Source organism: Sinohyriopsis cumingii, chromosome 7, assembly GCF_028554795.1.
Source record: "Sinohyriopsis cumingii isolate HCF-2022 chromosome 7, ASM2855479v2, whole genome shotgun sequence".
Lineage (NCBI taxonomy): Eukaryota > Metazoa > Mollusca > Bivalvia > Unionida > Unionidae > Sinohyriopsis > Sinohyriopsis cumingii.
The window spans coordinates 5,315,021-5,442,808 of NC_142967.1; the positions used below are offsets into that span (position 1 = coordinate 5,315,021).

The window sequence follows — 127,788 nt, forward strand, 5'->3', positions numbered from 1 at the left end:
TAATTCGAATAAAAATTAAATTGTAACTCCAACTGACACAACATACACTTTCCATTGTAAAGTAAAAGCCTCGACTGAGACAAATCTCTATAAACAAAGATTATACAGCAACTCGAAACGCAAAACAAATTCCAGGATGATGGTCAACTTTCCCGAACCTTCTAGAAGTATTTACGTAAAAAAGTATGACCTTGACAAAAAACAATCATTTTCCTCTAAGAATAGGATAAAAAAATTTTTTTACTTATCTCACTGATTTCTAAATAAAGGTCGGGAACTAGGTCAGCTTGAGGTGCTTACAACTGAAGAGTAAAGGTCAAACTATTTTCGGAAAAAAATATCAGTTCTTGATTAACAAAACTACATTATTTTGACATGTAATGAAATTAAAAATAATGAGATTTGAAAACTTCCAAGCAATTAAATTAAATCAAAAATAAATTAAATCCAATATACGTAACATAAGTTTCTTGATTATTGTCAGCTTGTTTTTGTTTGTACTTTTTTGGTGTTTGATTTAAGTAATCTTGTCGTTATATACGTTTTTATGTATTATCTAATATTGTAAAGGGCTTATATCTTCTACAGATTAGACGCTGTCCTAAGTCTTCGTTATTATTATTATTATTATTATTATTATTATTCACAACTTTGCGAGAAAAGAAAGAAGCAAAGGGAAACAATGATTACAGCCTATAGGGGGTTTCACGGTTAGATCTCACCTTGAAAACACCAGAGGGCATGTCGGTGCAACTCACTTCCGGATAGTTCAGTCAATTAAGATGGCAGATGTAGATCAAGAAAATGTGACAGACCGCTCGCATTATGCAAGCAGGATCGATATCTCACTATCTTAAAAAGAAATTCTATCAATATTTGATCAATTATTTTTACATCTTTCATTTTCACTAACTTGCGCTGCTCCCAGCTTTCAAATAAATATTATCTGCCCATTTCAGAACTTCATTATCTTTCCATTACTACCTCATGCTCTAGTTTGTATTATTTGATTGTGCGAAAGTGTATCGCTGCGTAAAAAGTTCTTGCAATTTATCTCGCTTGAAGAATAATGAAAATATATTTATTTTGTACAGCTTCAATCATAGCAGTTAATGGAAGTAGAACGACAATGAGAAATGTTTTCGAACTTAAGTTGTTTTTTTTATTATTGATTAAGGCTGTTACTTTTCTATTAATATTGATTATATTTTTCATTTAATAACTTGAGTTTTTTCAAAATGCACAAATGTCAACCACGCTTGAACAGACAGGCGCACGTACCAGTCTCCTTGATGATTATTTGAAATTTATTTCCTTGGCATTTCTATTATTGTTCATTATATTTTTCATGAAATGAGTTTTTTCAAAATGCACAAATGTCAACCACGCTTGAACAGACAGGCGCACATACAACAAGTCTCCTTGATGATTATTTTAATTTTATTTCCTTGAACGGTTGGAAATTTTAGAGTATACAATTTGGAGAAATGATGTTAGACACACTATCCATGTATAGGACATTTGTGGCTCTCACCTACCTGTCTGTCTGTCTGTAAGTATGTCTGTCTTCTTTCATCTGGTGCATGAGTATGTATATCCTCGAATGAATGTGTGTTCGCATATGTATAGTACATAAACATAATTCTAGTTAAAACCAAGTATAAAATGGTGCTAATTTAGAAAGAGTGACTGATACATAAAGACAGCGAATATGAATATTTGTGAGTATCTATTTATTATTGACTTTGTAGAGTATGTTCTTACAAGCAGTCTCTTTTTTAAATCATACTGTTTGTAATTTTATATCCGGTCACGTGGATCAATATTGATTTAAAAGGCGAACAAAAGTAATATGACGGAATCTGTGAAATAATTGGATCTTTAAAACTTACATGTTTGATGCAAAGAAAGTTAAACAGAAATAAACTAATTTTAAGAAGGTTGTTCTAGATGAATTTGCTGGTGGCAATCAGAAATGTTGTCTAAAGACCCCAGCAAATTTGAGAGTTATTACGTGTCAGCATAAGCAAAGAAAAATCATGCTGAAAGTTACTGCATATACCGTCTGATATCTGATGTTTCAAAAGTCAAAAAGAAAATGAAACCAAAAGAAGAAAAAAACGTCATTGGGCATGAACATATCTGAATATTGCACGATATTTACACCCAAATATGAATACATATTCCGTCTGCATTAATTACACTCATGTATCGTTATGATAGTTAATGTAATTATTGTTTTGTTAAGTTCTTCTGAATGCATTAAAATACTGTGTTCCATTTTTTTTATATAGAAAACAAACGTTTCTGGTTTAAAATATTCAGCTTTACAAATCAGCTGACGTATCGAATTCATGTTATAATTTTCTTATCGAACTTGTGTTATAACTTTAGTAACTCGTATAAACGAACTATTAGCCTTGCGAAAATAACTGAGAAAGAAGGATATATCAACATATGAAAAATGCAAATTGTTGAGATTGTTTTCGTTAAAGTTATATATCCAAAAATGTGCAATAAATGCTTAAAATTGGAGAGCAGAGTGAAATGTTCCTACAAATATAATTATAGATAATGAATTTATATTATCAGGTATGGACAGTGTATTTAATTTAATTATTTGATATCATTTAAGTATGGAAAGTAAATATTATTTAATTATCTGATATAATGTAAGCATGGACACTGAATCTAATTATCTGATTTAATGTCTATAATTATTCTCCTAGTATGAATAAAAGATGTTTGACATATATAACTGATTCATTGGTTTAACCATAATGATCTGTTGTAGTACAGCTAAGATATCTTCCTTTGTTCACTTTATGTTTCGCTAACCAAGTGTAGAACGGTGAACTATCCGGAACTGGCAATTTTCTGCTGGCATGCGCATTGGAGCTAAGGGAGGTAATTTTAGGCGCTACGACCAGTAACTCCTTTGTAACCGTGAAACCCCCTATAGAGAGGTTGGTATTAGAGTCCCCGCCTCCGCCTTCAAACCCAGTTCCGTTTCTGCCACATACGAATCGCGCTCATTGCGTCGCCGATAAACATCGATTCATAAAGTTGAATTTAATTCGTATCAATTTGCTCTAGATATGGTCAGTTACCATCTAAGTTTGCTGGATTGTTTTGTTTTATCTTAAAGATTATTTTAACAAAGTGTAAATCTCGATGATGTATGCATTTGAAATTATTCCGAAATGTTGACTATAAAGGTAGACAAGAACATCATTACCGCCATCTTACATTATTACCGCCATCTTAAAGTGGCAATAATGTCTTGATCAAAAATACAAAATAAATTTGTTTCCATTAAAGTTAACAAAAATTCTCCGAAGGTATCAACGCATGAATTACAAACAAAATTTAAAACTGGAGAAAAACTGTACATATACCGGTAGTTTGTTTTAAAAATTTCCTCGATAATTTGTTTTTAAATTTCACAAGCGGTATAATCTCCACAGAAATATAAGCTACTCGAACCCTGACAAATGTGATTAAAATGCCGAAACATTAATCGGTGTGTCTTTTATCGTTTGGCCCAAGATGCATTTGCTATGCTCCAACTTGAGCCAAAAGAAGTTCCAGACGGCTTCATATTGTCTAGAAGATAAATAAACAATCAATTTAATGTTTGGCGCAAGAAAGAAATCATAACTCGTCTAAAGATTTTCCTTTCTGTTCGAGTCTATTCAAGCAAGAAAGATATAGAAAATTTCAATCTTGCAAGTAAATGGATAAGCGACATTATCCGAATCATCACGAGATTTGGCAGAATTAATACAGACGTTGTCTGTGTTTTTCAGTAATGTTCCGATTAGTTTGGTTTATGTTCAAAACCCTCTTAAATTTTGAAACGACAATACAACATTTCGACCATTCACACATTACCAAAAAAATGATGATAAAAAGTCGCTTTTAGCGGCATTCGTTTTTAGCAGACACCCGCTTATCGACTCTGTACTTCTCATCTAAGTACGCTATCATTCCGAATTCTTGGATTGTTATGACAGAAACTAAGATATATCATGCAGGCTATTTCGTACTCTATGGAAATTCTAACCCGAGTCCGATGGTTACCGCCTGCACGCAGCAATTCTTATACCATTTTAATTATGCATATATCAATCAACATAAATGATACAAGGTCTGAATATATCTTGCCCAAGTACGCTACCTTGTTGTACTCCACTAGAAAGGTTAATGAATCATATCATGCTACTTTTAGTCTTTGCATTTTATTTGTAAGAAAATTTTCCATTCATCAAGGAACAATTTCTCTAATTTTGTGAAAAACATTATCAAATGCTTTGCTAAAATCGATATGGTTGATTTCCTTGCTGTTTAAAGTTTCAGCTTGTGGGGGTGGTCTTACGTGGGGTATTGATAAGCTGTTGAGTAAGTCATTGGTTCCGTTAATTTCTGTCATGGGTTTCGTTATATTATGTCATTGATTTCATTAATTGCTATGCTTTTGAGGGTCCTGGAGTTAAAATATTATAGATCATGGGACTCTGATTTTAAATTTGAATGTTATGTTGTCTTGTTGCCCAACGATTTGTATTTTGCTGTCCTACGATTTGTATTACCTCTGTTGTTGTTGTTGGTTGATTTATATCCCTTTTTTCTTTTACGATTTCTGCGTAAGTTTTGTTTCGGGGGTGGGGGGCTATTTTCTCTTCTCTTAGGGGAGTCTGATGTTTATGCTGGTGTCATGACTGGGTTTGGTTCTATTCGAGTGGATTTATTTGGATTCAATCCCTCCCTTTTCTTCGATTTCATTTGTAAGTTTGTTTGATCTCTATATTGATCCCCTGTTTTTTGTTGGTCGGGATAGTGTAAGTTCAATAATGGTTGTACAATGACTTTGTCCAGTTGTCTTGTTTCTCTTTGGTTCAGAGGGTTGATGATATACTGTCCATCAGAGATGTGAGATGTTTTTGGTGTGGACGACGTTAAAATAGTATCGTCCAGTTGTTGGTTTGATTAATTTCTATATGTTTTATGATTGAATGTAATTTCTGGGTCGTCACTCAGATGTGATGTTGAAATTTTAAATTTAGTACCATCATCACCTTTCCATTGGTGCTTACTGGGAATCGATCCTATGTGCGTAGGTGTTGTTGTGGAAGTGATAATCCTGCTACTGTTTGTTTTTTCTTCTATTGATTTTCCTAACGGTGGTCATTTATACTTTCTTTATCTTGCTTTGCTGAGACATTTCTAACTGGTTAGGTTAGAAGTGTTAATTTTTAGTACTGATAATAATGTTAGACTGAACCCTGTTGTTCTACAACCAGAAGGTGATGGCAATTGAATAGTTGTACAAAAAGTAAACAAAAATATGAAGAAAAAAATTAACAGTCGTTGCGGTTACAAGGATGCCTCCCTGGATTTCCTGTATTATCCAGACCCCAGTACTTAATGTGACGGAAATTCTCGTATCTGTATCCACGGACACAGAAATATGCAAGGATTCCGTCCAGGTATTCGCTGCTATGAGGTCTAGCACCTGTTCTTAGAGTGATTGCAAACCTTTTAATCCATTCAGATCCAATTTATGCTAATGGAGTTTTGAAGTGTGGTCATTTTAGCGCTAAAAGTAAAGTAGGTCAATAGAAACTAAAAAAAATAATTTTGAAAAGCTAATTTACTGAATTTAAGCTGTTGTCCAGTTAGAATTATTTGTTTTATTGCTGAAATTATGGTTAATTTTTTTAGATTTAAGTAAAATGGTATTTGAGTTCATTTAGACTCCTACTTAGTTTGATAGCACAGGGACGCTAATTGACCCAAACGTTTGCAGATACCTGGTTTTCTTAACTTTTCCAATGTTTGAATTTCTTCACCGAATTTCGAAAAACAGGGTCTATACTGTACGGTGTCTTATAATTTCAGACTCAGTCGGCTCGGCTGGGTGTGTGGGCTGGAACCGAATACCTGGAACTGGAACTGTCTGGTAGACTGGCTGGCAGGCTGGTAGCCTGATGTGCGATGAATAATCTATTTGGATGGTTGTAGATACCTGCATTGCTGACTAGTCTCTCTGCTGTCTTCCTCAATTTGATCCTTCCTGAAGTCGCTGTTGAATGCTTCGTAAGCGGTCTGTGATATACGTTTATGAGAGCTCTCATGTGACACGTCAGTAGTATAGTGGGATACCCTACGGACAATGGGACTTTAGTGTTAAACTAGGGGGGGTTGTACCCTACGGACAAGGGGAATTTAACATGGGAAATTTAACATAGGAATATATAGGGACAATGGATTGGGACTGTCTACGGACAAGGGAAATTTAACATGTGGAATACTGGGACTGTTTACGGACAAGTGAAAGTGGAGTCTGTATAGCGTATGACGTAGCGGTATGTGAGATTGGTAACAATGCTGCAACCATGTAAGGTGACGTCACAGTACTGAGCAACGAGCGGTAGGGCAGGTGTGCACCAGGCTGGCCTAAATCGGGAAGAAAGAGTGGGACTTAGATTTATATAACACATACAACATACAACATTGTTACAAACACTTATACAGCTGACAAAAAAAAATTGAGGCAAGAAAGCAAATCTTTTAGAGACAAATGAGTGGCCCTGAAAAGGGCCTTTGGGTTCTTCTTCTATTTTCTCCACTTCTTCCACCAACTCCTGACTTTCCCAAATATTCCTTTCTTCTTCTTCTCTTCATCCTCTGGCATAGATGTCAGGGTGGCATATGGCTCTGAATTTCTCCTGGACTTTCATCCAGTTGTTGTTTAGTCTCTCAAACTCATCCTTTTTCTTTATGTTTTCTCTTTCCTTTCTTTCCTTTGACAACCTTTCTTTTATATTCTTCACTTCTTCTGTCAACACATTTCTCATCAGTTCTTCTGCTTTCTTGAGCTGGTCAACTCCCCATCTTACGAAAGATCACTCTGTGAAATTCAATATATCTTGTAAAAAAAACCTGACTTTCATTACAATATCTAGGGCCTCCTTCAATGTTCCCACTCTCACATACTGAGGGTGAATGAAGCCTCTTAATCTCTTCAATTCTTCCTCTATCATGTCTTTCAAAAGATCCTTGTCACTTGTCTTGTTACAAAGTCTTTTGTAACTGGATACCTCCATTCCTTCTCAAGCCTTTCCACTATCCAATACCAACTGTCCTTCAAGTTGTTAAATAAAACTGAGGCTGCTGCTATCTTCTTCTTTAGTTATTCCGTAGAATGGCGCGAACGACGAACGTTTTGTCTTTATATTTGTCAAGCATGGACGTGAAGGAAAAAATCCCTTACATTCACTACACATATCCACACAGAGGTGGCGACCAAAAAAAAAAAAAAAAAAACAAATATACTATCCACAAACGAGAAGGAGAAAATCAAACCCAAATTATACTATCAAAAACCAAAATGTTTACTATCCACACACGGGAAGAAGCAAAATCAAAACACAATATACTATCAACACAGAGGTTAGGACCAAAAAAACAAACCAAAATATACTATCCACACACGAGAAGGAGAAAATCAAACCAAATTATACATGTACTGTCAAAAACTAAATTATTTACTATCCACACACGGGAAGAAGCAAAATCAAAACACAATATACAATCAACACAGAAGTGAGGACAAAAAGAATGAAAATATAATATCCACACACGAGAATGAGAAAATCAAAGCCAAAATATTTTATCAAAAAAGCACAATATTCTATCAACACAGAGGTGAGAACCCCCAAAAGGCAAAAAACAAAATATACTATCCACACACGAGAAGGAGAACATCAAACCCAAATTATACTATCAAAAACCAAAATATTTACTATCCACACACGGGAAGGAGCAAAAACAAACCCTAATAAACCATCCACACAGAAATGAAATAAACCACACACTGTATTATCCACTCAAGCGTATGCGAGCGCTTACAAACTCAAATAATCTAATATCCACACAAGCCTGCACGAACTCACACACACACACACACACACACACACACACACACACACTAACAGCAGTAAAAGGAGTGAGTGTTTATATTCACACTACTCCGCATTCATACAAATTGGCAACTTAAATAGTCTCTCTTTTCTAGAGCTTTGGTTAGCCCTGAAAAGGGCTGGGTTTTTTAAACTCCAGAACGTTGTCGTCGCTTGACTTCTAGATTCTCTTTGGTAATATAGCATAGGTTCATGTTGGGTGATACATACAGCATGTTGTCGTCGTTTGACTTCTCGAGTCTGTTTGGTAATATAGTATAGGTTCATGTTGGGTGATGCATACAGAACGTTGTCGTCGCTTGACGTCTAGATTCTCTTTGGTAATATATTATATGTTCTTCTTGGGTGATACATACTGAACGTTGTCGTCGCTTGACTTCTAGATTCTCTTTGGTAATATATTATATGTTCATGTTGGGTGATACATACAGAACGTTGTCGTCGCTTGGCTTCTAGATTCTCTTTGGTAATATATTATAGGTTCATGTTGGGTGATACATACAGATCTTGTCGTCGCTTGACTTCTAGAGTATATCTAGTAATATATTACATGTTTATGTTGGATCATACATACTGAACGTTGTCGTCGCTTGACTTCTAGATTCTCTTTGGTAATATATTATATGTTCATGTTGGGTGATACATACAGAACGTTGTCGTCGCTTGACTTCTAGATTCTGTTTGGTAATATATTATAGTTTCATGTTGGTTGATACATACAGAACGTTGTCGTCGCTTGACTCCTAGATTCTGTTTGGTAATATATTATAGTTTCATGTTGGTTGATACATACAGAACGTTGTCGTCCCTTGACTTCTAGATTCTCTTTGGTAATATATTATATGTTCATGATGGGTGATACACACAGAACGTTGTCGTCGCGTGACTTCTAGATATATTATAGATTCATGTTGGTTGATACATACAGAACGTTTTGGTCCCTTGACTTCTAGATTCACTTTGGTAATATATTATAAGTTCATATTTGGTGATGCATACAGACCGTTGTCGTCTCTTGACTAATAGATTCTCTTTGGTAATATATTATAGTTTCATGTTGGGTGATACATACAGCACGTTGTCGTCTCTTGACTTCTAGATTCTCTTTGGTAATATATTGTAATTTCATGACAGTAGATAATACAAACTTAGTTTGACTAAGTTACATATAACTCTTTACATAATGAGTATACGTCAACCTAAGAGAACACACTCATTTAGTCTTTAATCATTGAAGATGGAAGAGCCACAATAGATCGCAGATCTGGTCAGAGATTTACAGAGGATGCTTCGAAAGTAAACTTCCAACTAGATAATTGACTACTCCACTTGAAATAAAAGTTAAGATGCCTCATATATCTGTCGGGAGAAACTACATTGGGCTTCAGAATGTCCACATCATCAAAGGAAACACTAAGACAGGAGAAAATGTAGACAAAGGAAAGATATCTTCTATCAACGTCTACAAAAAGTGTACCGGTCTTTGGAGTGCCTCAAAGATAAAGAAGCAAGGGCAAAGGGCTATCTTCTGATACAGGAACAGAAAACACCATATCCGTCAAAACATTCAAGATTGTCAGACAAGCGGAAGAAAAAGAAGTGAAAGAGGAAGAATTCATAAGATAATGACAATCAAACAAGATTGGATTTTTATGATATATTCTGAAATTTATTTCTAACTCAGGAAATTATACCAAAACACATTAATTTGTTCTTTTGGTACGTCTAAAATACACAAGCACATTTTAACGGAAGAAAACAAAAACGCCGTGTTGAATAATTAGTGCGGATTGATGGATTGTAAATATAGGGTGCTGGATGGTGGAAGTGTAAGTGCTTATAACTCTACCCTTTTGTTGGTTAGTAAAAGTAGAGTGTTGATCACACAAAACGGGTAGAATGTTTTGAATTTGTACTCAAATCCGTAACTATTTGTAACGAAAATATGAATAATGTTATTAAAATTTGGCACAATTTGTAAGAAAATATGAATTTTTTTATTCGTCAATAATTTTGTTAGCCTCCTATAAAGTCCGTGATACTTTTCAAATTTGTATTACTACTTTTGATGACTTTTTCTGGATTTGTTTTAATCTCCGCTAAAGTCCGGCACAGTTTCGGAATTTTGGTACTAATGTTATTCTGGCCCAATCTTTATTTTTACATTTGTTTCTGGAGGTCTATTTTCAGACTATGCTAAAGTGAGCTACATATTAGCAATTTAGCACTACTTATAGTCACTTCCATTCCGTGTTTTTACGAGTTGATTCTCGTATACATAGCTATTTGTAGCTCCTGCATGATAGATGGAAATTTAATGACACCTCCAACTTTTTCAATTATTTGGGATCTGATTAATAATATTGTTCATTCCTCCAAATTTTTCATTTTATAACTTTGACAATTAAATTAATTGTTTAAGTATTAGAAAACTTACTTGTTTTGCTACTTTTTGTTACATAGTTTATGAACATATATATATATATATATATATATATATATATATATATATATATATATATATATATATATATATATATATATATATAATTATATTCCTGCAGGATTTACTTCCCTTTGTTAACTTTTTTATAAAATAGGAATTACTTTCTTATTTAAAAAGCATGTCATTCTTTTAATTGCATATTTTAACTGTGAAAAGACATGTGTCTCATTTTATTGAACTTTAAAGCAGGCGACCTCATTTTCTCCATCGAAATTGCATTTAAATTCGACAACTATTGATAACTCGTTGTGTAGCAAAGTTTTTCTGTATTTTAAGTGCATGACGCCTGGTTAAACATAAAGGCGTCACAAATAAAATATTTCCCTTCACTGCATCCAGTCAAAGGAATGGTTATATAAATACATAACAGACGTACCAGATTCGCCGAGTAGTCCTATAAGTAGTAACATTGAGATTATGTGTCTCACAATTATCCTTTCTTTAGTCACGTTCTTTTTTGATTGGTATAATCATGACTCAAATCAACCGTTTTTGACTGGGAGCCCAAACAGATCAAATGCTTAAGGTCGCAGGCCGCATAGTTCCTAATTACGGATTATGCATCTCAATCAAAAGGCATATTTTCAAGAGGACTATTTACATAGCCGAGGTCCGCACAATGGTTGTTGTTGTTGTTGTTCTAGGGTTTAACGCCATTTTTCAGCACAAGATAGGCTATACATGGCGGCCAGTATAACTGGTGGAGGAAGAACCCTGGAAAACCCAGGTAAGAACCACCGACCCACGAGAAGCTACTGGCAGGCTTTCCCACGTACCCACGTTAGCCGAGCATTGGACTCGAACCCACGCAGCCAGAGGTGAGATGGCAGTGATCCGGAACGGTGGGCGCTTTAGACCACTCGGCCACTCGGGCGCCCTCCGCACAATGGGAGGAGCTGAGCGCCACAATGGGAGGGGCCGGTCCTCGGGTTGGACATGCCTGATTTAAATGATCTGTGATATTTTAAATGTTTGGATTACCTCTTCTTAGTTCCCTTATTTCATTTAGCATATTCCACATTTGTTTCAATGTACTCGCTGATGATCGAATGGCCGCATTGTCACTGTTCTTGTGATACCTACGGAATGTTAGTGTTGCGCCGCTTTTGTCATTACAATCGACTTTTATATTTATTAAACTCCTAAGTACCTACTTTTATTTATTTAATTAGTATAAATAAAAACAGAAGCTCAAAAAGTAGGAAATTACCAACTTCCTACAGAATTGTGAATATCTACTTCGTAATATCTTGTAGATTACACAATACGAAGGAATGTGAGGATTTCACTTAATCTTTCAAAACACAGTTTCCTGTTTTCGTTTTATGTCTATTAGAAACGAAAGTGTGTATTTTATATGGTATATAAAGTGTTGAATACTTTGCCTATATTATTGACCATAGCAGTTTAATTGTAGAGTTTAGTTTGTTTAAAAATCAAACTTCAGCTACTTAACAAACCTTCCTGGAATGATAAGACACTAACATTATAGATCGAATGTCATAAATTTCATCGGAAATGAGAACACGCACAAGATTTTTTCGTTGCCTAATGAAACGAAGTATTGACGGGTTGAAGTGTTACTTTGCTAAAATTATTAGACATTGGTTATGTATATCTATATTTTTGTAACATTTTGTACATGACTATACCAATATGGTTTGTAATTATTATTCATGATTTTAAATTGAAGTGGTCATTTATATTCAAACTAATACGCAGATGAATTTTTTCATTGATAGATATTCTATTTTTTTTAATAGATATTAAGCTAAACACGGGTGTGGACAATTTTAATTCAACATATATATTGAACTTGTTGACACGTTTGGGGTAATTTCTCACTGGCTGTGAGTTCTTAGAAAAAGTATTTCCTATTAAATGGACCGTGTCACATGGGGTATATTGCGACATATAGTTGTGATAAACTCTTGACAGTGGATATAACGAGGGAAATGAGCAATCAAATTCATTCCCATTTTGAATTCATTCCTATTTCGGATTTTTGTTTCACATGTTAAAATCAGTTTGCATATGTGTTTAATGTTGTGTTTATATAAGAGAGAGGAGATATTATTTAGGACTATTAATTGGAATTATAAAATACACATTGGACTAAAATATTATTCTGTTAATTAATCAAATGAGTTCTAGACATAACCCTTTTGATACATCATGAGTGTTGGAAGACCATTTTATTCGAGGATCATTTGGAACATTCTATTCTTTTGGACTTGAATATAACATTTTTTAGGATTTTTTTATTTAATTCATAATACTGTAAGTTCCTCTTACATTTTTCGATTACTAACTTTGATAATTATTCAATTATTTGTTACGTTTTACTTGGTATTGCTTTTTATTTTTTGACTTAGTTTGTGGCGATAGATTCGTAACACAATTGTGTAGTTGTTTTTATTGTGTTGTGATGTGTTGTGTTGTTTGGTTGTTGTTTTTTCGTGTTTGTTTCTTTCTTTCCTTCTTTCTTTTGTACATGAAAATATTTTGGTGACATTGATAGATAAACGAAGAAGCTTTTAAATGATAAAGTGTAAGACCTTCTGGATTTCGTTACCTAGTTACTGTGAGATACGACTTCCTCTTCTTGAAAATATATAATATCTCAGACTTTTAATGTCCAAAAGGGATGCTAATTTTCGCACAGAAGTGTTTTCAATGTCACATAATGAAATATTAGTGTCAATACATAGACATCCATTTGAGTATTTCAAAAAAAGAAAGAAATTCATGTCAATTTTATGCGTTAGTACTTGATATTTTGCAACATTATATGAGATAATACCATTGGAAAAATATCTGTTGAAAGCGGAAAGACTTCAAAACGAGCCTTTAGAATTATCATGGATAACAACTTTGTTAGTATCTACGAATGAATGACTGATTTTGAAGATTGTTACTCTCTGTTAAATAACACGTTTATCAAAAGCCAACGTTATGCTTAAAGTCTCTAATGGTTCTATACCCAACTATATAAATTATATGTTCATTAGAAGGACAAGTAATAATAATAATAATAATAACAATATAGATACGAGTCGATCAATACTACTGTCATCTAATAACTTCTTGCTAAGAACAAACCCGAAATGTGTAATAAGTGTCTGGCTTTTAGTGGTGTAATCATTTGGAACTGTCTACCGTAAGATGTTTAACAAGCTTTACCAGTGCCTTCCTTCTGGCTTTTAGTGGTGTAATCATTTGGAACTGTCTACCGTAAGATGTTTAACAAGCTTTACCAGTGCCTTCCTTCTGGCTTTTAGTGGTGTAATCATTTGGAACTGTCTACCGTAAGATGTTTAACAAGCTTTACCAGTGCCTTCCTTCTGGCTTTTAGTGGTGTAATCATTTGGAACTGTCTACCGTAAGATGTTTAACAAGCTTTACCAGTGCCTTCCTTTCAAACAGGATGATTGCAATAGATGCATACAACAGCTTCTGGCAAGCTTTGTTTTTACACGTCCACTGAGGCATATTTGTATATGTATATATTACATAAAAGGTCGCAGTCTGCTTGTGCGTGTATGTGTGTGTGTGCGTGTGTTTAAAAGGTGTGTGTGTGTGTGATATGGATTTTTAACGTTGCTTTAACAATTTTTCAGTCAGATCGCTACGATGTCTGCAGTGTGACAGTTTATAGTGATATCTAGCACCGGCATCATGCTGCGGACATGTAGCATGATGTCCCACCCGGTCACATTATCATGACACCAGGTCGACCAGTCCTAACACTAACCTCTTAATGCTGAGCCAAGCGAGGCAGCTGTAAGTACCATTTTTGTAAGTCTTTGGTATGACTCGGCCGGGAATCGAACCCACGACCTCCCGCATCCAAGGCGGACGCTCTAACCCCTAGGTCGTGTTTAAAAGGAACGTTTACCATCATTTATGTTTATATACACAATGCTGTATGTTTTTAGTGCACACTAATACCTTTTTGTATGATATTTGTGTCCCAGCTACTTTTGATATATTTGCCTGCATATATAAAAATTATTGAGGGCAGTAACGTAGCTAGAATATTTGGGCCCATATACAAAGATGATTGGCTTATTAATAGGCCCCAGGAATGTCAATAGCTAGGATATTTGGGCCCCTATGCAAAGCATACCATTTGGCCCCTGCAATGTTAATAGCAATTTTGTGGGTCCAAAATTACTGTGTTTGATGGGTGGTATATTGTCGTTACTAGTTTCTTTCTATGTTGTAAAGAAATAATTTGTGTGGATGGACTACTAAGTGCAAGTACTTATATCACATCTACTGCTAAGCAGCCATTTGGAATACCCTGGCAATGCAGCATTTCTACTGAATGTGCCGATTCATTAGTTATATTATTAGAGTATAGGCGAACAACTGGAAACTGAAACAGTCTTTGTTTTGGACTGCATAGTGTCTTCCGCAATAATATGCACAATAATGTGCGTATTTATATCCATATCGCTTTTTTATTGCATAATAATCACTACCTTATTTGGTATGATGTTTGATTCACAGTTGTATTTGATATATTTACTTGTATATAATTCAAATGTAAGATTATACATTGTATATATGTCAAGCGTAAGACACTACATTGTATGTACGTCAGACGTAAGACACTAAATTGAATGTACGTCAGACGTAAGACACTACATTGTATATACGTAAGACGTAAGACACTTTTGTTTATGCTCATACTTTACACTGACAGAATCGTGCAGCATTTTCCATCGTATTGTGTGTTTAAAAATAGCATTGTGTATTAGGAACTATTTTCAGTGTAAGTAATGTACGCTCATTTAGTAGACGCTTTAGCTTTTGGTTTATTACATTTGTTTGTGGATGTTTCGTCCATTTGCAATAAAATATGATAAACAATGTGGACGAGTTTACTGGGTCACAAATACAACTTTCGTACAAACATACGAGTTAACACGATATTCGCAACTTCCACAACAAGCGTGAGAGACACAGTATTGAAAATCCCATTCTGATCATAAATTATAATCTACCTGTCTTGCGAATATTAACGTGACGTTGTGTTTGATCTCTAAACACTGCCGCGGGATTAGTGTTGAGCTCTTACGCAAGGTTATTATGACCAGCCAGAGACCGGAAACTTGAGTTAGAAAGGCGACCGATCGCATCACTTAACAAAGGCTTGCCATTATTACATCTATATGGTAAAAGTTTGTTCAAGGATCAAAGGAAAGTCCACGAAGTGAACGAGGCGTGTTCTTATCCGTCCACACGTTGACAGACAGCGAGAGGGACATTGTCCGCTATGTTTGAGTGGATCGGTCCACAGCGATAGCCTAACATTGAGATATATGGCGTGATTAAAATTTATACCCCAATGATACCTTCGAACTTGCAAAAGAAAATTTAGGATTCGTCTACACGGATTGCTGATTAATAGGGTTTACTCCAAGAAGAAGCCACTCGTAATTTGGCGGCAAAACTTAGAGGTAGATTCTAAGGAAAGAGAAAGCTTCGAAAAGGTCAGTAAATAATTTGCTCGATTTTGCGGAATATTACGGCATCATAATTGTAATTATCTGTTGTTTGTACACTTAAATACTAGGATCGTTTAGTATGTAGAATTAAGTTTGTATTGTTTCATTTACATGCATATTAGAGAAATGGTCTTGAGCCTTACGTAGATAATTGTTAGATGCGAGGCGGAATTATTTAGATTGTTAGCTTGTGGTCATAATTAATACTGTAATTCGTTATTAGGCAACTTCGTAGTAAACCAGTGCATTTATTAATGCGTTATGTTAGAATTTACACATGGTTAAATTGTGAATTCAGAAAATCGTTAAAGTATGTAAGATTAGTTACTATGGACTTTTGCATATATCAGACCATGGATATTTGAATATTTGCGTATTTGTGAGAGTTGTAAGGTAAAAAAAGCGTCTGATTATTGTGATATTGTTTAGAATAACAAGATTAGTAATATGTACTGATGTAAAATAATGTATTGATTTATGTATAAGAAGTAACTGATACCTTGCAGTATTAATGACGTTTGTTTTATCATACAAGAATGCGTGGGTATCTCGATGTGAATGAATGCGTGACCGAAGAAGTTTAATAGCCGTTATCGGATGATAGGCTGTGTGTGGTGTGAGATGAGAGGGCTAAGGAAAAAGACGTGCCGTCCTTGTGTTTTCACAGGAAGTTTATATGGGGACACCGAACTTCCGGTTCCACTGAGTCCCTAGACTTCAAGAGTTGGTGACAGAAGTGAAACATGCCGAAACAGTTGATGTCGACAGAAGTGCAGACTTGGGGGAGAAAGTGGAGGAGGAGGAGAAGGGGTCTAGAGAAAGTCGAGGAGGAGAAGGAATTTGGAGAAAGGTCTGGGAGGAAGAGGATAAGGAATTGGGAGAAATAGGAGAGAGAAAGGATACAACTGATGAGTAGAAATACAAGTACAGGTGGAAATCAGTCTCACACTGCTAATCAAGTGATACAATTGGCTTATTAACTGGAATGAGCGCAATTGGAAATCTGAGTCATTTGATTAATGAATTGCTAATAAGTTGTTATTCATTGAATCCTAACCTTGCTGTATATTCAACCATCTAACCGTCGGCATTGCTGACTGGTGGCTCGGAACCTTATATCTATTTTTCACTAAATATAACTTCCAACAAAATATAGCCTGGGTGGGACTTCTATGATAGTTTAAATAAAATATTGGAAGCACCTCACCCCATACATAAATAACAATCGTCACAAAGAGTTATTTGAGAAAAATGGTCGTAACTTTTCGCAAATATAATGGTTCAGACAATTTTCCACGTTAACTTTTTTTATACAATGTTTACGAATTAGGCTAGCTATAGAAGCCATATGGATCATATAGTTTCTTTAGATGGTAATAAGAATGGCACATATATTCTCAGAATATACTTTCTTAGTTCTGAATTACACGATCTATGTCTGGCTTACAAAACTTGATACACACCGCGAAATTGTTCTGTAATTCCAATTGCAATAGCATTCTTCTTCCTACATTAAAATGAAACGAACGTGATATTCCATAGCGTCTGTTTGATAATTCAGTTGAAAGAATTCACATGTTTCCTACAACATGATTCCAAACAATCAATGACAGAACAGAAACACGCATGCAGCTGGTTCATGGCGGGTCCATTGTTCAAATCCCATGTACATCGTAAGGTATAAACACAGCTAATAAATCCAGTCCCTCACAAGCAGAAAAGAATACTTGAGTAAAATAGACATATAAACAAAACCCATGCATCTCAGACCAAATGGAAAAGTTATTACAATGCGCATTCATTCACAGTATAACTATAAATGTCAATTTTAAGTAGGACCAAAGGAGAATTATTTTTTAAACTAATGAGCGCGCGATCAAGTTCAAAAAGTCCCTGGGCGGTGATAGATGCAATTTAGTATTGTTACTATGCATTGATGAATGTATGGTTTTGTATCTGTTTTGGAATACAGCATGCATTCAATTACTTTGGTTCTTGTAGTGTGTTTGTTTTGACTACTAAGCCTACTATAGAAAAAATGAGTATATAATTAAACGTTTACTGCATTTGTATGGAAAATGTGAACTCGTTTTTTTTTTTTTTTTGGAGGGGTGTGTGTTTGATAATGCTGCACTCCCAAGGTTGTGCAGTTTTGCTCAGAAAAACTCGTTCATATTTACCCATAATGAAAGTAGCGTCGATTTTTGCAATGTACACATGCATTGTTCAGCGAGGACAAGTCATGAGGCAAATAAGATGTATCGATTCTTCAAAATAATTTAAGTCAAACCTGCCCTTGCAATGGCCTTTATTAAAGACACCTGCTGTTAAAGAAAAGCAGATAAGATCCCTTTCTCGTGTATTTATGTCTTTTATTTAACCGCGATATCAACTACACATGTTCATACAGAATATAAAATCTGTGTTGCCTAGTATACAGCCTTTGTATATAGCATTCACTGTAAATACTATCACTACATTTGACGCTGCTATCAGCATTAAAAGATATCTTTTGTCATCACAACTTGTTTCCAATATACGTATCCTGCACACAAGTGAATAACAATCCTTTTTGAATGACATGCCAACTAGTGACCATGGAAATCTATTTAGGGTCAATATATCAAAAATTAGATCAAGATTGGTCACATGATACCAGAAATATCGATTGTGAAATACGTCCCCTTCTAGGCAAGTGATGCCCTTTGACTTTCAAAATCGGGGACATTGGAGTCACACTTCAAACAAATTTTTTGTGTATATCACCTTGCACGAGGTTTCATTTCCTTTTATCAAGTACCAGTATTAGAGAATGGCATTGCCATGGTGTGAAGAGGGAGACACTTTTTTGCTGTGAAAAACAAAATCCTTCTAGTTTAAAATATTTAAGGGCTCTGCAATGAATGCCCTTACATATTACTGCATTCCAAAAACATCCTGATTTAAGGTGTTTCATTTGAAAACTCTTCGTTTTGCAAATACAGTTTTTTTTTTTTGCATCCAGTTGGCTTGTACGTGTTCTTTGCAAAATTCCATGTGTATCCAACCATATAACTACCTTACTCCTTACCCAAAATAGGTCACAGTAACCCATAGTTCATATATCTTTGAATACGTTGAATTTTTGTGTGCAACGTTTTATAAAGTTTAGTTTTCTAAGCTTTAGCTTGTAGCGACATCTATTGACTATGTAACATTTGAACAAAGTGTTTTTACATCGTAAATGCGCCTCCCCCACCCCTTTCACTGGGAATATAACTACGCCATCACCATGGTCTACATTTCATGTGCTCGATGTTTATCTGTATTATGTTGTAACCATTACATCATAAGGATGCCCAATGTCTCCTTAAAGTATGTGACAGTTAGAACTGTAACTTAACCACTAAAACCTTCTCCTGCGATTATTTAAAAATTTCATTGTTAGTTCAATTTTGCGGTCTCATTTTTCTATTAGGGTATGGACTATGGTGTTTACGCTTTCAGTCTGAAACGTACATCACAATAATTCATGCAAGTACCTTTTAATCACTTGCACTGCTAAAACTTTTGGTTGATATCACTGAGGTCGTTTTGCAAAATAAATAGAATAAATCACTGTGACCTACTGCTTTGCTCTTTTAATAGTATTATGATGAGTGCTTGGTTTTACATTTCTGGAAATATTGTAGGCATAGGTATAATGATATTTGATGTATGAATGCATACAGAGACCATACAATGGGTCCTTTTTCAGTACTTTCGTGAATGTGGATTCTGTTTAGTGACTTTAGACAAGTGTCCCAATATTGCGCATCAAATGTGTGCATCAGTACTGCATGTATCAATGTTGTATAATCAATAATGTACGTATCAATACTGTATGTATCAATACTGTATGTATCAATATTGTATGTATCAATAATGTATGTGCCAATACTGTATGTATCAATATTGTATGTATCAATACTGTATGTATCAATACTGTATGTATCGATACTGTGTTTATCATTATTGTATGTGTCGATAATGCATGCATGCAGGACATTATCACTGAAATGATTAGTTATCCTGTAACCTGCTAGCTAAAACTAGCAGATTATGCAAAGGCAATACTGACCTTCGTATTATCGTATCAATTATCATATCAATTTGTAAATAAGCTGTGTCAAAGTATTGTTGGAATATTATATACTATATTAAAAACATTGCAAAGCATCCATCCTTTTTTACCGGCTCAGTTTGTGTGCCCCATGAATGTGCACACTATGCAAGACCACTAATAACAATCAGCGTTTATGTTCGCTGTGTTCGGGTTGGGTAGTGATGGTGGTGGATGCATAGAACAAACGAAAAGTAAACGAATATTAATGTAAATAAAAATAGTTTGTATTCTGCAGTAAACGATATATAAAATGTGGCACAAAAATAGCATGAATCCGATCTTGCTTCCCCAAACGGCAGTAGCAGTATTTATATCATTTCCTCCAACTATGTAAACACATCCACTCAGTAAAATGTTAAAACACTAAGTGAGACAACATTAAATTTGTAATTTAAGTAATTATTTTCACCAATAAATTTATTCGATGAACAGATTTTTATATCAGTATACAAATTCCGAAATTACCTGCACAGCAGCCTTTTATCGTATTAGATACCGCAAACTACAGTGTCCGCCGCAATACTGTTGTTAGAAAGATCAAAGTTGACATAGAGCTCGTGCTTATCAGTACTTAGGAAAAAGTTCAAAGGGCCAGTCTTGGGTTTCATACCCAAAACATTTTAGAATTTGAAGCCTAATGTGACAACAATAACAATGATGAAGCAAAGAAAGTGTTCTCATCTATTCCATTTTATGTGTTGGTGAAACAAAAATCAAATATTAGTAGAGAATTATTGTTTAGTGTGAAATACATTGATATAAAAATCAATCTTGACAGAAAATACTCTTATACATTCCCTATCTGAAAGGCCGTTCTATCAAATATTATTTATACTGTTGAGACAATATGCAATATTAACGAAATAGTTTTTATGTAATGAGCTAAATATCACATACACATTATATATTAATATCGTTAATTAAGGCATAATATTAACATTTCTTTTGTACGTCCATTTTGCACAACGTTGTTAAATTAATCATTTGCTAAAAATATCCAAACTTTAAAGACTAGTTACGGAAATATTTGAATTATTTGCACATAAAATTATTGTTGTTACTGAATATCACAGATTACGTTGGATTTACGCATAACACATTATGAAGGTGCACGAACCCATCTAAATCCGCTTGAAACACATATGAACCACGGTTACTTAAAGTACATCCCATTCAGAGGTCATAACATGTGATTATTCGCTCCATCGTGTTTATTATGACCATCCTTCAATTCACTATGATTTGATGTAGAATTAGTCAAGAGGTGAAGTGATGTGGAAGTCGAGTGGTTGAGATCAGAATAATGAGCTGTTTGACTGGGTACCACGTCGTCTTCATACTCGCTAATACCTCGACACAGCTTACACGAAAGAATCCGTTTGAACGCCAGCTTGTAATGTCTATTGAAAGTGTAATACAAAATCGGGTTAAGCATTGAATTAATATATCCTAGCCATAAGGCTATAGTCCACGGTGTATACGGGATTTTGTACCCTATTAAAGGGTCAATTATATTCATCACAAAGAATGGCAACCAGCAAATAAAAAAACAACCCATGATGATGCCGACAGTTTTGGCAGCTTTTGTCTCGTGTTTTAACTTTCCTTTACGATGATGTTTATGGGCGGATATTTCTAGTGAACGAATCTGATGGGCTTGTTTCCGGGCTGCCATGAATATCTTTACATTGCATATACATATAAAAACTGTTGGAATGTAAAACGCAATGAGAGAACAGACCATGGCGTATGGTATATTAACTACGAAGGCGCAATGGTGTTCGTCCGCGTATAAACAGTCAACGTATTTTTCTATACCGATCAGATTCCATTTGTTAAGGATAGGCACAAACGATATAAACATGGGTACTATCCAACAGAAGGCGAGCATCCCAGCAACTACTTTATTTGACAGTCTTTCATGAAGAAAAGGTCGGCAGATAGCCAAGTATCTGTCTATTGCCAGGCATGAGAGATTGAAGATGGATGTTGTTGTGAACATAACATCAAAACTCGTTGTGACAAGGCAGAATAAATGGCCGAGGTACCACTCTTTATTGTTCATCTGCAGGTAGATTCCAAAAGGCATCACAAATATGGCTACTAGCATATCGGCAGCTGCAAGAGAAACGACAAAGACATTAGTAACCGTTTTCAATCGTTTGTGCGTCAACACCGCCAAAATTACAAGGCCGTTCCCCAAAATAGTTAATACCGGGAAGAGACAAAGAATGATGCCTATTAAGTAACGCTGCCATTCACCATACATAGGTGGAGGCCCTGATGCTGTCGCCCATACCTCTGCACATTTGTTGTTCACAAGGTCGGTTCCAGAACTAACAAGTTGGGATGTAGTGTTGTCCAGAACGTCCAAAGTATAATTATGAAGAAATGACATTTCGGCCACAACCAAACCAATCGTATGTCCCCATGAAGCAGCAAGGAACACAAATGAACCTATATACATATATCAGTATTGACTGTTTTTTTTATCGTGGCTTGTATCAGTAATTGTCATTGTATCCAGTTTGAGAACAAGGAATCATAAAATATGTTCGCTTCGTCTTCTCTTTACACAATTAGAAATATGTTTTTAGCTGTATCACACAAATTATGTCAGTCAACTTATTTATCCGTGTCATCCAGAGTTGAAATCTCCTCCTGGAAAGCAGTGAGAGTCTTGAATACTCCTTTTCTGTGTCTAGCCACTGAGTTTCACGACAATGTTGTTATTCTGAAACGAAAACACATAACGTGAGCTAGGCGGAAACTTTACTAAAGTATTATTCAATAAACCTATTATAATTGCCACTAATTGGAACTGACGCAAACTGCATAGTACGGATTGACTAAGTCATAGTACGTGCCGGTAAGCATATCTGTGGCGAAGTCAAGCGTATCAGACCTTGATACAACTATAAAGAAACAGCTGGGTGAGAATTTTGACAAACTACTACTACTAACAACATTGATGTTGCTGTAACGACAACCAGAAATTACGTTGCTGCTGATACACCAGTACTACTATTATATAAGTTTTGGTGATAATATTTAACTGAAATAAAAACAAAATGGAATTGGAGTCAAGTATGAATAAGCGGTCTGTTATACAGACCCAACCCTCGCCGATGATAATCCTATTAATATATTCATTTTATCTGACTGTTTGTCAAAAGACTGCATTAAGACAAAGTACGCAAATTATTAATCGGAAAATCAATTATACCACCTAGTATGATTCAAATCGTTTTTATCTGAGACAGGCGAGGTCCTAAAATATGTGTATGTGTTGTGTGTGTGTGTGTGTGTGTGATTTGGATTATTAACGTAGCTTTAACAATTGTTCAGTCATATCGCTACGATATCTGCATTGTGGCAGTTTATAGTGATGTCTAGCATATAGCATAATGTCCCACCCAGTCACATTATCCTGACACCAGGCCAACCAGTCCTAACACTAACCTCCTAATGCTGAGAGCTGCCAAGAGAGGCGGCTGTTAGTACCATTTTATAAGTCTTTGGTATAACTCGGCCGGGAATCGAACCCACGACCTCCCGCATCCATGTATATCATTTTTATTATGGGGGTATTTTCAATTTTTTAATTTTCGTTTCGTGATTTCAGCTGCTATCGAGTCAAATGGCTACGTCAGCTTTATTATTAAGACACACTTTCTGAATAATGAAAATGTTAAAAAATAAAAAAGGACATTTCCTGGTGTTACTCGTATTAAGCCCTTGTACTGTGAGAGTGTTGATAATGTCGATGTGACTAAAAGGATTTGTTATGGCCTAGATATCGTTATCGAAGACGTATTCTTGTACAAATAATCCAAAATAAAAACAAAACAAAACCAAAACGAAAAAAATCCTCCGCTTTAGGCCGTAAGCAAATGAAACAAATTTAGCAATAAATGAACTAATTCTATTTATTTACTTTTTCATAAAGCAAAACTTGTTATTTAATTCAGGGGGCTGTCAGATGAGTGAATTTGTATCCAATCTTTGATGGTCTGCAAGACGAAATTTGCACTTAAAACCGGACTGTACAACGCTTATGGCAGCATTATTTGGTGCCCCTATTATCTTGGAATGTGAGTCTTGCGCTTTATTACATTACTGTATATATGTACTTATATCAAATGACTGCTATATTATATTGATAATTAACCCATTTCGTATTGAAAGTATATTAAACATGTATGATAACACATGAGGACATCATTGTCTTCATTGTTGTCATTTTAGGAATAATTTAATGCCGTAGGCATGCTAAACGTCTTCAATGTATTTTCACGACACAGTTTTGCTGTTTTCAGAGATGACGTTATTACGTCATATTAGGAATAGTTCAATACCCGCGGCATGCTAAATTCTTTCAACGTAATTTCACCATACAATTTTGTGATTTTATTTACTAATTAAAAAAATCGTTTACGCCAGGCGATGAACACATTCTCATATTCTAATGAAATTTATGAAACTAGTTGAAAATATCTTGTGCACCCCAAGGTTTGCAAAAGATACATACTAACTTACTCCTTTCATAAATTTCGTTCGTATTAGGGTAATGTCCTCTATTAATGCTTCACGGCACTTCAAAATCGAATTAACGAGACATTTGTTTTGCACAGAATATCCTTAAAACGATATTTATATACATCATATCCATAAATAATTTTAAAAATGTTGGTAATGAAAATCACCAATTATAGTTTGAACTCAGCACTAAAGCACTGATACAGAAAATACAAGTGTAATATGCGAAAAGGAACTCGCATAATGCAATATAAAGAAAACAAGTCATAAATTTACGGACCAACTAACCGCTACTATCCATAAAATTCCTGAGATTTCGAAAATTATTTTCTCGATGAGAGATATATTTTCCTTCCATGAAGACGATATCCTTCATTTATTAAATAAAGTTAAGTAAATATTTATTGACTAGATAAAGTTGTATAGGGAACTCTTTAATTTAAAAAAAAACCTTTAAGATAAGATCATATATAGATTTAGCAAGCACCACGGGGTTTTATTTTCTTAGTAACAATATCAGTTTCTACAGAAACTTTATTTTGTGGACTTCACAATATTTATAAGGAACCATAAAATAGGAGTGCACAATAATTTACGACATTTCTAAAGACCTGTTATTAAATTCTATTCTTTACAGCAAATCTTTTATCGAGTTATTCAATAATAGAATGTCTGGGGAAAAATCCCTGAAAACGTCATAACACCCCAGCCCCACCTCAAAAAAAAGTATTACTATCCATCCATGAGCTAGCTAACTTACAGTCGGGTACCCTGTCATATGATCTATTCATACGTAGTTCGATTGACTGAAGTATGGGTGAAAAATGGTCACGATACTAGACTACCAAATATAAAGTCGCACAACAACGGCTTGAAAGTGGCAGTTGAAACTTAAATACGGTTAACTGTATAGGCGGAATTATGGAATGGCAGATTTCCTGTGTTTCCAATAGATATTCATGATATGCATTTTATGGTAAATTTTACATTCTCTGAATCAATCACCGTTTGTTCAGTTTGGATGATGAATAAAGAATTCTCGACTGCAGACATTGAAGCGGAAGTATTCAAATCGATATGTCGGAAAAATGACATCATAGAATGAAAATGAGAAACAGCCTTTCTGAAAGTGATATATTACTAAGTTTTTATGTAAGTGCCCTCACGCCTGCTTAATTGATGATGAACAAGGAAAAATCAATCGGGTTTAAGTGACTCCATGCTAGTTATAATTGATGAAACAAGACTTGCATTGTAAACCCATATATTGTATAAATACATTTTAGAAGGCACAACATGGAAGTGGCATGAGGGTGGAGTGGAGAACTCTAGGTAGAGTAGCGGCTGAATTGCTCACTTTTCATCGGTGTCACAGTTCGTCTCTTTGTAGAGTTGACTAAAGTGGCGCAATTTTGTTATCAGTAAAGGGAAATAACTCTGTAACTACATATCTTATCCATGAAACCTTATCAAAGGGCCCTGACGAGAGAGAGAGAGAAAGGGGGGGGGGGTGCGGGAGGAGTGGCTGAATCAAGTTTTGGGGCAATATCATGTGTGTATTGATAATAATAACCCAAATAATCATGCAGCAAGATACATGCGGGGGAATTCTGTATAAATACACTACCCTCGCATGTAATAATGGTTTGCTTAGAAAGTTCTCAAAGTAACTTCAATTTTATTCATAGTATATAACCCAATGATCCCTCAATCCTATTCCATACACTCAATGTTGAGTTTCCAGTTCTCTATTAAATACGAAAAATTCAGCACCATACCGTTGCTATTTTAATCTGCAAATTCACTTAAATCACATAATTTACGTGCGAACCGTTATTATTCTATTTTAGTGAACACTTGTAATAAAGCTCCCAGACATTAAGGAAATATGTCGTTATCAATGAATAATATTTGACTGCACAGCCAAGCCTTTCCCCTGCCAATGCTTATTCTGCATGCTTATCAATAAACTACATACTTTAACTACATATTTCTGTTCTGCAAATTTATATAAAATTATAAATTGATACAATCTGAAATAAAAAGCAAGATAGACATTTTATGTTGTGAAATTTCTTTCATCATGTTATTCAGCCCGTGGTAGAATGGGCTACTTCCGTCTGGTGGATTCTAATTGAAAGGATTTGTGACCGCAACGGCGAAAATAAAGCTAAATTCGCCGGATTGGAATAATGACATGGTCGTCCAAGAGTTGTGCTTTGGTACGTCACTGTCTTTTGAATGTATACGTTTAGTTTTTCAGTCTCCTTGCGATTGTGAAGCGATAAAATACGCGTGAGAAAAGTCTAATCGAAAGGAGGGTTGTGGTCACGCTTGCACTCCTTGTGTTCATTTATATTACCGATAAGGTGATTTCATGTTGTCAGAGATTTCGCCGTACTTTATTGATAAAACGTCAGACTCGTGTGATATTTGATACCAGATATTGTCAACTGTCCGGTTCTGTTTTTTTTCTTCTTTTCTTGCTTCTTACCTTATCTCTAACCCTTACTAAAACAAGAGTAGTGTAAGAGCAGGCAGTTATGGGCTTGGTACTGTGAGCAACACTGGTTTTTAGTTTTTGTGAAGATTTTAGCCTCATTTTACATAACGTTGTAGGACCCTTACTTTGTGTTTGTGTGACCTTTCAACCCGAATGTAACATTTTGTGGCAGCGGTACGGATTCCTATAATTCTGTGTGAATTAGTTGTTCATTGCCAAGTGCAAAGTGTGTACCACCGTAGCGAGTGTACACGTTAAACCAGAAACTCGTAGATAAGAAAAGCTAGTCCAGTGGCTGTGAAAACAGTGATATAACTTACAATACGTACATATAGCTTGCTGGTGATCTCGAAGTTGAGGGAGCAACGGTTGATTCGGGACGACCAGGAAGAAAAGCGGCAGTACATAATTTGATGGAAGTTACAGATACTGAGATTCCTGAGTACAATGAGGAACGTAACCTTGAGCACATGCAACCACCCAGGTAAACAAAGCGAAAACCTGATGCAAAGAAAATGAAAGAGAATTGAAGTTAAGGCAGCAGGAGTTTGAATGGGAAATGGAAAGAGAGAAATTAGGATTAGAAATGACGCGTTTGGAAATTGAGTTAGAAAGAGTAAAACATCAAGAAAATGCGACGGAAAAAACACATCTTCAGTGCCATTTAAAGTAAAGCTACATGCATATTGCTTTAAATGATCATTCCTTGGCTCTCCACACAACATTGTGCGCTAGACTAAACGAACTGGGACTACATTCATCACTACCTAAATGTAAACAGAAGCGAAAAAAGAAACGTTGTTTCAAAGCTGGCCAGCGTAGAACAGGAAGAAGAATTCCAGTTACCTTCCTTATTTCGGCTCAACAATTTTTTAACAAAATTCGACCGTTAATTTAGATAATCTAATTCAAATCCCTATTAATTCGTCCACCTTTGTGTCAATTATCTAAGAGATACCTCTGCGTATTGCATTATTCAATGCCCAGTCAGTAGGACCACCGGAAAAGCGTACAGAAATAGTTAATATTGACGTCTTTTTCCTGACAGAAACATGGCTAAAAACATCAGGCGATGAGCCCAAGTGTGCGGATCTAACACCCACTGCTTACTCCATCAAGTCTTTCGCCCGTAACTCTCGCGGAGGTGGAATTGCTGTCATCACAAAGAACTCCATGATCAAACGTCTTAACCACGCCACAACATTCAATTTCGACCATGCATCGTTTGAAATAGCCCAAACCACACTCACGCTGGAGCAAAGGTGAGTCCATTTTTTCTGCTTATACCGCCCTCATCCTAGTAGAAAAAACAAGCTGGCTGAATCGCTCTTTTTGGAGCAGTTTGCAAATCTCCTGGAGTATGGAAATTCGATAGGTGGCAACCTGATTATTCTTGGAGATTTCGACTTTTCTTTGACTGTCCCGGAAAAGCAAACACATCAAAACTCATACATTCCATTGTTTTCCACCTCAAACAGTCAGTTAACCAACCCACACATAAACATGGTCACATTTGAGACTGGATTCTTCATAGACCTGATGATAACATTCTACGGTCCTCCCTGGTATCCCATGACCTTGCATCAGATCACCTCTGCATTATATGCCATCTTGACGTATCAGTCAATAACCCTCCAACTTTAAAAGCTGCTAAGAGAAACCTTCGTATGATAAATATAACTAAACTAATGCACGACATCCAAGCAAACCTAACAACTTGCTTACCTCCTACCGCAGAACAACTCGATAACTGCCTGCGTTCATTGCTCGACAAACATGCCCCAGCTACCAAGTGCAGAATATTAATTCAAAAGTGTTCTCCATGGTATAGCAGTGTTAGGGACCAGCTTCGCACTGCTAAAAGAGACCGCCGTAAAGCTGAGAGGCTTTGGCTTTCCACCAGACTCACTATTCATAAGCAAATCTAAGAAGCCTCTAAGAAGAATGTCACAAATATAGTCCATACAGCGAAATCAGCCCACTACACTACTAAGATCATGGAAAGTTCCAGCTGCAAAGAGCTCTTCGAGATTACTAACAAGCTAATGTCAAGGAACAAATCTACAAAACTTCCAACTACCTTCTCTCCAGTCGACCTTCCGGACATGTTTGCAAATTTCTTCCGTGACAAAGTACAAACCATTAGAGATAAGCTTGACACCACAATTTCAATTGACTCGTCGTCACCATACAGTTGGGATACAGAATTTGAGCGGCAACCATTAGCAGCATTTTAACCTGTCTCTATGGATTTCGTACGTACAATCGTGATGAAGAGTGCACCAAAGTCATGTGAACTTGATCCAATTCCAACATCACTGCTGCTTGAGTGCTTAGATCCAGTATAGCCTTCACTACCTGATGTTATTAATACCTCTCTCTCTCTCTCATTCCCATTATTTTTCAAAACTGCCATTGTAAAGCCTCTGCTGAAGAAACCAACACTAAACCAGAACGATTTAAAGAACTACCACACAGTTTCTAATCTCCCATTCATACCAAAAATCTTAGAAAAGGTTGTTCTATCCCAGCTTGTATCTCATCTGAATTCACACAGTCCCTTTAGCAATGTACAATCTGCATATCGTCCTTGCCACAGTACTGAAACTACTCTTCTAAAAGTAGTTAATGACATTCTCTCTGCGTTGGACAGTGGAAAGATTATAGTCCTCACCCTCCTTGATTTGTCTGCAGCATTTGACACAATAGACCATGATATATTACTTCACCGTCTCCGGAATGTATTTGGCATTCATGATACAGCCTTACTGTGGTTCAAGTCCTATTTGGTCAACAGGACACAAATTGTGTCTGCAAATGGAATACACTCCAGCCCAGTTGATATATGTTGTGGTGTTCCACAGGGGTCTGCTCTTGAACCTGTTCTCATCATTTTATACACTCAGTCGCTCTCAAGTGTCGTAAATCATCATGCAGTGTCTCACCAATTGTACGCTGATGACACCCAAATATACAAATCTAGCCACCCAACTGAAGTTGATTCTACCGTCCAAGGTGTAGAGAGGTGCATTTCTGATGTGAAATCATGGATGACATGTAACATGCTGCAAATGAATGATGATAAAACTGATGCCATTCTGATCATAACACCAAGACTTTCTCATTCACATCCTTTACCTCAAACAATAAATATCAGTAGCACCAACATTAAATTCACACAACCAGTACGAAACCTAGGTGTTACTGTGGACAGTACTCTCACATTGCACCAACATGTCATGAACATATGTACGGCTGCATATCTTGAGCTGACACGTACCTGCTCAATTCTCAAATATCTTTCAGTTGATGCCACTAAAACACTTGTGTGTTCATTAGTACTTTCAAGACTGGACTATTGTAAATCAATTATGTCTGGTTCATCTCAATATCTGCTCCAGAAACTTCAAAAAGTTCAAAACACAGCTGCTCGGATCATACTTAGAGTACCACGATCAGAGCACACGTCCCCGCCGCTCTGTACCTACACTGGCTATCTATTCGACCCAGAATCAAACACAAAATTTGTTCTCTGTGCTACGTTTCACTGTCGGACTCTAGTCCAACATACCTATCCCACCTCACCCACGTGTACACACCAGCAAGATAATTACGCTTCTCTTCTGACAATCGTATACTCATTATTCACACTATGAAAACAAAGTCATATAGACAGCGTTCTTTTGCATACCAGGGTCCAGCAACGTGGAATGAATTGCCAACTGAACTTAGACACAAAGACACAGTGATCCCATTCAAGAGTGCTCTCAAAACTCACTTATTTTTACTGCAAGAACAAACTTAAAGACCTAATAATGTTTCCTACCTTAAATATTCTCAGCATGTTATTTTTTTCTTCTAATTTCATGGTGTTTTTTTGTAATCATATCATTATATGTTTTTTATCTTATAGGTGTTGTCTAATGTTGTGAAGCGCTTAGAGCTTCTAAAGATTAGGCGCTATACAAAGTCCTCATTATTATTATTATTATTATTATTATTATTATTATATGACCATGAATGAGGAGAAGACATTGTAACTTTCCTAGCAGAGGTTGAATCAATTACAAAAGATGCTAAGTGGTCTGACGAATTGAAAGTATTAAACCTTGAGAGGTGATGCTGGATATTTTGCAACTCAAGCTTGTGTCGATTACCTGGAACTCAGGAAAGGACTGACTGATCGCTTTGGAAAGAGACTGCGTGGGTGAGCATGAAGAAAGAAAGCAAAGCAGCGAGACTTATCTTGGTCTGATGGCCAGGATTGATCAGCATATAAAGCGTTTCTTGGAGGATCGGGACGCAATTGTATGTCTTCGTGAGGAATTTTTCTTGAAAGCCTTGCTACATTGGATTAGAATGAACAATGACTCAATGCAGTTCTAGAGGCTGTGGAAGAGTATATCCCCACCAATGTAAAACAGCAAAGGCAGAAGAATAGATTTCGTCAGAATCTAAATATGAACAGTAACAAGACTAATATTCAGAACTTACAGCAGCAAGCGAAACTAACATCGACGAATGACCAGTCCAAACATAAGAATAGGCAGTGTTATCGATGCAAGCAATGGGGGCATATTGCAATATATTGTCCAACAGATGACATGAAACATCGTGGCAATCCAGCAACTTGTTTTGTCAAGCCAACAATAGGTGAAAGGACTGTTTCGGAAACTGGATGTGAAAATTGGCGCGAGATCATGTTTGTGAAGAACACTGGCTCCGATATGACCTTGATAAGAGAAGATCTCATTGACGAGAGTTGCAAGGTAGAGGGGCACAAAGTTAAATTATACAGAGCAGTGGTTCAGCCATTTACCGCACAGTTGACAGTGTTAAATATGGAGACTACGAATTATAAGGGACCAGCGAAGAAGGTCTTGTTTCAAATTTAGCAGCTGAAGCCCTATTGTGGATGGATATACTTAGCAAGAAAGGGTCATTTGTTGTTACGAGGTCGATGGTAAAACGAATAGACGATGAGAGGACTGTGGAGAATACTGACCAATGTGAGGAAGAGGATAATAATGAAATTGTCAACAACAGCATCGAGACAGAAGATACTGATCAATGTGATGACATTGAAGTGAACAAACTTTCAGCAATGAATGCGGACATGTTGTCCAAACTACAGGTTGCGGATATTTCACTGCAAAGAATTAGAGAAAAGCCATTTGGTACTCGTGAAGAGGCTGAGGAGGAGCCAATCACATTCTTCTGGGAGAATGATATTTTGCGGCGGAAATGGCAATATGGTGATGATTCGCGTGGAGGGGTGCAAATTGTTGCACCTTCAAGATTACGAAAACTGCTAATCGAGCTGGCACACGATTGACACCTTGCAGGTCACTTGGGTTTGGAGAAAACAAAAGAGAGGATTCTCCATTCGTTCTTTTGGCTGGAATGTTTTCCCTTATAAAACTATATTGTACATTGTGTCATGAATGTCAGATGACAGCAAAACGGACTGCAGGTGAGAAAGCACCAATGGTTTTCCCACCGGAGATAACGGAACCATTTTCAAAAATTGCAATGGATATTGTAGGACCGTTATTTAGAACGAAGTCTGGACACAAATACATTCTGACGGTGGTTGATGATGCAGCGAGGTATCCCGAAGCCTTTCCTTTGCAGGATATGGAGACAACGAGTGTAGCTAGAATACTGATTGAGCTTTTTAACGATTTGGTTTTTCAAGGGTCATATCAACAAAGGGATCACCTTACTGAAAAAGTTGTATGAGCTAGTGGGTGTCCGTGGAGTTACAACAACGTCTTATCACCCACAAGTGAATGGAAAGGTAGAACGTTTAAAAGGGACGTTGAAGTCAATGTTGTGGAAGTTCTGTACAGACAACAAGAATGAATGGAATGAGATGTTACCATTTTTGTTCTTTGCATACCGCGAAGTCCCGCATGAGGAAACTGGATTTGCACCCTTTGAAATGTTGTATGGTTGGCCAGTTTTGGGGCCAATGTAGATTTTACAAGTCTTGTTTACGGGAGAGGAGGATGAAAGGAAGTCAACTGTGGTACATGTTGTGAAAATGCGTGAGAAGTTGGCTGACATCGGGGATCTTGTCAAAGATAATATGTTGGGTCGCCATAAGAAAATCATGTCACTGATGGGGATGAAGTCCTTATTCTCATCCGATCAAGTTCGTCCAAGATGAAGGCACAATGGCGGGGACCTTATCGTGTGGTCCGAAAGGTAAGCGATGCTAACCACCAGGTATCTGTACCCCGTAGGCGCGGTACGGTAACTTTTCATGTAAACTTACTGCGTGGATACAATCTCTTCTGCTGGCGACGCAGGCAGACGAGAACGATGTTGTGGATATTGATTTTCCTCCAAGAGCAGGTGAAGGTGATGCTGGTGTTAAGCTGGGGGGGGGGGGGGTCAACTTGTCGAAGGAGCAACGAGAGGATATTATAAATCTTTGCAACAAATTTCATGATGCCCTAACAACAAGGCTTGGTCGAACAAACATCTTAACTCACAGTATCAAGACAACTTCAGAGACACCGATTAAACAACGGCCATATAGAATGCCTTTCGCCCAACGGAAAGATGTGAAAGCAATATTGGACGAAATGCTGGAGCAAGACCTCATTCGGCCCTCAATCAGTCCATGGAGTTAGCATTGTGTATTAGTTGAAAAGAAAGATGGAACTCTTCGGCTATGTTTAGATTATCGCAAGTTTAGTATCACCTAATTCGACTCGTATCCAGTCCCACGAATGGACGATCTATTTGAGAAGTTTGGTTATGGAAGTTACTTGAGTCAGATAGATCTAACTAACGGTTACTGGCATGTTTCTCTAGCTGAAGAATCGAGGCAAAGGTCTGTATTTGTGACTCCGTTTGGGCTCTGTGAATTTAACGTCATACCCTTCGGTATGAAAACGGCACCCGCCAGTTTCGCCCGACTCATCGACTTACTGGTGTCCGGACTACATAAAGTCTCAGCATATTTCGACAACTTCATTGTGTCAAGCGAAACTTGATCAGAACTTATAGAACATCTGCGTGCCTTGCTGCAACGTATACGGGAAGACCTTACAATAAAGCCGTCAAGGTGCGAGTTTGGAGCAGCTGAGATCAAATGCCTCGGGCATAAGTTTTGAGTTCGAAAAATTGAAACAGACGACAATAAAATTAAAGCAATGAGTGAGTTTGCATTACCCACAACGAGAAAGGGAATACGCTCATTTCTTGGAATGGTTGGATACTACAGACAATTCATTAAGAGCGTTGCCGAAATAGCAGTACCATTAACCTCCATGACACAGAAGGGAAGAAAAAAAAATACTTGTATGGACAGATGTCGCCGCCCGATCCTTTAAAATGTCGAAATATGCTCTTACTAAGACCCCAATACTTATTACACCGGATTTGATCAGGGAATTTATCGTGCAGACGGTGAAGAACATACGGTGGCCTATCTAAGCCGGAATCTTCTTCCGCGAGAGCAGAAATATACAGCTATCGATAACGAATGTCTTGTGATCGTGTAGGCAATTAATTCATTAAGGTATTACCTGTCATGGACAACATTTGAAATCGTGACTGACCACAACCCATTGACATAGCTAAATCATTTGCAAAGCAAGAATCAGCGTTTACTTAGATGGTGTTTGGCACTCAAGTCTTACAACTTCATTATAAAGCACAGGAGCGACAAACAACATGGGAATGCAGATGGATTATTACGTATGTAACTGAAGTATGCCGAAATTAAACGACAAAAGATACTTGCGTGCTTAGTACACTTCAAAGGCACTGAGAAACCTAGTGGAATAGCTCAAGATTCCTGGATTTTTCGAACTTCAGTGTGCTCTTTTTTTGAACAATAAGGAATTTATTCGGATATAGACATATAAATGGTAACCAATATGTTGAATTTGCCCTATTCTGGATGAACACTGATGGAATTCAAGACTGTTTTTTTACAGAGGTGAATAGCAGTGACTCTAAGCTTTATGCATTTTAGTAGTAACGTGAGCTTTATGCAAATTGTATCGTTTTACTGATGTACCAAGCCAGCAAATTATTTTTTACAACAGATTATTGTATCGAAAACATAAAGTTTTCTCTTAAGAAGGGATTTGTTATAAGTATGATTTCACGCTCACTGCCTATATCAAATTCTAGAAGAGTCTAATTGTTAGCAGTGACAGTTGGCCAGAACATTAATTAATCTCAGCATCATGGCTATTTGATACCATAGACTGTCAACAGGTCGGTTCTGTTGTTTATCTTCCCTTATCTCTAACCCTTACTAAAACAAAAGCAGAGTATTAGATTAGTCAGTTATGGACTTGGTACTGTAAGCAACACTGGTTTTTAGTGTTTGTGAAGATTTTAGCTTTATTTTACATACCGTTGTAGGATCCTTACTCTGTGTTTGTATGTCCTTTGAACCCGAATTATAAATATAAATATATATATATATATATATATATATATATATATATATATATATATATATATATATATATAGATAAATAGATAGATCGTGATTACTGCCCTTAAACTGTCCTTTTATATGTGTATAATTATTATAGCTATATTAGGCTATGTATAAGGCAGTTTAAGCACACACACACACACACACACACACACAGAGGCATGTGATTTTATCCACGGCAACCAGCAGGACCTTTGCATGTATGTATGTATGTATGTAATATGTATGTCTGTATGTATGTATGTATGTATGTATGTATGTATGTATGTATGCATGCGTGCGTGTATGCATGTATGCATGGATGTACGTATGTATGTATGTATGGATGGATGGATGGATGGATGGATGTATGTATGTGTGTGTGTGTGTATAAGTGTGCGTGCGAGCGTGCGTGGATGCGTGCTTGCGTTAGAAACAGTTGCTAAAGTTTGAAAGAATACTCATATTTCCTATTAAACTGAATTGTTCAATTATTACTTTTAACCAAACAAATGTTGACTTTGTTTTAGCACAGACTTCTTCAATAGACAATGTTAGTGTAGAAATAGGACACTTAACTTATAAACACTGTAGGCATTAATATTATTATCGAACACTTGTTCTAAAGTCAGGTTTCAATTCGCAAACTAATTTGCCACATATCACTATACAAATATTCTGTTTTCTATAATTGAAGTCAAGATACACTAATAATGTTTGATCATACTGTTCAAGACGGGAAGGGTTATGTTTGGCGAAAAGGACATCCATATTCCGAAAAGGAGTCATTAAGTAAATGTAAATGCTGGAGTAATCGTTACTCTTTCTCTTACTATTTCCTACTGTTTATTACTAGTTTACTTCAAACTTCATGCAAACATTAGTTTAATTCATTGTTAAAGGTAAAAAGCAATAATCATTTTCAGTGCTGATGCACATTAAGTTGTGTTGATAACTGGAACATTGGCAAGCGAAATGAAGAAATTACAATTAATAGTTTCTTATTATTCGGTACCTCGATTAGTAAAACCATGAACTTTAGAAGTATACGTTCTTTCTTTATGTCATGTTAATTCCTAAGTGTTGAAAATGTAACAACAAAAATAAAAACTCGTAATGCGAAATGGAAGTTTGTTGTACGAAATGGAATCTTGGCTGTCAAAGTGAAAACTGTGTGCGAAATTAAATCATAAAATAAGTAATGCATTTAATCGTTATTTGAAACTATGTATATTATGTCACTAATAAATTTAAATACAGTAACCAGAATAATAAAACTAATTACAGGCAATTATATGTGATATCCCTCAACACGAAGTCTGGACTCGTTACGCTATTCTAAATTATATAACAGCTAGGATTTTAGTTTATAATGGAAGTAATGATGTATTATGAATCAAAATATTCGGTAAAGGCAACACAATGTTTTTAATTAAAAAAAATGTACAATGTACTTAGTTATTTGCTATGCATGCTCGACTTTTGGCACGCGCATGTGTGTGTGTGTGTGTTTTTTTTTCATCGACGCTAAAACTGTTCCTCAGCCCCAGATATACGTCAGCTTTTTACAGCACTGTATCAGACTTAATCCCCATACCATGAAACTCATCAAGAAATCTAAAACCGAAGAACTTTTTGGTGTACACGCAGTGGCAGTGAAATATTTGAAATTAGAGATGAGCGATATCACAGGTAAAACCGGTTTACCGCGGTATATGTTTGCAGTGGTATGTACCACGGTACTTTTTCACTGTATCGATAAGTCGGTAGTTTTCGGCAATGTGGAATTACGGAAATTCCCAGGAATATCATTACGTTTTCAACAATATTGTTTTCATTTCAAATTAGTTCAAAAAATTATCTGTTCTTTTACAAAACGGTTGTATATGTCGCAAATAATTGTTGAATATCACAAATATAAATATATGTATGACTTTTTAATCACATATTTGACACATGTCACGTATGCCAACGTGGTGGCCAAATGGAACGTTGTGAAACATAATCAGACCAAAATCCAACTTGTGGAACAAATTTCTAATTAAAAGAAAGAAAAACAAATTGCATGCAATGTTTTAGTTGAGTACAAGCGTATGTGAATGTGTTAAGTATATGAATTCCTTTGTAAGACTGCGAATCATCGTACGATTTTCCGGATCTCACATGTTTTCTGTCTGAACTTTACGTAATTTTTTCAAAGTCACATAATTTTTTTCTGCTTTGTTGACTAAGTGTGTTTTATATTTGCTGGTCATCTCTTTGTGACTGTATCATATTCAAGCGTCCGTATCTATTATATCAAGATAGGAAGTGTTGATATAGAAGCCCAAAATGTACAAGCTGTACGCTTGTAAAATTGTAGGCTTCAATATCAGCACTTCCTATTTTTACCAATAGGCTCTCCAATGTCAGCACGATGTCATTCACATTATCAGCTACAGTGTAAACTTAATCATCCCACTTTAATTACAGCTTTTAGACTGTAGCTTGTACAAAAGTTAACATACACAAAACAAATTCATCTACTATATGGTACTGGTCGTTTTATTTATTTTATTGTTTTGAGGGAAAATTTTCTTTTGTCTCGTATAATTAATATTATTTTCAAATAATAGCATGGATATAATATGGTTATGTTGTTATAAATGAGAGCAAGATATTTTGCCATCTATTGACAGACGGAAAATAAACAGAAAAGTGTCAGTCTCCTGCCCCTGCACGTTGAATTGTTGATAAATTATATAATTACAGTATATCATGGTACGTCTCGTGTTACGTTCGGAAATACCGCGGTACAAAATTTTTGTTGTTCCTGCTCTACTTAAAATAGTGGCGTAATCTAACAAATGCCCACTTATTTTGCCCGCAAGAAAACATTGCATAATTAAACAAAGTTACTTTTTTTTTTATTGGACTCAATAGTTTGCTATTATAATTATCTTAATATTTCCAGGGAAAGCAATAAGCAATTGAAAACATTGTTACGTCGAAACTGAAAATGCGCTCTTAATGGGACCAAACAATACAGGTGTGCTGCTTTTGAGAAACGGTATCTGGTTTCGTACAAGGCGATAAGTACTTGCACAGACATGATTCCGTTTAACATTCTGAAAATTCATTTTAAAATTCACAGTTTCTCCGACTGACTAGCTTAAGAAATCAGAAACTATCAATCTGTATTGCTTCATTTGAAGATGTTAGTTTTGTGTTATTTAACAGGATATTTTCAACATAAATCAACATGTTATATGTGTACATGTTGTATTATGTATACATGTACAAATGATATTAATCTCCCGCAGTGAGCGCCTTGTTTTGAAAGTTCGATATTTTGTGAGATACAGCGAATTCGTTAATTTCAAGTAAAGCGAAACTGGCCCAATCTTAAAAAAATACGAGAATATAGTTATTGTTAATTGTTTAATGACAATCAGTACCTATAGTATAAACCAGGGGTGAACAACCGTTTTAGGCAAAGGGCCAGATTGCATTTGCTAAGACCACTCGAGGGCCGCAAACACTAATTTCTTTAATATAATTACTGTTCATGGGCCAGATTTCTGTGTTGTTTTAATTTGCCCTGAGGACCGGACAGAACACGTTCGCGGACCCTGGCCTCTACATCCCTGGTATAAACGATGTTCTTTGTAGTCTATAAATTCCATATTCTTGAAATGGTCCTTAGCACACACAACAACAAAACAGCAGAACTCTGCATGCATGTAAAGTGCATTGTTATTGTATTGCATCAAATCTCAAACTGAATGGCTTGATAATTTATAGGCATGTGGCAAGACTGGACTCAGTCATTCAACTAGTTACGACTTTAATGCCTGCGATTACTTTGATTTTCTGGTCGTAAATTAAACACTTTACATTTTCCCTCTACTCGCGTTATATGAATGGTTTGAACGGAAATGGTTAGCGTACCGGGCTCATGATTAGTGCGTTACGGGTTTGAATCCTCTCCAGATCAGTCCAGGTCGGTTTTCGGAGTATGTTTCTAGACATGGCTTATAATTGTTACTCCCTAGGCATGACATAGATTTTAATGTGCAGAAATGCGACTAATTATCCATAATTTAAACACATTAAGCTTTCGAAAGTTATGGCAAACCTAAATAAATAAAACAATACCAGCCAGCGACTTGACCTTCAGAAAATAGGATGACCTTAGTTTTCAGAGTCTAACAATGGGCAAGAGAATTGTGTAAACATTTAAACCAATAGCTAGGTTCTATATTTCTAACATTTTTCAGAAAGAAGCTAACAATGAGCACAATGGCACTGAAGGTGAGAACTTCTTGGATTCCGAGCAGCATCGCTGCGTGTCTCCATAGTGAGGAGAGATATGACAAAATAGTTTATGTTCTCCAAGACACTTTAGTCTTCGAAACTGGCAGCCACCATTCGCTGAAACAGATCATATTTGGCCACAGATGAATGCATTTGTGTTGTAATCAAAACGGTCTGGTTCTAGAAAGCTCTACACATTTCCAATCAGATGCAAGAATCGATAGCTCTTAATGTCCGAAACATGGTTTAATGTGAATGAAACGCGACAGGTTGCCTTGGAGAATGACGTCTATAATTGATTAATTGTCACAAACGATTTATTTTACTGCTATGCAATTTGTACGCTCAATTCTTGTTTTGAACAACATACCTAATTAAGCATGCGTTCTTTGATCGATGAAATTGCTCAAGTTTCAAACTGAAAACAAAACTGTCAGTACTATGTAAGATGGCGTATATTTGATCTTAATGTGAAATTTCAATACAATGCGAGTTGGCTTATATAGGAAAATAGTTTATCGTTTACCGAACGTAAATCATCATTTCTATAATATAATATTATTTAATATAATAATATAATATAATATTATAATATAATATAATATAATATAATATAATATAATATAATATAATATAATATATTATATTATTATATGCCCATATTTTCCCCGTTAACTTTACATTGACAGAATCGTTCAATATTCCCCGATACTGAACGCGCGCGACAATACACATATAGCATTATCGTGAATAAAGGAACTACTTTGTTTTGTAAATAAACAATGGATTCAGACGCCAGCACTTTTGATTTGTAAACAAATCATGTACACTTGCGTAAGAGGCTCTTTACGTTGTGGTTGTTTATTTGTTTCTGAATGAACTAAAACATGTTTCGTGGACTGCAAAAAAACCCAGCTGTCTTGACATTTTGCGTTGATACAATGTTACGGATTTAGGCTAGCTACCTTGTATAAATGACGGATTAGGTCCTTACAAATAACAAGGCATATACTGTTTTCTTTAGCTGGTGATAAGAATGGCAAAATAAAACATAATTACAGTTTTACATCCTGAATTTCCTCAAAATGTTTTTTCTTAATTCTGCAAATCGGAATTACATGAGTCATGTCATAGGTTTTCAATCTGGATTACACATTTCGAAAGTGTGCTGTAATTTCGATGATAAGTGCAACTGCATCCTCCTTATTGTACTCAAAATGAAATACACATTAAATTCCATAGCGTCTTTTTGAAATTTGCAATTGAAAGACTTCATATTTTCCCCACGTTATGATTTCAAACATTCAGTGACAGCAACAAGAACACATTTGCAGACGTAAACACGCTTCTCCCGCGCCACTTCAATCCGATGTATTTCATGTATAATTTGCACAGATGAATCCAGTCCAAAATCACAAACTTTCGTCGAATCGAAACAAAACACCAAAATATATTCACTCCAGATCAAATGGAAAAGTCGTTGCAATGCCCAGTCATTCACAATATGATTGCAAATTTCAATTTTAACTAGACACGCAATTTTCTTTCGAAAGTTATGTCGACCGCGCGACTAAGTTCAAATTTATCTGGGCGGAGCTATGTGCGTATTAATAATGACGTCATTTTGTAATGTCAAATCTGCGCTTGTGTATTTAGTTTGGAATACGGCATTCATTCATTTACGTTGTTTCTTGTAGTGTATTTTGTTTACATAATTAAACCTTAGGTTGAATGAAAAAAATGAGCATATAATAAAAAGGTTACTGCATTTGTATGGGAAAATATGAACTCGTTTTGTCGGAAGGATATACTGCACTCACAAGTTCGTGCAGTATTCATTCCGAAAAACTCGTTCCTATTTTCCCATACAAATGCAGTAACCTATAAATAAAATATAATATAATATAATATAATATAATATAATATAATATAATATCCCGTAAAGAAACAATCATGGTAACAATATTGCTCGTCTAGGTTTCTTGAAACAATATGAAGAATATAAACAAATTTTCCAAATAATTTTGTTTAAATTTTCAATCGTTTTATTTTCATCTTAAGAGATCAAAATAATGTCAAACCTTACTTTTGGTTAATGTTCTTAGCTAAATGTATAACTCAAATAATGATAACTCATCAACGCATGACATCATAGTCAGTGGCGTACATCAAGAAAATCAAATGATATCATACACCCAGTTTAATTCAATTAAATAACATGCATTGCTTCCAAGGTATATGCATAATTTCAGAGAACGTAGAATAGAGGTTATAATGCTGAATAATGTTACACTGTGTGTGTGTATATATATATATATATATATATATATATATATATATATATATATATATATATATATATATATATATATATATATATATATATATATGTGTGTGTGTGTGTGTGTGTGTGTGTGTGTGTGTGTGCATGGCCATACATAGTGCAGCACGTCTGTTGTGAAATTTTCAGTTTCGTAGGTGCGTAGTTTTGCACGTTGTTAAGCTCTTCAATTTCAGAGGCAAGTTAAATCTGCGAGTAGTCAACAATTCTATAATGCTTAAATAGAATGTGATCAGTTTCGAAATCCACAAGAACTTTGTGCTAACATGTTAATAAATGGAGTGATCCTTAAAATGATAATTATCCAACTTCGGACCATCTCTTGCGTTTTCATTCGCCAAAGTGAGTCACGTAATATCTGGTATAATCATGTCAGTAGGAAAATTACCAGGTCAACGTGGCGTATTTAATGGCGTCATTTTGTCATAAAGTCGTTCAACATTTCCCGGTTATGCCTACACCTACGAATGATAGGAAAAAATGTGCAATTCATGCTGTCATCCGCGGAATAGATTCGCTGCACAGTTTGTTAGTGATATGGTATAAAATGGTACCGAAATGTTAACAACCCATATAACTAAGTGTACCTACTCGTAGATTTAATAAGAAAGTACCGCTTGGTTCGCATGGACACACTGCATATTATTTATCTCTCTCCATTGTCCTATACTCAGTATATCAAAAGTGCAAGAAATAAAATGTCTGTTTTAAATTACATTCAATATTTAGTCTCTTAAACCTGAAGTAAACAAATTTAAGTAAACTCTTTTATAACATAAACAGTTACAGATTTAGATTTCACGGTTGCATAAATTCCCATTGGCAATCGACGTAAAATATATTCAATAAAAGTCTCTAGGTAGAATATATTTACCTTAGAATATCTTTATATAATATACAATAACATAATATATTTACCTTACAATACGTTTAGTGATCCTGACATACGATCTTCTAATTGTCTGTGTTAACTCTTTCAGAAATGTCTTTGTGTTTGTTAACCCCTTTGCGTCATCATTAAAAAAATTAAAGTCGTACAATGTCGTCATTTGTTATTTGAATGTTAGATAAACAGCCTAAAGTTGACCTGAATTTATTAGTTGTATTCTATAATCACCACTGTACTAAAAATGAATCGTGTTTTGTCACACAAAACCCTACCATCGAACCGGTCTCATGCCTCAGCAGGTCTGCTGTTTGCAGACAGAATAGGACACGCAAATTAGTGGTAAAATGCGTCGTTTGTGACAATCAATTGTAGGCGCTCTTTTGTAGAATACCAAAGTAAATGTATGTTTCAGCTCTTCAACAACGACAATTTAATGCAAACCATATTATTATTATTACTACTACTACGTTTTTGTTTCATTTAAAGGTACGTAGGCTGCCTTGGAAAAAGGAACCGTAACGTGGATATTGTCGCCAACGATGGATTTAAATGTAATACAATTAGCCAGCTCAGCTTTGATTAAACAGAAGATTAAATTACGGATGCAACTTTGTTTAACAGAATTTCTCAAAATTCTAAATTTAGGACGAAAAGTCAGTTTGAACATAGAACTTCTCTTTCAAAGTAATACATGTAAAGTCGAAAACGTAACTGCTTTTAGAAGTTTGTCCGCTTGATCGTGAAAAGATAACTGACCATGATTCATTTACCGTATACTGTTAAGCTTGAGCCATATTCGTAATGCTAGTTAATTTGATTTTAGTCATAAAAGAACTAATTGTGAACATAAATATAATTGTATATCTGAACATGTAAATATTGTACTTCTAACTTTCGAAAGTTAAAAACAGGAAATAGTTCTAATATGATAATATATAAGTTTGTATTCAAATATCAAATCTCAGTGCAGATAGTTTCTAACATAATTTATTTTAGCTAACTTCAGTACAACTCGGCCAATGATAATCCCACGGCATTTTCCTTTTCAAACCATCCTTCCTGTCATTAGATAGTGGATGTATTTTATAAATATTTTCCATTTTCAAAACAAATTTAACAGGTTCACCAACTGCTGCACGTCATTTTAAAACTTGAATTGGAGGATTTGTTGCCAAAGTGGCATTTTGGCGGGTTTCGTAGAAATTGACGCAATTTCATTAAAACTACGTTCTTCTGGTTACATTTAATTCCAACAGGATACTTTATTCACCACTGATTTTATTTCATCAATATTTAATTATTACATTTACAGAGAATAAAAGAATGTATGTGTGTATGCGTGTATGTAAAGTGATGAACGGCACATCAACACAGTCCTGGACATATAATAAAATGCAAAAGAAATGTAGCAAAATGGTAAAGGCAACGTCCTTTGGAAAATCACTAGAAAGAAAAGGTCATCCAAGCAAATGTTAACATTCACATGAAAGACGTTGCAGAAGATTCCCAGAAAAGATTACAAAAAGAACACAAAGAGAAACATGGGCTAAATCCCCCAAACACAAGGTCAAAACTAATCTACAAAAGCTGCGCCCTTTTAAAATTCTATAATCCAAAAAATATTGGAACGTGGCTTGCATTAGTCGCCTAATACGAAATGATTTGAGGGAGGGGTCCTATACACCAAATCAGAGCCAACAAGAGCATGGATGATCATATAGGTATGCTCATTGCAAATGAATTTCAAGTATTGAGTTTAATTTCTATCTCCAGCGAAGCTTAGCGATTAAATAATTGCAGTATTTTAAAGTTTTTATTAAAAATCATTGGAAACGGGTTTATAAAACTCATTGGAAACGGGTTTGTTAAACATCATTGGAAATGAGGTTGTTAAAGATCATTGGAAATGGGTTTGTTAAAGATCATTGGAAAAGAGCACAAATATAGTAAGATTATACCTATTACTGATATAAATCCAAGATCTCGAATAGGTAATGATTTAATATAGAATTATGAAATGTGTTTAATAATTTCCAGTTTTTGCCAGCAAAAAAAAAACTTGAAATTATGCAAAGAGTTTGATTTATTTAATAGTACATCACTACACATTTGAAATCCTATTCATAAAAAATGTAATATTAAATCATTACACATTTGAAATTTTTATCCAAATTTTTGTATTGTACTGGAAGGAGTTTGGATAGAAATATGAACATAATATTTGCTACATTTCATTACATTCTGGCTCAGATATTGCACTTTTCTTTTCATGCATGTAACAAATAGTCAAGACACGAGCTGAATCAATAATGCACTTTTCGATAACCAGAATCATTTAAAAGTATATTTGTTCACAAATTATAACTCAGATAGCAACTGTCCTTCTAAGTCAATAGAACATTTGACACGGACATTATCATTTTTCAACACTGGATCTCCAATTTAAATTCCAATGCGATGTCACAAAGCCCGTTCGGACCAGGACAGCCGAATAAGTTCATACGCCATATACATGGAGTTTCATGAGACTTTACGTTTCCTCCGAAGAGTGTACCGATTCCACTGTGGACTTTCGCCACATATGCAGTATTGCATACGGCAGAAAGAAAACAAAAACACAACAGCATTCCAGATATTCATGTGCATGCATAATTATCAGATGCAAAACTTTTACTAAGTCTTCACTACACGGTAAAATCGTTACTCTGTGTGATAGTGAATCTAGATTTAATGTTTTTTAACTGGGAAAATGTTATGATTGGATAGCTATGTATCAGTGGGAGACTGGCATTTGTCGACATTATGTTCCTAAGAAAGGTAAGTTTATTTGCTCCTATTTAGGTTGACATTTAAACCATGCATTTCATAAAAATTGGGTGTAATGTACTTGTGTTAATGTTTTACATCCAGAGACTTTCGTGTAGGATAAATTGGCCATATTCCGGCAAAAGAAACAACTACTGTGCGGTTCTGTGATAGTCGACCGTATTTTTTCCTAATGTCCGTTTGGCATTTGCTTGGAAAGACGGTCACAATGTTATTGATAGTAATAGTAAATTCAAAAGTTCCAGAGGGCGGGGTAAGGAAGATTCCCACGGTATAAGTCAATAAATAATGAGAATTCTGGGCAAGGATTTCATGGTCTTATTCGGAACAAACAGATTCAAAGAAAGTGATATGTTAACGTGTTGATATATCACAAATATTAAACTGCAAGCACTGTGTGTAGAGTATTCTAATTATGTGATATGTATATGTTATTAACTGAGTCTTGAAAAATATTGGACTCGAGTTCATGTGGCGCAGGATGCCCGAGCCTGCGAGTACGTTACACGCCATGTGAATAAGGGCCAAAACATTTTTAATATTAAGTCAATAACCTTTATATTAAATACTAAATTACAGGCATATTAAACATTCCTTTATAGGCATAACACAGCTGAAACAAAACAAAATATTTCAAGTTTTATTTACCATTTTACACGTCGTATAATTAATGAAACGTGAATACCTCGCAGTAGTACAGATTAGGTCACTGCTATTGGGGCCGCACGTACATGGGACGATTCTCGTTCAACGCTTAACGAGTTTAGTTTATTGAAGAGGCTGGAATGTCGTCAATGTCGTTCAGCTCATGTAGCATAACGAAATGAAAAACGATATCAGGGAAAAATTGCGTTATACATCAAGGAAAATTGGATATACCATTACGAAGAACAAAAACGAGCCAGAAAAATTCAGTCCAGTGTTCCAATATACTTGGGATAGTCTCATTGCTGATGTCATGATGGAGGGTAAATCTAAAAGCGCAGTGTGCTCCCTGATTGTTGCCAGGGTATTGTAATCCATTGGGTCTTGTATAAAATATTTCAGAAAAGTAGCTTGCGTTACATTAATTCTCATTGAACGATACAGCAATGCCGTTCAGACTGGACAAAGTACGTTATTTACGTGAAAGAGAAGTTGTTGACTTATACAGTGTAACAAAGGTGAGTTTGACTCTCTCTCTCTCTCTCTCTCTCTCTCTCTCACACACACACACACACACACACACACAGCCTAACGATCACTAGCCATGAGTTTTCAATATTTTTATGAATCATACTTATTTCGTATATTTTTCCTTGCAATATCAATCTTGAGATATATTCAGATTTTCTTTGACTTAATTTGTATAGTAGATATTTTTATTTCGGCGAACGCAAGATCTATTAATCATTGAGCATTGGTGTTAGGCGTATATGATTCAGTCTTCCTCGGCATCTGGTGGCCATCAAATGTATGACTTGGTCAGCGTTCCAGATTTCCGTTGCCATTTTTATTTAGTCTTTGCTAACCTTTTATCTTGACCTGTTTCGTGTCAGTCTATACAAGAGAATACGTACGTCGAGGAGAGCAGACGCACTTTGGGTGCGCTCTAAACCAAAGAGGATTAACCGCCTGAGCTGTGTTCTATGCACTGCATACATACTCTCTGAAGGTACTTTTCAGATAATTATTATTTTGTTTTCTCAAAAAAAAAATTAATTTCATGTTCTTTTTTTCAAATTTGTTTGACCTTTTGTGTGTCAAACCCTTTTCATGCATTGTGTTACTTGCTTTGAGCAACATGCACAGACTTTTTGACACATTACCGCCTTATTATTTTAAATTTTTGCTTTTTTGTCTTATATTAGTTTCAGTAGTGATGTGAGACCAACAAAAATTTCGTGAGTTGCAATTACGTGTTACAATTATTTGAAAATTCCATTTTCTGTAGGTTGAACAAAGTCATTTAACCTACCTTATTTGAATTTTTTTTTTTGATTATCTAGAAACAGTGTGAAACCAACCATATCTAAATCAGTAGACTGCGTGAAATATACTCAATAATTTCACCTAGAACAAAGGAATGGCTTACGTGACGAAACCTAGTGGAACTAAGCTAAGTACCTTTTTAGAACAGAAATTGAGGGAAGCCGGGTAGCTCAAAGACTTTGTTGCGCACCACCCCCAAGGATGTCAATTATTAGACTTCGGTGAAGGGACCCAATGTCCAAGGCAGTCGCTGTTGTTGTTGTTGTTATTGTTGTAGGGTTTAACGCCATTTTTCAGCACACGATAGGCTATACATGGCGGCCAGTATTAATGGTTGAGGAAGAACCCGGGCAAGCTTTCTCACATACCCACATTGGCTGAATCCGAGACTCGAACCCACGCAGACAGAGGTGAGATGGCAGTGATCCGTAACGGAGAGTGCTTTAGACCACTCGGCCACTCGCCCCCCCCCCCCCAAGACAGTCAGAAATTCTGATAACACTGAAGACAAAAGGAGTAGACATCAACTGCATTGATGGTCTACAAAATGGGGGAGTAAATAAATACATAATTTACCCCAAAGATTATGACACACCAGTACTGAAGGACAATGAACTAGAGACCAAAGGGGTTCAGGCTATGATTTCAGTGGCTCCCCCAGTAACAAGAGTGGTTGAGCCCAAAGTGACAGATTTATTTATCTCAGGCTTCCCTCTAGAAGTAAACACAAGCAAAGTAATAAAGAAGACAGAGAACAAACTAAACACAAAAGTGAGGTCATCAAGAATGAAGAACTACAAACACAGATAGGAAATATCCTAACAGCCATACGACAAGAAACACGTCAAGCACCCCAACCACCTAAAACAATTAGCAATGGCCCAAAAGATACAGACACAAACACACAGAAAACACAGGAAAGTAATGTACAAGAAAATGAAATGACGGAAGATACCTCATTACAAAATATGGGATGGGAGAACGTCCTCACTTCACATAAGACGGGGAGGGCGGAACATTCTCAAAATGAAAATCAAGGAAATCTACTAGAACAAAATCCTTACTACCTCCTTCAACACGAGACAGAAGAAGAAGAAAGCAATCCAGGAGATATAGAAATAACTCCAGTGGATGAGGGACAAATAGACCTAATGAGTCTGAAATTCTTACTTCCACAACAATTAATCTGAAACCCCTCACCAGAACACCAATCCCAAAATTGAGGATCATAAAGAGGAAAAAGGTAGAATCCAACTCTAGTCCTTCACTTGGGGAGGAAGACAGTTTTGGGAGAGGACCAAACTTCCACTACTGAAAATACACCAGAAAGAAAAGAAACACTGAATGTCAAAAAGAAAATGAAGAAAATCGAACAAACTGGAACGGACAAAACAATGGACGTGGAAACGGGAGTGGACAGTGAAATGGAACAAGAACATGAATCAGATAGTGAAATTGAGAATTATAAATTTGAGTCGGGATCTGAACCAGAAACCACAAATGAACTACCAGATAAGTTAAATCAATCAGAGGGCCAGTGCCCCCAGACTTAACAGATAATTCTTGAACATAACTATGAACAAAACGAAAAAGAAAATAAGTATAAAGTGATTCGGCAACCTGGTTGGAAGAAGAAAAAATGGATTTAATATCTAAGAATAAACTAGTAGATTTGTATAGAAGAGTAAATCTTTTAAGAACGGAATACACATATGAATATGGAGACAAAGCAAGCAGATTAGATACATTTTCCGTCACAAATTACGAAAACAACCAATACAAAAAAGCGGAAATATTAAAATTTTAAATATTGGACCATAATATAATAATATTAGAAGTATTAATTAAAAATAGGAGTCATTGGGGAAAGGGATATGGAAGATTAGCAATAAAATACTGGAAGAAAGAGAATATATAGAAATGACAATTGGGATATAACAAATTTCAGATTCAAACATGTAAACATAATTGAAGAATGGGATAAATTCAAATATGACATTAAAGAAAACGCAACTGCCTATTCAAGAAGAAGGAAAGAATTAATCAATATGAAAAAACAGATAATTAAATCACAATTTGAACAGACTAATACAGAGGAAAGAACTGAACTAATGAAAAAAAGGTTAAAAGAAATAGAATAGGAAAATAAATGTAAGGAGCATTAGAGCAGGAAAATTCACACAATTATATATAAATTTTAAAAAAAAACTGAAGGATTATACAAAAGGGACGAAATAAGGAAAGGGAAGGGAAGAAACTGGAAAAGATAAAAGATAACAATAAAGAACTAACAGAAAAGAATGACATTATGGAGTGTGTCCTACAGTAGACCTATACACTACGCAACACATTGATAACAATACCATAGATAGTTACCTAGAGAAAGTACAGTATGAGATGATATCAACAGAACATAGGGACATATGTGTCGATCTCATCTCGACATAAGAAATTAATACAACAATTAAACAATTAGCTAAAGGAAAAGCGCCAGGTGGAGATGGACTCAACGCGGAATTCTATCAAAGATTACACGGTGAGTTATCGCCGATCTTTGAAATACTACACAAAAATATTTTCTTTAAAAAACGATACAATGACAAAAATTATGAGGGAGGGTATTATAACTATTATGTACAAAGGGAAGGGAGAAAAAGATCTTAAAAACTGGAGGCCCAGCTCCCTCCTGAATCTGGATTACAAAATTTTAAGTAGGATCTTAGCGAATCGAATAAAAAATAGGAATAGGGAAAATCTTAAACATAAATCAAACTTGTGGTGGAAAGGGTAGAGATATTCAAAACAACATTCTAAATATAAGAACAGTAATTGATTACATAAATGAAACAGGTCAGAAAGGTGCTATGGTACCCTTCGACCAAGAAAACTCTTCCGATAGATTAGAACACAACTATACTCAAAAAGTTTTTTTTTTAAAAATTGGTTTTGGAAAGAAGAAAAAAATCAAAGGTGGACGGAAATCCTGTACAAAAAGATAACTCCTAAAGTACAGGTAAATGGCGCTATCACGAAATAATTTGACAAGCAAAGATCGGTGAGGCAAGACTGCCCACTGTCTATGCTATTATATGTAATAGCGACTGAAATCTTAAGCCATAGGTTAAGAAACAAGAAAGAAACTGAAGGGATAAAAATCCCCAACTTACGGTATGAGTTCAAAATGCTCCAGAAGGTACCCAGAAAATTTAGGAATATTAAAGATTTAGAGAAAAAAATATTTGTGGAATAAAAAGAAAGAGGAAACATATAACTGGATAAGGGAGGAAATCACTAAAAAATTAGATGTAAAATAAGCAAGAAAACTGGGGGTTAATTGGCCAAGAGTGTGGGGGCACTGATCCCAAATCAAATCACTAAAATTACAAAGCCTAATTTTTAAATACCTTCACAACGCATGGCAAACTGGGGATGTTGCATTAAGGAGGCATATAATAAAATCAATACCAAATTTCCTTTGTGCAAACGAGTTTAATTTACTAAAAACCATGTAATCACACAATGCGAAAAACGAAAAGACCAAAGAATACAACTAATTATTGAGCTCTGCAAAAGAGAACGGTACCGAAGGAATAACATACTCTTCCTAGATGGAGATTTTGACAAAAGCACAATTTTTAAGGTCATTGAATACATAATTGAGATCATGATGTCATGCGGGCAAATAATGCAAATAAACAAGTAGGCTTAATAAATATATGTATTACTTGTATGGAGGGGATGTGAGACACCATTTGGGTGTGTGTGGGAGGGGGAGCTTTGGTTTGGTAACTATTAGGAGTGTGCTATTGCCAGTGTTCGGGCAGAGCCCCCACCTCATCCCTCAACTCAGACGTGTCTTCACTCTCTTTAAGCATCCAAATGATCAAATTAAGAGCCAATTTAAATCCCGTCGGTAATATCTCAAATATTAAAATTACTGAAATAAAGAAAAGGAATGGGAGTGGAGCTTCGGTTTGCTACCGATTAGAGGTGTGCCACCGCCAGTGTGCGAGCTGGAGCCTTCACCCCATCAATTAACCTAGACCTATTTTAAAATGTACTTAAGTTTTATTAGGGTTAAGAAAAAGGAACCAATGGAGTTTGGGGGAAAGGTACGAGGCAATGACGTCATGGGGCTATGTCACATGGCGCTAGGCAAAGTGAACAGGCCCATGAAATAGTCTGGGAAAACACCCCACATAGAACACTAGCAGACCATACAGAAAAACAGGGGAATAGGCTAGTAGGCAACTTATAATATTCTATACCTTTCCTATATAACTATACAGCGCCCTTACTGTATAGTTATTTGCCCTCCTATGGAAATATCTTTAAACCCTTTTGGATCTTTTGGTTAATAGGTTAAATAATAAAGAAGCGGCCAAACTAGAGTCGGAAGAAATACAACTAAATAAAGAAAGTGTGGACCCCAACTCGAGCACAGCCGGCCTCATTCTACAATTTAACTAATGCGAGGAACGACACATAATAACACGCATATAAAACAATAGGTTTATTTTTTTTTAATGACAAATCTGTAGTACACCGTTCACTGGCCGGAATTCAAAAATATTAATTAAAATTTTAAATATCTAAATTTTATCAAAATTATCAAATGGATCTGTGATATCAAATAAAAATATATATAAAGACAACTGGAATGAATTGAAAAGGTCGTGCACTCACACAGTATATCATATATACAGATAGTACACACGGGACGTAGGAGATCTCTAGCCAAGGTCAACTAAGAACTCAGGGGAGGGATTTCGAGTATGTTGATAGAAACAGAACTCGGATGAACAACCCTATAGATAACACTAGGACATAAATACCCCATCAAAAATTTCTTTTCTTTTACAATTTTTTTTTATCAAAATTGTTTTTTAAAAAAATAAACATGGAACATACCTGGTGGAAACAACAACATATAAAACATTGTTTCTTTTTCTGGGGGAGGGATAAGTTGGGGGGGGGGGCATCTGTCCGTGGCCCCCCACCCCCCAGGAAAAGGCCCATACAAGGTTTACTGGTTCAATAAGAATAATATGTATTTTAACAAAGATCAATAGTTGTAATATGTCCGAGGTTTATCAGGGAAACAAGTTTATTAGCGTCTGTATCGGACATCTTTTTTGCTATATTGCTTTAGTTACAGATCACAACATATTTTGATTTAGAGTCACGCACCTGATTAAAGTTTTATTAGACATTGGTGTACCGACCAAACAAACTAGCATGTTAAAAATCAGGTCGTTTTTAAATTAATGAGTACCACTGCGCCTACTATAGGATGACTTCATCGCGGACTTTGTATAGCACCAATACTCAGTTTCATGTACTTACGCACTATATCAAAAGTACAAGAATTTAAATACAGTAAATAAAACGATTATACTGAGTCAACCTAAATAAATCAATTAAAGTAAGCCCCCGAATGTCAAAAAGGCTGCTTTAAATTTAGTCTACGGTTGCATAGATGTCCGAATTATGTTCAGTCAAAATCAGAACACAAAATCTTTTCATTGTAGAATAACTTTCCATTTGTTGAAATAATTTTGAATTGTCTGAGTTAACTCCGTTTGCGTCTTTCCCAACCCTCTATGTTTCCAAAGACCTTTAACGTATAAAAAACGTCAAAAACCATGATATATACAACGTCGCACACTGTTATGTATATGACTATACCTTTGCACCGTACGAGAACATTCCATAACCTAATCTATTAGCAGCAAAGTATTGAAGCAACGTCACACTTTTATTATATACTTTGGAGTGAAATATTGATGAAATAATGTTGATGGTTTTTTTTGTCCTATATTTTACCATATGAAGAGCATATAATTTTTTTCATATATGAAAATATAAAATTTCCCATCATGCCATGCCACGCTTAGTTATAGCTGGAGTTTTTATTGGTTGTTTGTTTTGTGGGGGCACCAGAGAGATACCCCCCCACACACACACACTTGTCCAAGAAAAGGAAAGTGTTTATATGTATGTGTTTTCCCCCAGGTGTGTTGTATATTTTTTATAGCGAAAAGAATTCCGATCAAACATTTATTTTAAAATAATTTTTGACGGGGTATTTGTTGGATTTACTAGTGTTTTCTACAGGGTGGTTCTTCTGAGTTGGTTTCTATCACCTTACTCGAAGTCCCATTCCTGATTTTCTAGTTGACCTTGGCTAGAGGTCACCTATATCCCGTGTGTGCTATGTGTATATTGCTATATGTATGTGTGCTATATATAATTTTCTTTGTAGGGATAGCCAGTTATTTCAAATTTTAACCCAGTTATCTTACAATCTTATATTTTATTAATGGTTACATTTATTTCAGATTTGGAATTTGGCGAAGAAACGGTGGACTATTGGTTTTGAAAGAAAAAAGAAGCTATTGTTTTATGTGTGTGTTGGTCTGTGTCGTTCTTCGCTTAAATTAATATGATTAGGTCGGTTGGGCTCTAGCAGGGGTCCACACTTTCTTTATTTACTGTATTTCTCCCTGCTCGAGTTAGTCCGCTTAGTTGTATGTGCCTGCAGAAGTTAAACATGCAGCCTCCACCAACCCACTCAGAAGAAGCAGTAAAGTAATGTTTAAGTTAGAACAAATAAAATAGAAACTGCATTACACTTCAGACATGGAAATTCACTTACATTTATTACGTACCTACATTTATTTTGTCAATTTCCTGAAGAAATATGTAACGTTTTATCTGCAGAAACTACAACGAATACAAACTGATATTTCGCAGTTCAGTGCATCATGATAAACTAATAAAAACAGTAATTATTACAAGTCGTATTTTACAACTGTTACAGATGTTAATAAGCTGACAATTGACGTCCAATTTTATTCTGATGTCATATACTGTCCACATCTTAAATCAATCAACTGTATTTGTACAGCCATCAATAAACTGTGATTGTTACATACAATTGGCAAACAACAAAGAGGCTTAATGACACATATAATTTATTTATCATATGTTATGTCAAAAAGCGTGGACGATTTTATCCCAGTGTGTTTATTTAATTATTAACACCCCTGTCGGCGACTAGCTAACACAAACATTGTTTATACAATCGCTGATTGCAATATGGTCACGCTACTTAATAATCAATTATTAACTTTAACATACCACTAGAATTCGACCAACCGGAGATTGATACATTGACACATCTCCAAATTTGAGTAGGTGAATCTGTGTTCTCGGACTGATTCTATTTTTATGGAAGATTTTTCGAATATTCCTTCCTTTTTTTAGACAGATTATTTCTGGATTATCGAGACAATTTTTATAGTAATGTTACAACTGGACCCCGATTTTGATTTCTGAATCCGGAACGAGGATTTCTTGATTAACGGAGCAAATTAACGTTTAAGAAACTCTCTATAATAGAGCAAAATAGATTTTTAGCCTTACCAAGCCCAATATTAATAAAATGTGCAAACATTTTAAGTAGGTTTAGAAAAGTATGCTCTAAACCGAAATCGCCCTGGGAAGGGCTATCAATCTACTGGTTTTGGGTTTACAATGAGAAATAGGGGGGATATTTATAAAAACAATAAACTTACGAAAAGCTGGACGTCCCAAGAAAGTTCAAATATATAAAAGATATGTTAATTAAATACAGGGATGCACGTGAATTATGAGAACAAAATGGAAAACTGACATACAAATGGGTAAGGGAACAAATTACAAAAAGAATCAGATGCATGGTGGAAAAAGAAATTATAGACATAAATTGGGACAGAGCATGGGGGCACTGGACTAAACTAGGCTCCCTAAAAATTCAAAGCCTCTGTTCAAATACATGCATTGTGCGTGGTTGACTGGAGAGGTGGCAGTACGACGGGATATGATCTATCGCCTACCTGTCCACTGTGTAAAAAAAGCACCGTTTACTAAGATACATACAATGGTGCAATGTGAAAAGACACAGAAAGATAGAGTAGGAGTTATAAATGAAATTAAAAAAGAGGGAGGTACCGGAGGAGCAATATATTATATCTTGATGGAAATTTCGATACGAAAACGTTATATAAAATAACAGATTATATAACAGCCTACATGATGGCTTGTGGGCAGGTTATCACAATAGGACGATAGCCTGCCCTCATAGCTATTAACCGGGGGGGGGGGGCGGTTAGGGAAGGGCTTCGGTTTACCGCCCGGGTAAGGGGCGTCTACCGCGAAATGCGGGCTGGAGCCCCGACCTCACCTCTCTCCACAGGAAAAAAATTAAGGCTTCTATCTGCCAAAAGAATCAAATTATGGAGGCCCTCAGGTGCTTCAATACTACTATGCCATTAGTAAACAAATATACAAACTGGAATTTTGCCGCTCATTTCAAAATTAGCTATTAATTAAATGATGTTACACTACACTGCTAAGATCATGGAAAGTTCCAGCTGCAAAGAGCTCTTCGAGATTACTAACAAACTAACGTCAAGGAAAAATGTACACTACTTCCAACTACCTTCTCTCCAGTCGACCTTCCGGACATGTTTGCAAATTTCTTCCGTGACAAAGTAAAAACCATTAGAGATAAGCTTGACACCACAATTTCAATTGACTCGTCGTCACCATACAGTTGGAATACAGAATTTGAGCGGCAACCATTAGCAGCATTTGAACCTGTCTCTATGGATTTCGTACGAACAATTGTGATGAAGAGTGCACCAAAGTCATGTGAACTTGATCCAATTCCAATATCACTGCTGCTTGAGTGCTTAGATCCAGTATTGCCTTCACTAACTGATGTTATTAATACCCCTCTCATCTGGGGAATTCCCATCATCTTTCAAAACCGCCATTGTAAAGCCTCTGCTGAAGAAACCAACACTAGACCATAACGATTTAAAGAACTACCACACAGTTTCTAATCTCCCATTCATATCAAAAATCTTAGAAAAGGTTGTTCTATCCCAACTTGTATCTCATCTAAATTCAAACAGTCTTTTTAGCAATGTACAATCTGCATATCGCCCTTGCCACAGTACTTAAACTGCTCTTCTAAAAGTAGTTAATGGCATTCCCTCTGCGTTGGATAGCGGAAAGATTACAGTCCTCACCCTCCTTGATTTGTCTGCAGCATTTGACACAATAGACCATGATATATTACTTCACCGTCTCCAGTATGTATTTTGCATCCATGATACAGCCTTACTGTGGTTCAAGTCCTACTTGGTCAACAGGACACAAATTATATCTGCAAATGGAATACGCTCCAGCCCAGTTGATCTATGTTGTGGTGTTCCACATGGGTCTGTTCTTGGACCTGTTCTCTTCATTCTGTACACTCAGTCGCTCTCAAGTGTCATATATCATCATCCAGTGTCTCACCAATTGTACGCTGATGACACCCAAATATACAAATCTAGCCACCCAACTGAAGTTGATGCTACCATGCAAGGTGTAGAGAGGTGCATTTCTGATGTGAAATCATGGATGACATGTAACAAGCTTCAGATGAATGATGATAAAACTGAAGCCATTCTGATCACAACACAAAGACTTTCTCATTCGCATCCATTACCTCAAACAATAAATATCAGCAACGCCAACATTAAATTCACACAATCAGTACGAAACCTAGGTATTACTCAGGACTCTCACTCTCGCATTGCACCAACATGTCATGAACGTATGCAAGGCTGCATATCTTGAGCTAAGACGCATCAGCTCAATTCGCAAATATCTTTCAGCTGATGCCACTAAAACACTTGTGTGTTCATTAGTACTTTCAAGACTGGACTATTGTAACTCATTTCTGTCTGCTTCATCTCAGTATCTACTCCAGAAACTTCAAAAAGTTCAAAACACAGCTGCTCGGATCATACTTAGAGTACCACGATCAGAGCACACCTCCCCGCTGCTCTGTACCCTACACTGGCTATCCATTCGATCCAGAATCAAACACAAAATTTGTTGTATGTGCTACGTTTCACTGTCGGACTCTAGTCCAACATATCTATCCGATCTCACCCATGTGTATGCACCAGCAAGATACTTACGCTCCTCTTCTGACAATCGTATACTCATTATTCCCACTATGAAAACAAAGTCATATGGACAGCGTTCTTTTGCATACCAGGGCCCAGCAACGTGGAATGAATTGCCAACTGAACTTAGAAAGACACAGTGATCACATTCAAGAGGGCTCTCAAAACTCACTTATTTCGACTGCAAGAACAAACTTAGAGACCTAATAATGTTTCCTACCTGAAATATTCTCAGCATGTTTTTTTTTAAAAATGTTTTTCTAATTTTATGGTGTTTGCTTTTGTAATAATATTATTATGTTTTTTATCTTATAGGTGTTGTATAATGTTGTAAAGCGCTTAGAGCTTCTAAAGATTAGGCGCTATACAAAGTCCTCATTATTATTATTATTATTATTAAATACTTAAATGTAAAGTGCTGGGGGGGGGCTTGAACGAGAACGAGGGGAGGGATGAGAGAAAAGGATTCGGTTTGCTACCCACTAGGGGTGTGCCACCGCTAGAGCTCGGACTGTAGCCCTCACGTCATCCCTCATTTCGGACATACGCTTCCAACTCCCCTTGAACATAACTAAAATTTCTTTAAAATTGTAAGAATATTAGTATTTTTTCCCCTCTAACCGACACCCTTGAAATATAAATGGTAACTAAATAGCATAGTACTAACAAAATTGAAAATAGAAAGTTTAAAGTATTAGGAGGGAAACAGGGGACCTTCGTGTGGACAAAGTACGTTGCATAGATGTCGCAGGGCTATGTGACAAGGCGCTTCGCGATGCGGACAGGCGTGCGAAAGAATATCATTAAAACCCACATGAAGTAATAAAACAATACCACAAAAACACGGGGACTAATACCGTTACCGTCTATTAACCAACTAACAAGTCTCTAAACCATTTTGGAACTTCTTTTAGATTATAAATTAAATAATAGAGAGGAGGCCTAACTCGAATCGGGAGAAACACAAATAAATAAATTGCGGACCCCGACTCGAATACAGCCCGCCTCATTCTGGAAATAGATTGTAATGCAAGAAACGCCACACCATAGCCACTCACATAAAACACTAAGTTTTATTTTAATTTCAACTTGTAGTACACCGTTCCTCTCGCCAAAATTCTAATTTGCATATAATTTCACAAATATCTTAATTTGTACCAGGACAACAAATGATTTTGAAATATAAAATATATAAGGCAACTGGGAAAAATTTGACAAATAGTTTGGCCGTCCCTACATACAGACTATATAGCATACACACATTATAGCATTGATACACAGAGCATACACGGGATGATAGGAGATCCTTGGCAAAGATAACCAAAAATTAAGGATAGGAAATCTGAAAATGGAGATGAGACCCATGTTTCGGACTACTAATCTTTATAAAAACACTTGCACTCAATAAATACACCGTCAAACTTTAGTTATGAACTAATCTTTTGATCAAAATTCTTTTTTTTTTAAAATTTAAACAAGCACACATATCTTAGGGGGTACAATAATACATGAAAACACCTTATTTTACTTTTTTTGGTTAAAAATTAACGTTTATGAATTCCGTTCTCGTTGAGCTATGTCAGGATAGCGAGGTTTCTGGATAAAGGGAGTCCGGATTAACGAGGCTCCTCCGTATATTGTCTTTTCTACAGCACTGGTTTCACGAAATCCTCACACATCAGCAATACTGTTGAACAACGAGATGACGTATACTTGTGCTGGGTTTTATGCAATTCGCCGTCACTATTCCCGCTTTAGCAGAAGATTTAATTAAGTGTGCATCTTTGTGTAATTGCTCAAAATTCTGAATGTTTAGCGAAATGTCAGTTTAGAACACCACGACAGTGGCATGCTGGCAAGATCCAACAGAAAAATGGTGGCCATTGATCAGTTTTGTTTTTACTTTCAGCAAAGTGTCAAAAATAAGCCATATTGACCGTGAAGCTTTCTTTTATCTGAATCGTACAAGTACTACCTGTAAGTATTTGAAATAGACAATTTCAGGAAATAAAGATAAATAGAACGTGTTTTCAATACGAGCTCATACCGTTTTGAATTCTAATTTATAAGGTAAATAGAAAGTGTTTCCAATATAATCCTGTCAAGTTTTGTATTCTAATTTTAATAGTAAACAAAAAGAGTTTTCCAACATAATTTACTCAGCTTAAATATATTTAAACTTCATCACGGATGGTATTTTAATATTTTGATCTGAAATTGGCTTTTATGCTATATACGGATGGAATATAAATATTGACAATACGGGTAAATATTTACAAAGTGCACATTATTCAAAATAGATTCAACAGACTAACCAAAGTCTCTCGTCTTCTTGCAAATTGTGTGCGTTGATTGCGGTGAAAATTGCATTTAAGTGTGTTTTGCACAAAATGATGACTAATGACTGAAATAATATTTATTTTTTCTGAAGTTTAATATCCACTAGAATACTTTCGTTAGTCCTCAGAGATTTCTTTGATGTTTTTATTAATTACTGAATATATAAAGGATGATGCTATGTATGCATGTGCGTATGTATGTATGTATGTATGTATGTATGTATGTATGTATGTGTGTGTGTGTGTGTGTGTGTGTGTGTGTGTGTGTGTAAAGGCAGGTACGTACGTATGTAGGCTCTTAGGTACGTAGTTGCCTACGTACTTATGCATGTATGCAGTGCTTAACGGAATATCAGCACATTCTTGACAATATAATGAAAATCTAAATCAAGTAGGCAAATCTGAAAATGATAAAGGCATAAACGTTTCCAAAATCCATAGGTTGATAAACTCCTCTGATCAAAGATTGCAATGCTCCATGGTAGATGTGACGGACACTGACCTAAAGTTCAGCAAAACAAGATGAGGCCCCACCCAAAGAAACAAACTGACCAAAATAAAGGTTAAAACCAATCTATTTAAGCCGTACCCTTATGTAAGTCCAAAAATCAGATATCAGTACAAAACGATGATCTTATTTAATATAGGATAGCATGTTTCATGAGATGGCTAGTGTGTTATTTGAATCCAGACACGCATAACGACGTCGTGAAACAGAAAGGCATAATGTCTGAGGCATTCAAATATGCTTCCAAGTCGGTTCACACAAGATTTTGTTTTATTGAATAAACTCAGCACATTTGTCACGTGACAAAAGTCGTTAAAAATTCTGTATGTTTGAATCGGGAAAACAATTTTGGGAATAAAAATGTGTCATCATGGTATCGCTAATCACCTCCGTGCACTTTTCATATATGCTTTATATATATATATATATATATATATATATATATATATATATATATATATATATATATATATATATATATATATATATATATATATATATATATATATATATATATATATATATATATATATATATATATATATATACGTATATACGTATACGTATATATATATATATATATATATATATATATATATATATATATATATATATATATATATATATATATATATATGATAAGCTACTCTAGAACATTATTACACGTAAGGGTCTCACAACCGATTCAATCATACACCTTCAAGAACAAGAAAACATCATTATCAACTGAAAGATTCTTAAACGTGCGAATACTACAAATCATTTTCCCCCAACAACCTAATGAAGCGCACATCACGAAATTTTAATTTCAGACCTGTATGGTCTTCTTTTGTGTCACGTTTGTATGGATTATTATTAAGCCGAATACTAGTACTGCACGCCATGCAATACAGAACTTTACCTAAACACCTAATACAAAGAATTATTCCTTACATAAACATAAAAATTAAACAGAGAATTCCCTATGTTAAACAAGTGAAGATGGACCATTTTAGGAAACTAATCCATGATATCATGAATTCTCTTGAATGCTGTACGTTAATGCTTCTGTTCCTAACATGGCTAATTATTCCGGTTGCAAAATATTTTTCCAACACCGACATTCCATAATCATCAAATAATCCCTAAAATCTAACAAAGGATGAACGCATGACGCAAGCTGCAGGTCGACGCAGAGCAAAAGATTTGTGTCTGGTTTGTGCGTGTGTGTGATTTGGATTTTTAACGTAGCTTTAACAATTTTTCAGTCATATCGCTACGATGTCCGCAGTGTGGCAGTTTTTAGTGATGTCAAGCACTGGGGCATCATGTCGCAGACACGTAGCATGATGTCCCACCCATTCACATTATCCTTACACCAGGCCGACCAATCCTAGCACTATTAATGCTGAGCGCCAAGTGAAGTAGCTGTTAGTACCAGTTTTGTAAGTCTTTGGTATAAATCGGCCGATGAACGAACCCACGACCACCTGCATCCGAGGCGGACGCTCTAACCACTAGGCCACCGGATCGGTCAAAATATTTGTATTTTGCCAAAAAAGAACGGGAAAAAGCGTATTAAATAACACCAATGTTTCGGTGCAACTTCAAGCAACACACCAGCAATTCGCCTTTTGAAATTACTGCAATTATCGTACAATATTTAGGAGATACCTATGTTGCTTATCGAACGCACACAACCCAGCTGGTATATCGAACAATAGGAACATATGTAGGGCAGATACGAATGTATCAAAGCACAATTATAAATGAGAGCCGGATTTGTTCGCTTTCTCTCCCCACTTCTTAGAACAATATAACTACAATTTAAAGGATTTAATTTAGATTTTATACCAAGATATAGCTTAAGCAGATGGCTTTACAAGTGTGTGTGTATGTTTTCATGTGTGCATGCATATACGTAGATATAACATTAATGTAAATAAAATAAAGTCATATTTCTAGGAGTAGAGTTGGTTCCACCCATCATCCATCCACACACGCACGGATACAACATACACGCATACATACACGTACCTACGTACGTACATGCATGCATGCATGCATGCACGCACGCACACACACACATACACACACACACACACACATACATACATACATACATACATACATATTATATAAACGATTTCAATATTTGCTAAAGACTTAGTTAAGTGTTTGATTTTTTTTTTCCTCGAAGAAAAACCATTATTACATTCCCTGAATGGTTAAATATGTTACCATTGGAAGCACACATATCTAGTCGGTACCCTGGTATTAATTCAATAGCTGACTATCCAGATGTAACGTGGCACACAAATTAACATCTGTCAGTCAATCCCTAACACCTGTCGACACCCAGATACGTCGCTTCACCACGCGATTTATAGGTGCGCTGAGAATTTGTGGTACGTTCAGGTACGTTGTATCAACCTTTTCATTAAGGTTTACATCCCATAAAAGATACAAGTTAGACCAGAATGCAGACTTTTGATCCCATTCGAATGACAGGTGTTGGGCACACAATCTCTCACGTCAAATGCCGATAAAGCGGGTAAACAGGGATAATCTTCCGCATAAAAGAGTTGATTTACTTTATGCTCACACTCGAAATAAAATCAAATATGCTTGACCTTTAGTGTGTCAAACCCTTTTCATGCATTGTGTTACTTGCCTTGAGCAACCTTGCACAGACTTTTTGACACATTACCGCCTTATGTTTTCCAATTTTTGCTTTTTTGTCTTATATTAGCTTCAGTAGTGATGTGAGACCAACAATATCGTCAGTTGCAATGACGTGTTACAATTATTTGAAAATTCCATTTTCTGTAGTTTGAACAAAGTCACTTAACCTACCTTACTTGAATTTTTTTTGTTTGCTTTACCATTGTTTTTTGCATGTAAGGCAATATGTGTACTAAATTATCTAGAAACAGTGTGAAACCAACCATATCTAATCAGTAGACATCGTGAGATATACTCAATACTTTCACCGAGAAAAATAGGAATGGCTTACGTGACGAAACCTAGTGAAACTAAGATAAGTACCTTTTTTAGGACACAAATTGAGGGGAGCGGGTTAGCTCAAAGACTTGTTACATACCACCTCCAAGGATGTCAATTATTAGACTTCGGTGAAGGGACCCAGTGTCCAAGGCAGTAAGAAATTCTGATGACATTGAAGACAAAAGGAGTAGACATCAAGTGCATTGATGGTCTACAAAATGGGGCAGTAAATAAATACATAATTTACCCCAAAGAATATGACACGCCAGTACTGAAGGACAATGAACTAGAGGTCAAACGGTTGAAGGCTATGATTTCTATTGCTCCCCCAATAACAAGAGATGTTGAGGCCAAAGTGACAGATTTATTTATCTCAGGCCTCCTTCTAGAAGTAAAGAAAAATGAAGTAATAAACAAGATAGAAAACAAACTAAACACAAAAGTGAGGTTATCAAAAATGGCTACGGTCTGGGGATTTCAGAACTTAAAGACGGGGTTTAGGATCATCACAATTCTTAGAGAAGACGCCAAAAGAATCCCAGCCTATTGCTATGTCTTAGGTTTTCTCCTTAAGGCTTGGTACAGAGGCTGTGAGATGGATAGCTTATGCCCTAGATGTAAAGTCTGGACAAGCGGCAAAAGACTGTACTAATCAGTCTGCAGCAACAACCTATGCTTCAAAGGTGGGAACAAAAATAACAAACTTAAATGCAAAAGAAAATGATGAACAAACACAGATAAGGAATCTCCTAAAAGCCATACAACAAGAAACACCTCAAACAACCCAAACACCCCAATCACCTCAAACAATGAGTAATGGTACAAAACATACAGAAAATACAGATAGGTAATGTACAAGTACAAGAAAATGAAATGACGGAAGATGCCTCATTACAAAATATGGGATGGGAGAACTCCCTCACTCCAAATAAGATGGGGAGGACGGAACATTCTCAAAATGAAAATCAAGGAAATCTACTAGAAGAAAAAAATCCTTACTACCTCCTTCAACAGGAGAAGAAGGAAGCAATTCAGGAGATATAGAAATAACTCCAGTGAAAGGGGGACAAATAGAACTAATTGGTCTGAAACCCCTTACTTCCACATAAGTTAATCTGAAACCCCTCACCAGAACACCATCCCTATAACTGAGGATCAAAAAGAGGAAAACGGTAAAATCAACCTCTAGTCTTTCCCTTGGGGAAGAAGTCTCAGTTTTGGGAGAGGACCAAACCTCCACTATTGAAAATGCACCAGAAAAAAAACAAACACTGACTGTTAAAAAGAAAATGAAGAAAACCGAACAAACTGGAACGGAAAAACAATGGACGTGGAAACGGGAACAGAGAGTGAAATGGAACAAGAACATGAATCAGATAGTGAAATTGAGAAAAATGATGAATTTGAGTCGGGATCTGAACCAGAAACCACAAATGAACTACCAGATAAGTTAAATCATTCAGAGGGCCAATGCCCCCAGACTTAACAGATAATTCTTGAACATAACTATAAACAAAACGGAAGAAAAAAATAAGTATAAAGCGATTCGGCGACCTAGTTGGAAGAAGAAAAAGTGGAGGGTATGAACTTCCTTATAGCTTCCGTAAATACAAATGGGATAAATACTGATAAAGTTAAGAACTTGATAAAACTAGCTGAATACGATATAATATTTTTTACAAGAAACTTAAAATAAACTAACCAAAGAAATACAAAGCACGATAGAAAGGGAACTAAATGTGATAGTTATTACTAATGACTTTGTACAAGATGATGTTAGATGTGGGGGTGTAACAGGAATAATTAAAAATAAAAGGAACTTGACTTGGGAAAGAAAGGATGAAGGGTTTTATTTTAGAGGAAGAACGATGCATATATTGATTGAAAAAAAAATTATCTAATAAATATTTACGTTCCTGTAAAAAAAAGGAACAAAAGAAGAGATTTTATAGAAAACTTAGATAAATATTTAAACAAAATTTCAACGGATAATTTAATTATAGGAGGTGACTTCAACTGGGTGGGGGAAAGTATAGATAGAACGGAGGAGTTAGCTCCAAACGGCATACAAATTAAAAAGGAGATGGAAAATTTAATATCTAAGCATAAACTAGTAGATTTTTTTTTATAGAAGACTAAACTTTTAAAAACGGAATACATATATGAATATGGTGGAAAAGCAAGCAGATTAAATTAATATTTTGTCACAAATTACGGAAAGAAAAAAAAATACAAAAAACCGGAAATATTAAAAAATTTAAAATATCGTACCTCAAGATAATAATATTAGAAGTATTCATTAAAAATAGTCAATGGGGGAAAGGGATGTGGAAGATTAACAATAACATGCTAGAAGAAAGAGAATATATAGAAATGACAAAGAGGGATATAACAAATTTCAGATTCAAACATGTAAACATAATTGAAGAATTGGATAAATTCAAATATGAAATTAAAGAAAACGCAATTTCCTATTTAAGAAGAAGGAAAGAATTATTCAATATGAAAAACAGATAATTAAATCACAATTTGAACAGACTAATACAGAGGAATGAACAGAAATAATGAAAAAAGGTTAAAAGAAACAAAAGCAGCAACTATTTACAATCCGGTAAATGAACATTTACGCGTATACATCTCTCATATTATGAAACATTATACTACAATCTTCCATTTTTCGAGACAAAAACAGGAAGAAATCTGGCATAAAATGAGTGTGTACGTCAATACATGCTCTGTTGATTGACCAATTGCTGCATTCTTTTCTATGTGAACGTCATCGGATACCAACAAGCCTAAGTAATTTCTGCTATATCATAATAAACGCTCCTCAACACACCTGTAGTCAATGAATCAAACCAACCAAGAGGAAACAGTTTTCAACAATCACTAATTGTACACCATGAACGGATTTTATTGCAATTTACAACTGAGATCATATCTAGATAAATGCACTTTTGAAGAAATGTATATTCTATATTAGCTGCAACATTTGTGATAATGATCCAAAATAATTTACAACTTGCCTAGACACGGGTAGACGAGTTGTGACTGAAATTTGTATACTTGTGCAAGTATAAATTGCGTCATTTGGTTTGAAAAGAATTAAAGGCGCATTTCCACGTGATTTCATCCTACCTAGCTACTACACGTATACCATAAAACCCGCTTGCAGCAAGTATTAGAGCAACTGACGCTTTTTGACCTTTATTACAGTTGTCCGCTTATTTTTTTAAAATAATATATTTTTAAATGACAATAGCGGTAATATGACAGTCCGGTTGGTACGAGAAGTTGTCAGTCTAAATAAATGTCTGGCGTGACAGGTTGCACTGTACCATTACTTACCTAAATAACTAGTTAACTACTTTTATGGAAACATACTTGATATTATTGTGATTTTAGATTGATCGTATTAATAGGTACATATATCACTAATATGCATAATTGGAATATCTAACTATCCACCTATCTAGGTGCATAGCTTAGTTCAAGTTGGATTATTTCCTGGCCAAGACAACATCGTTCGTGGATGTGCTACATTAATTTCCGTCAGGCAAAGCTTTTAGTGCAACAATATGCAATGAAATCATAGATGGGAATAGCTAATTTATAATTCAGCAGAATAATGAGTTCCAAATTACAACTACCAAACATCCTAGACCGAGATCCGCAGTCGCAAGGATAAATTACCAACAGCATAGACCGAGATCTGTCATCGCATGGATAAGTTAAAAAGAGCCTAGACCGAGATCTGTCATCGCGTGGATAAATTACCAAGGGTGTTATAGAAAAACAATGTCTATGAATGCAGTGAAAGGTCTCGCGGATTACAAATACTGTCGCATGTTTTACGTAAGATGCGGAAGCTCTGTTATAGAAACTATGCAGTTTTGTGTCTGACATGACTTAAAATGGCATATCTGTAAAGAAAATGTGATCATATCAATAACATTTTTCATGGTTCCCCATCGTCCTTCAGATGATAGGGTAACACGAGTAGTAAGCTATTTCAGAGCACTTTAATCGATAATTCAAAAACTAAGATATTAGCATTATCTAATTTTGTGGTTCAACCGGTGTCCCAATAAATAATGCTGAGAACACTGTGAACAACGGATGGCCAAATCGATTACAAGATCGGAGCTGGGACAGACATCATCATGCAGACGATTTAATATTTAGATAAGAAAGACGGGGTGTTTCCCAAGTTAAGTCACGCTTTCGTGTCACGAAGTCAACAGGTGACGGTGACACATGTAACTGCATGCAGCCAATCCATGTTTAACGCTTTTTGTTTTAGCAAACCATAGCATAGCAAGCACGAGCTCTAACTGTCCATATGTTGCTACAATAAGATTAGTGCCCGAAATAAAACCTGCCAAGCCTATAAAACTTGTTATGTATATTTGATTTAACTATATCTGATCTAATAGATATTTATTTAAATTTAATTCTTTAATTGTCAGTTTTCATTTGTTTGCTATTGTAATGTAAATTTATTCACTAGAGATGATATTTTTTCAGAAAATAATTTGACGTTGACTGCTCGTTTTGAAAACACCAGGTGTTGATCTAGATCCTGACCTTGATTCAAAATTAGTAGCAACCACGTCAATAAGTTCTGTTTTTATTTTAAAAAGATTGGTTGTTGTCGAGGTCATGATGAAACATTTGATTTAAGATGTACAAAATTTGTTTATTTTTTATTTAATGATTTCGACGAGGTTCTAGAACATGATCACGTGACCCACTTTTTACGTTTTAGAATACGATATAACCTTTGTTTTGGAGAGATATTCTCTAGCAATTGGGCTCTTACACTGGAAGTTGTATCTTATACTGTTTGGAGTTATTTCAGATTACTTGGATTCAAAAGGATTAATTTTTTTCCCCTGGAAAATACATGTGCTCATGTACAATTCTTGAACAAAGACAGATCTTTTTAAAACATTATTCAGATTTCCAAAACCGGAGTGATATTTCTTGTTTCTACAAGGAACTGTAGGCTTCAATACTACATATTAAAGCATACGTCATCGTCTTCCATCTTGGATTCCTCGTTGGGACTCGAACTTGAAATCATTATAAAATTTTATTATTAGTACTCCTAAAATTGTATTCGTGGATTATTCTTGGATTATTTCTGGATTTGATTCTTAAACCCGTAAGTTCATAATTTTTCATTTTTACAGAATTTTTCCAGGAAAAAGTAATTATTGTATTTTTCAAAGCTTTTTGTTTACACTCTTTCTGTTTTTTAATACTTTTATTCGAGCCTAAACACGTACCATAAGAATTGGGTAGCTCGTCCTGAAGATAGTTTTGAACTTTAGCTACAATATTTCAGAAAAATATGTTTTTTGAAATTTATGTACCCTAGTTTTTGAAATTTTTAGTGAAATCGGCAAGCTTTTTCTAAAATGTCATCAAAAGTGGACATATTTCTTTCAAATCCTACCCAGGAATAACTGGATTCTTCAAAAAGGTTGAATTGATACAACGTGCCAGAAAAAGATATATTTCTGAAGTAAAGGCTTCCTGAACGAAACAGGAAATAAGAAATATTTTGGATCAGTACTTGGTAGAAGAGAATGTTTTGGATAAAAGCGCTTTGGTTTCGATCAGTAAATATGTATCAGCCTCTGACATACAAGTAAAGGAATTAGAATTAAAATGCAAGATGGAATTGGAGTTGAGGAAGCTGGAACTTCAGGAAGATAAAGAAGAAAAACAAATGCATTTACAAGCAGAAGAAAAAGAGAATGAAAGATAAGCGCAATTACAAGAAAAACAAATGCAGTTACAATATGAGAAAGAGGAGAGAGAGAGAGAGAGGAAAGAGAGAGAGAAAATCAGATGCAAATACAGTTAGATACGGAAGAAAGCAAGAAAGAAAGATACATGCAGTTACAAAAAGAATAAATGCAAAAGGAAGAAAGAGAGAAAGAGAGAGAGATAAAAATACAAATGCAAAGAGAGAAGGAAGAGAGGGAATATCACTGTAGTATGAAAGAAATGGAACTGGCAAGTGAAAAGTACATTCATACTTCAAATCCAAATTTAAGTTTTGACCTTGCAAAGAGAAAAAGAAGTAGACAAATATTTAACTCGTTTTGAAAAAGTTGCTGAAAATTTGAAATGCACAAGGGAGGATTGGACTAAATTGTTACAATGTGTACTCACTGGTAAGGCTAGTGACTGTCAGTTCACCAAAGTGGTAACTATGATGTGGTTAAAGAATGCATGTTAACGGGTATGGGTTAGTCCCTGAAGCTTAACGCGCACGCCGTTACGGATCACTGCCATCTCACCTCTGTCTGCGTGGGTTCGAGTCTCGGATTCGGCTAAGTGGGTATGTGAGAAAGCTTGCCAGTAGCTTCTCGTGGGTCGGTGGTTCTTTCTGGGGTTTTCCCGGGTTCTTCCTCCACCATTAATACTGGCCGCCATGTATCAGTATCGTGTGCTGAAAAATGGCGTTAAACCCTACAACAACAACAACCTGAAGCTTAACGGGAAAACGTCAGAAACTCTAGAAAAGAAGCTGAACAAACCCATGTCGAATTTGCTAGAGAACAAGAGCAGCTGTATGATAGATGGTACTTAGCCAAGAAAGTTGAACGAGATTATGAAAGTCTCAAACAACTTATATTACTTGAAGATATCAAAAACTGTGTATATAGTGACATTAGGGTTTATCTTGACGAGCTTAAGATCGAAACCTTGGAAATTGCTGCTCGTATCGCTGACAATTATGCTTTAACTAATAAAAGTTATTTTGTAAACAAGACTTCTACTCAGCAGTCTTCTGGCAGAAAAGTATTTCAGCCTAATAAAAACCCTTCTAAAACTCAAACTGGCACAACTTCTTTAAATCAAACTTCAGAGAAGCTTGATTCAAGATCCTTGTCTCTTCCCACGTGTGGCTATTGCAAGAAAAAATGACACGTTATTTCTGATTGCTAGAAATTGAATAATAGGCATCAGAATCAAGACAGACATATTCCAAATGCTCTTATTTCTAAGCGGTCAAGGTCTGATTTTATTATGGAGAATTATGCACCATTCATACTGAAGGGTTCTATATCACTCTTGGTTGATTCGGCCAATCCTATCCCTATTAGAATTTTAAGGAACACAGGAGCTTCTCAGAGTCATTTATTGTCAGGTACTTTGCCTGTTTCTGAGAAGTCTTCTCCTAATGAGAGTATTCTTATTCAGAGAGTAGAGTGCGGCTTTGTTAATCTTCCTCTCCATTGTGTAAATTTGTCAGCAGACTTAGTCTCAGGACCCGTGACAGTTGGAACAGTCTCTGTTTTACCCGTTGAGGGCATGCATTTTTAACTAGGTAACTACCTAGCTGGAGACATTGTGTTGGTTAATCCACTTGTAACTGATAAGCCTTGCTTGGATCAGAAAGTCGATTCGATTAAAAAAGAAATCCCTGACTTATTCCCAGCTTGTGCAGTTACCAGAGCTATGACAAAGAAAGCTCCTGAGAATGCGGCTGCTGAGGAAAGTATTCCTTTAGCTGACACATGTATTGGTCAGGCGTTTGATGAGGTCACATTCAATCCTTATTTGGATCAATCAGAAGGTATTGATCACAGTGATCCTCTTTTAAAGACTCATTCTCTTTATTCTAATTAGGGTAATAAACGACAATTAATTGTCGTCGAATAGGAAAACGATCATGAGATCTCCTGTTTCTTTCAAAAGCCCATTAGTGAAACTGAAGCTACTGAAGTTCCTGTCTGATGTTTCATTACAAATGAAATTCATAAGAGAAAAATGGGGACCTCCCTAGCTATCTGCTGACGACGAATGGTCAGTGAACTACCAAATTGTAGTTTCAACACCTTACATACAGGAAATACTACCAAATTGTAGTTTCAACACCTTACAGACAGGAAATACTTAGTCTGGCCCATGAAACTCCATTGACTGGTAATTTAGGGATAAACAAAACTGATCACAAGATCTTAACTCACTTCTATTGGCCAAAAATCAAACGTGATGTTAATAAATACTGTAGATCTCGTCATACCTGTCAAATGGTAGGAAAACCCAATCAGAAAATTCCCAAGGCTCATCGACAACCTATTACTGCCTTTGGCGAATAATTTAGAAGAATTATGGTAAATTGTGTTGGTCCTTTACCTAAGACCTAGCCAGATAACCAATACCTGTTGACCATTATGTGTGCTCTCAACAAGGTTTCCATAGGCACTTCCCTTGAGAAATATAAAATCTAAAACTATAGTAAAAGCTTTGATAGGTTTGTTTACTCAATTTGGCGTTCTCACTCTATCCAATAGGGTCAAAGATCACATTTTATGTCTGGCACTTTCCAGTCTATTATGCTTGAATTTGGCATTCAGTAAGTCAAGTCAAAAGTAAAATTAAGGTTTGCCAGAACTAAAATGGAGCGAAGTTCTGAGTTTGGTAATAATAGAGTTCTGTCGATCTAGCTCATTCTTCAAATTTGTCCTCAGATTAGATATTAGGTTAAGAAGAAATTGAATGAGTTAGACTATAATATTAGTGCTCCTGATATTTAAACAAATTATAAGAGTACCAGTATACTGAAAGAGATAGCCAGGTTAAATATGCAATTAATTTAGTTTTACCTGTCCTACTCAAAGAAGATTTAAGTGAACGAATATCATCGGATTCTACTGATATCAGAGTGACAAATCTTCGGAATTCAGAAATCATGAAAGATCTGGACCATAAACTTTCACATTTGCAACAGCAAGAAAGAAATTAACTTTTGGCAGATTCCAACAGTTATTATTTGAATATGAGCACTTATTTCCAGATATTCCTACAAGCACAAACAAAATTGTCCATGACGTTGAAATCGTAAATTCTAAACCAGTGAAACAAAACCCATACAGGATGAACCCTCTCAAACAGGAATACGTGAAAAAAGAAATTATATATTTGCGGGAGAATGATTTTATAGAGCCCAGTAAAAGGACTGGACTTCACCATGCATACTTATTTCCAAAATCAGATAAAACTTTCCGTATGTGTACTGATTATAGAAAGGTAAATACTTTGACAAAAACAGATTCATTCCCATTACCAGGACCCGATAACTGTATTGATAAGATCGGGAATGCCAAGTATGTCAGTAAATTTTACCTTCTGAAAGGATTTTGGCAGATTCCACTAAAGGGAAGAGCAAAGGAAATTTCGGCATTCGCGACTCCAGATGGACTTTACCAGTATAAAGTAATGCCGTTTGGGATGAAACGGTAGCCGAGTACATTTCAACGTCTCATGAATGTGATTACCTCTGGTCTTGACATTTGTGATGCTTACATCGATGATGTCATCATCTACGAAGACATCTGGAAAGAACATATGCAACAATTCGGAAATTTTTTGACATATTCACTGATACATGTTTGACAATTAATTTATCTAAACGTGAGTTCTGCCGTGCTAGTATAACTTTTTTAGCACTGTTATGTGCATTTGATTTACTTATATCTGATTTAATATATATTTATTTCAATTTACTTATTTGTGAGTTTTGAATTTTTTAAATTTTTCATTACATGATATTGTTATGTAAATTTATTCACTAGAGATGATACTTTTTTCAGAAAATAGTTTGACATTGACTGTAAGTTTATAAACACCAGGTGTTGATCTAAGTCCTGACCTTATTTCAAAATTTGTAGCATCCACGTAAACAAGCTATGTTTTATTTTAAAATGATTAGTTGTTGTCGAGGTTATGATGGGACTTCGTGCTTAAGATGTAAACAATTTATTTTTAAATGTTTTATTTCTTAGACTAAGACGATTGGTTTTCGTGAGGGACACACTGGGTGTACGTGACATTTAACAAGTACGTAGTTTCTATAAGCTTCTAGAAGATGACCACGTGACCACTTGTTTACGTTTAGAATACGATATAACCTATTCTCAGTAGAAGTAGAAACTGGGCTGTTAAACTGGAAGTTGTATGTTGTGCTGTTTGGAGTTATTTCAAACAACTTGGATTCGAAAGGATTTAATTCTGTTTTTTTTTTCTTCTGGAAAATACATGTGCTCATGTGAGATTCCTAATCAAAGACAGTTCTTGGAAAAATTTATTCAGCTATCAGAAACCGGAATTATAAGTCTTGTTTCTACAAGGAATTGAAGACTTCAACACTACAGATTGCAGCATGCTTCATCGTCTTCCATCTTGGATTCTTCTTCGGCCTCAGTGAAGATATAAGTGACGGAATATCATCGGATTCTACTTATATTGGAGTGACAAATCTTCGGAATTCAGAACTCATGAAAGGTCTGGACCAGAAACTTTCACATTTGCAAGAGCAAGAAAGAAATTAACTTAAACAGTTATTACTTGAGCATGAGCACTTATTTCCAGATGTTCCTACAAGGATAAAAAAAATTCAATGACTATGAAACTGTAAATTCTAAACTTGTCAAACAACACCCGTACAGGATGAACCCTCTCAAACTGGAATACTTGAAAAAAGAAATTCAATATTTGCTGGAGAATGATTTTATAAAGCCCAGTAAAAGTGATTGGAGTTCACCATGCGTACTTGTTTCAAAACCAGATAAAACTTTCCACATGTGTACTGATTAGAGAAAAGTGAATAGTGTGACAAAACAGATTCATTCCCATTATCAAGAATCGATGACTGTATTGATAAGATCAGGAATACCAAGTATATTACCAAATTTGACCCTCTGAAAGGATTTTGGCAGATTCCACTAAATGAAAGAGCAAAGGAAATTTCGGCATTCCTGGCTCCAGATGGACTTTGCCAATATAAAGTAATGCAGTTTGGGGTGAAAGGGTCGCCAAGTACATTTCAACGTCTCATGAATATGATTACGTCTGGTCTAGATAATTGTGATGCTTACATCGATGATGTCATCATCTAAAACGACACCTGGAAAGAACATTTAGCAACAATTCGGAAATTCTTTGACAGACTCAGAGATGCATGTTTGACAATGTATTTATCTAAAAGTGAGTTCTGCCGTGCAAATTTAACTTTTCTAGGACACATCGTGGCACATGGACAAGTTAAACCTATAGATGCTAAGGTCAAGGCTATCTCTGAATTTCCCGTGCCTGTTAACAAAAAGCAACTGATGCATGCGATTTTTGGGTATGGCCGGATATTATCGAAAATTTTGTTTCAATTTTTCTATAATTTCTGAACCCTTGACAAATTTATTGAGTACGAAAAACAAGTTCCTTTCGACTGGAAAAATGTCAGGAGGCTTTTGACAAGTTGAAAGCCATACTTAAAAGTGTGCCGTACATTACAGCTCCAAATTTCAGCCAGTCTTTTAAAATATTGTTGATGCAAATGATGTTCGGGTTGGGACAGTTTTGATTCAAGAAGATGAAAAATAAAAGTCGAAGACTACTAAGGTCGAGTTTGTTGTTACAGGAATATAATCTTGACATCAGGCACATCAAGGAAAAAGATAAATTTAATAGCAGATGCACACTGTATTATTTATCATATATAATTCAATAGCATACGCACTTTCCCCATTATAACAATGTATTATTTAATGTACACTGTGTAATTTATATGACTTCTTTATAACCTCATGTACAGTTAGTCTGTGGTAAAAAGAAAGCTTTATGTATAAATCTTTCGTTTTCTTTAAGGGGGAAAGTGTTATGTACATTTGATTTACTTGTATCTGATTTAATATATATTTATTTCAATTTAATTGTTTGTCAGTTGTCGCTTGTTTTTTTTAATTTTTGTTACATGATATTGTAATGTAAATTTATTCATTACAGATGAAACCTTTTTCAGAAAATAGTTTGACATTGACTGTTAGTTTATAAACACCAGTTGTTGATCTAAAATATGACCTTGTTTCAAAATTTGTAGCATTCACGTAAACAAGTTCTATTTTATTTTACAATGATTGGTTGTTGTCGAGGTCATGATGGGACTACTGATTTAAGATGCAAACAATTTTGTTTATTTTTTATTTCTTAGAGTAAAATGATTGGTTTTCACCAGGGCCACACTGGGTGTACGTGATCGTTAACAGGTACATAATTCCGACTAGGTTCTGGAACATGATCACGTGACCCCCTTTTGCGTTTTAGAATACGATATAATGTTTGTTTTGGAGATATATTTTTTTCTGTAGTAGTTGGGCTTGTACTTGGATTCAAAATAATTAATTATTTGTTTCTGGAAAATACGTGTGATCAGGTGAAATTCTTGAACAAAGTCAGCTCTTATAAAATATTTATTCAGATTTCTAAAACCGGAGTGATATTTTTTGTTTCTACAAGGAACTGTAGACTTCAACAATACATATTACAGCATACGTCATCGTCTTCCATCTTGGATTCTTCGTTGGGACTCGAACTTGAAATCATTATAACATTTTATTATAAGGTCTCCTAAAATGTTATTCGTGGATTATTCTTGGATTATTTTTGGATTTGATTCTTAAACCCGTAATTTCATATTTTTTCATATTTACAGAATTTTTCCAGGGAAATAAAATTATTGTATTTTTAAAGCTTGTTTTCACTCTTTCTTACTTTACTGTTTATTCGAGCCTAAACACGTAACAAACTGTAATAGACTAACAATTGAGTAACAATCATCTGGACAATGTAGGGAAAGCGAACTTCGTTATCAAACTTTACATGTCACATTATGTAAATATTGTCATACTAGTTGCATACCAATACAAGTTTTCCTGAAAATTAAGCCAGCTAAACTGGATGATCTGGGTGGATGTTTGTTAGGTTCTGCAAATAACATGCTTGTAATATTATTTGTAAGTTGTTGTTTCTTAATGCATGCAGTTATAAAACAAATACTTGCATAGTAGAAGAAATAAAGGTCATGGAATAAACAATGCTAGATTGTTTAAATTCTCACACCAGCCTCCTGTATACGAGGCCAGTCTATATCAGGCCCATTTCGTACAAGAATCAAAACATTATTACTTGGTCTTTGTTGACCAATAGTCAGAAATTAGATATCCACACAGGTGAAGCGGGCACTGTTGTGAGCTCTTTTTGGAGGCGTAGTAGCTGACCTTTTTATAGTATTTAACCTTCACCGTAGTCTAACGGAAACAATTCTTAACAAAACTTATATTTTGGAGAGGGTGGGAGGAGAGAGGCTGACAACTGACATGAAATCTGCTCGCTTAAGCAATGTGGGGGTGGGTGGGAGGTGGGCACCTATAAAGAACATTGCCAGCGAGCGTCTAGAACGCTCGCGCTCCCACTGATTTTACTAGAGTTCGATTGATTGTCAGGCTCGTGTCATAGTTAGGTTAAATATACTGAAGTAATAAGAATCTGAAGCTGTACGCGTTAAACATTAAAAGTCCTATGTATCGAACCATTACCGAATAACGTTCAGGTTGCCAAAGACTGTCACAAACTTAATGTGTCAGGCGTAATTACGTGAAAGTTCACAATTAGCTAAGCTTGCGATTGGTCAGGGGGTCATTGGATTTTCAAATAATATCTACCAAATTTGAGTTGGACAGGCTGCGCTTGGCAATTTGTCAATCAAAGGAGACAGAATAAATGGTGTGTTCTCGGGTCCTACCATCAGGATGCTGTCTCCTTACGATAACTCTTTTTTCAGCTGTAGCGATACGTATTAATTGTAAACGTTTATCTTTTCTCTCATTCATCTTTGCTTGATGGATAAAGCATTGTTATACTTTAGATGATTCTGATTATTTTCCCTGAATTCCCATTAGGTCAGACAAATTTTTATATAACACAGCGCTCCCGGATTTAAAAGTGTCTGTTTCAGTTTACAGTCGTCTTGTTATCTGTATATGGAACGCCAAATCGTTTAAACTTGACGAGAGAGAAAAGACGTTATCGAGACCAAACCGCAGTAATTGAAAGAAAATGGAGATTACAAGCTGGGGCAATCAAGATCTAGCTGGTGAGATGATACGGCAAACTGGAGAGATTATAAATTGAGCTGCTGAAATAATATGACAAAACGTCAAATATGAAAACGAAATCAAATTTTAATATATAGAATGGCATGAACGTTATGGCTAAAGCACTATTTAACTATAAATTAAAAGAAAACAAGATGCATAGCTACTACAGGCATATATTAGGTTTAAGTTGAATATAGTGAATTTTTAAGAATCTGATTTAATTTGAGGAAAACAAATTTGTTTGTATGTGCATCATCAGTGTTTGTACGTGCATCATCAGTGTTTGGATGTGCATCATATGTGCATCATCAGTGTTTGTATGTGCATCATCAGTGTTTGTGGACCTTCCACTTGATTTTCTATTCAAATCAGAGGTGTCGGGAAGTAGAATTGCCATCTTTAATCAGATTTCATGGAGCATTCGGCCACCCCGTCAGCAACGTTAATATTTTGGCACAGAAAGAGATGTATACTTTTACTCCACGTGTATTTATCATACCAAAACTTCACATCCACCCATACCCCTGCGTAAATAATGACGACTTCATTTGCTAGTAGAGACAGCGATTTGATTATACCCCATCCCGGCAAGGCATATTGATAACTATATGCACAAATATTGTATGACAAGGGGTGTCTTTCAGTTTATATGTCAGTCACATACAACTAGCTATACATACAGTCAATAACACTGTAAATAATCCGATTTAACAGCAATGATATGCATGCAGACCTGTCTATTATTCTGATTTATACGATAGATTGTTTTGTTTATTATATCGTGTAAATATAATGCAACCCTGCTCACAGCAGGAATTTCTTGACTAGACACAGTCCGTCCGTAGGTCTTGCTCCACTGTTTTTGAACAAACCGCCATCACGTGATACTCGCTGGTATCCCATGACCTTGCATCAGATCACCTCTGCATTATATGCCATCTGGACGTATCAGACCCTAACCATCAACCTTTATCTGCTACTAAGAGAAACCTCCGTATAATAAATAGAACCAAACTAATGCACGACATCCAAGCTAACCTAACAACTTGCTTACCTCCTACCACAGAACAACTCGATAACTGTCTGCGTTCATTGCTTGACAAAAATGCCCCAGCTACCAAGTGCAGAGTATCAATTCAAAAGTGTTCTCCATGGTATAGCAGTGTTAGGGACCAGCTTCGCACTGCTAAAAGAGACCGCCGTAAAGATGAGAGGCTCTGGCTTTCCGCCAGACTCACTATTCATAAGAAAATCTATGAAGTCGCTAAGAAGAATGTCACAAATATAGTCCATGCAGCGAAATCAGCCCACTACACTACTAAGATCATGGAAAGCTCCAGTTACAAAGAGCTCTTCGAGATTACTAACAAGCTACTATCAAGGAACAATTCAACACCACTTCCAACTACCTTCTCTCCAGTCGTCCTTCCGGACATTGCAAATTTCTTCCGTGACAAAGTACAAACCATTAGAGATAAGCTTGACACCACAATTTCAATTGACTCGTCGTCACCATACAGTTGGGATACAGAATTTGAGCGGCAACCATATGCATCATTTGAACCTGTCTCTATGGATTTTGTACGTACAATCGTGATGAAGAGTGCACCAAAGTCATGTGAACTTGATCCAATTCCAACATCACTGCTGCTTGAGTGCTTAGATCCAGTATTGCCTTCACTAACTGATGTTATTAATACCTCTCTCTCATCCGGGGAATTAACATCATTTTTCAAAACTGCCATTGTAAAGCCTCTGCTGAAGAAACCAAAACTTGACCATAATGATTTAAAGAACTACCACACAGTTTCTAATCTCCCATTCATATCAAAAATCTTAGAAAAGGTTGTTCTATCCCAGCTTGTATCTTATCTAAATTCAAACAGTCTTTTTAGCAATGTACAATCTGCATATCGCCCTTGCCACAGTACTGAATCTACTCTTCTAAAAGTAGTTAATGACATTCTGTCTGCGTTTTCATAGCGGAAAGATTACAGTCCTCACCCTCATTGATTTGTCTGCAGCATTTGACACTATAGACTATGATATATTACTTCTCCGTCTCCAGCATGTATTTGGCATTCATGATCCAGCCTTACTGTGGTTCAAGTCCTCCTTGGTCAACAGGACACAAATTATATTTGCAAATGGAATACACTTCAGCCCAGTTGATCTATGTTGTGGTGTTCCACAGGGGTCTGTTTTTGGACCTGTTCTCTTCATTCTGTACACTCAGCCGCTCTCAAGTGTCATAGATCATCATCCAGTGTCTCACCAATTGTACGCTGATGACACCTAAATATACAAATCTAGCCACCCAACTGAAGTTGATGCTACCATGCAAGGTGTAGAGAGGTGCATTTCTGATGTGAAATCATGGATGACATGGAACAAACTGCACATGAATGATGATAAAACTGAGGTCATTCTGATCACAACACAAAGACTTTCTCATTCACATACCTCAAACAATAAATATCAGCAACGTCAATATTAAATTCACACAATCAGTACGAAACCTAGGTGTTATTCTGGACAGTACTCATATTGCACCAACATGTCATGAACATATGCAAGGCTGCATATCTTGAGCTGAGACGTATCAGCTCAATTCCCAAATATCTTTCAGCTGATGCCACTACGGACTGGAGGAGTTCAGAAAGCTTAAAGATATGACAAAAATTTGTCCCTAATGCCCTTAGGACAAGTGCTGGATTACCCATTAAGCACAATAAGCACGTGCTTCTGGGCTTCGGGCACCAGCCCAACAGGGGCACCAGAGACAAATTTAAACTAATTGTTGATGATAAAATTGAATGAATTTTATCTGACCATTTAGATCTGCATGTATGTGTATTTTGATTAGGAAAGATGGCAACACTGTTATTTTCTCACCTTTATAGCTGTTAGTATTGCTTGTTTTAGTTTCACATGGGGGGGGGGGGGACACCATAATATTTTAAGTGCTTAGGCCCTAGGAAGGCCTTAATCCGGCACTGCTTAGGACTGAGATGTCAATGCCAAAGTATTGATGATTTGCAACCATAATATTGCTATCAAACCAAGTTTCTCTTTTTTAAGTTAAAGATGTAGGAGGAATTCAAGAACATTGAACTGGTTTATATGTATACGTATACACAGACACTTCACTTATTCCTGCGCTTTTTTTTTGGGGGGGGGGAGGGTAAATGAAGAAATGATGTCAAGAAGAGGTTGACTAAGGACACTCATATATTTAGGCACATGCTTTTATCGTAAGATATAATGAACACACTTCTGTATCTTATTTCGTCCCTTTTGACGAAGGGATTACTAGAATGGTGAGTGGTATTATCAAAGAAAATAAAAATGTTATATCAAATTAAGTTCAGTGACTGAAGCGTCAACGATCATAACTAAAAGTGGGCACTACTCACCGAACGGCAGGTACCCACTACTTTATTTCAATAAACCAGACGCCGTGTGTCTGTCGTTTATAAGTCCTTAGAAAGACCTTCAGATATGTTGTATGCAAGATATATTAGAACGGAGAGTGGCTGACGACTAAAGTTGTAAATTTAGAGCATGTAACAATTAAATCTGACTTGAAATATATATTTTTGGAACCGCCTTTCAGAGCAATGCAATCTGCAGTAATCTAAACATTTATCAGGCTCCAAGAATATTTAAATCAGGAAGGTATTCTTTGTATCAATTTCGTTACATCGTCAAACTCTAATGACATCAAGTAGATTTGTCATTTCATCAAAATTGGCTTCTCGTCTGCAATGCAATTTCATTGTGTCTTTTACATGAATATTTCCAAATCAAATTTTCTCTGTATTCACGTCTTGTGCCATATTCAGGCTTCTGGAAGTTAAAGAAAACTGGTTCCTGTATTTATTTTTCGCAATTACTTGGAATCAAATCTAGATCGACAGATTAGATGCAGGAGATAAGTTATGAGGTTAGTAGGTTCAATATAGATCATGTCTGAACCTTAAACATTACTATATTCATGTATATACAAATGATTGGAGGAAGTGAGAAAGGAACATTTTCACGTGTTGACAGCGTATACGTCTTCCACATGTTAATATTAATCCAAACTTACAGTATTGCAGATAATCGACCTTTCTCAGGATGATCTCGTCGTCAATTATAATGGAGGACAACTGATAGCTTCTGATATAGCCCTGTGTGTGTATGTGTTTGTGCGTGATATTTAGATTTTTAACGTAGCTTTTTAAAAAAAAATCAGTCATATAGCTACGATTTCTGTATTGTGGCAGTTTAAAGTGATGACTATCACTGGGGCATCATGCGGCAGATATGTGGCATCATGTCCCACTCAGTCACATTATCCTGAAACCAGACCGACTAGTCCTAATATTAACCTCTTAATGCTGAGCGCCTAGCAATGCAGGTGCTTGTACAATTTTGTATAAGTCTTTGGTATGACTCAGCCGAGGTTCGAACCCGCGACCTCCCGCATCCGAGGCAGAGTCTCTGACAGCTTAGGCCACCAGAAGGGTCTTCTGCTATAGCTGATAAATGTGTATCACTAATCATTCCAATCGCAAGACAGCCACTGAAATACGCGGAAAAATCACTCTTTCTATCTGTAAAGTGTGTGTTAATTCTTTCTCAGTACCCTCGCTCAAAATGGCAAATTATGGTTGATTTTGGACAGCTATTAGCTTACTCTCTACAAAGGTTAATTTATGACCACTAAGGCCAAAACTGTCAATCCAAAACCATACTTACTGCACATGATTATGATCTTGTCCCTTTATTGACTTACATTATTGCATGGAATGTTTGACCAAATAGTGCGTTATTATTCATATATATCATGGTGAGTCAGGGTTTCGTGGCTTTTACCTTCAATACTTTGGTGAAATATCATGGTTTTATAAAGTTTAAGCATTAAAGTGAGCATGACAAAATTCTGAATAAAGAGTCATTTGTTTTTTGAGGTGAGGGGCTTTTGTGTTGTTATTTCAATCACAGCATTTCATGCTCAAATCATTGCAAACTGGTTTCGTTCCTAAAACATACCAAAGTGAACGATCATTCGAAACGCACATCGTTTCAAAGCTGAACGTACTAGTCTATCGGAAATGGATAGGTGTGTCTCTAGCGTGCGGAGGTAAATTCCATTGAGGATCTGAACATGGTATTTCTAGTACGCATTTTTTTCTTACAACGAAAACGATAATAACGAAAAAGTGAAAATAATACATCTGGATGTATAGAAGAACTATAGTTCTTGGATGCGTTTCCAAGGTTAGATTTTACGATTGCAGGTTATGAGAAGAAGACATACGAATACTACATTAATTGCCTTGCTACGGATTCCGAATCTTCAGGCGGTGAAAGTCTTACACCAGGTCCTATTGTAAAACAAAGCAAAATGTTATCTGTGAACTACCGTACGATAAGTGGGATGAAGCTATATTTGGAAACAATTTTGCCTTTTGAGAATTTAATTTGACATACTGAAATTAACAGACGGACAAAATTTTGGGTATAATACGTACTCGTGCTGAAAGGATTTGTAAAATCTGCTCAGGGAAAATGGGGGCGCGGTTCGTGTTCGACAATATCCTATCAGTTTGCTGTTTTTCAGCAGGGCTATAATGTTGAACTTAATTAGCCACATATAAATTGAAGGAAAAGACCAACCCGATAGTAAAAACATCCACCGCTCCCTCTTATCAATAACGTTAACTGGAACATGCGGTAAATGAGATGGTTTTAATAAGAAAATGGAGTACCGCGCATCAAACTCAGTCGCTTTCATTAAAATGAAATAATACTAAAAAAGGAGACTGCCGGTGGTTTGCTAGCGAGCGTGGAAAATAAGAGCAAATTGTCGCAACTTTAATAGTAGAAAACAGATAAAATAGCATTACTGGTGCTTCTAATCTGAAATCTTGTTACTGCAGAAAACATGATACTGAATCTGGATTTTTTTTTTTTTAAATTAATTAGTAAAGAGAGATGATACATGCTTAGATTTGCCAATTAATGACGCCTATAAAGCAACAGACACAAACTGATTTTTATGGAATTCGTATGTGCACTAAAACAATGCATAATACAGCGATGCTATTTCCGATTTAGTTGTTCGCTGAAAATGTGATTTAATTTTAAACCTTTAAAGATATAAGTATGTCTGGACGTAAATATTCCACATTTATTAGTTAGATTAGTAAAGAGCGATGACACGTGTCTAGATTTATCAATTACCGGTGCATTCAAATTAATAAACACAAATCAAATTTTTAATTTTTTCATAATATATGAAAGTTGTATGTGGAAAACATAATGTATGTATATATGTGTGTATGTATGTATGTGTGTATGCATGTTTGGATGGATGGATGGATGGATGGGTGGATGAAGAACCTGAAGATAACTGAACGGATGGATGCGTGGATGTGTGTGCTTTTCATGTGGATATTAAAGCCATACTGCTTCCATCGTAGCGATATGAATGAAATTTTTTTAAAGCTACATTAAAAATCCAAAATCACACACACACACACACACACACACACACACATAGACACACACTCACACACACGTACACTTTTATCGCAAAACGAATCTGCTGCTTTATTAGTTTTAGCTTTTAACCATAAGACAAAATTATAATTTCGTGATTCTCTTTGTTTATTTCAATTGGTAAAGTAAATTCTATGAAAATCTACAATTGGGATTAAATGTTTTAGCTATTCTGAATTCAGCGTGTAGATTTTGATAGTCTATTTTCAGCCAATCAGAGTATCTATGAATTTTTGCCCTATACACCCCTTCGGTCACTTGGGTTAACGAGAAATGGCTGCATCTTTAAAAAGATACTCCAAACAGCACGCAATATCGTAACTACCTATATTTATCACGTGCACCAGACGCATGATTAAATAACGACCGACGATTGTTCAAGGTGGCCATGCATTTTTGCGCTTCTCTCAGCACAGTTCCTAGTGTATTTTCTTTTGTTTTGCTTTTAAATATTATATCTTGTAATATATGTAACGTTTGACAAGTTTTCAGATATAAGTTTGTATAATGAATATCGCCTTTAGATTATTTTTCTGTGTTTTTGGAAAGAATTTTAAAAAGTTAGACAACTTCAAAAACCCATGATGTATAATAAAACGCCCAAAAATATATTTAAGCAAAGAAGTACACTCATATTACTTGTCCTGGACAACGAGTGCACCAAACTTTGTCGTAGTAACCCGTATACTAATCTGCCAGTAATGATTGTTTTTCTTCAGGCTTTAGATCTAGCTTGCTTTATTATAAATCATAATGGAGACCACGTGATCGTGGGAGGGAGTGAAATTGTGCGGTTTTCAGAAAATAGATAAATAATAACAGTAAATATAATTTGTTCCATAAAAATGTGTTGTTTTGTTTACACTACAATATACTAACACCTAAACTGAAAGATAGGCAATAGTTAGATCAATGTACACTCTTTTATATCTTATTTTTCCTCCGTTTCTCATATAACAATATTCATAAAGCGAATTATTATTTTTGTAAAACCTTAAACTAAATGTTAAACGGATATCCTCTTATTCTGGTTTCTATATTTTTACCATTATCTTATTTCATACATCTTCGCAGAGTTTTAGCTCTTTAATTTTTATCTCATATACTATGTGTTTAAGATTATTTGGAACGGTTTTTATCTTTGTAATTATTTGGAGGGGGACAGTTTTTATGTAACATTGATAGAACTCACCATTTATTCTGCACCGTATAGCCAGCACTGTGCTAACGTGCCGTTAAACTCTATATATAAATGCAAACTTTTGTTATTTTGGATACACAAAACTTAAAATGTTCGTGTGTCGAAAAACGTATACGACGCTACTGTCTTTGCAATTCAAAGCAAGACGACCGATTACAATCAATACGTTTAACAAATAGGCGTTTATCCAATTGTTCAGCAGCGACGTTTTAATCGGTGATGTATTTTACTAATTATACATGATTAGCGGTGAAACAACAAATAAGAAGAGATTAATTTCACATATACATGTAGGTATATGGTTATGGCGACAAGCTCTCGTCTATATCACTTTTACTAATGCAGTCGATTTCGTCGGATTAAGAACAGCTGTATACACCATTAAAGAACAGCCGTACATACCAACATAGAATAACTGTATATACTAACAAAGAAAAACTGTATACAAGAGAACAGCCGTATGTGTATATATACCAGAAGAGAATATATGTATATGTACCAACACAGAGCAGCTGTATATACAAGCAGAGAACAAACAGCTGTATATACCAACAAATAGCTGTTTATACCAGCCGATAAAAGCTGTATGTACAAATACAGAGAACAGCTGTATATACCAGCAGAGAAACGGAGACAGCTAAAATACAATTTAAGAAATGCAGAAGAGAAAATGTGTAAGTACCGGTATACTAGAGGCGGATTGTTAGGTTTGAAGTCATGTTGCATGACAGTCAGGTACTATGAATCAAAGCTAATTAGCATCCTGGTATACAATGCAGTTTGCAGTTAGACCCAACTTATAAGTGAGATTATACGTGATTCTTCTGCTCTGTACAGCCGTACCGTTCTGTCCTTGGAGATTAAAGGCAAGTATGTACAGCCACAAATAATTAGCAAAACAAATGCATGATTATTGAAACAAGACAATGTAAAAATGAATTCACCATTTTGCAAAAATTAATAGAATGCTTTGGCGGTTTATATTTATTTATTTTCAAAATATAATTATATAGACGGGTTGGAAGAGGTATGTACAGCCTGGGCTGTGTTGAGGGACGTTTAAAAATAATAACGAAAGAAAATGTACCATAATTAAATGTGTTAATGGCGGTGTTTCAAAAGCTATTTATTTAAGCATACAGGATTTACAAAATGAATGAGCATCGGTTTTAACATTTCATGCCATTACCTCCATGGAGCAAATATATACGATTCACAGAAAATCTCTCTCTTTCCCTTCCTCCCTCCCCCCTTCTCTCTCTCTCTCTCTCTCTCTCTCTCTCTCTCTCTCTCTCTCCAGTACTTTCTCTGAGTTCGTCTATCAAGTGTACAAGACCGAAGGATAATCTACTATTATTGAAACTTTAACATTTTGCGCCTATATTTGTGTACATTATATTTCTCATTATATTCTAAGTAATCGCTATTTGTTTCATTGTTTGATTTTCATGGTAATTGCTTATCTGGCGTTAATTAGTGTGCAAATTAAAATGTATAATATATGTTATTATATTGTGCTGTACCGAAATATAAAAAAAAAATAATAGGTTACGGGTTATGTTCCTATTTTCGTCATTACACAATGCATTCTTGCCAAATGACTTCGAATGAGGATCGCAGAAAGTAGACGAGCAATGGAACAAACTGTGCAGAAAGGGCGACAATCTGACCAAGTTCGATATTATTTTTATTAACATAGCAATCTTTCTAAAGATTTGCATAATGCTCATGTATATGAGAGAGAGAGAGAGAGAGAGAGAGAGAGAGAGAGAGATTACCTCACATGCCAAGAATAATTAGTCCAGTACCTAGGTGAAAATCTCAGCTCTTTCAGGTAGCGTGTTGCGTATATCATATGATTCTAATTGTACTCCTTTCGAATCCAAGCTAAAAGAGATTATAAAATAGTAACATACCTTTTGACCACAAAATCGTGGGGAGTATGAATGGCAGGTAAATTACCGTAATATCTCGTGTGAATAAAGTGAATTGTTTTCCCTCCAGAAACATCAAGGATCTGTCCATCGTCAATGAAATACATGAAGATAACACCTATATATTTCAGATGAAAAAGAGGGAGGCATATGACGAGTTATTTTGTGTCAGTTTATATTTTAGGTTCTCACAAGTACATGTGTTCTACATTTTTAAGAATATTTCAAGACGAATCCTTCAAAGAATCCGGACTAAAATGATTTCGTCATCGAGATGAAAAAGATTTCCATCTAAAAATTGAAAAACTTGGCAACTTGAAACCACTAATACATAACCTGGTCGTTATGACAATGGGTTGAAACTTTTGATTGATAGTTGACCTGACAGCAATTGTTCGCCTCATTAGTAGTAGGAAAACTTAAATTGTAACTGCCAGGATAAGACGATATATTAAATATATGTCAGATATCAAAGAAAGAAATTTCTACCGCTCCGGTGACCTAGTGGTTAGAGCGTCCGCCTTGGAAACGGGAGGTCGTGGGTTCGAACCCCGGCCGAGTCATACCAAAGACTTATAGAAATGGTACAAACAGCTGCCTCGCTAGGCACTCAGCATTAAGAGGTTAGATTTAGGACTGGTCAGCCTGGTTTTAGGATAATGTGACTGGGTGGGACATCATGCTACATGTCTCCGACAAGATTCCCCAGTGCTAGACATCACTCTAAACTGCCACACTACAGACATTGTAGCGATCTGACTGAAAAATTGTTAAAGCTACGTTAAAAATCCTAATCACCACACACACACACACACACACAGAAATTTCAAACCTGGATTTCAGCCGTTATACATATTTAAATTTTTTGTTAAAAGATGGATAATTTTGCTTTCTTTTGGTACATTTCTCAATTTTGCTTTTATGAAAAAATGATTCATGTAGTACTGAAATTATACAGCTTTCCTTTAAAAATGGATACAGTGTCGATCTGTCTGAATATTGGTTGATATTCTATGCAGGTAATGAACTATTGCACACTTTTATTCCTTCAGTGTGTCTGTGCATAATGCCATGTAACGTTTTCATGAAGCACACACACACACACACACACACACACACACACACACACATATATAATTACTAGGTCGACATTGCGGATGTCGCTGTTGCTCACGAATGTACCTGTACCAACGACCTTTTGTACCAAACATGTTTTGAAGATGTGTGAGTGGCCCTGATGATATATGGGGGTTGGCAAGGCGAAAGGTGCCGCTTACCCGCGGACCAGTGTTTGCATCTCCGTAGAATACGAATTAAAAAATCTCTAATCTGAATGATAGTGTTATTTATTCGTATTAATATAATTGCATTACCAAGCATTCTCTTGCTGAATCCAGAGAGAACACTTTTATACAACTCTGATTCGCTCAATACTCGTAATCATATAGAAATCCGTTTTTAAAAAGTTACTGAATCTATGCATTATACGTACATACATAACGTAATGAACAGGCTGAAGGGTAGAACATAAAAAGAAATGTGTTGTTAGAAACGTAGAAAGGCCGATGCATGCATAAATACAATAAAATCTATTGCATGAGTAATCAGAGGTGTGTGTGTGTGTGTGTGTGTGTGTGTGTGTGTGTGTGATTTGGATTTTTAACGTAGCTTTAACAATGTTTCAGTCATATCGCTACGATGTCAGCAGTGTGGCATTTGATAGTGATATCCAGCACTTGGGCATCATGTCGCAGACATGTTGCGTGATGTCCCACCCAGTAACATTATCCTGACACCTGGCCGACCGGTCCTAACACTAACCTCGTAATGCTGAGAGCCAAGCGAGGAAGCCGTGGGCACCATTTTTGTAAGTCTTTGGTATGACTCGGTCGGGTATCGAACCAACGACCTCCCGCATCCGAGGCGATCAGAAGAAGGAAAAAGACATATTCACAAAAATGAAGAGAAATTGGCGAAGTAAATAATTATTATCTATAGTTAATATTTATTGCTGACGTCATCGCAGAATGAATTCCAGTTGTATTAGTAGAAATTAGTAGGAGATCGAAAAGGTGCAAATGAAAGCCACGGAGCACTAAATAAGTCAACAGACATATGCTAATGGTATGATAAAACACGTCAGGAAGAACTGGCAGATATAAATTATTCAAGAGCAATTATCATACGGAAAATCTGTTGCGTTTAATTGAATGAGAAGAAAACAATTGACTTGCCGAACACACTGCTTGATGAATGGCAACCGTCGCCAATAAAACTGTTTTTAAAAGGACTGGCAACTTGAGAATAAATGTTTAAAGAAGCGAAACAGATGGAGAAGGCTTTAATCCAACGACAACATTACATTTTTAGGACTGCCGTTAATTACTCCGATCTAAAATGAACTATACTCGCCTGTATTGGGTGTCAAACTACAAACGACAAATACGCTGATCATATGTCTCATAATGCGCCGGCGGGTCAGTGTCTATGCTCTTTTTGTTGTGCCGAATTGCACAAAAACACAAAACGAAACAACAACAACCCAACTGCATCAACCCAGATCTGCCGGTGATTATGTGAAGGCTGAGCTGGGTCCGTGCTGTTTGAAGTTGGACTCAATTTAAAAGCGACGACAGTATTGGTAGATATGGAATTAAGGAGAAAACCTAGTTTGGAAACTGCTTATCATATAGGTATAAACTGATGGAAACCGATTTGTAATTAAGGACGTTAATGTCTGGAAACAAAATAATCACCATCTCAACTGGATGAAAAGTCCTGGGAACCATATTAACTCGAGTCACCCGGCTTGATCCACAAAATTGATATTATATTAGCAGTTGTCTCACTTATTTGCCCAGCCTCCCTCCTGCTTCTTAAGTCCGATCGTTCAGTGCAGAGAACCCCCATAAGTGTAGCTCGTTTAGTTTGAAGAAGAAGAAGACAAAAAACCGCTTATAAAGCAAGAATACCAACGAGACAAAATGAAGTGGTGCAATTAATCCAGTAAGTAAATTTCCGGTGTTTTTCATAATTGGGATACAGGACTACATGACAAAATTACTTACTTTCGAAATTGAAAGCTTTAACAACGTGCAACACCAAGCACCTCCAGAAAATAAAAATGCTCCAATAAGCATGAGCAATTTTATGTTTTGCCAAAACACGTTAACAAAGTGTATTTACGAAAAATTTAACTTAATTTAAACTACAATCAAGGGATATATTAGAATGACCTCAGCAAGTTATTAAAAAAACACCCCCACCCCCAGTAATGTGATCAGTTGTTTGGAACTTTTGGTTGGCGTGGTGAATAGTAAGTCCACTATCAGGTATGCCGTCCCAATAAAACTGTTAATACCAGTACGAACGGGTCGAGACCGTACCGGTAAAAGTTTAAATCTACTTGTACCACTGCCTGAATGAAAAGACTTTGGTAGGAATTGATTCTATTTACCATCTTAAATGCAATTAATGAAATTTGTTGACTAAATCTAATTAGAAGTTAGTCATCTGAATTTAACGGAAAGGGGTCGGCGGGCTAAAAAAATATATACGTTTTTCATTGAAGTTCTAGTGACTAACTCCTAAAAACATTGCTCATATAATTTTGTAGTAGGTCCAAAACTCGTATTAAAAATTAAAATAATACAAAAGACGGCTAATTTCCTGTGGAGACTCAGAACTGGTTAGCGTACCGGACTAAGCTAAAAAGGGTACTGATTCGAATTCTACTGTAGGCTCAGCCTGGGTTGGCTCTCGTGACGTGTCCTTGGGTAAAGGCACTTTACTCATTTCTTCGGAAGAGTTATTTTTAAAACACTTCAGTCTGACGTAATAGCTGGCAACTCTGACGTCAGACAAGTGATCGACTAATACGAAACATTATAGTGTAGTTCAGTATGTATGTTGATTATGTCTTTAAAATAAAAGTGGTTCTGATAGAATGGCTGTTTATTAAATCAGTGTGACTGTATGTATGTACTAACGTTTAACGGTACATAGCGCAATAAATGCTTTTCGATGCAATTCAAAATAAAGTTCTAGCAACGTAAACACAAAATATTATACAAAAAGCTGAGAAAGATAAATATTTCCAAATGAATGTAAACAGGAAGTACAACAAGATCGAAAGGTAAAGATGTCAAAATTATATAAAGATATATCTAATAAAACATAAACGTTAAACATTTAAAATCCTTACAGAATTTGCTTAAAATTGGATAAATATCACGTTCCCTAAACAAAATTCCCACATGTCACTGGTGGTATATCATCACAGTTATTTCGATGAGTTCACATCATTTCATGAATTCGTTTCTTCAGTGAGTTCACATCCAAATACTTACGTTGCACAGTGTAGAATAATTCAATCGGGCAAAATACTAAGCGTCACCATCATGAATTTACAAATGCAGTATTGTGCAGATGGGAACAGAGTAAGTTTTATTCCTTTCACCAAACAGATTTCTCAACCCGAATAACTTCACCAACAAATTGTCTACGGTCCCTCTGTACCACTGTATAACATGGCTGGTCACCTTCTAATACGTCAGAAAATAATCAGATGTGGCCCATAAAACCCATTTATTTCTTATCGGAAAATAGTACAGTAATCCTGTTCTACCACACGCAAATACACACACACACACACACACACACACACACACACACACATCAGATGAGCCGTTTTCCATCACATATTTATTTGTCCATTTCCTATCTATTCTAATTGCAAATTTCTCTTTATGTCATTCAACATTTCTATTTAATCACTGTGTATTTTTGTTTTTGTACAACGGTGAAGAATTTGTAAATTCTTGTTAACATTTGACATAGCCACTTTGAATACATTACTCTCTTGGCGGGAAAAAATATGTTTAAAGCGGAAGATGAAATAATCAAGCATTAGGAAGACCGGGAAATTGCCAAAGGAATAATTATATTTTCAAATGTACCTCATTAAATTATTAGGGGTTATTTTAGCGTTATTTCTGCCACTGACATGTAATGAATTCACACAATGTAATATCGCTCGGTAATTTCCGAAAGGTTTTGAAATAAACTCAGAGGTGGTAGGAATACATATCAATTTGTTGTGTTTTGTGACTCGCCTCGGCATCACATGTGCTACGACAGCAGAGACCGAAGTTGTTCCACTTGTTACTCTGTCTCCTTCCAATGCCACAATATTACATTTGAACGAAGCAGCTTCTAATATAGTTCTCAACGGCGACGAGGTTTATTTTACGACCTGAGGGAAATGGATGAGCGATGTTCCGATCACATATATCACATCTATTATTGTCATGCAAATTATGGCAATTCACTGTGACGGACTTATCTAATAAAATGACTTTCCACCAAGCCAAACAAATGTGGGAAGAATACATTATTTATTAATGGTATTCTAAATACTTTATCAGTTAATTCCTGAGAAAAGTGTGATGGATGTTACCTAATTTGTCTCAGGTATACATCCAATTTCGCTTAAAGTGGACATAAAAATAGTTGTGTTTTGTTAAACTATATGTGAATTGGCTGTATGAATGCCGTTTGGGCGTTAATTTAATTCCTACAAATAGATGGAGTTGATAACATCGCACTCTGTAAGGAAAGGTAATGACCGAATGTTTGTCTGAATTAATATCAGATGACTTGGACATGTATATCAAGCGAGCTCATTGTCGAAAAGTGCAAAAGGCATCGACCATAAATAATCTACCCGTTTCTGCTGTGTAGTAAAACACCAAACCATTTCACGTATAAAACGTAAATATGCTAATTTGATCACTGATCTGGCAGGTACCGCTCTTCTTTTGCCACTGTCTAAACATCTGACCAAACTATTAGGTGCTAGAGAGATAAACTTAGCTTTTCAATTTTGCTGAGTTAAAAAGGGCAATCCCGCGATTGACTGCATCAGTTGTGTGTGTGTGTGTGTGTGTGTGTGTGAGAGAGAGAGAGAGAGAGAGAGAGAGAGAGTTGGATTTGTAACGTAGCTTTAACAGCAGTTAAGGTCATATCGCTACGATGTCTGCAGTGTGGCAGCTTATACTGATGTCTGGCACTGGGGCATCATGCCGCAGACATGTGGCATCACGTCCCACCCAGTCAACCGGCCAACCAAATCTAACACTAACCTCAATGCTGAGCGCCAAGCAAGGCAGATATTATCACCATTGGTATAGGTCATTGCTGTGACTCGGCCGGTATTCAAACCCGCGATCTCCCGCATTCGGGGTGGACGTTCTGACCAAGGCCACCGGACCGGTCCGTGTGATTTGAGAAGAGTGGTAATAAGTAAAATCAGGAAGTTTTACTATTATTACTATTTTACTATTATTAAAATAAAAATTACATTTAAAAAAGACAACAAAACCAAACAACAACATTGTGACTAGGAAAGACTGTGCAAATTTTGTTGTAATCATTATTCATTACCTTTATGCAGGGTATGTGGATGCTGTGCCATCACGCAAAGTACATTCAAAATTGCTATTTGGTCACCAGTATTATGCTGTCGTGTCTTCAAGTCACCAGCTGACGGACTACTAACAGATTCACTGATCATATTTTACCTAATAATGGTCCGCCGACCACGCATATTGCTGGTTAGGTGAGAGGATGGCTGGCTGAAAGTTTGCCGCTTTGCTTGTCGTTTGGTTTTGTTGGATTTAACGCCATTTTTCAGCATATGATAGATACTTGGAGGCCATTCTATCTGGCACAGGACGAACCCAAAAAGACAACAGGAAGAACTACAAAACCAGTGGAAGCTAATGGCAAGTTGGCTTGTCGTAGCAGTTCTGACAACTCTTAATAACGACTTGGCGTATAACATACACAAATTCAAATAGTCATGACTTACAAAATTTCACTATTTGCTGATAAGTTATTTTGCTGTAGCTGTAAAGTTTATTCGTAATAATAAAAAAGCATGATTTTTTTTCATCTAGTTACTATACAAATAAGCAGAAAGAGTTATCTTGGGTCTAGCTATCTATCAGTTTTGCGACGTACACATTATCGTCCAAAGACACTTGTATTTAACAGCCACCTGTCATTACATATTCTTCTGTACTCCAATCGGTAGGTGCTTATCAAATGTTTGACTGTATCAGAATTTCCGGTCATGTGACCACCTTATCTAGAGCGCACAAAAGTGTATGGCAACTGTATCTTCCCGTCGAAAATTAAATAAAGCTTAAGAACATGTTCAAACTTTCTTCCTTTCTTTTCTTAAAAATTGGTTTGGTTTTGTCGGTTGAATGTCATTCTTCAGTTACTGACATGCTATACATGGCAGTCAGTTTATTTGGTGAAGGAAGAACTTTGAAAGAACCACCAACATATAGAAAGCAACTGGCAAGTTTAGTCACTTATCTCCACATGCCTAGCAAAGACTCGAACTCGCGCTGACAGAGAGATATGTCAGTGTAAAGACAACCGCCTCAAACCACTTGGCCACCCGTTGACCCACTACTTTCAAATCAATGCATATATGTACAAAAAATTTCAAATAAAAAGATCGACAGAAAAAATGAATACACGTTTTTCAAAACCTCAGACTATATGATTTATAATCCAAGTGTTTAATTTCTGGAATAACTCCATTCTTATATATAATTATTTACTAGTATATTTTAATACAGTTAATGGCAATATGATTGATAACAAAGAAAGATGTGTATTACTCAAATTGATGAACATTCGCAGGCACACAAGTCTGAGTATTGCGAGTTTCGTCTTTGCAGTAATCCAATATTTCTTGCATCTAGTCTTCATTAAAACTTTCTTGCCAACAGCAAATCCCCATCAATGCATTTAAAAAAAAAAAATTCGTTCGGTTTTAATTTGTTAAGCTGAATTATGTATCTACTTTATATATATATATATATATATATATATATATATATATATATATATATATATATATATATATATATATATATACTTGATTTTTTAAAAGTTACTATACAAATAAGCAGAAAGAGTTATCTTGGGTCTAGCGATTTATCCGTTTTGCGACGTACGTACATATCTATAAATATTCTACTGTTTAGTCTCAAGGAGCCTTGAAGCTAGAAGAAAGACAGAAGAAACGGAGGAGGAAGAAAAGAAGAGGAAAAGAAAGAAGCACAAAATGAAGGAAGCTCTTTCCACTTGCCTTTTTGTATTCACTAATTATTCCACTATCAAGGCTTTACAATGTAGACACAACTGTTTCCTTAAGAACCAAAAAGCAAGTCTTCATTAAGTATCAAACCGGAAACGGACACTCTCCCAGTGATCATTCCTGAAGACAAGGCATCAACACAACTGAATTATTAACAGCTATTTCCTTTGTTCCCTTGTTTTTGCATTAGGACTCAAATGCACGATGTTGCTACATGTACGGCAACAAATGTTCTTCTGATAGTTATATGAGATGGCATCACGTTACGATCCTTCAGGGCCTATACTTGTATATTAGTTCAAAATTAGGGCAGACAACCAGCCCCCCACCAAAAAAAAAAAAAAAAAAATGCCTCTGCCAAATTCTTTGGAAACAGTAACTTGTTTGTACATAAGAGCTGTCAATCGGACATTCCATGTGCTTACCGCCGGAGCAAGATCTGATGTTAGGGTAAAGTACACACTGTATCTATTTCATTAGCTTGAAATGAAGTCTAATTATATAGCAACAATTTTGCACGCCGAGTCCAATAAAGGACAAGGTACCACCAACATCTTAAAGGCAGACCTTGTACCTTGGCGTTGAAAAGCAGCCAGAAATCATTAACAGTGGGTATACATTATTTTAAAACAACCGAAGAAAGATAACGCCTGGAGGATATGACTATACACAGAAAAACAGATAGTAGACAATGCAACATTTATATAATACACAGACTCATATCTATCACACTGATTGTGTTCATGTCTACAAAATTAACAAAACATAGTCCTCTAAAAGTATTTTTAAATTGACTGTATGTAGCAAATTTTGCACTAATCTTCAGCTGTAAACAAGGCCGGATCATCCCTTAGGCCAGGCGTGCACAAACTTTTTCGGCCAAGGGCCAGATTACATTTTCTAAGACCACTCGAGAGCCGCAAACACTAATTTTTTAATATAATTACTGTTCAAGGGCCAGATTTCTGTGTTGTTTTAATTTGTCCTAAGGTCTGGACAGAATATGTTCGCGTGTCGAATCCGGCCGCGGGCCGTGGGTTATGCACCCCTGCCTTCGGCTAATAAGGGCTTAGGCCTTCGTGTTGTTTGGGCCCTTCTTCAGTTCTTCTACTAAATATTAAAAGTAACGGCGGAGCGATGGTAGCGAGGCGAATTTACCTGGAGTCCTAAAAATGTGTTAACTTTATACAGGTAAATAAACATAACATGTTTAATGACCTCATATTTTCAGGCAATAAGTAATACATACTTAGTCGCTTCCCTTCCTTAGCCTTAGAACCATCATAACCTTAATCCGGCCCTGAGTAGCACTTCAAAGATGCAAGCAGGGCAGAGCTAACCCTTATGACAATAAAGTTAAGGTCTTTACTCCCTCCAATTTTGTAGGTCTTCCTTTAGCCCCTCGGCTCCAATATGTAATGCATACTTGGGACCGTTCCTCCTGTTAACCTTTGGCCACTCATAACCCTAATCCAGCCATGAATGTAGGGCACACACAAAAAAAGAAGAAAATAACCCACCTACTTTACATTACAAAGGACAGAGTCAAAGTAGCGAAGAGGTCACAGATCAGTCTGATTAAATCGGTGTAAATAGTGATGACGAAGTAAATATTGACGTGTTATAAAAATTCGGCACATAAATATGAGGAGATGGTGAGTGATATACACTGGTAACATAAATGTACGATCATTAGAGACACCGGGAGAAACCTATTGTGTTACAATAGTTGCTTGCGCTACTTAAAGAGACGGGAAAACGTACAAATTTCAGTTCTGTGAGACACGTTACATGTTTTATATAAGTCGAGATAACTAGCTTCCCAATTATCTATTACTTTCTGCGTTAATGTACTGAATCCTTGAACTTTACAAATAATACTAGGCGCTACATATGGCAATGCACGCAATGTGTTTAGACATAACAACAACAATAACAACAATTGAACAGGAAACATGACTACACACGTGAAAAAAAAACATCCAAAGATTAGTTGCAAACTTACAGTAAAAGTATAGTTTACTGCTATCTCTTTCATCGACATTGTTCAATATGCAATCATCGAAAAAAAAAGAAGTAAATATACCGGAGAAGAACAATCGTTACAAATAAGCGGATGTGCACGTAATTGAAGTCATAAACTAAAAGTCATAACACTTGTCACCAGATAAGACTTTACCATGAACATACTCAAAAGAATGGTGTAATGTGAAAAGGACAAATAACTTTCTGAAGTATTGTTTTCTTTTCTTTTGTGGGTAGGAAGCTGAGCATCAAAAATTTGCATTGTAAAACTATCCTGTACTCTCTCTCCCTCCCTCCCCCTCTCTCTCTCATAAAATATATCAATGTAGACCTTCTGTAGTGTATATATTTATATGTACGCAATCAACGAGGTGCCATCAAGAAATACTAAATCCAAACAGCAAAAGGAAAACCTCAATCATTGCCTTTTTATAATTAGTTTTCTACATGAGTCATGGAAACTGTCAGTGACTGAACTTACGTGACCTGTTAATTTAGGTCACTCATACGGTACTGTATACATGTTATACTCTAAGAGAAACAGTACACATTTTAGAAGAAAAACAAATCGTGATTAAATATAGTTATACGATTCTGAAGTAGCAATTTTAAATTATGGATATTTCTGGCCTTGATTAGCGTTGATTGCAAAACGAAAATAAGTGAATCTCGAAAACTGATTACAGCGTTGAGATAGACATTAAGCTTGTTAAGGCCACACAAAAAATGTAGAAATCAACAACATGAAGAACTAAAATCCTTACAAGAAAACTAGCAATCATTAAAAACATTTCTAAAAGAATGTTAAGCTCTGAAGTCTGACAGGTACAAGCGCCATGTTGTTTCTACTTACTCCACCCAAACAGTATCAAACCGCGCATGAATTTTGTAAATGAAAGTAAAGATGTCTTCATTCCAGTACGAATACAGTCTTTTGTGGACAAAATATAATATCCGAAGCATGATGTATACAAATTACCGTCGTTGTTCCATAATTATGGTACAGTTTAGGAATTTCTTTATATCGATGTAGCTGTTAACCAAACTGGCACAAAATGGAGTAATCCCATGCAAATCGACGGCTTTTGCCCTTAAAAATATATAATAAAAAGACAATGTAAGTTTTTGAGTAGATATACGGAAAAATTTCACATGTGAAGTGGAATCATTTTGTATTTTCACGAGTGGCTTCCGCATTTGTGACAAATACAGTGTTTCCACTTCACTCTTGAAATACTTACGTATAGACACTCAAAACATATAGATAATCTCTATACATATTTCACATGTGGAACGAAAATAATATGTAACATATTTAGCCAGTAGCTTTCTATATTTTACACTAAACTAAATAATGAAAGAAGTTATTGACACTATTTTTGTACATATTACTATCTTTTATTGCTTATGTTATTTTATTCTTCAATATTCATTTATAAACAGTGATCATGGTTTTCTACACAAGAATTTCTGTGACATGAAATACATAGAGCATATTTACTTTTCCTACGTTAATATCGGATATATTTTACGAGTTAAACTATAAAGTTTTTTATACCACACGTATATAAAAGAAATTTTTCTATACAGCAAACTTGCTCCAGAATAGATGATTAAGGTCACTCTTCATCAAAATACCTCACCCTTTTTCGTATATTCACCTCTTTCATATCCTTATCATATAAATATGCGTGACTTAAGAAAGTGGCAAGATTTGGTTGACCTAAAATGTTGCATGAAATTACATTTTTGCCATTTTGTAAACTATTTTACCCTACCTGATAACAAAGCAGTGCATCAGAACGAGTTTTGTCGTTGTTTGTCAAGGACGTAAGGGGAAATAACTTCAGAGATGCGAACGCGGCTGCAGAGTTTCTATATTAAGAATAATTTATGACATGTAATACAGTTTCTATTTATTTGTTCTAGTTCACGAAAGTACTCGTATTTCTTGTTTCAGTTAAAAATATTGTAGACATACAAAGTAAATCGTCGCATAGCACTATTAGAAATCAAATATATTCACATGTGAAAATATCAGGATATATTTATCACATGTGAAAATATAGAAATGAAGAGATAAAAAGAAAATTATTTCGCCAACAAGTGTCTATATTTCACACGTAAGTATATAACAAATAAGTACATCAAACGCAAATTAATATGACACTGATCATTTGTCGTACATATCGTATTATGTATGGTAAGTCCCGTCAAAAGCAAACAACCCATCAACACACTTGCTAGTCGATGTGCAGTTTAATCTCACAATGCCAGAGAACAATCTCTAAGTAAGAGAGAAAAGTGAATATATACGAAAACGTGGCCAGGTCGTGATTGTCTGAGTTATGTTAAAATGAAAAAGACACGGTATATGTAACGTCCCAGTGTATTACGAATGTTATCTAAGTAATGTCGAAATGTAAAAAGAACATGGTCTAGGCAATGTTGAAATGTACAAAGAACATGGTCTAGGCAATGTCAAAATGTAAAAAGAACATGGTCTAGGCAATGTCGAAATGTAAAAAGAACATGGTTTAGGCAATGTCGCAATGTAAAAAGAACATGGTCTAGGCAATGTCGCAATGTAAAAATAACATGGTCTAGGCAATGTCGCAATGTAAAAAGAACATGGTCTAGGCAATGTCGCAATGTAAAAAGAACATGGTCTAGGCAATGTCGCAATGTAAAAGGAACATGGTCTAGGCAATGTCGCAATGTAAAAAGAACATGGTTTAGGCAATGTCGCAGTGTAAAAAGAGCATGGTGTAGGCAATGTCACTATGTAAAAAGAGCATTCTCTATGCAATATCGCAATGTAAAAAAAAAACACGGTCTAGGCAATCTCTCAATGTAAAAAGAACATGGTCTAGACAATGTTGTACTGTAATACTACGTACATGATCTACGTAGTATTATAATGTCAGAGAACATGGTCTAGGTAGTATTACAATGTAAGCGAATATTGTCTACGTGGTATTACAATGTCTGAGTACATGGTCTATGTAGTATTATAATGTCAAAGAACATGGTCTAGGTAGTAATACAATGTAAGCGAATATTGTCTACGTGGTATTACAATGTCTGAGTACATGGTCTATGTAGTATTATAATGTCAAAGAACATGGTCTAGGTAGTATTACAATGTAAGCGAATATTGTCTACGTGGTATTACGATGTCTGAGTACATGGTCTATGTAGTATTATAATGTCAAAGAACATTGTCTAGGTAGTATTACAATGTAAGCGAATATTGTCTACGTGGTATTACGATGTCTGAGTACATGGTCTATGTAGTATTATAATGTCAAAGAACATTGTCTAGGTAGTATCACAGTGTAAGAGAACATGGTCTACGTAGTATTACGACGTAAGAAAACATCGTTGAGGAAATGCTAGATGTAAGAGAACATTGTTTCGAATATGTAATAGTGTGAGACAACGTTGCCAGCATAGTATCACAGTGTACGAGAACATTTTCTAGATAATATCACTGTGTAAGAGAACATTTTCGAAACATATCATGGTGTGAGAGCACAGAATGGTTGACATAACATAATTATGTCAGTAAGTGTGGTTTATGTAACATCACAAGGCGAGAGGACATTATATTTGTAGCAATGCATTTCTGACAGAATATGATCTTGGCAATCTTAGATCATGAAATAAAGTGGTATGGGTAATTGAAACAATATAAGAGAACATGATCGACAATTTAACAACATAAGAGGAAATTTGGGTACGATCACAATATACATGTGTGTATCTGTGTGTGTGTGTGTGTGTGTGTGTGTGTGTGTGTGTGTGTGTGTGTATGTGTGTGTGTGCGAGAGAGAGAGAGAGAGAGAGAGAGAGAGGGGTAGGGCATGGTAATGATATTATGACCATGTGAATGAACATAGTGGAGATAACATAACAAATCAACATATCGTGATCAAGGTAAAATTACAGTGTGAAACAACGTTGCGATGGTAAAATATCACAGTGTAACAGATCATGTTTTATTTATAATCACAATATGCAATAAACTTTTCTATGTAATATAAAAATAAAAGATATCATGGTCTACTCTAGGTTATATGACATACTGAGATAAGCTGGTAACGGTGATATTGCAATGCAAAAAGAAACTTTGTCACTGTATACCAAATGTGAGAGAACATATTTTGTGCTGCAATCTTAACGCATTGAGACATGGTTTCAGTAATATCACAGTAAAAGAGAACATACTCTCGATAATAGCACAAAGTAATAAAATGGATACAGTATTGCAGGTCATATCAGATTATACAATACGATCACTTTGCACCTCTGCTAACATAAGTTAGATCCTCTTGGTCAGCAGGTGCAAAGACATGTGATCGCACATCAAAATCGGCAGCTTTCCTCTGCGTTTGCATGCCTCCGACACGGTCTTATAGACCCATTGTGCTGGAAAATGCTGACGCCTAGGTGTGGTGTCAGTTAGTTTAGCGTGAATGTTGTTTCCATAAAGATGATTTGGTCTGATGGCTTTACGCTCTGGTCTTGCTACATTTAGTATGAATCAAATACCGTGAAACTAATCAAACGGGTAACCAGTGCCGACAAGAGGGGGTGGGGCGACCAGGGATAGATCCCCTGGCCTGGCCTGTACGGGGGCCCTGGCCGAACAACACTTTTAATTTTATAAAAGAAAAATGTTACAAAAAACAAACTCAAAAATAAGAGATCCGGTCTGTAGTGTTAATAGCAGTGGACATGTGTGGTACGTTGAAGTACTGGTTGCATGATGCTAGTGCTGACTCGGTAGAAGTATTATATATTATTTCTTCGCATAAATACTGCATGTATATTTGTTGATTGGGGCATGCATTTTCGTTGCGTGATAAGCACTTCATAACGGAATTAAACAAAAACTTTTTCCGGGTAATATCAGCATTTATTGAAGAACAATCAATGTATTATAGGACTCAAATCATGGTTAATTAAAGACATAGTCGAACTGTCTCTTTTCTGAAATAATACACAAAGAGAGCATAGATTAGAATCTCTGATATGGTAAGTAATTATTAATTTCGAAAAGACTCATAGACTGTTATTTACTGGCAAGTCTAGCTTCTATTTCACGTTTTAGTAATTGTGTTTTCACAGAGAGAGAGAGAGAGAGAGAGAGAGAGAGAGAGAGAGAGAGAGATTGAGAGAGTCTATAGCCCGATATTCACAAATATAACTATATACAGCATACACCGCCTGTCTTAGAAAACAAATTATGCTTTACTTGCAGCGACGGTTATTAAAGAACATTCCTATATACTCATTCGCCACTCCAGATAAAATTCGCTCTTTTGCTTTCCATATATAACACTAATTTATGTTTAGTCAATGATTATTAAATCCAAAATGCTGCCCGAAAGTCACTAAAGAAACAGCTTTGATGGGTCCAGTAATTATCTCTCAAATTCAATGCATAAACAACCCGAATTTAAATAAATTTAAATAAGTAACATCTTTCCCGGCTAAGATAAACATGTTCAGTCTTCCTAACTCCCTTTTAGTCGATATTTATCGAAGTCGAAACATATTCGATTGACAGGACTTTTGCTATACATGCATTTAAATGGTTGGATTCAATTAAAATTTTATTGAATCATATTTTTTATTTTACTATTTGATTTGAACGTATGCATGGGTAACAGTGAAACGTTTGTATGTGTCACTGTAGCAAATAACAAAGTGAATTTGAAGATATGGTTGTAACACATATCGATATTAAACTGATGTATTTCACAGCAAAGTACTGTCTTCATTTCAAACACATTTTCTTGATATGAGTCTTAAGATGATTATTGGAATGTATTTCTCTTATATTATATAGAAATCATGTATTGTAAAAATTAATTATTATTGGGTTAGAGTGACACTTTATGCCAATCAATTGTTAATTAGCCTCAGGTAGTATAAACTAAGAAATGAATTTTGTTTGATCAATCTATATAACTAAGATGTGAATTATTTTATCATATGAATGGGTTGTATTAACATTGAGGCATTAATGTGGGCAGTGCATGTCTCCGACATTTAGTTCAAGAAAGTTATTAATAGTTTCACTGCATGGGTTGCAGTCATTAAGCGAGAGCAGATTATGTTATCGATCAATTAGTAATAGTAACTAGTTCTATTGGAGAAATACATTAATTTTCATTAATTATATTATCTGTCTATGAAAAGAGAGAATTCGAATGTATTTAGTGTAATTTAGACACATACAACTTTGTCTGTATTGGATACAATGTTACGACCTGAAACCGATTAGTAGTAGGAGTCGGTTGTGAGTAATGATGCAGGGTAATTCTGAGTTGGAGAGATAAAATATACTCAGTTCAGGATGTGAGAAACGATCTTATCGTTATCCTCATTTATTTTATTTTTTAAAAGGATGAAAGCTTCCACGTCTGAATGTGAGTCGACTGCCTTTAGTGGCATCTCTCTCTCTCTCTCTCTCTCTCTCTCTCTCTCTCTCTCTCTCTGGCAAGCTGTGGTGATCCTGGCGAGTGATCCGCAAACAGTTATCAGATTATACAGACATGCCGGATGCATTATACAGACATGCCGGACACGTTATACAGACATGCCGGACACATTCATAACATTTTCTAATGAAATTTGTGGTATCTGTGTAAACATAACTGCTTATTTTACATTCAAAACTTTGGGATAATTTATTTTCGTTTGATAGATGTGCATACTACAACAGGTATTGTATAATTTTGTTTTGTTATCTAATTAATTAAATTGCTATATACTGTTTACAGGCTTATTTATTACACCGATTAATTTCATATTTTAATACTTACTAGATCTGGGCTATAACACAGTGCTCGATCATTAATTAGACAATGATAACCACAAAAAAAGAAATAATCCATCACATTGTGTATGCATGTCTGTCTGTCTGTCTGCCTGTCTGTCTTCCTGTCTGCATGTCTGTCTGTCTGTCTGTCTGCCTGTCTGTGTGCATGCATGCATGTATGTATGTATGTATGTATGTATGTATGTATGTATGTATGCATGTATGTATGTATGTATGCAGGTAGGTAGGTAGGTAGGTATATATGTATGCATGCATGTATGTATGTAGGTAGGTAGGTAGGTAGGTAGGTGGGTAGGTAGGTAGGTAAGTTGGTATGCATGCATGCATGCATGCATGCATGCATGTATTGTATGTATGTATGTATGTATGTATGTATGTATGTATGTATGTATGCAGGCAGGTAGGTAGGTAGGTAGGTATGCATGTATGTATGTATGTAGGTAGGTAGGTAGGTAGGTAGGTAATTATATATATATGCATGTATGTAGGTATGTATGTATGCTTATATGCATGTATGTATGCATGTCTGCATGCATGTGTATATGTATGTATGTATGTATGTATGTATGTATGTATGTATGCAGGTAGGTAGGTGTGTGTGTATGTATGTATGTATGTATGTATGTATGCAGGTAGGTAGGTGTATGTGTATGTAGGTAGGTGTGTGTGTATGTATGTATGTATGTATGTAGGTAGGTAGGTAGGTAGGTATATATGTATGTAACGTTTCACTGCACCCTATTCGGAAATGGAAAAATTAACAATTGTACAAAACCTAAAGGAAGATAAACCACTCCAAACAAATCGTTCAACAGGATATAAGTATAAATTACTTATTACAGGTACACGTTAGTTATTAATGGCAAATAAAATAAATTTAACAATAGCACATATACAATCCTTAAAGTATGTGGACAGATGTGTCATATAACCTGCATTCATTCAGTCATTACTAAATTGATTTTGAAGTACATCATCATACAGGTTTTTCATCGAGTTCACATTAAAATACCCCTATCGCAAGAAGGGTGACAGTCGAGTTCACGTTACAATAGTCCTGTTTCACATGGTGGCAGTCGACTTCATCGAGTCCAGATAAATATTCGTATACGGTGACAGTCGACTTCATCGAGATCACGTCAAAACATTGCCTCATTTTGTGGCAGTTGACTTCATCGAGTTCACATCTAAATGCACATGTCTCATATACTGGCAGTCGACTTCATCGAGTTCACATCTAAATGCACATGTCTCATAGGGTGGTAGTCGACTTCATCGAGTTCACACCTAAATGCACATGTCTCATAGGGTGGTAGTCGACTTCATCGAGTTCACATCTAAATGCACATGTCTCATATACTGGCAGTCGACTTCATCGAGTTCACATCTAAATGCACATGTCTCATAGGGTGGTAGTCGACTTCATCGAGTTCACATCTAAATGCACATGTCTCATAGGGTGGTAGTCGACTTCATCGAGTTCACATCTAAATGCACATGTCTCATAGGGTGGTAGTTGACTGCATCGAGTTCAGATTTTAAATTTTAAAAAAACTTCTGTCTCATACAGTGGCAGTCGAGTTCATCGATGACCGACCGCTCCGGTGGCCTAGTGGTTAGATCGTCCGCCTCGGATGCGGGAGTCGCGGGTTCAAACCCCGACTGAGTCATACTAAATGCTTATAAAAATGGTACTAACTGCTGCCTTGATAGGCGCTCAGCATTAAGAGGTTAATGTTAGGGCTGGTTGGCCTGGTGTCAAGGTAATGTGAAAGTCAAGGTAATGTGACATCGTGCTACATGTGATATGTGCGGTACGATGCCTCAGTTCTAGACATCACTATAAACTGTCACACTGCAGACACTGTAGCGATATAACCCAAAAGATGTTAAAGCTACGTTAAAAATCCAAACAACACAAACATAAATAACCACCTACACCCCACCAAAGTCTCGATGATCAGCATTTGTTATAGAATGTGAAAAAAAGTGTGTTATCAAACTAAATATGCATCGTTTAAAAATCGTACAGCAACAAAAACACAAAACCTTTTTCGGAAATATGTAAAAACATTCTGAAGTACCCACTGACTGACATATGGAGAACGTAGACAATCTTTCACATGCACGCAGTTTGATTATGGTGAGCAAAACAGGGGAATTGCGACATCATTGTCTGCATTTCTTACCACGAAATTCTCAAAATCGAAGGAGGATCTAAGTTACAAACACTGACTGACACAGAGTCAATGCAATGCAAGCACCTTAATGACAAGGTACAGGCATTGTATAAAACAAATTAGGACAGAATATCCGCACATGTTTTGGGGTGTTTCGTAACTAATTAATAAACATCGTAGGCTATGCAAGAATTTTAACAATTATTTAAAATAATTATCTATTCTTCAAAGGTATATTTTTAAAGAATAACCAGTAAATACTAATGAGGGAGAAAACGCGTTTTATGAGGTCCTTTCTTGTCACCTAATAGATGTTACTTAAGCTGGTAATCGACCCACCACTTGAACAAAAATTAGCTAGGTTTTGACATGCTTTGTCAAAGGCGCAAGTGTGTTATAACGCGGAGTTACAAACGCTCAAGTAGGAATTACGGTTATTGTTTGAAGCACACAATAGCTGCACATCTTTTAAGATACATTGATAATCAACAACACATTCGAAAATTATATACGGCACATATGCTCAACGTAACAAAATCATTTATATCGTGCGCGTACTGTATCACTGTAAACAGTTTCGTGTATCATAAAAAGAGATAATAATGTCAAAAGATAAAGAGCGGAACTCATAGGGATGTATGTAAATTGGCATCTTATGATAGTTGGCTTAAAACTTCAACCATGACAAGGAAACTCCACGTAATAAATAACATATGGTGATCTTCTGAAACGTTTTACCACTTAGTTAAAGAAAGATGTGTTTTATTAAAGTATTTACTTGTACCCAACTGATCAACCTTAAGCTGGTAATTGGCTCCACCATTTCAATAGGTATCAACACAGCACTTGATAGTGTACGGAAGCCAATGTTTGCCACTGCCTGCAACGGGGAAGCAGCGATTAATTTATTTACGTGAACGAAGTGCCTTTCTTAATAACCAAAGCTGTCGGGGATGGGGGAAGGGTTGCCTGTTTATGTACGTTTTGCGTAATTCATCATCCCAAAAAGTCACGTACCTCCACAAGAATCCCACTCGTTACGCCAAGTTCCTTTTCATTTGTGTATTTGTATCCCTAAGCATTTGTTGTTGTTGTTGTTTTTATACACATATATGAACGTTGATACTATCTAGTGAGTTGTGAAATCTTGTTGTACTCCTCCATACTCGACAGACAGAAGTACTGGTATCGGAGCAAAGATCTAGCAAACTTCAACTATCACAAACGGACCATGCAAGTAGTCATGGATGTTTCGTACGTCAACACTTGAAGGAATTAAAATTAAAACGCAAGATTGTACATTGCTGAAACATCACTATCTGAAATACAAAGACAAAAGTTGATGGGGAAAGGAATGTTATCATGAAAATAAATTCTTCAAGAAAATTTTGAAAACGAAAACAAAAAGTAAAATGAATATATGGGATCCTAATACGTCCTAGTAAATATGTGCATAGGGAATCACTGAACATCTGAAATAACATTTATGAAACTAGTTGGATAATGTGTATCTTTTGCAAGCCATATCGAACAAAAGATCGGATTGTCCAACGAGTTTCATAAATTTAATTTTAAATATGCAATTTCATTCAAATGTATTTGAGATGTTGAAAAGATTAGAATCGCAGATTAATGTAGTGAAATGACTCTGAAGTACATTTAGGCGTCTTTCCCGTATATGAGATCCTGACGAAATCACTGACTTCACGTCGTTTTGAATTATTACACGTTTTATAAATATCGAAACGAGTTAAGTAATTCCCGTTAGATGTCTTTGTTTAATGTTTATCCAGACGTCATATGACTGATTATTTGTCGAATAAGTAAACTCGGCACATTTCTATTTAATGTTGTTTCATAAAGATTCGGTAAGTGATGTTGATGAATGTCACAATTCGAGAATCCAGCATTTATTTTATGCTGACAAAAACAGTAACATCAATAATAATAATAATGATAATAATAACAATAATAATAATAATAATAATAATAATAATAATAATAATAATAATAATTATTATTATTATTATTATTATTATTATTATTATTATTATTATTATTATTATTATTATAGCAATAGTAATAATAATAATAATGAATATACAGATATCCGATATCTGTGACTGAAAAAGCAAGACATTACAAACTTAAAGTGGAAGAAACTTTACTGCAACAAGTGGCGAACAAATGGGAAGAAAATCCGATGCACTGTGTTTATCATGGGAAGCTGGAACGAACAGAGGAAGACAAAGGCGAAACAAGCCAGTGCCTATAAAGCAGCAATCTATAATTTGACACAGGACTTTAAGAATATCAGCCCAAGATCAACGCCTTAACACCCACTCTTTTCTAAACAGATTACTCAAGGCTGGTACAAATCCATTGTACCGACTGTGCAACCAATTCGAAGAACCTGTTAATTTCAGGTTTGAACTGTAGAAAGGCACAATTAAGAAACAGCCTACATACATTGGAAGACATACAGTCATTTGGACATATCATGCCACCAAAACGGTTTCAGCATAATCCAGAACCGCAACTAAGAATGAAAACGCAACCGAACTCTGGGATATGACATACAAATTAAACCAAACAGATCTGAGCAAAAAGTAGAAGACAAAATTGCAGTAGTTGCAATCATAATTGCATCAGAATCTACATATAGAAAGATGTAAAGAAAATGAAATGGACAATATATCAAATTGCAAAGATCTTCAAATAGAAATCAACATTCTCATTCTGTTGAACATCAAAGAAGCCATAAGCATGCCCGTTTCTTTTCACTGTCAATTATTTCTTGACTAAAAATTTCACCTGGGTAGGTGTTGCATGCAACGATTTTGGTGTAATTATTCCAGTTCCTGTTCTTTCTATGTTTATCTCAGAATGTAAGTTTGTAAAATAATGCTTACTTTTATTATATGCTTGGCATGACAAGATATATACATAAACTGTATACGCATTTTGTTTTGAGTCGGTGGAAAGAACGAGTTTGATGTGTCGTATGGATTTGTCGGGCCGTCAAGCCAAGATGTATTCCAAGTCATATCAAAGGAGTCGTTTCCCCCGACTCAGTACAAAACACGAATGCAGTTTTGCATTTATTACATACTCCCTTTCTACGCTATCTTACCGCTCCGGTGGCCTAGTGGTTAGAGCGTTCCCCTCGGATGCGGGAGGTCGTGGGTTCGAACCCCGCCCGAGACATAACAAGGACTTACAAAACTGATACTAACACCTGCATCTCTTGGCGTTCAGCATTAAGAGGTTAGTGTTCGGAATGGTCGGCCTTGTGTCAGGATAATGTGACTGGGTGGGATATCGTGCTACATATCTGCGACATCAATCAATCGATTAAAGGATTTGGCGCCTACGCAACTAGTGCTTTTGCGAATGGTTAAGTCTCAAAGGTCGAGATTTTCAATTTATTGGGACTGTAGGAATCCAGCCACTACAGTCCCGCTTTCATGTGCGAATGTCGCACTTTTAAATTCATGAACATATCCGGCCGAGGAAAGGAGGCAAGGGGCCCGCGGGACGCGAAACGCCACAGGAAATATGTACGCCCAGAAACGACAAAGCGCGTAAGATCAAATCAAGTCCAGTTGTACTAGTGGACATAAATCTATTCCAATGGTGTGTAAGCCATTCGTGTAATTTTCCCAATCCTTTGAGTTGTGTAAGTGCATTATTATTTTTAATTAAAATTGGAATTTGGTGTACATTGTGTACTTTTGATTTTCCTAAAAGTTGTCAATCAAATGGGTGTCAGGCACCCTATACATGTTTGGGTCACGCTGTGTTTACTTTCGGTTTTCACTTTTGATGGTGGTATACAAAGGATCGAGTTAGGGTTGTGGGGATAGAGCTTTTATCGAAAGAGGTCTTCAATAGTTGAAGGAAGAACCTCATATAAATTGTGATAACCTCTTTCCTTCTTCTTCGTGCTGTTGTAGTGTTTTGCTGTTTTGCTAGAGTTTGCTGTTCTGCTTCGACTCAACTTCCATTGCCTTAGATCTTGATGTTTGCGACTGGTCTTTTATCGCTATGATTCTTTGTTTAATAGCTATATTGAATTTGGAAGGCATGTTGCGCCCCTTTTTGTTGTATAAATTAGCATGTTTGGTCTGAGTATCAGTGTTGGATTTACATGTCGTGTTAATAATTGGGGATTGTGTTGTTGTTGTTTATTTAGTCCCGCCTTGTGTGTGTGTGTGTGTGTGTGGGAAAGTGGGGGGGGGGGGGGCATGATGACTGGGCTTAGGTCACCTTATAATCTAGCTACGATGTCGTAGCCTCAACTTGATTTGTTGTGGTTGAGGCTACGAACTGATCCCATATCATGTAATGGAGCAAAAACATTCGTCACTAAAGTCAGAAAAACAAACAGTGTAGCAATCAAATACATAAGTATAATCGTATTGTGGAAGAAATTTGGCTTATTTTGAATTTATTAAGCCCTTACGCGATAAAATAAATTGGCATGGTTACTCTAACCTTATCCTGTCCGCCATGACAGATAACGCGAGACTCTCGCCGTGACCCCTTTTCTACGTAAGTCTTGCCAGACCATATTTTGGATTTTCTACGCTATTCAATTATCAATTAAGTGCGAATAATCGCTTCTTGGTGGAATTTCAAAGTTGCCGGTAAACCGTATTTACTTTTAATGCGCAGAATTTCTGACCCAAACGGCGCCAAAATTTTACTACGATTTGTTTACATTTCCAAAAAAGGCGCCAATGTCCTTATATGGCACACAAACAAACGAGGCTGAGAACGGAAGTAATCATTATTTGAAATAATATGGTGGACGATCTAAACGAAAATATCGGCTAAAAAAGGTAAACAAGATTTTACAACTATTTCTACAATGATTTTCGATACTTCCGGTATTAAATAAGAGGACTACTCAATTTATTGGATTACATGCAAGGAATATGTTTAAAGTTTTATTATTAGGCTAAAGGAACGCCGGGTGTGAATCACAACCGGCTTGCTCCATTAACACGTATATGCTCATGTTAGTACCCTGTCCACGAGGTATGAGTAAGGGTACTAATATTAGTACTACTTATAATCGTAAGATGGTTGGGACCTAAAACGTTTTGTTGTGTTTATTTATATCTTACCACTTTTGTTGTCGAGTCTATCTGGGCCTGATGGCGGGGTGTGCCACCTTTATACTATGTATACATAGTTATGAGAATATGTGTGTTTTTCTCAGACCATGTTGGTTAGTTAGTATTGTGTCAGCTGCATGACTACATGCGGAAAAGAAAGAAAAAAACCCCACACAAACAACAACCATGGGCGTGCGCTTCAGCTGCGACATGATGCTCCAGTGCTAGACATCACTATAAACTGCCACACTGCAGACATCGTAGCGATATGATTGAAAAATTGAAGCTAACTTAGAAATCCAAATCTCTCTCTCTCTCTCTCTCTCTCTCACACACACACACACACACACACGCACGCACACACTTGTTATCTACGCGCGAACGTATGTGAAGGCACCTAAGTATTTCGGGTATGTGATACGGAAACACGGATTGAATAGTTGTATTGAACGACGGATCAAGCGTGTAGGGTTAAAAGGGTAGGTAATACCAAGCTGAGATAGTCACCTGTATCAGTTGGTTTACCAGACAAGTCAGTAGAAATATGGGTTTCAGATAATCGGACGAGTATGTCCTGGAAAGGTATACTTAACAAAGGATGAACATAATACTGATATCCTGTTGAATTAGTTGCCGATGTATGTGTAAATTAGAATTAAATCCCCCCAAAATGTATGCAAACATTGTACAAAATGTTAAAACGGAAATTAGGACAACTATTAATCAAGGAAAGCTCCGGTGGCCTAGTGGTTAGCGCATCCGCCTCGGAAGCGGGAAGTCTTGGGTTCGAACCCCGGCCGAGTCATACCAAAGACTTACTAAAATGGTACTAGCAGCTGCCTCGCTAGGCGCTCAGCATTAAGAGGAAAGTGTTAGGACTGGTCGGCCTGGTGTCAGGATAATGTGACTGGGTGGGACATCATGATACATGGCTGCGACATGATGCCCCAGTGCTAGACATCACTATAAACACTGTCACACTGCAGACATCGTAGCGATATGACTGAAAAATTGTTAAAGCTACGTTAAAAACCCTGATCACAAACACGCACACATTAATTAGGGAATCAACGTTGTTGCGTATTCGCCTTCTCAAAAAAGGCATACTATTTTACAGCAGATGAAACATATCTACACTATTGTACTTTTTGTTTCATCTTCACAAGGCAACTTGATGCATTCATATTTTACTCGGCATCTAAGAACCAGCTAAAAAAGATAACGGATATGGTTTCTCGTCATCGAGGCAAATTTCTGTTTTTCTCATAGAAAACATTTTCCCATCGCGAATCACGCCTAATTAGCCTGGTCTATGTGGCTGAAGTTCATCTACCGCCCCGGGTGTTTCTTCTCGCTCATCACGAGATTCCATTACCACTTTTATAAAAAAAATATTTTGTTCACAAGTCGGCCCATACTTTGCTATTCTGATTTTTCCCACACTGTAAGTCTGTGGAACCGTGGCCGAACGAGTCTAAGCTGCCATTCTTTAAGACTTTGTTCCGCGAAGTCATAGTTTAGATTATTGGCCCAATAATTTTTAACCATTTTTTTCTTCTTCGCTCAACATCCTATCATTTTTAAAGCTGTTCCCCAAAAGGCTGCAGTGCTGCATAGAATGGACACTATTCGTACTTACCGGAATACAGTCAAATAAGAAGCAGAAAATTAAATAGCGGACACGTAAAAAATTAATGTAACACATGAACCTGTAGTACACACCTTTTGCTTTGAACATCCGACACTATGTTCGTGATATTTACGCCGGTTAATTTGATGTACGGGTGGTAAATTCAATAGGGGTATTATACTGCTGTTTTCAAACGATTTCAAAACATTAAATGTACTTGCTATAGCTGAAAAAGTGGATCGTTAAGTTGGACGTGAAAGTCGTAAAGATTATATTAAACTGTAAAATCCATATTTTATTTTTAACCATGTGAATCATTTCATCGATATATTGACATAACATGCCATAATAATACCGCGAGCGAGACTGTCCAATGGTGTCATAAATGTAAAGATCGCCAACGAATCACGTTTGTTTATCGAATACTCTAATCTTCTGCAGTATGTAAAAACAAACAGTGAAATTCAATCACCGTATGTGGTTTCAAATTTGACTGAGTCATACCTAAATCTTAAAACAGCAACGAAAAGAACAAATTCATAGTCAGAACTTTTGATGTCGCCAAAAGGTTACAATTATATTCAGTGGTGTAACAAGGTACCCCCCCCCCCTCCCGGGCAAATCTTATATCTGGGGCACGCATTTTAACAAACGTTTGTCTGAAGGGAATTTGGTGCCCATCACTGCCACTCCCCATTCGGGGATTGCTTTCATGGTTGCTGCATCACAGCTTATGATATGTGCGAGGTAAATGAATGCGTCAAAAACAATAGACGTTGTAAAGTATATTTATTTGTATTTTCCACTTGAGAAACTGAGAAACTTTAAAAATTAACCACTTTCTTCTTGAAAAAGAAAGAAAGAAAAATAATATACTGAGTATGTATATTGTTAAACTCTATTTTGCTGCAAATATAAAAATATAAATAAATTCATTTGTAGAAAGCATATCAGCCTTTTTTCATCATAAAAGAAATTACATTTTTTCGCGTTCATCAATTACCAGATGTAAATGACATTTCCTTTATTGATTTGATCACATTGATATCTCAGATCGTTTCAGAATCATTCATTATTAAAATTTTTTTAATTAGTCTTCAACTTTCTAAACGACGTAATACATTCACGGATAAAACAGCTTTATAACAAAAATAAAGAAACTAGTTTTCAATGTGGATAGTACACCTCTTTAATGTATATGTAATCGAATTCTCCATATCTGCATTTTTAAAAATAAATTACCTCTCCATGATTATAACAGCAAGTTTCAACACGTACTGTATATGATTGTGCCGTATTTTCTCATGTATAGCTTTCACCCAAATGAGATCATTGCAAATCCAGACCTGACCGGAAATCACGAAATGTCTGTCCCTTCGCTCACAAACATTACTCCTCTTCAAATCGTACTTTGAAATATTCTAATCATTGTATATTTCTAGTACAATTCCCCCAGTCTCGAGTAACATTTATCATTGGAAATATTGAATAACGTCCTATAACGGTGGGGCTGGGTCTTGAATTTTAGCTTGAGATTTTGTGTCAGCCAGTCAGTCACAAAAGGGCTTTACTTTTTGTAACGTTACTTTTGGTTGTCTGAAAGTGAGAACTCAATATCAAACTCAAGATTAAATGTTTTATGATTTCGGGGCCTGCGTATGCAGTCGGATAATGGGCTGATGTTACATTGCATACTCTGATGTTACATTGCATACACTGATGTTACATTGCATACGCTGATGTTACATTGCAGGTTAAAGTTAAGATTTCAAGGGGTCGGTACCGTATCATCGAAAATAGTAGTACCCGAAAACAATTTAAAGCATACACAGGTGACCATGCCACAATTTCTAGCCATAAATTCAGCAATATATTTACTTCCAATATTGACCGCTCCGGTGGCCTAATGGTTAGAGCTTCCGCCTTGGATGCGGGACGTCGCAGGTTCGAACCTCGGTCGAGTCATACCAAAGACTTATAAATATGGTACTAACAGCTGCCTAGTTAGGCGCTCAGCATTAATAGGTTAGTGTTGGGACTGGTCAGTGTCAGGATAATGTAACTGGGTGGCACGTCACGCTACCTGTCTACGGCACTATAAACTGCCACAATGCATACATCGTAGCGATATGACTGAAAATTGTTAAAGCTACGTTAAAAATCCAAATCACACACTCACACACACTTCCAACGTCAAAGAATTAGCATGTAAACGTGACACACATTAAAATGTAATATCTTTAAAAGGATATCAAAAGGGCATTGCACATTATACATACATTTTATCTCAAAGTGTTTATAATACTATCTGGTCGCAAATCAATGACGCGGTCAATGGTCACGTGGATTCGTATACCAGCATTTGAAAACCCTTTGTTGTTGCAAGTGAATAAGCTATGCTATCCCTCCCCATTTCAATCGCACATAGCGCCAAATAAATATTCTTCCACCGAAAGGTGAGATGGTCAGATCCTTCAGGTCGAGTATAAACATGTACGAAACTCATTATTGTAGTTAGCCTGTTTTAACTGTAGCGATATAATATTGCTTTTATTTGGCACGATAATCTTGTAATTCGTGCAACGAAAAGAAACAAACCAACCCCTATCGGTAACAATCAGTTATCCAGACTATATTCTCTCTCTCTCTCTCTCTCTCTCTCTCTCTCTCTCTCTCTGAGCCACGAGGGATTCTGGTTGAACGCTACTATATCGCTATATCGTCGCAGATCTAGACTACTCGCTTTCCACATTTCTTCCATGAGCATAAGGATAGATCGCTGTGACCTAGTGGTTAGAGCGTCCGCCTCGGTGCGGGAGGTCGCGGGTTCGAACCCCGACCGCACTCAGCATTAAGAGGTTAGTGTTAGGACTGGTCAGCCCTGTGTCAGGATAATGTGACTGGGGGGGGGGACATCATGCTACATGTCTGAGGCATGATGCCCCAGTGCTAGACATCACTATAAGCTGCCACACTGCAAACATCGTAGCGATATGACTGAAAAATCATTGAAGCTATGTTAAAAATTGTAATCACACACACACACACACACACACACACACACACATGCACACACACACGTATATAAAGATAACGACTGAGGTGCTTCGTTACTTAGTCTTTTTTTTAAGTGACTGAACTAGATTCATTATTTCCTTAATAATGGTACATATGGCAAATCATGTTATTTCGTTCTTACATATACATATATAAAGACATGTTTGGGTGTATGTCTGTGAGTATTAAAGAGTATTTTCTTCTCTAAATTATACATATGGGTATGTACCAAACGCTGTCTCTATTATTTACATATAGTTTCAGACACAGCTATTTTTGACTACTGCTAGCTCAACGTTTGTTTGTCTATATTGATGCAATTGGCGTAGATGTTTAGTTGGCAAACCCTCCTTTTAGCACACGTGATTAGTAGTTTATGTCGGCAACAGTCGTGAAAAGTGAATTACTCTATCATCTTCAGTGTAAAAATATTCAAGTTTAAGATCTTTTTTTTTCCAGACAAAGAGCGGTTTATAACACCATTCAGTCACCTGACACCTGCTGGTGACTTATTATATTTTTTTAATTCTCTGCAGACTTTGTAAGGTTCAAAAATTATGAGAAGAGTGCAGAAAAGAATCAACTATTCTTTTGTGATAGAAACAAATAATCACATATGGTGACGTCACGACAGAATTACAAACATCTTTCTTGTTTGCTTGACAAGATGCTAGAAGTGGAAAACACTTGAAATTTATTTGAGCGAATCTTTTTCTAAGTTCTGGTTGATTTTAAATAAGCTGATACATTTGTCACCTATGGTTCTTTTGATCTCAATTAAGCAGTTTTCTGTGCCCGTGAAATCAGTAGGGAACAAGCTTTCGGTGCCCCTGATTATTCACCGACGTGTACCTCGTAGAAATAATCTATGTACAAGGACCGCATTCTTTCTAATGAGAGTTTTGATTATTATTTTAAGCTAGGCAGTGACTTACTGGATTTTCCGAGCGAAATAATCTTGATAATTCACTGGACTGAAATGATATCATATTTTCTTGCTGCCCATCAACAGACAATGATATCATTATGATGAATAAATTGAAGTTAATTTTAGACTCGACGTAATTCGTAAATATGGCTGCTACCCGTCGCAGACGAACCGAATTCAAATCCAACGAGGTGAAAATGCTTTTTTTTTCTTCTCTTCTTCGTTTGATATTTTACTCGGAATTTGGAAAGAGACTTATGTTACTGTTTATTGTTCTGTGCAAATATTCACAAAACACAGCAGAACATAACCGGTAAACCCCTGACATCGCTCGGGATCCAGTAGACAATCTGCTATTTCAATCTGATATATATATATATATATATATATATATATATATATATATATATATATATATATATATATATATATATATATATATATATATATTGCTAAGTTTGAGCATAAAATAAAAAGAATAGCGTATATCTGTTTGGTGAATCATTTTCACTCGTGCCTTAGCCACGCGGGAGAATATTGAATGTTTCACCCACTCAATAAAATACAGCCGTTCTTCTCTCGTATTCAAGCTAATATTCTCTCTTGGTATCAGAAATGCCACTATCTCCGTATGGTATTTGTGATTATTACACATATGTCTGTGCAATTCGTGTATCTAAAGTATGGAAACACATGAACTTTAAGGTAACCAAATTATTCCAACAATAAAATTTTGCAGTTTCAGTTTTGAATTAAAATACCAGACAAGTACATGAAAAATAAATTTTTGTAAGAATATTGCCACGTGCCAGATTAGCGCTAGAATAGAAAGAAAACTGCACATTTCACGAGTCCGTAAATGGAGAGGTTGCTCTGATATAAAGAAACGAAGTTTGGGATTTAACAAACTTTGATTCTCTCATTGAAATGGTCAGCAACAAAAAATGACAATAATGGAGATTAATTATTCCATACACGGTGCTGTTTTCTAAGATAAGCATGTTTTGTCATTGCCACGTTTGCTCAGCCATTTCTTAAGTCGTGTATAAACTAAACATTTCCGCAGGCTAAAGTTAATCTCTTACGCAAAGTTACCGTGACCAGAGAGAAAATCCGTCATCTTGAATCGGCACAGGTGTTAGATAGCGCAACTTCTCACCTAGGTGTTACAGCTTCTCCTAAGATCGGAGGAACCGCGAGGGACCGTGGCGTGTTCTAAATCCCTCTCCACGTGAACAGACAGCGAGAAGGACATTGTCTGCTAAGTTTGATTGGATCGAATCAAAGCGACATCCAATCAGAATTGAGACGCATGGTGTTGTAACAAATTCGATCCGAATTATAACTTCTAACTAGCAAGTGAAAAAATGATTCACCTGGGAAGATTGCTGCGCAAATAGGATTACTCCGAGAAAGCCACTCATAATTAGGCGGGGAAACTTAGAAACATATTCTAAGGAAAGACAAAGCTTCGTCAAGGTCAGTAGGTTATTTGCTCGATTTTTTGCAGAATATTACGACACTGTAGTTGTAATGATGCGTAGCAGCTGTACTTAATTATTAGGATCGTTTAGTTAGTACCTTTGAAGTGTTCATTTAGACGTATTTAATTTTCAAGCAGAGAATTATGTAGATTGTTAGCTTGTGGTCAGGGTTAATTTTGTAATTCTCTGTTCAATTACTTCGTAGTAAACTTGTTCATGTGATATGTTAGAATTTACATACGCTTGAATTATGAATTTGGAAATGGTTGAAGTGTATAAGATTAGTTAATATGGATGTATGGAGCTTGCATATTTGAATCTTTGTGTACTTTGTATGAGTTGTAATGTAAAGAAATGCGTCTGTTTATTGTGATACTGTTTAGTATAATAAGATTAGGAATATGTACTGATGTGACGCAATTTATTGATGTATGTATGAGAAGTAATTGTTACCGTACTCGGAGCTTTACAACTATCTTTCACTAATTTTACTTCAACCAAACACGAGCCTGGGTGGGACTTCTATAATAATTTAAATAGTATATAGGGAGCACCCCACCCAACCATAACACACCTACCACAGTGTCGGCATAACAATCCCGTCACGCCAGTCATCAGTACTGGACTTATTTTGCACACCGAAGGGACTCTTAGAACAACAAAACAAGAAGTCACGATCACATGACTGCGTAACTTCCATTTCTTCTGGATGAACTGGAGTGCATTAGTCGTATTATATTCTTATACATACATACTAAACAGTTTTCAGTTTTAAATAAAAGCGACTTAACATCGTTTACGTGAGACGGGCTATCTTTTTCCAGTTGCTGTTGATAGCGAAGCTCTAATTGTTGCTGTGTTTATCACTGCTACTCATGTGTTCTGTATACACTCTATCTTATTCTGTAGGACGAAACGAAAATGAACTGTTGATCTCTAACATCGCTGGTATTGAATAGTTGAATGCCCGAATTGATCATTCCGAAACAGAAGAATGCTCAATGACACGAAAATCGGTTAAACAATGAAACTTAATTTGAAGATAAAACGGTAAAACAAAATCAATGAAACTTTAATTCAAGTACACCCATTCGACTTCGCACTCTCAATGCCCCCCCCCCCCCGACCAATTTACACATGAAAGCTAGTACTGCATAGAGACACTTTAAATAAACACTCATTATTTTTTTAATTGACATAGTTTTGACTATTAAAACGAAATAAAAAGTGACGATACAGCAGGAAATAACTGTTTTAATGTTATTTCTTTATTGCCAAAACATCTTTTGTATTACTTCGCCATCTTGAATTTCTCTACTGCTATCAGGTATTCTGGACTCAAGGTACTAACTTATATTGAAGCATGGGAACCTGTAGAGAAACGGATGAAGATAACGTAAAATAAACAGAGAATATCAGTCACTTTAAAAACCTGAGTTTGAGTTTGAAAGTCTAATTACTGAAATCAGCACCTGCCTCCTTGGTACGGTATTGAAAGCACGTGTCAAACACATGTAGATCCAGACAATGTCCCTGCTCATACGGTTTTCTCTATAATGAAGCTGTCATCAAGTATGTGTCTATACTGATAAATATATGTTTGATCATCAGCACACTTAAATACGAAGTTGTTTAATTTTTAATGTCATGGTGTTTGCATAGGTTTACTATGGGAACTGAATTAGTACTGTGAATCTCTCTCTCTCTCTCTCTCTCTCTCTCTCTCTCTCTCTCTCTCTCTCTCTCTCTTATCATTGACTACAATATGAATCACCGGATCATGCGGGTTATCATTGACGATAATATGAATCATCGGATCATGAGGGTTATCATTGGCTATAATATGAATCACCGGATCATGCGGGTTATCATTGGCTATAATATGAATCATCGGATCATGAGGGTTATCATTGACTATAATATGAATCATCGGATCATGAGGGTTATCATTGACTATAATATGAATCACCGGATCATGAGGGTTATCATTGACTATAATATGAATCACCGGATAATGAGGGTTACTGTTGACTAAAATTGATATTATCTGTTTATATTCAACATTAAATTGTCACCTGCTATCAAAAGACCTTGTGCATTCTGCAACAAACGACTCCTGTTCAAGGTCAAAATAGCAATAGAATATAATACAAAAGTTTGGTTAAGTTGTCGAACTAGACTAAGATCTTCAAAGGCCACATAATTCACATTTGAATGCAGAAATTACAAAATAAATCTGCGTACCATGCAGCGACGAATCCATAAATATCACCGTATTTAGGGGGAGGGAATGTGGGACTATGGGGTAAGGGCGGAAAAAGTTAGTTGAGGGTCTGTGAGACGGAACCTAAGACGTTGGGTGGGGTGGAAAGGGAAATCCACAGAGGCTCGTGTATATAATGCATTTACACGTATTATGGTCTTAAATAAGTAATAGAAAAGAGCGAGAAGCATCAAGCATTGCAAAATTAAACCAATAGTTTATTTCCCTAGAATATAAAGTGAAAATGTGGAAAAAGAAACTTACGGTATTATGAATGAAATCCGAAATAACCCTAGAATTACAGACTCATTTCCTAATGATTAAAGTCATGAATATACTTTAGTGGAAACTCAGATTAAATCCAACGTTAAAGGTATTAATGTGCCTGTTTTGACCCGAATGCTGCTGATGTGCCAACAGTCTTTTGTTCGATCAAAATAATCCAATCCAAGAATTAAATCTTTGTTTGAAATTTCAGTATAAACTCAAGTCTCTATTTCCAAGATTTTTTTTTTTTTGATTTTTTTTTTGAAGAGCACTTTGTGTTTCCAGAGAAGAATATATTTAATTAAATAATTTGAATAAATAAAAATCCAGTCCTAATCAGTTTCTGGACACAGCAATAATACAGATGAATCTGCTAAGATATTAAAGCACGAATAAATAATTTTTTCAGGTAACAAGATTATACGGTCCTCTTCTTGACCTCAGGTCACAATTAGCTTTTTTTTTTTTTAAATGAAAACATTATCTAATGGAAAATAGCATTCTAGACGGATCATAATGTTTGCTATATAAAATCTTAACTAAACTATGTATTTTAATAAAATAATAATACAGAATATGGAATATTTCAGGAAAGCCAGGTATATTTATAGAGAAATTCAAATAACATAGATCCAGGCCCAAATAAACATGTTTACGTCTATTAATAATAATCATAATGCTAAACTCATACACATAGATAATATTTCAGCTCTGTATTAGTTGTTTACTGACTTTTTAAAAAAAAAAACATCAATAATTCTGGTCAAATAGAAAATCAGCTTGATTTTGGACATGGTTAAATCCATCATACAATGTTACATTTCAAAAGCATACAATGCAGAAAAATGTCAACAACAAAAAAATATCAGAGAAAGTAATCCTGATTGACTAAGGTAAACGATGAGGTATCTTCCCAGACGAAATTCAAGGTTTAAGTAATTTCCCTCGCGAAATTAGTCAGTTTAAGTTTATGTGGGAAGCCAGAATTTAGCTTCGAAGACAATTAATAAGTAATTTCACCTGTTAAATAAATCGTCCAAGGAACGTGGGTTTGGAAGAAGTTGAGAGAGTCGGCTTCAAAGAAAAGGGTGCGAGTCTGGGAAAAGGCACAAAGGTATTGTCTCAATCACATACAATATACATTGATGTAAGTTGTACTATTTTGTTAAATTTATTGCTTTAAATTTTTATCTTCATTTTATCATTGAGTTCAGAAAGTAATCGTGCTTTCGGCTGTCTTGAATAAAATATAAATCATGTTGTGTAGGAATTTCATGGATTATTCTGATACGCTTTGTGAAAATTAATTTATTTTTCTTAAACGCTTTGTGAGAATTAATTTATTTGTCTTGAATGTTGTAGGAATCATGTGTTCTAAAGATTTCATCCATTTCTTCTGATACGAATTGTAAGAAATAAATTATCTATCGTAAATGATTTGTATGATATATGCTGAGAATTGATTTTTCTATGTCTGGAAATGTATTTATGTCAATGAATCGCTAATTAACAGGGAACGTAGTTAGGACAAGGAGTAAAATCCAATAATTTGTTTGGGTAATTAAGTTGTGATTTCTTTTCAACCAAAAATCGCTGGCGTTAACATTAGGAGCGTGTGTCATCTGAAATAGCTAGTAATTTACAGCCCACACAGTGGAGTAATAGTTTATCTAAGCGGTCTAATTAGGTCATGATTCCAGTAGGAATACGAGGAGCTTCTAGAAAAGACATTCATTTGTGGTAATATGGTTGGGTTGTGAATGTTGTATTAGGTTGCGAACTGACCATAACTTATTTCGGTTGAATTACGATAAGACAATATCTGCCGTCCCAGAAGGGAAAAATCTGACACACATTTAGACGTTGGATATTACATTTTTATATGATGGAAAAAATGCTTCATGTATGTATGGCACAGTGGAAAAAAAACGCAGTCTATAATCAAGACGGGGGGGGGGGGGGGAGAAGTACGGCAACTTCGACCTGTAATCAACAGTGATTTGGAAAAATACCGGATTCAACCAGGTGATGCTAACTAGATTTCGATCAGTCACTCGAATATATGAAGGAATTTGTTTTCTCGGCATAACAGTACGGCTAATTAAATTTCGCATAATTTATTCAACTCTACTTCTATGAAAAAGTGAATCATTCGAATGTCATGATCAGTTTCCTGTTATATGTAATTGATTATATTGTTATATTTACATACGGGATCTGCTGTTATTCTATTCTTTAACCCTGCTCAGATCTCCATTATTCCATCCATTAATTTCACTCTTTATTGTATTCTTTACTCGATCCAGGCAATAACACCGTAGCCGATCATCCCCTCAATAACGATAAAGTACCATACGGAGTGGGAGGTCATACATATCCCCGCCTCTGACAAGAAGATATAAGAAAATATTTCACTCGTGAAGTGAAAACATATCGCATTGTCATTTGTGCCTTCTCCACCAGTGACAAGACAAAGCTTCCACTTTGCTCGTAAAATATTTCCTTACAAACACTAAAACAAGACTGAACTCGTATCTTAGCCAGTGAAGCCACTGACCATAAGCATGTTAAATAGTTTATTGATAAGGATTGCGTGAAAACTGATCTGCTGTGGAAAGTTAAATTCGAACCGGAGAGACTGTCTTTGAGGAAAAAATTGAAAATCTTATATTAACAGTTTTTGATTACGTTCACCGCCTTTGGGGCAGTTATACTATGCAAGAATTCCAATGCAAAATGAAATACCGAGGCGATGAAAATTATAAATGGTACAACCCAAATTGCATTTAAGCACATCTGCTAAACTCTCGCAGTTACAGATATACATCGAACCGTTTATTTACACACTGTAAAGTGCTGCCTCCTGTTTATCTTCAAAATATGATTAGAGCTTTAGGATAAAACATGAAATCTACTCCATTCGATTAATCAATATCATTCTTCCTCTAATGTATAAAGCAAAATTTCTCAGTAATTCGTTTTGACCTTCTACGATTTAAAATAGTCTTCGTTATATAATTTAAAAGCCTACTTGAATTCAGGAAAAAAAGAAGAATCACTCCTAGCTACTATTGCTTTGCTGATCAAATACTACGGGTCATGATTATTCTTGGAGAGAGACAGAGACAGAGAGAGACAGAGAGGGAGAGAGAGAGGGTGTGACTTAAGAGTGTCCTAAATATTCTGATTTTGTCCGATAAACCCCCCCCCCCCACCCGCAAGACCCGTGTTGATGCTGATGGACTAAATTTATGCTCGTTTTAGAAACTTAGCAGTATTTCTCGCGTCTCTTGAGCCACCGTCGGATAAAAATCTTTCTGGCGATATGTAGAAACTATCGGGTCCTGTGTTTGACGACTCATAAATTCACGCGGAATAACGCAACCGTATGTCCTGTGGTCATTTTGAAATTCGTGGTTTAATAGGGCTATCACTGGTGTCTAAACTTTACGCTAGTATCTTCCAGACAGGTTTGTATGCAGCAAAATTTAACATGTTAATGAAATGGTGAAATCATACCCTCAAATAAATCGTCGATCAGTGTTTGGGGCTGATTTATCCAACTAATTATAATTTGATTGGTCACATCTAATACAGGGTCCATTACCTGAAACTTTTGGCAAACGTGTGTACTCTACGAACAATAACACTCAAATATATACGTAACCACTTTTAGAAGCATCTAGTTTTATGATGTCATAATCCTCGCTACATTGGGGAGACAGTACTCTAATGAACTAATTATCTCAACTGAATCACCGCAAATGTTATGTTTGTACTTGCATTTCACCAAGTTTCTGAAAAAAAACATGATTAAATTGACCGCTCCGGTGGCCCAGCGGTTAGAGCGTCCGCCTCGGATGCGGGTTCGATCCCCTTGACTTACAAAAATTGTTCTAACAGCTGCCTCGTTTGGCGCTCAGCATTAAGAGGTTATTGTTAGAACTGATCATCCTGGTGTCAGGATAATGTGACTGGGTGGGACATCATGCTACATGTCTGCAGCATGATGCCCCATTGCTAGACATCACTGTAAACTGTCACACTGCAGGCAATTTAGCCATATGACTGAAACATTGTTAAACCTACGTTAAAAATCCAAATCACACACACACACACACACACACACATGATTAAATTAACAAAGGAGACCACAGAAAAGCCCCCATCAGAATAATCAACTCCTTCCACAATAAAATGACAAATGTGTTTATTGATCTGTTTATTTACATCATATCAATCATCTTCATTTTTCAACCGGAAATTGCGAAAGAAATTGCCGATGACCGGAAACTGAAGACCTGGGTCTGTGAGGAAACGATTTATCGTTTAAAAATATTTATAACAAAATTTCTTTTGCACACGGACCCAAGTCTTCACAATGTCAGTATCATTTCAGTATTTATCATGACATACAGTCACACAGTCAACAAAGACACACGGAGTTATCTGGTTACGGTTGTGAATAAAATTAATTGATTTCTTAAGACAATGCAATCTTAAAAATCTAGTACCCCTTAAATCTAACGAAACTATGCAGATATATTTGTTCCTAGGTTTCAGTTTGTTAAAAACTCGTTTGTTCCGTCTTAATTCATGAATCACAAACTCAGGAAATGAACCTCGTCTGTTGTGCACGGAAAAGCGGAAAAGGACACTCGAATCATATGTCTAACATTCTGGCATGTTACGTCTAAGCAAATTCATAGCCGTGACTTGTGTCACGTTTGAGCCAAGATAAAGTACCTTTTGGGCTACAGTATTGTTCACCCGCACGATGAATCTTATTTAGTATACTGGAACACAACAAAACCACTTGCATGCAGAAGCAATTCACACCTTTCATTTCCAGTCAGAACACAGCTTGCCACTGTCCAGATAAGTGATACGGTTAACATGAAGTACACTGATCCAATTCGAACCATTGACAGATAGGTTTTTTTATATAGCACGGACCACAAAAAAAGAGCAAAAGATACATCACGGAAGATGAATGGCCGTTGTATAGTACCCTACATTTCAAAACAAAGCCTATACCGGGGATTTAATCACTAATCCACACTTGCAAATTAACGGCAAAAAATGCAGTCACTTAAGAGAGGATGGTGTAATTCAATGGGTTTCCCATGCACGAGGGATGTGATGGAATAATGCAAAGGATTGCCCATGCATGAGAGAAGGGAAGGTGTAATTCAATGGATTGTCCATTCATGAGAGAGGGGATGATATAATTCAATGGGTTTTCTTTGCATGAGAGAGGGGATGGTATAATTCAGTGGGTTGTCAATGCACGAGAGAGTGGATGGTGTAATTCATTTGCTTGTCCTTGTACGAGAAGGGATTGTGAAATTCAATGGGTGGTCGATGCACGAGAGAGGGGATGTTGCAATTCGATGGGTTGTCCTTGCAGGAGAGAGTTTTTCATACCTCTTATCTGATTCTCAACATGATTTACCTCAAAATATATTTAGATTTAACCCAAATGTAAATAACCCTAAACATCTCAACATGTCAAACAAATGTAAATTTTTCACTAATAACACCTAGATGACCGTTGTTAATTATAAGAGAATTTTTTTATGTCTTAGTGATCTTTTTAAAAATACATTTATTTACTTTAAATCGCTTTATATGTGCGGTGCCAATATACTGTTTTCTGAACAGAATTAATTATAGGAATTTAATTAGCGTGTAAAAGACGGAAAAATAATTTTACCTCCCTGATAAATCTGAATTATCTTAATAGTTTACGAGCATGTGCTTTTTATTCTCCCATTTGTCCATCGTATTATCAAAATGCAAAGCAGCCATACAAATCCTAGAAGTTTAAACAAGATGTTTATTAATAAGATCTGCTTAAATATTTACTCCAAAATGATATGAAGTGTGTTCACTAAATCAACACAAATACAGAACTCCTTTCGATTGATCTCTAACCTGGCGAAGAAGGTAACTATCATTAAGATCTCGTTTACTTCAACTTACAGCTGTATAATAGATTTCAATAATATATATTTTCTATATTTGTTTTTCATTGACGTAAACGGCCATAATAGTTGCTGCAGGATAAAACGTTCTAGTTAAAGGGTGGGGCAAAACATGTGAGAATTTTGTAATATGACAACGTGATTTGTGTTATTTACTTTCTTGTAATATGAAACTGTTTACGGATTTAGAGTAACTAGGTCAAACATTAAACTTTGTTGTTGAAATGAAAATCTATCCTTAACTTATTCACATGTGTACGCTTGTACTCCTGTTTATATGCCTTGTTTTATCGATGCTAAGTGTTAAATGTTATAATTAATTTTACTCTTGAGGAAGTGTTGTGCAAATTATGCCGTACACAC

The 127,788-nt window shown here is 35.9% G+C and overlaps 1 protein-coding gene across 4 annotated transcripts; it reads right to left on the bottom strand.

Moving 5' to 3' along the window:
- Positions 1-20,353: 20,353 nt before the first annotated feature.
- Positions 20,354-96,038, bottom strand: LOC149794671 (5-hydroxytryptamine receptor 4-like). Of its 4 annotated transcripts, XM_089964280.1 has the most exons (4): positions 95,620-96,038; positions 87,294-87,402; positions 22,451-22,885; positions 20,354-22,269 (listed from the first exon to the last, which is right to left on the bottom strand). In XM_089964280.1, exons 3-4 carry the CDS (start codon positions 22,458-22,460, stop codon positions 21,332-21,334), a joined length of 948 nt encoding a protein of 315 aa, XP_089820406.1. In that variant the 5' UTR covers positions 22,461-22,885; positions 87,294-87,402; positions 95,620-96,038; the 3' UTR covers positions 20,354-21,331. The 4 variants fall into 4 exon arrangements, with proteins under 4 accessions (XP_089820406.1, XP_089820404.1, XP_089820403.1 ...); XM_089964278.1 differs by having other exon boundaries at positions 20,354-22,885; positions 87,299-87,402; positions 95,620-96,034; XM_089964277.1 differs by having other exon boundaries at positions 20,354-22,885; positions 95,620-96,034.
- Between the last annotated feature and the right edge of the window lie 31,750 nt (positions 96,039-127,788).

Excerpts from the sequence above, each read along its gene's own strand:
- LOC149794671 (XM_089964279.1), bottom strand. The coding sequence starts at position 22,618 with ATGTATATAGGTTCATTTGTGTTCCTTGCTGCTTCATGGGGACATACG.